At 43.9% G+C, this 144,179-nt stretch overlaps 1 protein-coding gene across 9 annotated transcripts; it reads left to right on the top strand.

The window, feature by feature from the left end:
* Positions 1-1,931: 1,931 nt before the first annotated feature.
* On the top strand, positions 1,932-121,224 carry PRDM2 (PR/SET domain 2). Of its 9 annotated transcripts, XM_059913689.1 has the most exons (10): positions 1,932-1,997; positions 15,834-15,907; positions 32,421-32,535; positions 34,194-34,297; positions 46,234-46,386; positions 52,428-52,554; positions 76,590-76,700; positions 81,254-85,646; positions 113,675-113,818; positions 119,305-121,224. In XM_059913689.1, exons 2-9 carry the CDS (start codon positions 15,899-15,901, stop codon positions 113,793-113,795), a joined length of 5,133 nt encoding a protein of 1,710 aa, XP_059769672.1. In that variant the 5' UTR covers positions 1,932-1,997; positions 15,834-15,898; the 3' UTR covers positions 113,796-113,818; positions 119,305-121,224. The 9 variants fall into 9 exon arrangements, with proteins under 9 accessions (XP_059769672.1, XP_059769681.1, XP_059769698.1 ...); XM_059913698.1 differs by lacking the exons at positions 113,675-113,818; positions 119,305-121,224 and adding an exon at positions 86,760-90,548; XM_059913715.1 differs by lacking the exons at positions 113,675-113,818; positions 119,305-121,224 and adding an exon at positions 88,348-90,548.
* The last annotated feature ends 22,955 nt before the right edge of the window (positions 121,225-144,179 follow it).

The raw sequence follows: 144,179 nt of genomic DNA on the forward strand, positions 1-144,179 counted from the left end.
GGTCCTGCTGATGCCTTGATTTTTGGCCCAGTGACACTGATTTCGGACTTTTGGCCTCTAGAACTGTGAGAAAATATATTGAGTTGGCCAAAAAGTTCATTCGGGTTTTTCCGTAAGATGCTATGGAAAAACCCGAACGATCCTTTCGGCCGACCCAATATTTCTGGTGTTTTAAGCCACCCAGTTTGCGGTAATTTGCTGCAAGAGCTACGGAAAACTAAAACACCCAGTCATTTTAGATTAATGACAGGGAGGACAACCACTGACTACTCTGTCAACCATCTCTTGGCATGATGCTATGTAGTACATGTTCTGGTTCACTGTGTCACTTCTAGCTTAATGTTCCTTTATTTTCCTTTGCATTCTATTGAATGCCACGTGGCATACAGCTTTTTAAAAAAGGTTTTTGATTTGTACATCGGTGTTTTGATTGTGGATGGAACGGTCGAGTCTCCCTCACTTTCTTTTCTTTTTTTTTCAGATACTCCAAGTAATTTCGATGCATGGATCACGCTGGGAGGCACTGATTCAGGTAAGGGATGGAAAAGTCTGATGTCTGCTCTGATCACAGCAGAGTACACACTTAGTGACATGCATGCAAGTATCTCTGAAATCTAGGGTCTCTTTCCCTTGAATATCAGTGGAAGGAATAAGTAAACGCTTGAGGTCTGATTTTATTTTTTTCTAAGGCTCTGCGCTGACCCTGTCACTTTTTAAGACCTTGATAAAAATTTATCTGATGAGATTATCTTCATTTGTTCACTATACCTGACTAGGTCGTTAGCACCATCCCTTCACAGTAAGATGATAATACGTGTTGACTCATCATGTTTTCTTAAAATTAAACCCTAGTCACATAAACGGATTTGTGTGCTCCTTCAAAAGTTTCCAAAGAGTAACTGCGCTTTAGTATGTCTCCTCCTTAGAGTGGGGCCTTTCCACGGAGTCTAATGTCACCCATTTCATTTAGATTCTTCCTGCTTTCATTCTCAAGGCTTTATCTTGAAGCGGTCATGGCTTTAAATACCATCCATACGAGACAGACCCCCAACTTTCTATCTCATCTCCAGCCTGCACCTCTCTCCCCCACTTTAGACTCCTTGCCGACTGCCTGCTAGATGTCTGATACACATTGCTCCTTGGATGTCGAGACAGACATCTCCAACTCAACCCCGTTCATCTCCATGAGAGCAGTCATTCGTTGTCACCCAGGCTGTCTATTGGCTTCCTCGTTTGTAAATCATAAGTTCCGCAAGGACAAGGCCAATGTCATGTTTTGTGCTGTAGCCCCAGCACGTAGCACAGTGCTAGACACATGGCGGGCAGGCAAGAAACACTTGTTTGTAATGAATGAGCAAATAAACCCAGCTGCATCCACCCTCTTGGAGCTGGATCTTTTTAGGGGGAGGCTAGACTGGTCCTTTAGGGAAGAGCGAAAAATGGGGTCTGTGTTTACTCATTTGACAGGGATATCGTGATGAACCCATTTTCCTTTGCCCTCCGCCTTTTATTAAAGGCTGTGGGTTCTTGCAGTAACTTTCGATCGCGCAGAATCCCAAGCCTTTGGCGCGGACAGACTGGTGGTGGCGAGCCCCGGCGCTGACCGCTGGGGTCCGCGGGGTCCCCGTGAGGATGGCGCGCGTCGCGGCGCGTGCGGCCCAGGTCGTCGAGCCCGCGAGAACAGAGGTCGGGGCCCCGGGGCGAACACGCCTCTGAACCACGGCGGCCCGGGTACGGGCCCTCGGGGTGTGTGCGGCCCGGGTCTGGGCCCTCCGGCAGCGGCGCGTCGGGGTCTGCTCAGCCGGGGGTCGCGGCCCTAGACTACCGCGCGGGTAGAGCGGGTCCCCGAGGCCGTGCGGCCGGCGCCAACCGACGTCACTTCCGACCGGAGCCAAGATGGCGGCGGCACGGCCGCGGGCTCCTGGGCCGGCGGAGGGGCGGCGGCGGCTCGGGCGGCGGCTCTCGGCGCTGTGAGGCGCGGGGCGCGGCGGGCGCAGGTAAGAGGCGGCCGGGGCGGGTGGCTTCCGGGACGGCGGCGGGCTCGGCGCCGGGACTCCCGTTCCTGCCCGCGAGGAGCGAGGCGGCAGGGGCAACACGCCGGGGACCCGGGCGCGCAGGGCCGGGCGGGCCGGCGGGCGCGCCCCTTCCGAGGTTCCGAGGTTCCGGTGTCCCGCGCCCGCGGGGGCCCCGGAACGAGGCGCGTCCCGCCGGCAGCCCGGTGGCGGTCCGGGGTCAGTCCGTCCCGCGACGAGCACCCCGGCCCGGCCTTGGGGCCCGGCGCCGGGAAGTAGTGGGGTCCGCTTTGTCGCTGTTGGTTTGCCGCGCGCCCCGCGGGGAGGACGCGTGTGGGCTGCGGGGCGGCGGCGCCGGGCGGGCGGCTGCGACTCCAGCGGGACCCCGGGCGCCCGCGGGTCCCAGGGCCGTTCCAATTTCAAGTCGTCTTGCTTCTCTTTTTTGTGTTGCAGCCGAACGTGTCTCTCACACTTGCGTTCTGAATTTGTTTTGTGTCTCGCGTCTTTGTGTTTCCTCAATCCACAAAGTGTGGTTTAAGCCTGGGAGTGTTCTCCCTCGGTAATCCCATCGTAGACCCACCGGTGTTTTTATTTTTAACAGACGTGCAGTTCTCTCTTACTCATTTTGTTACCAAAGATACCCACGAACCTGTTTTTTGATGGTTTCAAGTGAGACACGAAGTAGACCAAACAGGTCAGCGTCTTTCGCACACCTCCGTGGTTGCTCCCGACCCACACGTGAACCGCTGAACCGGGAATAACCCCACATCGACCCGGGAAGCCCACGTTCCCTCAACTACGCAGCTGTAATTTCCCCAGAGAGGACACGCATGCTGGCCCCTCATCTTCCGTTCAGCGTTGCGTTGGGGTTTTGGTTTTATTTCGGAGGTGGAACGCCCTTTGGTGAATCCCAGTTAAGTCTTTAAATCCCTCTAATCAAGACACTAAAATGGTCCTACCCAGAAGGCGATTAAAATGTTTCTTAAAGTTTTTGTTTACTACAGAAAAGCAACCACCGTGTTTAACAAACGGAACCTTTCAGTGATTCTCTTAAGATGCCAGACTTCGTCTCCGTTTGATCAGTTGTGTGCAAGTATTGGGGAAATGTAGGCCTTTAAACGTTGGTTGTTTTTTGTTTTTTGTTTTTAACATGTTATGAAATGTGCTGTACAAATATCGAGGAGGGGGAACTGAGAGACATATCGTATGTTCCTTTTTAGTAGGGTCTTGCTTTTGAGATGGCATGCAGCTGCCCCTTCATTCTCCAGAAACTAACTTACACTCATTTGCCCACATTCTTTTACATGTAGAATCTCAGTGTAGCCTTGAGAGGACCTTTAAAGATCGTCCGACTCCCTCATTTCAAGCGATGGAAACTGAGATTGAAATTCATAGTGGGACTAACATTTGTTCACAGCTTCTGGTATTCCAGGGCTCTTTTTACACATCTTTTTTGGTTTGGTTTAAATAAGTTAATACATTTGAAGTGGTTAGAAAAGTGCCAGGCACGTAATCATAACGCTCAATAGAGGTTCGCTTTTGTTGATTCTGAAGGTGGTTTCTTTCATTGAAAAGTTGGCACATTCACATTGGTTTTTTCTCATTTTGTGGCCAGTTCCTGAAACAATTCGGTATAAATTTGTAATAATGTATTGATATTCGTTTTGTAAGTACAAAATGTAACAAAAGATTCTCACTGTAAGACAATTTGAGAATGGAGAAAAACACAAAGAAGGAATAGAAATCAGCCATTCCCTTCCCACTCCTCAGATAACCACTGTGAACATTTTGGCAGACGTCCTCCCCCTTCCTGTCTCTCTTGGTGTGCATGAGTGTATTTCTTTCCTTGTATATATTTATTCACTTCTATATATTTACGTTTTCTACAGTATTGATATCATATACACTCTTTGTCTTCCCTTATGATATTGTGAGCATATATCCAAGCCACTGAATCTTCTTCAATATGATTTTTAATGGCCATGTCATATATGCACTGGCCATAATTTATTTATCAATTCTGTATTGATCAGTAAGGTTTCTATAGCCTGAGATTTTCTTTTCGTTAAGATTTGTTTAAAAGGTTTTCTATTGTGAATTTTAAAGTTCTGTCATCTTTTAAGATACGTGAGAATGTAAGTTCTGTTTTTTAGCCTCTAAACACGCATTTTTCCTGCCAATGCAGTTTTAAGAAATAGCACTCCATTTCAGCTCCCTTTTATTCTCCTCCCTCAGCCGGGTGTGTGCAGTTACATACATATATCTGCACGAATATTCTTTTGATGATTATTTTACGTTAGATGTTTATTTATTCATGGGACTGTTTCTTTAAGCTGCCCATCTCTTTTCAAGTTCCAGATCTGATTTACAAACCTTTTGAGTCCTGTTAAATCATAGACTTTCCGGGATGGAAAGCACCTTGGGTTATTTACTATTTTCATGTCTTCTGACTTGCTTTTCATGCTATTTTTAATCCCCATGCAGAAGAAAAAAAGCCTGTGGGCTGCACTAGAAAACTCCACAGTGGGGACTGAAAAGGGAGTAGGTGGACAGCTGGGGAAAATTGTCAAGCTTGCGTGGCAGTGTGTAGATCCAGGGAGTTTCCAAATGATGGGGATGTTGCCCGACAAAGACTGCTGCTGACGCTGCTGACGTGTGTCCGGGGCTGTGCCCTTTGCCTGGAGCGCCTCAGTTACGCTGTGCTCCTCCCAGCACTTGGTGAGAGGTCTGGGGTCCTGTTCAGGCTCTTTACTTTTGAAGTTAGTTGTTTATAGTTAGAGCCGATGAAATCATCTGAAGGCAGTACTTAGGTTCCACTAAAGCGGGGTTTCTTGGCCTCAACATGGTTGGCTTTGGGGTTGGGTAATTTGTGTGGGCTGACCTGTACCTTGTAGGATGTTTGGCAGCACCCCTAACCTCTACCCCCCCAGATGCCAGTGGCACCTCCGCCAGGTGTGACAGTCGACAGAGTCTCCAGGCATTACCAGATGTCCGTCCCTTGGGGGGGCAAAATCGCCCCAGTTCGCAGCCACTGCATTAAAGGAAGGTCCATCAGACTGGGTGGTTAAATCATTGAAGCGGTTTATGGGATCTCTGTAGTCACAGAACTGGAAGAATATACTATTCAATGCATGGTTAACCTCAAGTCCCCACTGAAGCCAGGGAATGAACCTACTGTGGAAGTTCTTTCCTGAGTTTGGTTTTATGACCTTGTTGAATGGTCACTTTCAGAAATTTTGCTTTGGCGTCCCTTTCGTGGCAAGAGGTAAAGCAACGCGAGGTAACCTGGAAACTACGGAGGAGTTTTCATGACATAGGATCAGTGTTCCCAGTATGTAGGTTAAATTATTAGGAATTTTAAATAAATTTGCATAGAGTTGATACCTGGTGAATAATTTAAGCTTATGGTCTGTTATACTGAATAACACGGAAAGAATGGTCTTTTCTCCTAGAAAATGAGACTTAGTGAAGCAACCCCTTAAAAACTGATGATAGATGTCTAGTTTTTCTAGAATCTTTTTTTTTTTAAACCACCAGTTCAAGGTTATGCACTGAAAGTGATAAATTTGTCCTGAAGAAATAAAGTTTACTTTTGAAGTGCTTACTAACTTTATTACTTTATAATTTAGAGATAGGTTATTGATCTTTATGGCAAACATGCAACTTCCCCTGGGGAAAAAAAGTATAAGTTGTCAAATCTTTATTTGAATTATTTAAAAGAACAGATAGTATAGACTGAAATTTTATCATGGCATAAGTAATCTTTAATCAGTAGTAATAGTAATAATAATAATAATGAGTAATTTAGAACTTAACAGATAATAAAGCAGAAAGAAAGAGATGTACTCTTGGACCACATTTGGTAATGGGGTGGTTTTCTGAATTACAGAATATCTGAATGTACAGAATCACATTCATGCACTGGGATGAATGCATGTGTCATTTAAATATTCTTTCTTAAAGAGAATGCCTTTCATTCCCCACCCTGGCTTCCCTGAAGCATGTATTAGAGTTATTGTATGTAATAAATCTGGTTCATTTGGAGTGAATTATACTTATAATATTTTTCTCAGTACTATATAATATTTATTCTTAGGGTCTTGGTTCACGTCATCTACTCTGTTTTCATTTATTAGTCCTTTGGAACATGCAATAAAGGAGGTTTCACTGAATACTTATATATTTGCCAGCCATTTTGGTGAAAAACGTATTTTGTAGCTCTTGCAATAAATCATATGATAGGCTTTGCTTTGGAAGAGCTAAATTACTTCTTGGCACAGTTTGCCTGAAATGTGGAAAGCTAAGTGCAACTGTTAGTTTGATTACGGTGGACAGCCTGTCTGGAAATTGGCGAAACTTACAGATTTTACATGTGCGTATGAGTAGTTCCACTAAGACTTCATTAAACTCTGGTGGGAAAATTCTGTGGCATTTTCAAATAATTTAAATGATGCCATCAATGTTTGAAAAGAATTATGAGAATCACCAAACCCTTATATACCAGTATGAATTCTGCACATTTCATAAGACCTTATTAAGGCAGTGTAAATTAGGCATAAATTGGAGTATCAGTATAAAAACGAGATTCTAAATGTTTCCCATTCCGTGAGTCTTATTTTAGGGACTTTGCCGTAACTCTGAAAGGCCTAATTTTGAAGTACATCTAAAAGTAGGAATTTTAAAAAGAAGGACTCTTGGGATGAATTTAGATTCTTCATTGTGAAGCTCTGTTACCTCTGTTAGAGGTTATTGAGCAGGTCAGGTCACTTGTTTTGGGAGATAAATATTGTATCAGTGCAATTCCCTGGTAATTTATTTGAGCGCTACCTCGATATACAGGGTAAACCATCTCACAGATCAAGCGCAGGGACTTCGTTGTTTCTGGCAGTGGTAGGGGTAGGACAGTCATCCTCTCTCTCTTCTTCCTGTTTGAAAAGTGTGGACAGTGATTACTTCTGTCCTTTCCTGGGATGTTTTAAGAAGAATAGGTGAATATGTGAGCAATTTGAGATACTTTAGGTTCTTCAGAAACATTAATAGCGTTTTTCTTAGATACCTGTTTAATGTAATAGGTATTGAGGGATAACATGGCACAGTTATTTTCAAGAGAAACATTTCCAAGTTACCTCTGAGTCCTAAAGGTTTTTGGCCTATCCCACCCTCCCCCTGCTGAACGTGGTGGAGGGGCGACTCTTTTTCCTAGTTTTTCCCACGCCTTGCACCAAGCCCATTCCTTCATCTTCTCTTCTCTCTGGATATTTTTTCTCTTGGCGATTTCCTCTGTCCCTAGGCACCCCCTTGTGGCTGAAGACTTCTCAATCTCTGTCCCCCACCTTGAAGGCAGTCTGTGGTGGGACTTTTTTTCCCTGTTTGATGGACGCAGCTTCCCCTGAATGTCTGGCCTCTCCTCAGAGTCTCTAAAATGGAGCTCACCACCTTCCACTTAAATACCATCCCTACTGCTGGCTGCCCTGTCTTTAAAATATACACATTCTTCTTGTCAGTCACATTCCAGATTTTGAACTCATCTTCACCATCTCTTTTTACCTCCTGTTCAGTTAGAAAACACATTCTGTTCATTCTTCCTCTGCAGGGCTAGTCATATTTTTTGTTTCTTTTCAGCTATCATCTGTGTTTCAAACCTTTATCGCTCATCATCCAGATTCTTAACCGGCTTGCCTGGCCCCAGTCTTTCTGGCTGCCCTTTCGTCTCCTGCCTCCTCACTCTTTCCTATCAATTTAACCTTCCTAAACTGTTAGGCATTGCTTTGTTTGTGACCCTTCTCAGTCAGAAACTCCTCTGGGGCACGTTGCCCACCCCAGGTGGCCGAAGCTGCCTTGCTGATGGGCAGTTCTGAAAGCAGGCTCTTTCCCTGGCCGCCTGCCTGCGTACGTTCACCGGCTCTGCTTTTAAGTAATCCCTCTTCCGTCTTTCTCTGAAGACCCTCAGGGCCTGTGGAGTGGGTCAGGAGGGAGGCTGGTGGATAATAACTCCTCCCTCACTACCTGGGGAACGTTACCCACAGGCCAAGTTTACTTTTAACCTGGCACTTAAACGCCCCTGGAACTATCCCATGTAGCCTATCACTGCTCTGCACACGCCCTTACTTGAGTGGCACTGGCTGGCTTACTATAGCGGATGGCACCGAGGGCTTGTCTCTCATCCTCTGTATCGTACGTGGGGGGCGGGCATTCCTCTTTACCTTGCAAAGAGAACCACGAATAATTTATTCTGAGGAAGCATCCTTCCCTTTAAACAATAAAAATTCATGTGTGTGCAGAGCTTCTTAAACTATAGAGCAGTACACAGACATTGCTCTGCAAACAGTAGGTGTTGCTGTTATTTTAAAATGCTCTTGAGAACAGGAATAGTTACATATTTAGAGGATAGACTCCAAACCTCAGTTTTATTTAAAGGAGAAGAGTCACTCCCTACCAAAATAATAATAAACTCTTGGGAGAAGACCCCTAGAATCTTGTGGTGATTGTGAGCCCGGCATCTTAGTGAAATATAGTTTAAGTTGTCACTTTATCTGGTGTAACTTGTGATTTTGCTCTATGTTATTCACTTACGAATTTCGGAAGCCTCCTTGTCATTTATGTGTAGTTTGTGTAGGGTGAGTTTTCCTATGTATTTTATCGTGTAGGAAAAACCAAAAGAGCTCCGAGCAGCCACTTGTAAGGTGACTGTATTAATGCTCAGAAAGTGAGAAAGTGCATACTTGAGAGCCGGGACAAGAGCCTCACGTTACTGAAGGCTTCCCTTTTAAAGGAGATTCAGAAGTATTTTGGGGGTTCTTGAAAATCTATCAATTTTAAATGTTTAATCACATAAGTAACATCTGCTTTGGCAACTCCAGTAGAAGAAAAATAACTCAAAGGGGTGACCGTTGAGAACTCAATTTATTTTGGGAATTGTGAAGTGAACTATCATGGGGCATCTTGCTTTTAGAAAATTTGTGTTTGATTTGGAAGCTTGGCATTTGAGTGTTAGGAAAGAATCGACTTAATTTTCCTTTTATAATAATTTAAAGTTTTTACACATCTAACATAGGGAAAATGTTAGAAAAGTATCATTTCATAGGAACTTCTTTGAGTTTAATGCTGTTTTGTAGATTATACAGTCAACAGTTGGTTCAGCTGTCCTTTTCTGGGGAGAGATGGGAGTTGTGATAATGATCTTGAATCTGTGCAGTTCTCATCAGACAGCAGGGACTGGCTGGAAAGATGGAAAAATGGAAAGCATTTGTAGAATTATTGTAGAAACCCTAAACAAAACCTGAAATTTTTGATGTAATAAATTAAACGTTCAGTGTAATATAATGACATAGATGTATATATTTAGTCAAAAGAATAGGGAGAGCGTGTAATAGTAGCCATCCATAAGATCACCAGGTAAATGATAAATAATCAGCAATTGCTATACATTTATTGCTAAGCTAGCTCTTTATTAGTGGATGCTTGGAGCAGTGTTTTTTGAAAAATGTTCTTTTAATTTTTTTTTTTTTTCAAGTGAAGGAGAGATATTCTAGGGGAAGAAAAAAACCCTAAAGTGCCATAATCTAAATTTGGATTTACAGTACTCTCCTAGTTTATCTGCTGGTCTCTTATTTAACATTCTACTGTGGTGTTGTTTAACTTAGATGTTTCAAACAAAAATTCTAATCAACCTTGTCTCACTGGAGCTCTGTGGCTCTGAAGCCATTCAAAACAGCGGACCTTCTGGTTTTCCACTCAGTTCTGTGGAAACTGTGTTGTCAATATCGAATTCTCTCACCTGGAGTAAATTCTCTAAACTCTGCTTCCTTATTTAGGTTGGTGTCAGGACACTGCTCTATGAATTTGGGGAATCAGGCTCTGGGATATTTGTCTGTGGTATTCTGGGCCTCATTGAGGAAACCAGTTTATTGAAATGGGAGAAATCACTGGTTTATTTGTGAGCATCCTGTTGTCTTTGTATCTCTTAATATACACTTTAGGTGGGGAAATTCCTCTGTGTGATATGCTTTGTTATACCATTGCCTTTTGCCTTGGGTGGAAATCATTCTAGAGGGTAAGAAACACGAGCCGTTTAAAGCAGTAAGAGTTCATAATTCTCTGATTTACCAAAGAATGACCAAATCTTTGCCGTATTCTCAGTCTCTTTACACACACACACACACACACACACACACACAGACTCCTTATGCTGAAAATGATAAACATACCAGTTTTGATTTTTTCCACTTTAGCTTATTTAATTTGGTGATATAGTCTGCTTTTTAAAAGGAAAGTTGGGGGTATATTTTTCAGTGTGAAACTGGATGTTCTGGATGATTATTCTTGTGAAATTTATATATTATTTCAGAAAAGGAAAATGAATGATTTTTTCACTTAGCAAATTCCTAGGCAGATTCAGTATTTATGAATTATGTGCTTTTGCTTAATCCAACGAATAGATGCTAAAAGTTTTCATATTGATAGCTAGAGTTTATAGATTGTAACTTGGTGATTCCATTCTTCTGGTAGGAATTATGAATGGTAGTTTTTTATAGTGAGTACATCAGCTGTGTTTGTTAATAAAAACTGCGTTTGAGAAGTTGGCGTGATTTAGATATTTTGATTATTTTTCTAGAAGTTTCTGGATTGCAAGAATCTTTTGGTTGAGAAAGCTGAGATCAGCATTAAACACTGTAAATCTACCAGTGTTAAGCACTGTAAATCTACTCCGCAAAAAGCTTAATCATCTCTGTGTTTACTACAATGATATTCATTTACCATGAGAGATCTACTTTATGTAGTGATTAGTTTTAGAATAATTTTTCTTCTGTAGGTCATAAACTTTCCAAGACTCCTTTTACAAAGTGATATTTTTAAAACTTTTTTTTTGGCATCTAGTTCATTTTTCAGTGTATTTATGATTTAAAAAATTTTGATACAGTCATGCTAGTTCTCTTATTTCTGTTTTACTCTTTGTCCGTAAGCTATGTGTTGCTTCCTGAATCTTAAAAGTTAGTTTCTTCTGAGTCTTGATGTTACAATGTGGGATTTTTTTGTAATCTAAGAGAATAATTATAATATTAGTGACCTCTAAGTGAATGTTGCAAATTTGATTATCTTCCAAATAGCCCAAAAGGTCTAAACTGATTCAAAAAAATAATTGTAAAGTAATTATCAGTAACTTATAGGTGAATATGCGAATCAAATAATTATTTTCCTAATTCTTTCCCTTTCCTCCCAGACTTAAACTAATCTTAAAGAATCTGCTATTGCTTTTTCTTTAAAGGCTTTTCATATAGTTTTGTAGGCTTCACAAGTCTGCAAAGGACAGATACGACAGGTTGACGTGTTAGACGTATTGCATTAATGTTAGTTTGTGTCTATCTTTTTTTTAATCTGCCTTATCTCAGAGGATGGGTGATAGAGGTATGGCTGGGGCTGCAGAGCCAGTCTGACCCTGGGACTGCATATTTCTATGGGGTTTCCTGCATATTTCTAGATTTTTCTGGTCTCTGGCCTCCATGTCAGATGACAGCAGCTTAACAGTTACTGAGGTTGTCTTGACTTTCTAAGGGACTGGCATTTAATAAAGACCCTAATTATTTTATTGTTGCTGTATTCATACTGATCATGTATAATCAAATCATCTTTACGATATTATTAAGCTAAATATTTGTAATGAAGATTTGCCCTAGAAATTGAAAGCAGTATCTTGAAAAGTTAAGTACGTGTATATTATTAAAACCTTGGATCTGTAAAATCAAGATCAAGCTCTTAGTTTTGTAAGAGTGTATGCTGTTAGTAAAGTATAGTTGGTGATAGAAATTCACATGCTCTAAATTTGTATATCTGTCTAATATACTTTATCTGAAAAACGTCAACAGGTAGAATAGAAGGGAAATGTAGACATACTAAAGAAGATTTGGTCAGGCATAGAAATCCAAAAAAGAAACTAAGACAGAATCCAGGGTCAGAGAAGTCCTAGGGATTTTAAGATTTTCGTTATTTACCATTGGAAAACTGAAGGCACTTAATTATTAAGCATTTTTTAAAGTTTGATAGAATTATTAAGTTTCGGTGATAGGTGTGGAAAGATTTCTCTCTGCTTCTACACTGATAGAATTGATACTTCAAGTTCTCACTTTTGATAAAACTTAGACCTTGAGATATCTGAGTTAGATAAGGGGGTACATAAATCAATGCTATTGAAGTCAACACTGAATATGAAAGGTACGTAGAACTGCCACGCACTTCCACAGGGGTTTTGCAATCCTGGAGGAATCTTAAGGAAGTTATTCCAATGACAATGTTTAGAATCTATAGTTGCTCTAAAATATATTATCATATTGTAGCTAGCTAGTACATGATTACTACAGTTCAGAGGTTCTCCACTGGGAGGGTATCTGGGGATGTGTGTAGGTATTTTTGGTTGTCAGAATGCTCGGAGGGACTGCTGGCATTGATTACGCAGGGCAGTGCTGAGTGGCCTTAATGGAAGGGACGGTCCTGCACAAGAGCTCTCCAGCTCAAAATGCAGTGGTCCTCTGTTGAGAGAGACTGCTAAAATCTCAGTTCTTTTCTTGTAACATCCCTTGTTTTTAGTATAGTTTAATAAATTTAATTTAAAATATCATTTGAGAAGTCAGTGTCAGATTTGCATTGTTTTTGATTATTGTAAAATATTTTAGATATATAATTTGACAGTGTTGTGAGTCAAGAGGGAGAAAGAAAACAAAATGAGGGTCTGGTTTTTAGCAATTAGGATTAGAAGTGATGGAGAGGAGGCTCTAAGCATACAGGCTCATTGTGAACCCTTAAAGAAAGAGGTGTTAAGATCCTCTAGTCTGGAAAGAAATGATGGGTGCATTCCTATTTGGACAGAGAGGGAACAGACAGTGTAGAAAGTCAGAGAGAAGATTATTAATATCTGAATTATATTGTAACTTTTTTATTAAGAAAAAGATTCATTGAGATAAATGAAAGACTAAGATGTTTCCAGTACTTTAATATTTTAGTTATTCATTTTTAGATGTCACGGTATCTAAGTGGTTTGGTTTGTGCCTGTGAGCCAGCAACTACAAAACGGGAGGAAAAGGAAGGGAAGATGTTTTAAATAAAGAGGGAAAAACAGATGAAAAGCAGATGGAAAGAAGGAGGCAGCATCTCAGAAAATGGCAGCTCCATTCTTCCATGTCCTTAGGATAAAAACCCTGGTGTCATCCTTCACTTCCTTTCTTTTTTTCATACATAATATCGAATCTGGCAGCAAATCCTGGGGACTCTATTTTAGAAATAGATCCAGGATCCAATGACTTCTCATATCTCCTCTGCTACCTGGGCCAAGGCACTATCATCTCTTGCCTATATTGGGGCATTAGCCTCCTAAGAGGTCTGCTTGCTTCCACCCTACCCCCTTACAGTCTCTTTTTAAATCTAAGTTACACTAGGTCACTTCTGCCACCTTAAGCCTCCCAGTGGCTTTCCATCTCTGGTTGGAAAAGCTATAGCCATTCTGGTGAACAGCGCTTACCTTGCAAAGCCTGTGCTTAAATCTGCCTCCCCTGTTCCCCTCTCCGCCCTGTACCATCACCTCCTGCACTAGGCCTCTCGTCTACTGTGTACAGTCTTACTCCCTTATGATGCTCCTCCCGCATCCCTTCCTGACTCTCAGCTCTTCTCCTTCCAGCTTTTAGCAGGTGTCCCTTCTCAGTGAGGCCTTCTCTGACCATACTGATGGATTCACAGGCAATGAGATAGAGACAGTTTATAACCCCTGTCTCCCTGTCCTTCCTCTCCACGTGCCTCTCCGTTTTTCTCTAAAGCACTTTCATTATCTGACTTACTGCACATTTTACTTGCTTATTTGTTTCCTGTGGTCTCCTTCCTGAGAGGGCAGGGATCCGTGTGCTCACTGTTCAAAAGCAGAGCCTGGCACATAGTAGGTACAAGGTGAGGCAAGAGTAAGAAGCTGGTGAAATATGGTTAAGAAGCCATAGCAGACACCAAAATTATGATACTGTGGCGGAGTTACCTTAACTTCCTTGAGTCTGTGTCGTTAGAGACTAACCTTGTGAAAATTGACAGAGCTGATTTATTTGATGGTAGCACAGTGCCTGCCAGTCTTAGAAGAAGCTTCAGAAATGATACCGATGATTCTTGTGAGAAGGAAAAGACAAACCAAAGGAAATGATAAAGCATCTTTCCAAAGATCTTTTTCATTAAAACATTTGCTTTTTACTGCAGGTTTTTTCTCAAAGCGAACTCTTCGTGGCCAACGTTAGTAAATCCACCTCTGAAAGTTTAGTGAGAGGGCAGATGAAACCCCTGCCATTTCATTCACTTCTGGGGCCCTAAGGTGTCACACAGGGTCCTCCTGGTGGAATTGTACGGCTGTCAGTAGGCATTTGGTAGAGGGGGTCGGGCGTGCACGCCTCAGGGGCCACTAATCTCATCGCTGTTTGACAAATACACATTTTAAACTTTATAATGATTTCAAGTCTCATAGAAAAGGATGGATTATATTCAATAAAGGATGTATATACTAAGGAAAGACATGTTAAAAATATGTCAGAAAGATGCTTAATGTTAAAATTTAAAGGAATGGACTTCATGGGTTAACCACCAGTTTTCTGAAATTGTATTCACTGAGTATTTACTTCATAAAAGTTTATATTTGTATAGCGCTGAGCTCTCTAACAAATTCCAAGTTATCAAATACATTCCCTGTGCCAGTTATGAATAAAAACCAGTTCAGGTGACCAGGCCCTAGCTTAAGTCTAGTGCCTTTGTTAAAGGTGATCCAGGTGAGTGTGGTTAAAGAGCTCAAGGAAAAAAACCCAAAATGATCCATATTAATGAAATGGGGTGAAACGTCAAAGCACTATTCTTTAGGATCGTGGGCAGGCTGTCTGCCCAGTGGCAGGTATATTCTCGGGCGAATAATGTCCCTGAATTATACTTTCTTTGGTTTATTAACAGTTAGAACATGAAGTTACAATGTGAGCAGAGTCTTGTGGGTCTAGGAAGGAAACATAAATATAGGTAAATTCGTGAAGAAATAGAATTATGCTTAATGATGTGTATGTATACATGCTGAAAACAAGAATATTACAGTGGAAGTGCTACTCTCATGATTTTCATATATTATGAATGACATCAAATGACTCCTAAGAGAGAACGTTGCAGAAAGGACCATCTTCATAAGTTGTTATCTAGAGACAGGTACGTCATTTGCATTTCCAAGAAATGATTTTGTCTTCTTGTTACTATACTATGAATAAATTGAAGAAAAATTTTAAAGGAATAAGTGTAGGTCTTTACAAACAGCTTTTATTAAAACATTTGCATTTTACTTCAAAGTTTTCATTCTTTTCCTGAAAGAGAACTCTCCATGGAAATGTTAGTAAATCCACCTTTCTACTTCAGGAACTTGAAAATAGGGGTCTAATTGTGTTTGTATTCAACACAGTATTGATATAAGTAAAAGAAGAACATTTACATTGCATAATAAGTTACTCAGCACTGCTTTGTGTTTCTGTTAACAAAGCTAATTTATTTCTTCTTAGGGATGATTCAGTTCCAAAGCAAAAATTTGATGTCATTCTAATGAGTCTGCTCTCAATTGTAGAGTACAATGAAGCCTCAGTAAAGAATAGTAAGACATCTATTTTATTGTAGATAATAAATCTGCAAAGTAAGTTCTCAGCATATATTGAAGTTGATCTGGCATGGAGCTGCTTTATGAATAGCCCTTTGAGCAAACTCTACAGTTCTGTATGTAGTTTTAAATCACTGTAAATTTGTAGGCAGGTACATATCACAATTGTCTGTTTTTCTTTTTAGGGCTCATGTAATCAAAGAAGTTTCTTTGTTGTGTGTATCTTTTCAGAACACAACAGGAATTGAAAATGAATCAGGTGAGTTTAAAAATAAGAATTTATACAAATACATTACCTAGATGTTAGACCAGTTCTTGATTTTTAAAAGATAGTAACACACACCTTCATTCCTCCCAGATTTTCCTTTCTGTTTCTTAATACCATTCATTAGTTCATCATTTTCATAGTGTGTGTTTGTTCGTGGAGTGTGCATTGTTTTGGCGTGATTTGGCGTTTCTGTGGAACCCTGAGTAGAGGACTCATTCTTAGGGACCTTAGTTCAGACTTTCTTTTTTTACCTTCCCTGCCACACTCTAGTGTTATTTTTTTGTTTTTGTTTTGAAGCTTATTAAGCTTTCATTTTTAGTACTTTTTATTTTGTAATAACGCATTGGTTGCACAGGGAAAATTGGAAGTTATTTTTAGAGACCAAAACTGAATGGAAAACTTTAAGCATTCTGTCCTTGAAAAACCCGTTTAGAATAAAAACAAGAGAGCAGATATTGAAATGTAAGATGTATTTCTCCTTACAGGAGGGTGTGGGATTACCTGGAGATTAAACAATTCTGCTATGGGTATTTCTGTAGCCTCAAGGGTGTTCTGATGAGTAGAACCAGTTATGTAGATTTTATATGTTCTAAAGTAGGATTCTTATTTTCTGGTCTTAACATCATTTCACTTGCAGTTATAGAAATGTATGGATATCAGAAACATTCTCTTTTGAAATCTTTATAAAACTTTTTTTTTTAAATATGAAGGACAGAACTTAAAAGTGTGAAGTCTGTAATTTTTGGTGTTTAGCTTAAAACTATCAGGCTTGAAAACATTTTGTACTCTCAATCAACTGAAACTTCAGACATCTTTTTTACCATTTACAGGTGCGTCTAACTGGAGCTCACAACTCCAATTTCATTAAGTGACCAGGTTTAATAATTCAGTCCTGTGTTGGGGTTGAGAGGCGTGAAGTTTTTGGAATGGATTCTTTTGATTTCTTTTCATTACTTTCTTTATCAAAAATTCGTTGATTTTAATGCGGAGGACTATACGTCATAAAAAATGAATCTGGCAAACACATGGGGCACATGGTTGCTATTAGTTTAAAGCTTGCAGATTTACTGACATGCTTTTGAAGGCAAATTATTTTTGAAATGGTGAGATGGGGGAGGGAAAAGAGAACAGAATGGATTGTTCATAGCCATTGTCCATCAAAGTTATGTGCGGATATATGTCGTAGAGTTCATTTATTTTCCTTTTTTAAGATTGAGTCTTAATGCTGACCTGGTCTCCCCATGGACCTTGCTTTCCTACTGCCCCGGAGCTGTTGTTAGAGGAGTCTCGATTCTGGATTGGAACGATGGTGAATGCTTCCAAAGTGGAATCCAAATACTGACATCACTTAGGTTGCATCACTCTTCAACAGCCATTTATTTCAGGTGGCTAACGGTGCTAAGCTAATAGTATTTCATTTCGAATGTGTTTAGACCTGTTTGACACCTCACACTTTCGCTTTAATATTCCATTTATATCAAAAGGACTTGTGTTTGAAGAAAGTCCACATGCCATTCAAAAGAGTCATAGTAATAACCATTTCTTGTTTTGGATCTTTTACAATTTGGTTTTGCTCCTGACAAGTTTTTTTTTTTTTTTTTTTTTTTTTTTTTTTAAAGATTTATTTATTTATTTTGATTGATTGCTATGTTGGGTCTTCGTTTCTGTGCGAGGGCTTTCTCTAGTTGCGGCAAGCGGGGGCCACTCTTCATTGCGGTGCGCGGGCCTCTCACTATCGTGGCCTCTCTTGTTGCGGAGCACAGGCTCCAGACGCGCAGGCTCAGTAGTTGTGGCTCACGGGCCTAGTTGCTCTGCGGCATGTGGGATCTTCCCAGACCAGGGCTCGAACCCATGTCCCCTGCATTAGCAGGCAGATTCTCAACCACTGCGCCACCAGGGAAGCCCCCTGACAAGTTTTAATATCAGATCTACAGAGGACTGCCTTTGATGCCAAATGCCAAGTATCAGTGGAAAAGTGTCCTCTTATGTTTCTAGTGGCTAGCACATTTCTGATTTGGGTGTCATTTAAATGGTCTGGTAGTAGTGAAACTTTTATTTGGATTATAAAAATTGTCCGCTTTTTGTGAGTAAAATTTTCAGCATCATTAGTTATATTTTTATTATTTGAGGAGTATTGGTCCCATGATATTGAGGCCTGATTACTATAGCATGACATACAATCTATGAGTGTTTTTCAACAATTGTCCCAGTGATGTTTAAAAATTAAGAATTGTTTCAGGACACTTCATGTTTTTCCCTCTTGTATTTATTCTTATTTTCAGCCAGTGAAATTGAGCAGTAAGTGCTTGAAAAGCTTCAAAACAACTACACAAAAATTCAGGTATTAAAAAAGTTTTAACTTGAACCAGATTGATTTTTAATTAAAATCTTGATGGTGAGGTTAGGGTTAGATTTTTCTCTCTAGGGACTGATCAGCATTGCTTTGGTGAATTTTAGCTGTCAGATCTGTCGCTTATGATTGGTGTAGTTTCTAAGACAATAGTACAGAATCTTTCATTCATACATGCCTGACAGCTGAGTTTTAGGAACCAAAGGATCCCAGGAGTGAGCATACCATATTGTTTACAAGTGAGTCCTTTAGAAGAAACGGCAGAGTCCAAAGCCTCCTGACATTTTAAACACTGACTGTTGAAGCAGCAGTTTGAACTGCTGTCTTATCAATATGTTCCAAGTCGTGCCTGGTGTGGCTAGCCGGGCTCTCCCTCCACCCTCAGCCCTGGGCTCCACAGAGCTCCAGACCCACATGCTTTTTGTCCTTCTTTCTCTTTCTGTCTGTTCTCAGCACTTACCCCTTTCTTACTATCTCTTATCTTTCTAATTTAGAATCCAGCCTTTGCAGCCACTGTATCGCCTCCCCTCACTCTTCATTTTCTTTTCTTTCCACTTTCAAATTACAGATATCCTTTACTTGCTTCACTGTCATTCCACACCCATCCCTTTTAACTTTGAGTTGTTCCACTATTCTTCTTATCTTTTCCTAGATTTATCTAGGAGAATCCAGAACTTTATAAATGGCTGTCTCATGGACAAAGAGTTTAGAATGCTTTACTTTATAGAACATCCAAGGTGAGCAAAGTTCCATAATGCAAATATGCTCTTAGTCGCTTAAAGTAGATGTTCTAGGGTTTAATGCCGCTTGCTACGTAGTGAGTGCTTAACCAACATGCCAGGCACTGCAATGCGTATTACATATATATTCTTTCAATTCATTCTTTTGCAACCACTCTATGAAGAGTAGGTATTATAACTATTTTATGGATGAAGACATTAAGGCCAGAGGCCCGTGATCACTCAAACAGTAAGTGATAGAGCTCTGATTCACTCAGATTCAGTCTGAATCTGATTCTGATTCAGGCCAGTCAGATTCCAAAGCCCAGGGGTTCTTGGTCACCATGCTATACTGCTGTACCAGTCAGGATAAGCTGTGTTATGCTGCACTTACAGACAGGCAGCTCCAAAATCTCAGGGTCTTACACAGCAACCATTTATTTCTTGTTCTTGCTGCACATCCAGTGTGGATCTGCTATTTTTTTGTTTTTTAAAGAATGCTTTATTTTTTTCTTAATTAATTAATTAATTAATTTTGGCTGCTTGGGACCTCGTTGCTGCTCACGGGCTCTCTCTACTTGCAGTTAGCGGGGGCTACTCTTCGTTGTGGTGCGCGGGCCTCTCATTGCAGTGGCTTCTCTTGTTGCAGAGCACAGGCTCTAGGCTCACAGGCTTCAGAAGTTATGGCACATAGGCTCAGTAGTTGTGGCTTGCAGGCTCTAGAGCGCAGGCTCAGCAGTTGCGGCGCACGGACCCAGTTGCTCCACAGCATGTGGGATCCTCCCGGACCAGGGCTCAAACCCATGGTCCCTGCATTGGCAGGCGGATTCTTAACCACTGCGCCACCAGGGAAGCCCGGATCTGCTATTTTAGTTGCTTAAGAACCAAGGATGATGGAGGCTTTGTCTCAGTATATGTTTCTTCTACTTCTGCTTAATTGGCTAGAGTTACTCCAATGGTTGCATTGAACTTAAAACTCAAGTGGGGAAAGCAGTGCAGACCCATCAGGTGCTTGGCAGGAGAAGAGAACTGTAATATTTAGGTACAGCCCCAGTGATTTTTTTTTTCCTGCTTTATTGAGATATAATTGACATATAACATTGTGTAAGTTTAAGCCCTAATGGTTTAATGCTGCTGTCTTGATTACTAACTTATTGCATCACACTTAGATTTTTTTTAAAGAATCTTTATATAACTCAAATTGTTACTAATATATGAAACTTTCTATCAGTATAGTAGTTTTATGATTGCAGCATCTCTGTATACTGATCAGTCATCTATGGCAGGGGTCCCCAGCCCCTGGGCGGCAGACCGGAATTGGGCCGCACAGCAGGAGGTGAGCGGTGGGCGAGTGAGCGAAGCTTCATCTGCTGCTTCCCATCGCTCACGTTCCCGCCTGGACCACTCCCCCCACCGCCCCCGTGGAAAAAATTGTCTTCCACGAAACTGGTCCCTGGTGCCAAAAAGGTTGGGGACCACTGGTCTATGGTATCGCCAGTAATCAGTAGCAAAGCAATTGAGCGTTCCAAACCTGTTTTAAAGTTTTACTTACTAAAATAACAGAAGAAGCTTTTAATCGCTGATGCTGCAGACCCAACCCTGAGAATTGTGATAAGCCATCAGAATAATGGAAAGATCCATATTCCATTACTTCAGCTGTTCTGAATGTTCTCTCATCCCCTCATTCATCCTGCATAGACTGCATCCCAGTGTGTTGTGGATTCTGCCTGCAGGGAACTAGGTAGGCAAGGGCTCAGCTTTGTAACACATACTTTTAGAGGGAGACAGTTAAAAAGCAGGATGACAAACAAGATAATTTCAGATAGTGAAAAGTGCTGTGAAGACAGTGAAATAAGGTAATGTGATAAAGAATGATGGGTGGAGAGGTTCTCTGGATTACATGGTCAGGGAAGGCTGTTCTGAAGAAGTGATTAATAATAGAACAGAGACTCAAGTCATAACCAGGAGCCAGATATATGAAGATCTGGGGAAAGAAATTCTAGGCAGAGTGAACAAACAGTGAATGCAAAGGCTCTGAGGTGAGACTGAGTCTGCTGGTTCAAGGAACAGAGAGCAGGCCAGGGGCTGGAGCTTGACAATCAGGGACTCTGGACAGGATGAAGTTGGTGTGAGGGATGAGGGCCAGATTTATAGGGCCTTCAGGGCTGTGAGGAGAAGTTTATCTTCTATTCTTCTAAATGCAGTGGGAAGCCACTGGACGGAGACATCATCTGGTTTCCACTTTTTAGAATATCGTTCTTCCTGTGCTGCAGAGACTGGATTGTTAGAGGCATGAATGTAGTAATATGTTTGTTCACTATTAACACCATATTCGAGGACAGTTTCTTTAGTTGGAAGCTTAATGGACCTGCCAGCTTTTTGAAAGAGGGTACTTTTGAAAGTGTTTTCAGAACTATTTGACTGCTGTTCTTTTGCAGAGATGGTGTATAAGATTTTCTTGTTCTGTGTCCCCATCTGCTTGTTGTTAATTGCAGTCGTACTCATTCCTTAACCAAATACAATTTAATGCTATTTTAGGAAACTGAAGCTTGTTTGATTTTTTTCCTCCATTGTTTGCCCCCAGAATAGTAACTAAGAGTATTGTTTGCGAGTCTAAACAAAGAAGAATTGTTCATGGAATTTGGGTGTTTTAATACTCTCTGATTCTTGGATGTCTTTTGCCGGTGACAACAATTGCTGTGGTGGTTAGTATTAGTCTGTTGTGGCAGGAATATGTATCTTAGTGTGAATATACAATGTTGCGTTCTTAATATTAAGGGATGTGGAATCTGATCTCTCCTGTCACCCACTGCTGTTGCTCCCCAGTGATGTAAGAAACGAGATGCTTTAATTAAATAGGTTAAAACTGATGTAGTCATTTATGATCCGTCTTTGGATGAAGTGTATAAAAGGAGTTACTGATATAAATTTAAATGAAATACCAGTAAAGCTTGCTTATTCTTATATTTTTAAAAATAAAGACATTAGGGACTTCCCTGGTGGTGCAGTGGTTAAGAATCCGCCTGCCAATGCAGGGGACACGGGTTCAAGCCCTGGTCCAGGAAGATCCCACATGCCGCGGAGCAACTAAGCCCGTGTGCTGCAACTACTGAGCCTGCGCTCTAGAGCCCGCGAGCCACAACTACTGAGCCCACGTGCCACAACTACTGAAGCCCGCGCGCCTAGAGCCCGTGCTCCCCAACACAGAGGAGCCACCACAATGAGAAGCCTGAGCATCACAATGAAGAGTAGCCCCCGCTCGCCACAACTAGAAGAAGCCCGCGCGCAGCAACAAAGACCCAATGCAGCCAAAAATAAATGAAATAAAATAATTTAAAAAAAAGGGACTCTATTTAGCATCTTTAAAAAAAAAAAATAAAGACATTAGTATGTGTTGCCTGTGTAAGATAGTACATGCAGCCTTATGTAATAGCAGTCAGTGCCAGTGTTCTGATACATATTAAACACAGTGACTGTTTATTTGAGAGTGTGAAGAGAGAGGTGTAGGGAGGAAGTGGAGCAGGCTGGTTCTAGAGCACACGTGCCTGGAGCAGAGCGGATGGGGTCAGAGGGGTGTTGGGTCAGACCTGTGGTCATTGTGAGGACCAGAGTGGACTTTGCTCAGGGAGATGGGACACCTTTGGAGGTTTTTGAGCAAAGGAATGCTTGACTTGGGTTAAAGAAAAATCTTGAAAAAAATTTTTTTCTATGGCATTGGTATTTTTGTTCTTTATTTTCTCAGAGCATTAAAGTCTCATTTTAGCACGATTCAAAGAGGAGAGTATAGGATTCATTTACTTATTTTACTTTAAAAATCAACTTTGAGGTATAATTTATGTGTAATGAAATATACTCATTCGAAGTGTTGAGTTTTGACAAATGTCTACACTCATGTAACCACCATCACTGTCAAGATATAGGACATTTCCATCACCCTCAAAAGTTCCTTCTTGCTGTTCTGGAGTTAGTCCTCCCCCGAGCCCCTACCCCAGACAACCACTGATCTGCTCTCTGTCCCTATGGTTTGGTTTTTCCCATTCTAGAATTTCAGGTCAATGGAATCATATAGTATGTGCTTCTTTGTGTTTATCTCCTTTTGGTCAGCGTATGTTTTTGAGAGTCATCCATTTGTTGTGCATATTAGTGGTTTATTCCTTTTACAGGAAATATTTTATGGGAGACCATCTGACCATCTAGATAAATCTGTTCATAATCATACTTCTAAAGATTTGGTGAAACTGTGGGATGGCTACTATCTTTCGTTTTAGGTATCTCCCCTGCTTTTTTTCTCATCCTAAAAATATATATGGTGTAAAAAATCAAAAGCACTTTTGCTGTTATAGCATATTATTAATATAGAATTATATTTTTTATAGGTAACTATAAATACAAATTTGACACTAAAGACATTTCTAAAAAAGCCTTCCAAGTAAGGTGATTCCAACCTGTTGTTATTACTTAAACCTCAACTAGTGAGTGTATAATTTAGGAAACTAATGCATTGAATAATGATGGCCCTTAAATCTCATTTTGAATCATGTATTTTACTAGGTAAATTAGCAATTTTTATAAAATCCAGGACATTGTCTTTCCAAATGAAAATATTAGATTATTTCTGAAATTTGAAAAAAGAAATTAGCAACTTGAATAGCATTTCCTTACGTAACTGTGGAAGGAACTGTGGCAGAAGTCTTACATTTTTTGTTGTTCTGATATTAATGCTTTGGTAGAGAAGGTTATAGGGTTGTTTAGCTCTGCCTCACCTTTGGTGTCCTGTGACTCACATTCCCCTCCAGCTGTGTAAACTTGGGCAAGTCACTTGCCTTCTTGGTATTTGTTTCTCACCTGTTAAATAGGGATAATAGCGGTGCCCATTCCATGCGATCGTGGGCAAGAGTAAATGAGTAATAAATGTAAAGCGCTAAGGCTAGTGCCCGGCATATAGGGAACACTGTAAGTATTGTTATTACCATCTTCAGCCAGTAACCAAGTCTCGATTCTGCCCTGTAAAATACCTTCTAATCAATGTTACTGCTTGAGTACAGACCGAGACTGACACAAGGGTTTGTTTGGTTTTTTTAAGGTTTTTAACGTCTTCCTTGTTTACTAAACCTCCTAATTGATCGTCTCACCAACAGTCTGTCTCTCCTCATGGAATCGTTTTCCACGTGCCTTGAAGTACTATATGTATAGAGCATAAAGCTGACCATACAGGAAGCCAGAAAAGTGGACAATCCTGCATTATTTGGAATGTCTTCATGGAGGAACTGGGATGTGAACTTGACCCGGAAGGATATGGAGGATATTGACTGGTCAGAGGAATTGAGGGTCAGAAGGACCAGTGGTCTGGGTCATTGTAGGCTGTGAGAGCCCCAGAGGAGAAAGAGGACCTAGGCTGGTGAGGGCAGGAAGAGCCAGAGGGTTGTGCCTGTAGGGGCCAGGAAGGAACTTTTTTTCCTTTTAAATTTTTTATTTATTTATTTTTATTTATGGCTGTGCTGGATCCTCCTTTCTGTGCGAGGGCTTTCTCTAGTTGCGGCAAGCGGGGGTCACTCTTCATCGCGGTGCGTGGGCCTCTCACTGTCGCGGCCTCTCTTGTTGCGGAGCACAAGCTCCAGACGCGCAGGCTCAGTAGTTGTGGCTCACGGGCCCAGTTGCTCCGCGGCATGTGGGATCTTCCCAGACCAGGGCTTGAACCCATGTCCCCTGCATTGGCAGGCAGATTTTCAACCACTGCGCCACCAGGGAAGCCTCAGGAAGGAACTTTTAAGAGTAAAATGGGGAGTTTTCTTCCAATAGAATTTTTTTTTTTTAAAATCTGTGGGTATACCAAACTATCTCACTTGAAAAGCTGTAGGTCCACAGTTTGCTGCTTTGGATGAAGGTAGTTTGAGAAGTTGCAACTCAGTCTTGCCAGTAACAGACTCACTGGGAGGCAACAGAAAGCTCCTTTTCCTGCTCAGCCCCCACTCCATTCCCACCCTGCATCAGAACCTTCTGGACAAGGGGCACGGGTATGTCAGGGTGAGAAAGCTCTCAGGTACCTCATTTTCTTTGCTTCCCTTGAACTGTGAAAGTTTCTAAAAACCAGTAGAGGAACTACAAGATTTTATTTAGAATGTTTTAAAAAGAGTTTTGAACCAGATACTTTATAGGTTGATTAATAGAGAAGGCAGAGGGTTTGGAGAAGTTGATATGGAATAGACTAGAAGCCAGAAGACTTCGTCACATCTTGTCACTCCCCTGCCCCAAACCCTGCAGTGCCCCACTGCTCTGCAAAGGCCATCTGGTCTCTGCACCTTGGTCGTGAAGGTTCTGCAGGGTCTGGTGGCAGCTGCCTCTGCTTTCTCCCTGGCTCACTCTGACCTGGCCACAGTGGCCTCTTTTTGTTCCTGAACTTGCCAAGCCCTTTGTCTCCTCAGGATGTTTCTTTGGAATGCTCAGTCCTTCACACATGGCTCCTTCTCATCTTTCAAGTCCAAGTCTCTGTGTCATTCTCTGAGATGCACTTGCTCCACCCCCAGCTACCCTAACTAAAGCAGAGTTCCCTCCTTATCTCTGTTTATCACACCCTTTCTTTCAGTGGTCCCAGTGGGAACACCCCGCCGGTCTCCCACGTTAGGCTGTGGGCCGCAGGTGGGCAGGACCCCATGTCCTCCTTGTTGCTTTCCTAGGTTCCTAGGGTAGCGCTGTGGTGGCACGTGGGACAGAGACTGGACATTTGTTGGATGGGTGGGGATTGCTGTGCTATTTCAGCTTTAAAGGATGGCGGCGGCGGGCGCTGAAGGAAGGGATCAGATGCAGCAGATTTTGAAGCCTCACCAGCAGCGTGTGACTGTTGACCTCTCTCCCTTCCTTGAACCTTTTCCCGGCCTTTCTGATACCTCACTGCCTCTGGGCTGTCTTCTTCTAGGCCTCCTCTGCTGCTTTTACTCTGAGACAGTGGCGTCCGGAGGGCTCGTCCTCACTCTTCTCTTGCTCTCGGCTCTCCAATCTCATCCACTCCCCTGGACTCCGTGACCAGTCGAGCCGTATCCACTTACAGCCGTCTCTGCGCCTGGACCTCTTGGCATTGGCTGCCAGACACTTGTTTATTTGACTGTTCACTGCAACCACTGCTCTGAGCTACGCATCCTGTGCCGGGCTCCGGGGGCAGGGCGAGTGAAACAGACCTGCCCTGTGTGTCTGGGACCTCGGCTTTGCCTCTGGCGGAGAGGCCATCAAACAGGCCAGCCCGTCAGTGCGTCAGAGTGCAGCGTGCAGCGAGAGGCGAGAGCGTGGGAAGCAGGCCTGATGGGGACCCTTGCCCGGTAGGACAGTGGAGACAGGCTTCCTCTGGGTAGGGCAGGGGCCTGGAGCACCGACACACACTGGCTCCCTTAGGAGTCCTCAGGCCTTGATGGGGTCCCAGTCCCACCATCTGGGGCTTAAAGCAAAGGGTAGGAACTCTGTTCTCCTTGTCCATCCTTGCAGGAGCCCTAACAGGGGCATTGATGATAAGTTGTTGCCTTTAGTATTTTGAAGCCACTTAACTCAGTTTGTTCTAGTCTGTTTTACTTGTTCTCCTTTGGTGAGTGGCAATGAAACCTTAAAAAAACCAAACAAACCCTTGTGCCTGTAGGGGAGCACGCCCTCCAGTTGTACTCAGGAAGCTTGGCACGGGGGGAGGCGGGGTGGCACAAATATGTGGATCCAGCCTCTTCCCTCGCGCCTCGCATCACCACACTGTCCTGTCCTCTGCCTCTCAGTCCTGAGATGGGAGGTACCGGAAGGTCAGGGGTGGTCTTCCTTAGTCCAGCCATTCTCAAGCTTTTTGTTTATGTGGATTGTGTATTTGGATATTTACCATGAAATTGAAACAAATTTTAAAACTTTGGGGGGGAAATAATTCTAGATTCACAGGAAATTGCAAAAGTAGTAGGGTCCTGTATGGTCCTCTGCACTCAGCTTCCCCGATGGTAACGTCTTAACTCTAGTACAGTATCAATACCACGGAATCAACTTGGTACAGTGATGTTAGTCAGACTACAGGCCTTATTCATGACTCAGAAAATTTAAAACACAAGATTAAATAATCACACATTCCATTAGCCAGTGGAATGATGACATCATCACATGTCAGAGCCTCCAGAAAACTCCCCTGTACACATCTGAGAGTGAAAAAGGCAGATAACATCTTAGTATTATTATAAAAATGGCTCTGACCTTGTGGACCCTCGAAAGGGCTTCCCAGGCACCACCGGATTATAGTGCGAGACCCCACTGGTTTAGTAGTTAAAATGTGGACTCCTGTCTGGAATTTACCTTGGCTCCACTACTTTATGTAACTTGGGAAAGTTACTTGACAGGGCTACTCTAAGGCATGGTATTTGGGATTCCTGCTCCTGAAGCGTGACTGTCTGGGTTTGAATCCTACCTCTGCCACTTATTGGCTGTGAGTATAGGCAGGTTTCAGTTTCATCTGTAAAATGGGGTTATAAAAGAACCCACAGCCAGCATGATAGTGTAAAGATTAAATGAGGTGCTGTAGAAAGAGCTTGGAATAGTGTCTGATTAGTATCCTGAATACTCCGTCAGCGTTAGCTCTGACTATGGAGAGGATTCGGCGAGGAGATGTGCAGAAAGTGCTTGTTAGCACAGAGCTTGGCCCAGAGGAAGGAGTGAGAGTCGTGTTCCCTGAGCTCCCCATTATCCAGCATGCGAAGGTCATCCTCGGCCAGAGGAGGAGTAATGCAGGAAAGCGTAGAAGGACCTTTAAGAGGCTCCGCAGCAAGGTCAAAGCTGGAGATTCCAAATAGCTGTAAGGTTTCTTGTGTTAGGAAGCAGAATAAGAGTTCCTCTGCCGGTGAACCTCTTGAGAAGGGGGCCTGGGTCAGCTGTATTAACCGTAGTATCTTCACCGCCAGCACATGCCAGCCCGGAGCAGGCACGCGGGAAGTGTTTGTTAGTGATTGAATGGTGGACAACTTGTGGCCGTTAGTTGGGGGAGAGAGGGGATATTGACTTTCTTTAACTTTGAGGTAGGAAGTTGGAGACATGGAATTAAGGAGGTCAATTAACAGTTAATAACTAACTTACTAACTTAAACTTACTACGTTAAATTTAATACATATCAATCCAGATCAGTTCACTGATACTTGTTTCATTAAGTAGGGAATTAAAGAGTTCTTAGGTTTTCTATTACATGACAGGAAAGTAGAGACGTCCTCGTAGCTTCCCCCGTGCTTATCACAGTGGTCAGTGTCAGGAACTCTTGAAATGGGAATGTGCCTTTATTCTGGGACGGCAGGGATGGGGTGCTGGGAGGCCGTTGGCCCCTCTGGAAAGAGGAGAGCCAGGATTCCCCCCTGGAGTGTGCAGCCTGGCCTCCGGCTGCTTACCTTCTACCCCTCTCATTCTGTGTGGTTCAGGGTTCTCCAATGGCATCACCCCCCACCCCCCACCCCGCCCCCCGCCGACACACACAGCACTGGCCGCTCTTCGGTTCCCCGCTCTACTGTGGACACATTGGTCTCTTTGCCAGTCTGTTCTCTGAACACACCACGCTTATTCCTAACTCAGCAAGGTCCTTTCCTGGCCTGTTTTTCCTGCATATTGTCACACGATTCCCTTCCTACTGCTAGAGAGGTCTTCCTTCAGCCCTCTGTCTAAAATAGCACCCTGGCCCTTCTCCCATCACTGTGTCCCCTTCTTGTGCTTGATTTCTCTTCAGAGCATCGACACGTACCAAGCATTGTATACCTTTGATTTTGTCTGTCTGCTTCACTAGAGTAATAACATTGTTAAGGCATATGTGATGCTTAAAACGTTGCCTGGCCCACAGAAGGGACTCAGAAATCTTTTAATAAATTAACTAGACGTTACAGTTTCTTTTAGACAAAATCAACCTAAGAAGTATTCCCAGGATTGTGATTCTTTAGTGTAAGCACCAAGATGACCCTGTTTAGAGTATGGTATTACATCTAATACTATCTATCTATCTATCTATCTGTCTGTCTATCTATCTAATACTATATATATATATAGTATTAGATGTGTATATATATATATATATATATATATATATATATATATATATATATATATAATAAAAGAGATGTGTGTGTGTGTATATGAAAGAGATCCCAGTTTATGAGTGTGTTGGGAAGAGAAATTTTCTTTTAAATGTTCTTTTGTTCCAAAGGTTTACTTGTAAACTGCTTGCTTGGAATTGAGAGCATATCACATTTTCTGAAAACAGGATCCTTACATTGACCCAGAAATACCTACCTCAAATTCAAGAAATTCAGGCACTCGTAGAGAAAATGCTTTCAGATAGGTGACTCTGCTATTTAATTTTTTCCTAGCCTTCTTTTTTCTAAAAAAGGTTTAAGTTAACTTGCAAGAGTCATTTATTCATTCAAGTACTTAAGTGACAACAAACATTTTAACTCTGTTGCTGAGCACTGGGAAAGCAACATCGAGTGAGATGGACACAGTCTGTCTTCCCTGCAGTCTGACGGGGGAGATGCATTAAACACATAATTATACAAGTAATTATTTAAAATTGTGGTAAGAGCTATGAAGGAAAAATAAGGAAGGGGGAGAGGGTGGTCCTGTTCAGGCAAGCCGTCCTACCTGCTTCTCCTTCTGATTTCCTAAAGATGTTCCATGCAGTCTGCAGCCACAGCCACTGCAGTGGAGATTCCAGCAGCCGGAGCGGTGAGAGGAAGGCCCTGGAGCTGGCCAGTGTCTGGACTGAGGTCCTCCGGTTTTAGCTGAGTCCCTCTGTAGTGTGAAGGATACGGAAATAAACAGGAAAAAAGGCTTTCCTCTACTAACTAAAGGAACCCAAATTAAAAATAATGGTTTTGCTGAAAGCAAGTGAATACGTGTATGGGAACTTAGCTTATTTCTTTTTCCTGTGGCACTTCTGCTGAGGTCCTTTATATTCACAGGTGTCTCAGAAATTTTAATATCCATGATCTTCAACTTATCCTCAAGTTACAAATTTCCTGTGGGAATGACCAATCCTGCCTTAGGCGCCATCTCCCGTTGACATTTCTGGGGAAGTTTGGAGGTTTTAGGGCAGAGGTTCTCAGATTATATTCCAGCAGAATCTTTTCTTTTCTGAAATCTTTGCTTTATTGAGGTATAATTGACAAATAAAATTGTAAGATGTCTAAAGTGTGTGTACATCGTGGTGGTTTGATATACCTATACATTGTGAAAGAATTCCTACCATCTAGTTAATTCACATACCCATCACCTTGCATATTTATCTTTTTCTTTTCTTTTTTTTGGTGAGAACATTTAAGTTCAACTGTCTTAGCAAGTTTCAGTTCTATAATACATGCTGTCAACCATAGTCACCATGTTTTACATTAGGGCCTCATACCTGACCCAGCAGAATTTTAACTGCGAATACCACAGTAGTTATGGGCTCGGGCTCTGGGGATAGACAGACGGAGTCTCAAATCCTGTCCTTGAGCAGCTTGGACCACTTCCCTAAGCCTCGGTTTCCTCATCTGTGTGTGTGGTGAGGGAGAAGGGAGCTGGGAGGGGGCATTGACAGTGCCTGCCTCTTGGGCTTTTTGGAGTAAGCTTGCACACAAGACGGTTAACACAGTGCCTTGCACTGAGGCTCGAGGAAGTTCCCGGTACACATATTAAGTCATTAATATTATTGTAATACTGCCTGGAAGTATCAGTTTGAGTTGGCTAACGCACTGTCTTTTCAAAGCTTCTGGGGAGTTTAAGTGGTGTCAGATCCTTTAAAATCTTCGCCTGGGTCCCGTCTGAGAAAGGGGAAGAAAATTCCCACTGACTGTGCTAACTGGCCATGTGCTAATAGGACTCATCACTGCGGCAAGTACTTGTTAATATTGTGTAATTTATCCAAGTTAAAAATAATTATTATGTAGCCTAGGGTAGCAACTACCAATTTAATACCTTTTCCCTCTTTGGAAAAATTTATTCACGTTTCTAGAATTCCAGTTTATACATTAGAATTTTAAAAATGAGGGCACTGTATTTAGAAGTGAGAAATTTGTGTGCTAAATCTGTTCACTCTTTAGCTAATGAAAAATACCATAAGACCATTTTCTGGGGCAGTTTTGATATTCCCATGTCTGGGAAGGCATTGAACTTGTGCTTGGTGATACTGTCAGGACCAAGGCATAAATCAAGCAGGATGGAAGTGTTCGTGCTTCTGGAGTGTATGTACCGTCACCCTTGCCCTGTCCAGGGAATGAACCCTAGTCCCTCGATGCCCACTTCTGCACATTTCAACTCAAAATAGCACAGTAGACCTTCATAATGACATGCTTGTTGCCGCTGGATTTATTTCTCTCGAAGCAGCCTATTGATATGTATTTTTAAAAATTGAAATGCTAGGAGTACAAAAATTTGGATGATATTCTTTTCTTGGGACAAAACATTCTTAAAAACTACAAGATCTTCGTTGTTCTGGGAAAATTAATCTTTTTAGCTTGGGGTTTGCTTTTTGCCTCTGTTGGTTCTTTGAAAGTCCTTGAGAAATGTTTCCCTTTGCACTGAAATAAAAAACATTCAGACTACAAACCCCATCATTCTTGGCGGGGTCATGATCTGCACATCAGTTCTTCAGGGTATATGTGGTGCCAGTTAATAGCCACTTGATTTTCCTTTGATTTGAAAGTTATTTTTAGACTAACAGTCATGTTCTGTGAGTTGGCTCAAATCTCCCCTTTCCGTTACCTTACATACATATATCTAATAGTAATCTTATTTCTTAAGCATTTTGGCATATACTTAGTAATTTCTAAATTCTCTATTTCTTAGAGACTTTATGATATTGTGGGGACTTTGCTATTTAGTTACTTGGTATACAGTCGTATAGGACTGTTTCCTGGAAAGGTCTCACTTCCATGCAGGGCCCAGAATAAATTGTAGTGTTCTTGCTGGGAATCCTCAAGCCTGTCAAGGGGTTGTTGCTGGAGGGATGAAAGCATGGATGGGATGGGGGGGGTCCGATTGGCTGGCATGACCTTTACAGCATGTGCCAACAGTGTTCATTTAAGTAGGGAGTGCTGGTTTTTATTTTTTTAATGTCCTTAAATGCTGAGGGTAGCCTATGACTTAAAAGTAAGCTTGAGCTGTATTTTGGTGCAAGATTCTGTGGGAGCTTAAAACAATATGGTGCCAGAGGTTTACATGTTTTTAAAATGGCCACAGGTGGCATGGAACAAAATAGATTAACACAGACATGCTTGAAGGTTACAGTGGTTTCCTTTGGAGACTCACAGACAAGCATCAAAGCAACTCCTGAAACGCTTGACATCATCATCTTAGTCTGGCTCGCCAGCTTCGGGTTTCAGTTACATTTTTGCTTATTTGCTTATTGGGCCAGAAAAAAATCAAAACGGAACTGGGTGTTCTTCCTTTTGCTATTATCCTTCTGCTTCTTAACTTGCAGAACGCTGAGCCTGTGGCAGCCGCCGAGACCCTGGCCGAGGTACCCGAACATGTACTTCGAGGCCTTCCAGAGGAAGTGAGGCTTTTCCCATCTGCTGTTGACAAGACTCGGGTTGGTGAGCACTGGGGTCAGAGAAGGAGAGGGAAGGGAGGGCGGGCTGTGGCGAGGCTTCCTCTGGGGCTTCTCAGGTAGGGAGCTCACTCTAAAAGCAACATGTCTATACTCTGACTCAGAAGATTATGTTTTCCAGTTAAGAATCCAGGGTGGACATAGATTATAAAATTAAACCAGAAACACACATTCACCCATCCACCATCCTTCGTGATTCAGCCTGAGCAGCCCCCTTCCTCCGTGTCTCCCCGGGGCTCTTCTTCCCATAGAATGTATTGCTCCCTCCTCTGATTTCACTGTGATTTGAGTGTGATTATGCTATTATATTTATTTCATTATTTTGTATTTGTTTTCACATCTGTCCCTTTCACTGATTGTGAGTGCCTTCATTTCTTATCTAGCTTATGTCTCCAGTACCTGACGCTCAGTAGATATTTTAGTGAATGGTGACAGGAGTGTATTCCAGTGCTTCTGGCTGGAATTTTTTGTTGAATACAGCCAAGCTTTTTTGTATTTAGTCTTATTTTTGTGTCCTAATCTTTAGACAGAAGGCTAAGGAAATAAGTTATAAAAATTAGTCAAAGTACAGTCTTGGAATATATCATGTTTTTGTCCTATTTCCTGTTTTTAAAAATGTACTTCTGATATTCCAGTTTATGTGTATATGTGTGTGAATAAATTTTTAATAAATGCTTTTCCTAATTCTCATTGAAAATTATTCAGTGAGTAATTTGAGCATTTATATTGTATTATTCATGAAAGTAGTTGATTTTATATCTCCACTAATTAATTATTAGCTGGGATAACAAATGGGATTCATAGCAGACTTATAGGCAGTGGAATTGGTTCATTGTAGCTGGGCAGGACTGGCTGAGACCACAGCCTCCGTCTGTAGGTGAGGTACCTGAGGCCAGAAGGTGACGGAACCTGTTCACAGGAAGAGTCACCCTGGCGCTGGTTCCCTTGGTTCCAGGGCATCTCCTGCCATTTTACCCACTGCTTCTGCATCTCGTTTGTTTGCCTTATGGTCAGTTGGAGAAAATAGAAGTACCCCTGAGAATACCACAAAGCAGCATAAATCTTAGTTGCTTGAAACTCTGAAAAGTGAGTTGTTCAAGTTTTCAGGAAACAGAGAGAGGAGAGTATTTTCCACTTTAAGCAAACAAACTTGAAAAATATTCGAAACTATGTTTCTATCCCTTTATAAAAGCAACTTATGTTCATTGGGGACAACTTGAAATCTGTAGAAAAGTAGAAAGAAGAACTTAAAATTTATTTGCAGTTTTACTACATTCCAATATTTTTTTCTCTTTTAATTGTTGTGGTTTTGCTATTCTCCAAGTGTTTGTGATTGTGCTGTCTAGGTAATTTTACATGTAAAAATTAAAAACAAGCAAATATAAAATAATCTCTCCTACTTATAAAACAGTATAGGTTCTTTGCAGGCTATTAGGAAAATGCAGGAGAATATAAAGAAGAAAAATAAATATCCCCATTGAATACTTGATTTAATTTGATTTTGCGTGATCTTGATCAATTTAACATACTCTTGCTTTTAGGCTGTCAAGTCTTTTAAGTATTTTGTGAAACTGAATTGCTTTTAATGCTTTAGTCTTTAAAATAACCACAATATATTATGAAAATATTGGTTTTATTTTCTAGGTGTCTGGGCCACTAAGCCAATTTTAAAAGGCAAAAAGTTTGGGCCATTTGTTGGTGATAAGAAAAAAAGATCTCAGGTTAAGAATAATGTATACATGTGGGAGGTAAGAAATAATTCTGGTCCTTTTTTTATCAGAGTTCTGTACATTTTTTAAGATATCATTCTATTAGGATTTGACGTTCTGAAATTAAAATAATCATCTTAATATGTTCTTTAAAATCAAGAATATTTTTGTTAGAAAATGTGTTTCCTTAGATACAGACTGATTTTACATTTGTATTTTGAAAGTGCTTGGCTGTCCTCAACAATAAATGTCAAATCGACTCTTTATTTGCCTTGTTCAGGACTTTGCAGCCAGGACTTTGGTCTGCCACTTTACAGGCTTGCAGACAGATACCATAAAAGACACTCCAAGGTGGCCGCAAATAAAGCGTTGTTAGGGTCTTCTCCGTATTTTAGAAACTAATCTCTGTGTTGCTGGAACATTCAGAGTTGGACATATTTAGCACACGGTATATTTATATAGTGCTTTGGACTTTTAGGAAGGCTTTCATTCTGTTCATTTCACGTTCTCACAACAGTCCTAGAAGAGAGGGAGCGTTTGCACACTCCGTACTCAGGGAAGCCATCCAGAGCAGAGAGGGCAACTGCTCCTTGTGGGGCCCACGTGTTGAGAGTGTTGTCAGTGCAGAACCAGAACCCACGTCTCCTGCCTGGCAGGGAGGCAGTTAAAAATGTTTCATTGCCTTGCCTGGGTTCACATCCCGCCTTTATAACTTTGGGCAGGGCACTTAACCTCTGGGCCCTAAAACCCTCAATTTAAAAAGTGGGGAGAATAAAAAATAATCTCATTAAGAAAGCTGTAAAGATAAAATATCTTGTTATTGTTTCCTGGAGAGTTGCATGTGAATTCAGCATTTCTGTTGAATTTAATTCAGATCAGGTGCCCTCGGGAAGCTCCCCATGTTCTTGTAGAACTCAATGGTGTGACTCCTTTTTAAAGCAAGTGAAATTTTTTGATGGTAAGGAAAAGCATTTCTTTCAGATTGTCTTAGATTGAATCACATCTGTTTCATATGTAAACATATGAAAGTCTAAAAATAAAATACGCCTAGGAAATGTCTGGACACTTTCCATCAAGACGTTCTGTGGCATTTGTCCGTTGGAGGTATGTTGCTATTTTTCTCAGTGCTATGAACAATGTTTCTTGCCTTGAAAATTCTGACAGTTTCTCTAAGTAATTTTGAGAGTTTCTTTGAATCCCTTATAATAAATCTAGTGACAGTTAACCCAAGGGGACTTAGGAAATGACCATTTACCAAGGGAGTGATTACTTTGTGTTATTTCACAACTTTTGAGTGAAAAGAGTGCTGTATTTGTAGAAAAACTGCCCAGCCAAAAAAAAATTACTCAAGATAATGCCTGAACACTTAAAATTGTCTTGACCACAAAATTATGTTCCAAAATAAATGGCATTTTTAACTTTAGAAGTTTCCCAAGTGAAACCAACAAATATGCTCTACCAGGTTAGCATTAATCCTAGTTAGGATAATTTCAGGGAACCAGGAAATGCTTACTCTAGTTCTGTGTGTATCTAAGGTTGAACAAATGTCATTAATAGTAAACCTAAGTTTATGGTACCTGTTTTACTCGACATAACAATTTGATATTGTTGGGCATATTGTATAAATTATTAACAGTGCCTTTTGTAAATTAAGCTTCATTTGTATTGAAATTCATACAGAGTATGAATTCTTAGTAGCTTGGTGAAAATTATAATTTGGAGCCATGACGTATTAGAGATTCGATTTTTCCTATAAACTTGTTAACATCCCACTGTTAATTTAAGATGCTTCTACTTATGTACTGCCACAGTTTGGGAATCCTTATGACATTGCCAATTAGTGTTAGTCAGGTTTAAACATTTAGTTCTTGTCAAGGCTGGCTTTTTCTCCCTGCAATTAAAAAAAAAAATCTGGCTGTCATTCAGATAGTTTCAACTCTGAGGTATATATTCCATACAGAAACCTTTAAGCCTTTTGCTATGTTAAAATAAAAGTAGATATATATGACATACACATGTGGAGGTATGTATTTGGCAAAGTATAGGAAGCGTAAATTATAATGTACATATTTCTTATAAAGAAGAAAATAAAAATCCAGGTAAAATTTAGTGTTTCCCCATTAACTTATTCCAACCTTGGTCTTATCTTCAGAGTTGCAACAGAATGCCCCCAATTAATGTAACAGAAACTGCTTATCATTAAAATCTCATCTTGGCATTTGTTCTTCCCATTAAAGCCCCTTAAGGCCAGTTTATCTTTTAGCAGCCTCTTTTGCCTCAGCTAGAACTCCATTTTAAAGCTAATCTGAGAGAAAGTGTTAAATTGCTTTTCTTGAGCCCTTTATTATCTAACGCAGTCTTAAGTCCTCTAAGTTTTCACTGAAAGCGTTCTATTAAATCAGAAATAACAGGAGAGAAACAGTAGAGTATCCTCAGGGTGAATGCACAAAACAGTCAGGTTCTGGAAAGAGGAGAGCACTCTTCGGTCAGTTCCTGGTGGGGAATTGCTGGCAGGCTAAAGGCTGGACTTCATGTAATACTTCTCTCAACTACCCCCCCCCCCCCAAAACAAAAACAAAAACAAAAACGGGCACACACACACTGAGCAATGTGCAGTATTCTAAAGTCACTTCTGGTAAAAGCCTTTCACATTCACTTCCGTGGGGCTAAAATTGCTTCTGATGAACAGAACTTTTGAATTGTTTGCATGTTTTTAATAAGTCTTTTTTTTTTTAAATTAGTCTGTATTTTTTAGAGAGTTTAAGGTTCATAGGAAAATTGAGCAGAAAGTACAAAGAGTTTTGAAATTTCCCCCACGAGCCCTACACACACAACTTCCTCACTATCCACATTTCTACCAGAGTGGGACATTTGTTACAATTGACACACCATTATCACCCAGAGTCCATGGTTTATATTACGGTCCACTCTTGGTGTTGTACCTTCTAATAAGTCCTTTTTAAATTATAAAGGTAATACATGCTCAACTGCAAAATAATATAAACAATACAGAAAACTATAAACAAGAAAGTAAAAATCACCAGTGAACATTATGGTGTGCATTCTTTTAGTTCTGCTTCTCTGTCCTCTCTGTTTTTTTTTCTCTCACACACACTGGTACCTATACAAACACCATATATAGACATTTCATACAGTTGAGATCAAACAGTATATGTATGCAATTTTGTAACGTGCTTTTTTCTCTTAATATGTTACGGATGTGTCCATGTCAAATGCTTATCTACATCATTATTTCTTATATGGTACCTAGAATTCCATTGTATCCTTCCACTGTTTAACCAGTGGACATTTAAGTAGTTTTAATCTTTTCATGATATTAACAATTCTTCGGGAGGGAAGGATTGGGAGTTTGGGATTAGCAGATGCTAGTATAGGATGGATAAACAACAAGGTCCTACTGTAAAGCACAGGGAACTATATTCAATATACTGTGATAAACCATAAGAGAAAAGAATATGAAAAAGAATACATAGATATGTATAACTGAATCACTTTGCTGTACAGCAGAAATTAACACAGCATTGTAAATCAACTATACTTCAATAAAATTTTTAAAAAACCCCAATTCTTCGAAGTATGAAACTCACTGTATATACATTTTTTTGTTCACTTGTCTGGTTATCTTCTTAAGATAAATTCCTAGAAGTATAATTGTTAAGTCAAAAGTTATGTACATTTTAATTTTTGGTAAATTTTCGTAACAGACCTCCAAAAGGATTGTGCTAATTTACATAGCTACCAAGAGTAAATATTCCTTCCTAGTTATTTTTTGTTTTTTGGCCGTGCCAGGCGGCATGTGGGATTTTAGTTCTCCAACCGGGGATTGAACCTGTGCCCCCTGCAGTGGAAGCGTGGAGTCCTAACCACTGGACTACCGGGGAAGTCCCTTCCTAGCTCTTTAAAACCAGTACTGTTAATGTTTTTAATAGTTTCTTCCCCCCATTCTTATAGATGAAAACTGATAGTTCACTGCTTCCATTTGCATGTTATTCATTTAGGCAACAAATTTTGAGTCAGGTGGATGGAGGGAAGAAGTAGAATTGCATTTCAACTAAAATTGATAGAGAAATTATTTCTCTATAATGAGAAGACTTTAATGTAATTTTTTTCAGAAGTGAAAACAAACTTTTTATCATTCAGCGCTGTTACAATCAGATATTAACAAGTACATTTCATAAGCTTTGCTATCTCAATTCTTCTAATTTCAGATTATTTCTAATTTAAAAATGGAGGCAAGAAGATATGAGACTAGAGAAGTCAACCAGCTGATTCTACAGAACCTTTTTTCAGAAAGTACCACTCAGCTCTTACTGCTTCTTTCCAACCTCTAAACCATGCACAGTATCCTAGCAAAAGACCTAGATCACTAGGGAAATCCAACCTGCCACCTGTTTTTTTACAGTCCGAGAGCTAAGAATGGATTTTACGTTTTTAAGTAGTTTTAAACAGAGATCAAATGTTTTGTGACATATGAAAATTATATGAAATTTAAACTTCAGTTCATTAATAAAGTTTTATTGGAACACAGAACATTCATTTGTTTACATATTACCTGTGGCTGCTTTTGCCCTACAGTGGCCAAGTTGAGCAGTTGTGACAGAGACCGTATGGCTTATAAAACTGAAAATATTTTCTGGCCCTTTACAGAAAGTTTGCTAAGCCCTGGTCTCTGTGTGTGAGAAAGAGAAGCAGTGGGAGTGAGTGTGGTGATGTCTGGGGTCTTAGGTTTACTGTGAAGCTGTGTGGTTAATAGGAGTGCAAAGATTTGGAACTTGGTACTTAAAAGTGGGCTAGCCATAGATTTCATTGTCATAGAAACTGCTATACCAATCATATTCTCTCAGGAACTTCAGGAGGGTGAGGACGTTGAAGTGCAGAGAATTAAGCAATCTTTTTGAATAAGTTAACTTGTACTTAGATTGGCAGCTTGGTATGGTGCAAGAAAAAAATTCTCTTTGAGAGTTTATTTATTTACTTATTTAACCCCTCTTTGTTAATAAGCTCTTACCATGTGCTGGGCACTGTCCTCAATTCTGGAGCACTGAGCTTGCCATATAACATTTGTGGTATTGTGTAGACTACTGACAATACCCCATGGGGATTTTTGTTTGTGGAATAAAAGAATACTAGAAACACCCTAAATCTTTCCACAGATGAGAAATCTGAGATGAGTGCAGGTGGCCTGCTGGATGTCTGAAACTGTCGGTTTTGGAGTTAGGTCTAGAGCCCAGGTTGCTCGGTTGCCTATTCGGTGCTCTTCCCACCAACAGAGCCTAGAGATTCTTACTCTTTTTTGTGTTGCGGACCCTTTTGAAAATCTCCCCAGAAAATATACAAATGCACATATATACACAAAATTTTTTATGTGATTTCTAGGGTTATATGGAATTTTTAAACATCCATGATCCAGAGTTAGAATTTCTAATTTAAGAATGAGTTATATTTCATTCATCCTGTGGAGGTTGATTGGGGGCCTACTTTGAACCTGGCAACATTTATTGAGCATCTGTTGTTGTGCGGGTTTCCAGAAATATTTGTGTGGTCGTAGGTATGAAACTTACAGTAGTTTCAAATGAGGGTCAGGGGTCAGGCAGTGTGGGGTTTTGGTAATGATGGCTCTGGGACTGGGCTTTGCAGGCTTGAGAGGCCCAGCTGTTTAGTTTTTAAATTTGTATTTTAGAATCACCTATAGGTTGGCTTATTGTAGTAAAATGTGCTACCACCTATTAGATTTTTTATTTCCCTTATTCTAGAATCTTCAGAATATTTCAGATACAGTGATGCCTTTGAATAGCTCTTAAAAGAAGCCCTGGTTTTCTAAAGCAATCTGAAGAGTGAAGTGGTTGATACCAAAGATCCATTTTTGTCTATAGCTCTTGGAAAGTTACTTCTGTAGGGTGGTGTCTTATGGTCCTTAACAAGCCCTCTGGGTGTCTAATTCTGGAACTCAACAACAAATGGCATGTGAACAGACCAAGAAGGTGTAGTGTTTTCTAGGTAGCAGTGTTAATACAATTCTTTATAACTTATAAAGACATAATTTTTATTAAATGTTTTCCTTGAAATGCTCTTATTCCAAAAGCAGGTTATCCTTTTATTTTTCCTTTATCCTTACTTTTAAATGAGGATAACAAGCTCTTCATAGATTTGTTTGGCTACAAATGAGATCATACATATGAAAATACTTGCTATGGATGACTCTGGCTAAGTAAATATTAGTTGAACCTGAACATCAAAGAGAAACTCTTGAATGATCATGTAGAGGATAAAGACACTTTTTTTAAAAATGGTTGCATATTTAAAGATTACTGATCTTTATTTTTTGCTTAGAATTTCATTCTCTTCTAATGTTAGAGTATGGGCTGTAATTTGAACCAAGAAGTTAGAGTGCTATGTGGGGGGAAGTCCTGGAATTCACTTCTGAATGCACACTGAGTTATTATTTACTTATGGAAGTGCACTGGAGGTAAATGCCATGCAAGTTGGGCTAGTGGAGATGTGAACCTCCTGTCTCCCCTTTACTCCTTTTGTCAGTCTAAACACATGGAAATATAATTAGATGTCGTCTGTCTTCCAGGGACAGACAGGGAAAGTGGAAAATGATCGTAATGTTGGAAATTCAACAAGCTAGATCCCCAGAGAAAAGAGATGAAAAGGGACCTCAGACAATATGACAAACCAGAGCCACTGGAATGGAGCTCGGACCTCCAGGAGAGGTTCTGTGTCCATCAACAGTGTGTTAGAGCTCTAGGCTACATACAGGTGGAGGGGCAAGTCCAGAGAACAGCCAACGGAAGGCTTTATTTCTGTAGACTCGAACTGTGGCGGGACTGGTTTGGATGAGTAAACGACTTACCTCAGTGTGAGGAGGTGTCTTCACTGCTCTCCCTTAATTCCTGGGAGTGATTTCTGTCGAAGAAGGTTGGTTACTGCAGGTTGAGCGTGGGTAAGGACCTCAGGCAAACAGTTGAGGGTTGGAATGATGATACATTCATGTTAATTGAATGAGGATTTTTTTTAAATTTGCAAATTTGAATTAATACATGTGTATTATAACAAGTAAATGATAAGGTAGGCTCTCAGTTAAAACCCTTACCCCCACCCCATGAGGTAATAATAACTATGTTTAACAGTTTGGTTCTTTACAGACCTTTCTCTATCTGTCATGAGGATATAATTTTGAATGTGCTTTTAAATTGGAGTGTGTGCTAAAATGTGAATTTAGATTATTTTTAGGGCTTTTGAAATGATTGGATTAAATTGAATTGAAATTGGGTGGTGTGAAAGTTACATTCTGTTTGACAATGAGTTAATACCTAGTCTTTGTTTAGTGGTAGGGGCAGAAAGGAGGTTAGGCCTGGATGACCTAGGGGAGGTTAAGGATGGGAGGAGGGGGTTGGAAAGAGAAAAAAGTAGAAATGGAGCAGTAAATGAGGGAACCAGGTTTGAATCCGGGCTCTGACTCTCAGTGACTTCAGAGTTCTAGTAAAGTTATCATCCTTCCCTAGTGTCCTCATGTATAAAAGGGACTTAATAATATTTCATAGGGTTCTTGTAAAGGTTAAATAAAATAACACGTAGAGCATCTAGCCCAGTGCTTGGCATACAGGTGCTTCCCTTCCTTCAATTCTTTCTCTCCAAATAGGGAATTTCCATTTCAAAGTTAACTTGTAAAAATTATTTTATAATAGTACATAATCAGGTACCCTTGCTTTGTTAAAAGGGACTGTTTACAGAGGAAAAATTATTGATTATATGGAAGTATTTCTCCTTGGGATCAAGTCAGCTGAGTATTTCTTAGTCATTATCAAGATTTGGAAATAGACTTGTTATGTATCATTGTTGAGTTTGAGCTGGGCTGGGAGTTTTACCTGCCTTTGCATGGTCTTTGCCCGAAAGGAAGGGATTCTAATTCTCCCTGTCTTTCCACTGCCTGAGCCTCATGGTGGTATGGTACATGTGCAGTCTAGTAATTTGTACTTACATTAAGCAAAATTCTGTCACATTTTAAAAGATAGGTTCTGTGTGTCAGTCACTGAAGTTAATTCTGATTGGAAACCAAAGTTTGACCAACTTCAGTTGGTAGGAATTGTATGAAAACACATTTTCATCCCAGTTCCTAATTACAAGGTTTGACTCTCAATAAAAGTGAGAAAGCTACATATTTTTAAAAAACTGTGTATGTGTGATGATGGGAAGAGGATGGGGGGTGTGAGCCTAGCACTCAGCAGATCTTGGCTGCCTTCCTTCACACTTGGGTTTTCATTCATTCTCCCCACCCACTTCCCCTTTTTTACTTAGAGATTATACTAAATCAGTGGAGGAAAGGTAGAAAGTTCAGATAAGCAGAAGAAAATAAAAATTATGAATAATCCCACTTCTCCGAGAAAACTGTTATTAACATAGTCACGTATTTAAGTTTCAGATTATTTTTCTCTTCATATATTAATGTCTAAAACAAAAATGGTATCATCTAAGCCATACTTTATATAAATGGCTTTATTCAATCATCAGTATATTATGACTTTTATACTGATAAGTATATTTCCACAACTTCTGGTTATCTTTGTTTTCTCCTAATTATAGAGATAATGTGTATTTACTGAAAAAATTCTTGAGGAATACAAAGATAACAGAAAATACAGGTTTCCACGTGAGTCAGTCATTCATACAACAGTATTTTTTAAGGTCTGCTTAGTATTCCACTATATGCCTGGATTGTCATACTGAGCTAATCTGTGGTGGTCTCCATTTAGCAATGAATTAGAAACAGTCTGTAGTAAACCACGGTGCTGTGGACATCTTCGTACATACATCATGGTATGATTGCCCAGTTATCTCATGAGAATAAATTCCTACAAGTGTATATACTGGTTAAAGTGTGTGTACATTTTAAAGTTCTTTGGTCAATATTGCTTAATTCCATCCAGAAAAAATTAAACCAGTTTATTCTCTGATTAGCGTTTTGGGGGAATGTCTGCTTTCTAATCCTGTTTTGGTTTTTTTTTTCCCTTTAAAAAACAATTTTTACCAGTTTGACAGGTAAAAAAATTACTTAATTTGGAGTTATTTTTGATTATTAGGTAAATTTAATTTTTTTTCTGCGAGGTTTTGGCCATGTGTATTCCTTTGTGAATTACTTGTTTGCATATTGTAAAGAAATGGAATTGTTCATCTTTTTATATAAAACTAAGTATTTTAGTTTAAGCATGACTTAGTAGATGCCTTAGTCTCTTTTGTAACAAAACGAGCTGTACATAAATACTTCACTCAAGTGGAACACCTTGCTCTTTGCAAAGGTCTTCATTGACCTGGGAGCCAGGAAGTTTCGGCACAGCCTTATTATTATTCTCCAGTTGGCCTATAGACTCTCGATGCCTCTCTCCAGCTGCCTTTAACTGTGTGGGATTTTCCAGCACCATCTCTGCATTTGTCTGTAGCTGTGTCAGTATATGCGTGGGGAGTGAGTGGGACTCTGCTGTCTATGGTGATAAATCCAAACAAGACTTTTTATTCCTAAGTTAATAAATAGTAACTAATATGGACTGACACTGTTCAAAGACCAACTGACTACTCCATTTTCCTTATTTTATCATGCTGGCAAACGGCAAAAATATCTCTTAAACATTTTACTATTTTATTTATTTTATTTATGGCTGTGTTGGGTCTTCGTTTCTGTGCGAGGGCTTTCTCTAGTTGTGGCAAGCGGGGGCCACTCTTCATCGCGGTGCGCGGGCCTCTCATTATCGCGGCCTCTCTTGTTGTGGAGCACAGGCTCCAGACGCGCAGTCTCAGTAATTGTGGCTCACGGGCCTAGTTGCTCCGCGGCATGTGGGATCTTCCCAGACCAGGGCTCGAACCCGTGTCCCCTGCATTGGCAGGCAGATTCTCAACCACTGCGCCACCAGGGAAGCCCTCTTAAACATTTTAATGTAAAGTAGCTTAAGTTATTTTGGTGTGTAAAGTTTAAATTTTGTGTTGTGATTCTGTCTCTTCCTAACATATCATGTGGGGCTGCACTTTCTCTTTGTTTTGAAGGGAGAGGAGCGTGTCTGCGCATGCTCGCATGTGCACAAGCGGAGGGTGAGTGTGACTGAGTTTGAAAAGGAGTCAAGTGTGACATGGAGAAGCTCTTTTCAGAATGGTGCAGATGGGTGTTTTAGCAAACAACCAGTTTTTGAATAAACTCACTGTGGGTACTTACGGGATAGTGAAAATATTGACACTTCGTGGTGACTAAATAGAGTAACCGCAAAGCACTTTCTAGCATGGCACCTGTCACATAGTAGGTGCTCATTAAATGACAGTTATACATTCGTATATCATTTCATTTATTTCATAGTTATTTATTGAGAGCCTACTCTCTGCCAGGCACTGGTCAGGGTCTTGGAGGTACTGCAGTGAATGAAAAGACTGAAACGTCTTCTCATGGAGCTAATACTGTGGTGTGGGGAGACAGTCACTAAATAAGTAAGTAAGTAGATGATCCCACACTTTAAAAGAGCACAAGTACCATGAAGAAAAATAAGTCGGGGAAATGACTGGAGGCACTGATGGGAAGCGAAGGATTCGCAGCTTTAGCTAGGGTGGTCAAGGAAGGCACTGATAAGTAGAGGTCAAGCCGAGCTGGGATTAAGCCCATCTTTACTACTGATTAAGTGAGTGACTTTGGGAAAGGTATTTAATCTTTGATCCTTAATTTCCACGTGACAAAAAGGGATAATAATGAACCTGATGCATAAGGTTAAATGAGATCATACGGAAAGCATGTAGCGTTATGTCAGATATCTAACTCACAACAGGAAGAAAGTGTTGTTCGTGGCTAGGAAGGTGGGCACTGCCCTGGCAGTCACAGGCTGGGAGACACAGGCATGCCCAGAGGAGCCGAGAGTGGGGGCTTTGTTCCTGCAGGAAAGCTGCAGCAAACAACAGTGTTTAATGTGGATGGGAGAGAAAAGAAGAAATCAGTGGTGGGAGTCTTGGCTGTGTCTGTGTAGGGAAGAAACAGAAGCATCAAGATTCTCTCCTTTCTTCCACAAGTGAAAGTAAAAGACTCATTCCTTTTGCTTTGTTTTTGACAGGACTGTCACCAATTGATTCTGCAGTTCTATTTCAGTGTCTAATCAAGTGTTTTGCAGTCTAATTTTGGGGAAGTAAAACCTAGATAAATGTATGTATGTATATACAAAGAAAGTTAAAAATAGCTGCTCAGTAGATTGTCTTTAAGATGAAGGAATGAATGCTGGAAGCATCTGGGAAGAGGAATTGACTGAGAGAGGATGATCAGGGGAAGCTTCTTGCAAGAGTAGAGTTGATCTGACTCCTCAAAGAGGGGTCGGGTTTTTGGTCTTGTTTCGGAAGGACACCGATATTTCCTGCTCTGCATAGAGAAGGTTGTAAGGTCAGCGGAGTCTGCAAACGCATCGTACCCTGTCGCCCACATGGAGGTTCACACTGCATGTTCACTTGCTGAAGTTTCTGTCAGCCCTGCAGTAAAGGCACCTGCTGAGCTGTGAACCCCAGCAGGACTGGACTGGGCCTCCACACTCGACTTGCGGAACAGCCCAGAAAGCTCGGGGCGTCCGGGTGCTGTGAAGCCCTGCTGCAGGCTCACTCTTCCTCTGTTACCCTGTAGCGAGTAGAGCTGTCACTTGTCTTGGTGTACGTGTTTGCGAAGCATTTGGAGATCATCAAGCACGGTTACTTATAGCACTTGAAGTTTAGGAGAAAAAGATGGCACCCAAATAGAAAAATAACTAATGAGGCTTATACAATTTTGGATCTCAGTTTTCATCTTTATCTTCCTTTTTTCTGTGGCTTATTTATTTTGTTTCCGTGAAATGCTTTATAGAGTATTTGCATATAATGAACAAGAACTGTCTCAGAAGTTGAAAATGGAAACCTTTAAACGATATTTTATTTTAACAAAATGTGTTCCCCCCCCCCCCCCCAAGGTCTACTACCCAAATTTGGGATGGATGTGCGTCGATGCCACCGACCCAGAGAAGGGGAACTGGCTGCGCTATGTGAATTGGGCTTGCTCAGGAGAAGAGCAAAATTTATTTCCACTGGAAATCAACAGGGCCATTTACTATAAAACGTTAAAGGTAAGAGTGTTAGAACTCTGCATGCACTTCTGCAAACGCTGTCCTCAGTCGTGACTGTCAGGAGTGACTTTGCAGACCTTGAAAGGGTTCTGTTTGAAAGTGGTTCATCAACACATTGAAAGGTTTTAAATATACAGTTGTTTTAAATATACAGTTTTATATATACAGTCTGTGTTTTAAATATACAGTTGCCACTGCTTCGTGTGAGGAAGGGCACTAAAGCAGGAAGATCGTGTTAAGTAATTACATACGGCATCTTTATAGATACTGATGAGTTAAGCATGTGGCAGCTACTTCCCTCCTCTTAAGACACAGATGCATTGGGAACTGTCTGGCCAGTTTATCTAACTATAAGAAACTCTCAATAGCTCTGGCGGTTCTGTATTAACTGAAAACACATTCTTAGTCTTCAGTATAGTGTAGCTTTGGATTAGCTTTTCTTTTCCCTAAATTTTATTCAGAATGGAAATTACACAGAACATGTTTCTTACTTCTGCCAAATTTTTATTTGGAGACATTAATTGTTGAGGAAAATCAACAATTAATGTAAAGAAGAGGAAAGTCATTTTTCAGAGTTTGTGGTGAGGTCAGAGGTCACTTAGTACATTCAGGGAAGTTAGAATTAGGAAGCGTTGTTATATCTGCAACAAGCAAGCCCACATCTATCTCCCTCGTTTTCATGTTCTCCTGGAAGGTAAATCTGCACTCATCCCGCAGGGAAATGTTCTCTAAGGCAGAGTCTTGAGGCTTTACAGATAGGTGATTGTTGCTTTTTGCTTTTTGGAATAGGTATGTTTGCTAAAGTTGCTGTAAGGCAGATTTTTCCTTATTCACTTACTTCCATTAAAAATGTCATAGACTGGGGGACAGTCCATGAAAAAAATTATCTCCATGCAGGTGAAAACTCTTGATGAACAAACATTTAAGATGATGGTCAGCTTTGTAGCATGCTGAGTTTTCCTGTGTGTAGCACTAGGACTTTTGGAAGTTAACTTAACTTATAGCTTTTTAACTTTCCTTTGCTTTCCTTTGTATTTTTCCCTGTCATCTTTAGGCAGTTGGATTGCCCTTTACCTCGTATAAACCCACGTCCTTGCTTTCAATTCCCGTAGGAAATATTTTTTTTTTGTGGTACTTCCTCATTTAAAACTTCTGTAACCTTCTTTCTGCTGGATTGTAATAGCATGGTTTTCTAGTAGGCATTACTGTACAATTTTGTTACACTGGAGTTTGGATTCAAAATTTGATTCAAGAATTCATTCTGTTCTCAAATTAATTTAAAGTGAGAGTTACATCTGGTTGAATCAGTGAGGCAGAATTCTGGTGGAGATGAAGTACCAGCAAGGGGATGCATATGAGACAATTGAGGGAGTAGGAATGAGGTTCCAGGGCAGAGGAAGCCCAGGGAGATACTGTGGGGCACTTGGCAGTTCTTTCATCAGACCTCAAGTTAAGATGTGTTCATCTCTGATAGCAAAGCCGAGAACCGTTGAGCAGCAAGAGAGAACGGTGTTTGGGAGTGAACTCTGGAGCCAGACTCCTGGATTAAATCCTGGCTTGCTGTGTGACCCAGGGCAAGTCATTGTGATTTTACTAGCTGTGTAACCTTAGGCAAGTCACTTTCCTGTGCCTCAGTTTCCTTATTTGTAAGATACAGATAATTACAGTGTCGACCTCATATGGTTATCATGGGTGATTGTGGGTAGATTTCTAGCACCTAATAAGTGCTACATAAATGATAGCTGTTATTTTTGGCAAGGCAGTGTAGTGTCATGGTTAGGACTGGGGACTCTGGAGCAGACTGCCTTGTGAGCAAATTTTGGCTTCGAGACGTGTGACCGTGAGAAGTTACTTACACCCTCTGTCTTAGTTTTCTCATCTGTAAAAATGGAGGTAATAGTAAAAATTAATAATACAGTTGTGAAAATTAAACAAACCAATATGTGTAAGATTCTGTGAAGAGTTCCTAGTTTAACCTAAGTACTCAAAGTGTTAACTAGCTATACTAGTACTATTATTTTTTACCTTTCTTTGTTGGAAGTAACATAGCTCTGATCTTTGCAGACCTCCCCCAATCCTGACCTTTGATGTTTGCTCAAGTATGCATAAGGCCTTTCAGATTCCTTACTTGTGATTATATTCTTCTAGATTAAGCTTTCTGTGGGTTAGGTTTTGTAAATAAATTACATATGATGTTCTGTATCACCTTCTCACCTATAATCTAGGTAATCACCTGGTTTTGTTTGTAATATGATTAAGAACTGTTTTAAATTCCTGAAGGTTAATTGTTAGCTTGCTCTCCATTCATTCATCTGTTTATGAGTTCAGCAAATACTGAGTGTCTACTATGTACCAGGTATTCGCCTATAGTAGTGAACAGAACAGACAAGGTCTCTGGTCTCATGGAGCTTCCAGTTTATGGGGGAGGTGGCAGATAATAAACAAGTGAACAAGTAAACAAAATAATTTCAGATAGTGATAAGTGCACTGAAGACAATAAAATGTGATAGACTGACTAGGTAGGGGGAGGGCTGCTTTAGCTCTGGTAGGTCAGGGAAGACGAGACATGGGGACACCTCCTCCCTTCCCCCACTGGCATGGGAAGGAGCCAGCCACTCGAAGATCTCTGCTGGAAGAGCAGTTCAGGAAGAGGGGCCCTGGTAGAAGCAAAGGTATTGAAGTGGGAATAAGCTAGATTTTTGGGTCTTTTTGTTTGTTTTTTTCTTTTTTTTAAAGGAATAGAACAAAGGCTGGTTTGGCTAGAGCAAGGAGAGGTGGTGAATGAGGCTGGTGAGGGGGGCAGGGGCCAGATCTGGGGGCCTACTGGCCTGTAGGGAAACGTATGAGTTTTAATCTTCAGTTCATCCATTTGAGAATTGAAGCTGTCTGACCCGTGACTTTTAAAAGATCATGCTGGGGGATAGATGGTAGGTGGGTAAGCGTGGAATGCTTTGTGTGTTCTCGTAATTCTGGAGTATTTCTCTTAATTTGACCTAGTGTCAGAAATATTTCTGGCAACCCTTGCCTGTACCTAATTGGTCTGGTAAAATTTCAAGTGTATATTTACTGATATTTAGAGAAGAGAGAGTGCTTCATTCTGTAAGCCTGTCAGAACCCAAAGGAAGAGTTTAAAGTCTTCCTGTTGTTGTTTTTTTGTTAAATTTCAAAATATATTTTAAAAAAGGTTGTTTGGACTTTTGGCTTTATTTTTTTAGATGTGGGTTTATATTTCCTGTGTTTAAGGACATAAGTTTTCTTTTCTTCTGAAATTTGACTTACAAAATCTTAAATGCGCTAAGCAGTGCAGAAGAAAAAACTACAGTACAGAAGCAAGCAATTGTTGATTTTAAAAGATGTATTATTTTCCTCTTCATAATGCCCTGTTATTTGTGTAGCTGTTATAATAGAAAGTTGGGAAGTACATAGCTCAATAATGTAATGATCATCTCAGTTGCTAACAATTTTGAAGGTTGTTCAGTAGCTAACAAATCAGGTTGCTCTTAATCTAGCTATTCAGTTCATTAACAACCATTTAGAAATTGTATATTAGATTTGAGGTAAAAACAGATACTGGGGTGTTTTGTGGTTTTTGCAACAACAAAATTGTACCCTCCTAAGTAGAGAGTTTGTGCTGATATTTAACTTCACCCAGTTGCTAGTACAGTTAGTCCTCTGCACAAGGTTGGAGTGGAATGAACGTAGACGCTGAGGCTGAGTTGGGGAGGAATCTCGACGATGTCCAGTAGGTTCTTCTAGCCAGTGTTCTGGTTATGCTGTTTGGTTTAGGAAGAAATGGGGAATATATTTTCCCTCAGTCCTTTCCATGTTCTTTTTTACTTTTGTTCTTTTTTACTTTTATTTAAGACTTTACATATCTCTGCAAACCCTAATCGTTTCAAGTATTATATGATACCACCATTTCATAAATATGTGACTTGTAAGAAAAACAGAGAGAAGAAGCATACTATACATTTGGAACTAGAAATAGTTTACTTAAATAAAGAAGCTCATTCCTTCAACAAAAACAGGTTAGCTCATTAGAGTGCCAAAAGGCATCTGTAATGGCTATTTTAACTCATTAAGATTTTATACATTAGATTAAGTTTTTTTGGTTTAGGTGTAACTGATTCAAGAAGGGAAATAATACATTGGTTTAAAGATAAAAAAAATGGCAGGTTTTAGCCATCCTTGGAGGAACAAAGGAAACAGTGGCTTGTTCTTTTATCTTAAAGAATTTAGAATATTTTAAAATTTGGACTATATAAACATTGAGTTCTGCAGAGAATGAAACAAAATAATATTTACTTTCAAAGACTTTATCTAGACTAGAAGGTATGTTGAAGTGAAGAACTATGTTGTTTCTAAACGGACATCTTAGATGGAATTCCTCCTGCCCCTAAAACAAGGGTATCCTCTTCCATAACTATAGTGCAGTGATCAAAATCAAGAAGCTCACACTGGCACAGTGTTTTATTAGCTAATCTATACACTTTATTCAAATTTTGTCAGTTCCAATCATGTCCTTTTAGGCAAAGAAAACTCCGTTGCATTCAGTTGTGATGTCTCATCAGTCTCCTTAGTTTGTATAGCACCTCAGTCTTTGTCTTTTATAACATTTCAGGTTTGAGAGAACTGATCAGTAATTTTTGTAGAATGTCCCCCAGTTTGGCCTTCTCTTAAGTTTCATCATGATTGAATTACAGTTACGCATTTTCAGCAGAAGTGACGCTTCACTTCATCTCCAGAAGTGATGCCGTGTTCTTTTCTGTGCATCATATCAGGAGGCATATGATGTTGACTTGTCTTATTATAAAGGTACTGTTTTTCTCCTTGTCATTAATAAATGTTTTATGGGGAGATATTTTGAGACCATGCAAATATTTTGTTATTTCTCAAACTTTAATCTATTAGTTTTAGCATCCATTGGTGATTCTTGCCTGAATCAATTATTAATCTGTGATGATTGTCCAGTTGTGATTTTCTAATTCCATTATTTCTTTTTCATTGATTAGTTGGGATCTACTATAGGAAGAGCTCTCCTTCTTATTTATTTACTTGTCCGTTCATTCATTCATTTCTTCATTCATTCATATCAGTATGGACTCATGGATTTTTATTTTATTCACTGGGTTTTAGGGTGGAATTTTACTTGTGTTCATACTCTTGGAACTTTTTGAACAGATGAGTCATTGTGAGAGAAACCAATAAGCCATTTCCTTCACTGTTACTTAGGAGTGTAATCTTTCCACTCAGTATATTTTTTCTTCACGATCTTGTTCGCTAGGTATAATCAGCATGGTGGTGGGGTACATGACTGTTAAGAATTCATGTTTTAGGAGCATGACACGTGAGGTATTTTTAGGCATTTCTTTCTAAATTTAAAAGTTGTCTTGTAGACTCGAGGTGTGGTACAGAGGGCAAGGCAGGGAATTCTCCAAGGACCGGAGCAGGTTGGCAGCAGCGCAGAGACAATACACTGCCAGGACGCTCTGGTCCTCAGCATCGCCTCTTCTTTTAGCATTTCCGTGATATAATTAGCGGTGCATTATAAATGTGCACTGGCATGTAGGTCTTATCATGCTTAACTTGCTCTTGGACTCTGAAACCTGCGCTGATAATTAGCTTTCATCACGTCTTCCAAACTGCCAGGATGTTTTAAATTATGCTTTTATTTTCTCATCAGCTTAGGTTTAGTGGACATTGTGGTTCCGTGGCTTATTTTTCCTTCTGCGTGTATAGTTGTGAGGCTTCCAACAGTAAGATTCCGGAACATATGGCAGTTTTAAGTTTAAAGCGATCCTATCAGATCCCGACATCCACCGGACGGACTCCGGGGAGGAAGCGGCCGGGAAGTGAGGTCCTCCCTCCAGCAGAGGGTCCCTTCCCGCGTCGCCCGGCCCGCGGCCGCCGAGGCGGAGGAGCTCTTCCTGCCGGGCTGGCCTGCGGCGGCCCGGCTGGGAGCACCGCCCGCCTGCCCCGCCCCGCCCCGCCAACAACCGTCGCTCTGATTGGCCCGGCGCCTGTCTCTTCTCTCCCCGCAGCCAATCGCGCCGGGCGAGGAGCTCCTGGTCTGGTACAATGGGGAAGACAACCCCGAGATAGCAGCTGCGATTGAGGAAGAGCGAGCCAGCGCCCGGAGCAAGCGGAGCTCTCCGAAAAGCAGGAAAGGTAGGAGCCCGCCGCCGCCCCTGCTCCCCGCGGCTGCCCGGCTCGGGCCGAATCCGGGCTCGGGCGGCACCCGCAGCTCTCAGTGACCTTTTCCGGACCAGGTGCCAACCCTTCCCCCCCCCACACCCGTGCAGTTCCCCCCCTCCCCCCCCCCCCCGGCGATGCTGAATCACGGCGCCGGACGCCGCGCTCGAGCTCTTTTCTAACTTGGGGTGGAGGACCGGGCGCGGAAAAGTGAGCGGACGCGCACCGCGAGGGGCCCAAGGCCAGTTGTCACTTCTCTTGCGCACAGCGCAGGTCTCTGGACTTGCGGGTGGGAGCGGCGGTCGGTCTCTCCAGAGCCGTACACTGCACGCCCGGTATATTCTTAGCTTTTTGTGCTGTTCGCCAGCAACGCGTCATAAAATGTGTTCCGAGAGTGACATTTCCAGGTCCGCAGATTCGGCGGCCTCGTGTCCATCCGCCCGGACTGTGCGGGAGGGCCGGACGCGGTGCGGCCGATGCACTGGCCTCCCGGGGCAGGGAGAGCCGGCCGGGCCGTACACTGCCGCTCCGCCCGGGCCGGGCCCTGCCATCCGGCCGCCCCACTCCGCCCCGGGCCGGGCCCTGGGCCACTCCACGCCACGCAAGACTGCGCTGCACACGATTGCAACACTCGCGGCTGGCGAAGGTTTTAGCGCAGATCTTTTTGAAATTCGGCCGTTAACAAAATGGAAGTTGAACGGTGTGCTGTTACTTTTGACTCAACTGCAACAGTTTGATTTTGTTTTATAATGTTTTGAAACAAAAGGTAAAGTGTAGTCACACTTATAGAAGGCAGGGGATAATTTCTGGGAGGAAAATAGTTTGGTTGGATATATCATATTTCCAGCTGGCATTCTCCACGTTGTTTGTTTTGCTTTTTTTCTTTTAATGAAGAATTTTAATATTAATTAGTGAATCTTTCGTAGAGCCCTGTTTGAATATATGCCAAGACGGGGGTATGGTAGTTTCTTACTAATATAAATCTCCTGGTTTTTTTTTTTTTTTTTTTGGCCCGCCCTAAGTCTTAAATAAATTTTTGTAGCCATCTGAACTTGAGTCCGGCCTTTACTTAGAACACTGCAGAGTGAATTGTGGAAGTCATACTGTAAATAAAATCATAATGTAAACTTGATTTTGGAAAAATGTAAAAGTAACATTTAAAAATGTAGGCAAGAAGTTAAAGAAGTCTATTCTGATTTTTCCATTACATATTCTTTGTATTTTACGGTATAATCAATAACCCATCCAGGGGAGTTTGTTAGGCCTTTTACTGACTACATGTTCTCTGTTTATCTAACTCGATTTCATCAGTTTCAGGTCATTAAATGCTTTGATCATGAATCAGATGATCAGGGTCTAGAAAATTGCCAGGTGTTTTTTGTTTTTGTTGTTGTTTACTGTTTTGAGGTTTGAGATTTTTGTTGCTGTTAGGCTTAGCGCATAATTGTTTGCAAACTCTTCACATAATTCAAATTGTTTATTTAGTGTTCACTTTGTATGTAACTAATGTCACCAGCCTTTCTAGGTAAGCTGTGATTTGCAGGGGCTGGAGTTTGGAGGGCAGCAGATCTTTACTCTGTTACTAAGCATAACTAACTCATGTATTTAAATATAGTCATAGGTTAATAGCAACTTCATCCTAATGCTTTTCTCTGTTCAGCGTACTTCGGTGTGCATGTTTAGAACATTTCATAGATTTTTATTTATTCCTTAATTTTTTTTTTATTTGAATGTGGAGGAAAAAACTGAAAATAAGTTTTATTAGTGTACATGAACTTACACATCTTCATTTTTATACCTGCCCATATTGCTGGGTTTTTGCATTGAGTTAAGTAGTTCATATTTCTTATTATCCTGTTATTTATAACCACTCCGAGCTGTGTATAACCGACTGAATCTTAAGTTTTAGTTAAAATAAATACTTACGTGAGACTCCCTCTTGGAACTTAACAATCTGTTTTGAATAGCTTACTGGTAAGGAGCTGTGTTTGCTGTTTATGACCCAAAGTTTAAATAGTCAAACCTTTTTTGTTTTTAAATTAAATACGCTGTGAAAGCTAATTTATAGCTTACAGAGACCTGAAATGGAGAACTTTTTGTGTTAACTAGGTTCTATTTGGGTCTTATGTGTGACCTCAGACACTTCAATATCTTTTCAGGCAGTGATGTCAGAGAATAAATCAACATAAATTTTATTCAGTAGCAATATTAACTTAGTATTTCTGAAAGCCAGATGTTGAAGACATGCAGCTGACAGGTAGATTGACAGTGGACCTAACTTCATTTTGGTTAGGAGGCAGGCAGAGAGAAACAGAGGGCTGAATTCTTCATGGTTCTGGGCCTCTGATCCTTTGCATGACGGCTGCTGTGCCCACAGGTGTGCATTGCGTGTGGTGCCTTTCAGAATTCATCAGATCGCTGGTGGATCATGCGCGTGTTCTGGGCAGTGGAAAGCCCTGATTCCTTTGCATACAAAGTGGCCCCTCCTCTTCTCTCTCCCTCTCTGTCTCTGTCTCTATCTCTCTGCCTCTGTCTGTCTCTCAGTCATTCATTGAACTAATGTTTGTTAAGCCCCTGCCATGTGCCAGGCGCTCTGCTAGGGCGTGCAGGACAATGGTGAGCAGGAAAGCAGCAGGAACTTCTCTCCTGGCGCCTGTAGTCTAGTGGGGGCGACAAACATCAAATCGGTAAGTTACTGATCAAGGGCCTAGATGGTTGGCATGGAACAGGCCCTCAATAAATAATTTGTTGATTGGCAAACAAAGACTCATGCAAACCTGCAATGAAGGAAGAGAACGCAGTGCTGTGAGAACACAGTTCATATTGTCTCTGACCAGGGAGCATGCAGTTTTGCCAGTGGCCAAAGGCGTTCATGTGTTAGGCATTTTGAACTAGAATTCTGGATTCTCACCTTTGTAATTCAGCCTAACTTCTTACATGTCTGAGCAGCCCCTGTAATGAGATTGAGCATGAGAAGTTCCTTGGATGGGACAGATTAAACTTTTCAGGTAGAGAGGAGGGGAGGGTTTTCAGTGTTGGGTTTTCAATATTTCACTGAAATATTCGTATTTAATCCACGGGAAGATTGTGATCTGCACGTAGAAAGGCCAAATTTAGAAGTATTTATCGTCTTGATTTCTGTTCCTTGTCTGCTACTGAGAAATGAGGGATTAAATTTGCTTGTTAGCAGTGAATGACTGTTGGCAAATGTTCTTTTAAAATATAGACTGTAATAGAATGTCATTGCCCTGCTCTCTCTTGGCTACATAAGAACCTTACCCAGAGTTCTTTTTACTCTAAAGAAACAGCAGTGTCTTGATGCACATGGACTTAGTGGAAGGAATGAAAAACATGGGACTCTTGGGCTTTTACCAGGTGTATGGCTGGGCAAATCATGTCACTTTTTCTGGGGGTGCAGTTTCCATAGCTTTGAAAGTACGTGTCATAACGTGGAATGGTCCTTGTGCCACCCAGCCTCACTGGGTTGCTGTCAGGAGGAGAGATAATAAAAAGGACCATCTCTGTGCAGCGTGTGGGTCCGTGGTACCTGTAAGTGCCACTGACAGGACGTGGGTGACGGTTAGTCACTTACGTGATTCTTGCAGAGGAACTACTGAGCTTGTGAGTCATTTAATCAGTCAGTATTTATGGAGCAGCTGTATAAGCTCTAAGGAAGCAGTGGGTTCCCCCTCTCCCTTCCCATGGCAGGGCCTCACCGTAGGCTGCTTCACTCTGACTTTAGGCCTACTTCTAACCTGTTGACTTTCCTGTTCATAGCACATTAGAAGGAGGAAATTAGAAGAGTTATTTGTAGCAGCAAGTAGTTTTATAGCTAATAGCCAGACAGTTAAGAAGACAAAGTTTGTAACAAAAACAGTGATGAACTATAAAGAGCACAGTGCTGTGAGATCGCTTAACAGGTTCACATAATCTTTTCTAAAAGCTGTAAATAGTCCCTGAGATCAACTAGTTTTTAGTTTTTATCTAAGTGACTTTTAGTCACCACAGAACAGTTAAATTATAACCAGCTTAAAAAGGAAATATTTCATCTGTTTCCGTAATTAAAATTGTTCACATAAAAAACCTGGAGATAACCACCCCCCCATCCCCCCGCCTTGTTATTTAACAAGTATGTTCTGTGTCAGACGCTATGCTAGGTGCTGAAGCTACAGCAGAGAACTAACACAACCCAGGTTCCTGCTTTCATGGAACTTACATTCTGGAGAATGAGGGGACAACCAACCAACAGATGAACAAGACAAGTCTTACCATGTTAATAAAGTGTGTGTGTGTTGCGGGTGGTTGCGTATGGTGTGACTGTGGACGGGTAGCCAGGGATAGCCTTTCAGAGGCTGTGACTTGACTGACACAGGGGTGGGCCCTGTCAAGTTCTCGGGGCTGAGAGCTCCAGGAAGAAGGACCGGACTGGGTGTTCTTTTAGCAGTGTTGGTTATTTATTGCTGGGGTGGTGTATAGGGAGAGCCACCGAGAAACCCACATGAGTCTTTTTGTATGAAACTCCGTTGTGCAAATGGACATACTGGCCCCTTTCCCACCAGCACTGCACTTAGTGGCAGGATCGGTAGGGGAGATTAGAGAGATGAGTAAAACATCCAGGGAGGAGTTTATCGTCTGTTTTATTGCAGCTCAGTGTGGGTCAGGTTTACTAGGTGTTCTAGTTGATGTGTGTACAGGCTCTAGAATAGGGAAGGGGTTGGCAGGAGCCCTTTGGGAGAGGAGGTGATGCTACTCTGTGGTCGGAAAGCAGAGCACAGTGGGGAGGACTCCTGTGAAGAACATTGAGGAGGGGAAGAAAGAAAGATTCGGGGAAAGAAACTCACAGGGACATGAGAGGTCACAGGACACTGCTGGGCAACAAGTAGAACCAGAGATGCAGCAGGAGGCTCTGATGGAGACGTGGAGCCTCATGGGCTGTGCGGTGCTGCGGCCACACGGAGCAGGGAGCCCTGAGGAGTGCGGAGCGGTACTGAGCGCTCTCGTGGGTATTCCCGTTTAGCCTCTACTTCTGCGTGGTTTGTACCAGCTCCAGATGAGGAAATGGACACGTAGCAAGGGCGGATAACTTGTCCAAGCTCCGTCTGCCAGTGAGTGTCGGGAGTCAGAACTTGAGCCCAGGGTTTCCATGCCTTTTCCTCTGCATAATACTCTGCTTTCTGTCTACTTCTGCCCGTGGTGGACAACAGCAGAAGTGATAGCACTGGTTCCATTTAAGGTTAAAATTAGAGAGTACATTTAATAAAAGCGAACAGGTGGGCTTCAGTGGAGTTTGATGTCTTGACCTTCCCCAGCAGCCGACAGCTCTTTTCGAGGTTCCTTGGCCAAAGCTGAAGAGTGGAGGCCTGGCTGAATGACAGCGGCCTAGCCATGGTGCCTGAGGATGATTGCAGACGGGCCCTGAGCTTTCTGGGTGCCTGGTGGGCAGGTCCTGTGCCCACTTACAGGGCGCTCATCCCTAGTTCTTGCTGGCAAGTGTTGGAGCAGGGCGTGGGGCAGTTGCAAGTGGCTGCGATCCTGTGGAGATGGGGCCCCAGCATTAGATGTTACATGGCTTGTGAGCTTGTCGCCTTGGGCCCAAGTGAGCAGCGTCCTAGTCGGTCCCCAGTGGAGCTCTCGCTGCCTCTAGCTGAGGGATGCCTTTGCTGAACATGGGGTGACCTGTCTCTGACGGTTGCCTGCCCAGTTGATCCTGCTGTTTTTGTGGTCTATTTTTAAAAGCTTAGTACAGCTTTAATGTTTTTTCAACAGTAAGAATCAAGGAATTTTTTTGATTTCTAATTCTACTTCTGCTGCTACTGAATTGCTCTAAATTTAGGTAAATAAGTTGGTTGATGTTTTTGTGCCTTTGATTCTTGCTATGTATAACGTTGTTCATAGGGAAATTTATGGATTAACTAAAATTTTTCAAAGCATTTTGCAGAGTTTCAACTGTATTTTAGTGGATGAATTTGCAAAACTCTTAATTTATACCATAATTGAGTGTGTTAGGAAATATGCTGTGCTCTAAGGTTGTTACCCTGGTTCTTCTGTCCATATGGAAACTGGAAGGTGAGACTTGCCTCATACAGAAAAAAAGGATTAATTATGATTAAGTTTTCTAAAAGGTAAAAGGACCCTGAATGTAGGGAGTTCAAAATTGTTGAGTTTTAAAAATCCAATTGTAATTTGAAAGTAAAAAAAAAAAAAATTTGCTGTGCTTTGCCTAGATAAGAATACTGGGTTCTTTTTCTACATTATGAATTCATTATTGTTTTTAAAACTTATCGAGTATTTCCTTTTCTTAGGCAGTTTTACATTTCTCTTTACAGAGCTGTTACAGTATTGGGTTGGCCAAAAAGTTCGTTGGGTTTTTGCCGTAAGATGGCTCTAGTAAGCGCTTAGTTGTCTTTAACATCATTTGAAACAGTTTTGTTAGATTGCGTTGTGACAGCTGTCATATCAGCGTGCATTTAAAACGAATCTTATCAAAATTGGTGAATTTTTGTGTAGCCATTTTAATAGTGAAGATGGAAGAAAAACGGCAACATTTTCGGCCTATTATGCTTTATTATTTCAAGAAAGGTTAAAAAGCAGCCTAAATGCAAAAAAAAAAAGATTTGTGCAGTGTATGGAGAAGGTGCTGTGACTGATCAAATGTGTCAAAAGTGGTTTGCAAAGTTTTGTGCTGGAGATTTCTCGCTGGACGATGCTCCACGGTCACTAGACCAGTTGAAGTTGATAGCGATCAAATCGAGACATTAATTGAGAAGAATCAACGTATAGCAGACATACTCAAAATATCCAAATCAAGCGCCGAAAGTCATTGTCACCAGCTGGGTTATGTTAATCACTTTGATGTTTGGGTTCCATATAAGATAAGCGAAAAAACCTTCTATTTTTTTTTTTTTTCACACACACACACTGTATTTTATTTTTACAAGAGATAAATGGACTGACACCAAGCATTGTACATGGATGACCACAGCAAAAGCAACAATGATTGCAATTACCAAACATGAAACACACTCATACTATGTCATAATATTGACATTCAGTCCAGTAATCCTCCACTGTAACAGCTCCTTTACTTTGCAGTGAAAATTGATTTTTGTATATTCTTTGCCTCTGAGTCCTTGTGCGATTTTGAAAAAACCTTCTTGATTGTATTTCTGCATGTGATTCCCTACTAAAACATAACGAAAACGTTGCATTTTTAAAACAAATTGTGACAGGCGGTGAAAAGTGGATACTGTACAATAATGTGGAACGGAAGAGATTGTGGGGCAAGTGAAATGCACCACCACCAACCGCACCAAAGGCCGGTCTTCATCCAAAGAAGGTTGTGTATATGGTGGGATTGGAAGGGAGTCCTCTATTATGAGCTCCTTCCGGAAAACCAAACGGTTAATTCCGCCAAGTACTGCTCCCAGTTAGACCAGCTGAAAGCAGCACTTGACAAAAAGCATCCGGAATTAGTCAACAGAAAATGCATAATCTCCCATCAGGATAATGCAAGACTGCATGTTTCATTGATGCCCAGACAAAAAAGCTTGGCTGGGAAGTTCTGATTTCTCTGTCATATTCACCAGACATTGCACCTTTGGATTTCCATTCATTTTCGTCTTTACGAAATTCTCTTAATGGAAAAAATGTTCAATTCCCTAGAAGACTGTAAAAGGCACCTGGAACAGTTCTTTGCTCAAAAAGATAAGAAGTTTTGGGAAGATGGAATTATGAAGTTGCCTGAAAAATGGCAGAGGGTAGTGGAACAGAACAGTGAATACGTTGCTCAAATAAAGTTCTTGGTGAAAATGAAAAATGTGTCGTTTTTTATTTTTACTCAAAAACCGAAGGAACTTTTTGGCCAACCCAATACATGAACTTCCATGTTCACAGTAGAATTACAGAGAGGAGAGTGTATATACTTGTACATTTGAAGTTGCCTCTGAAGAAGTGAGGAATTGGATAAATACCCCCAGGATATCCTCAAGCTGGTTAAAAATTAATAGACGTTTCTTAACAGTTAAAGGTTGTGTGGGGAACTGGGAGTTGCAGCTTCAGACAGGCTCACATGGTGCTCCTGTCGGCATTCACGTTACCTGCTCGTATTCTGCATGCTGCCAAGGACAGTTGCTTTTATTAATGTTAATAACTTGGTCGACATAGTTTAGGAAGTTGAATGACTTGGAGAAGCAGGAGTTATTTGAAAACATTACTATTGTTTCTCAAAGTGAAGAAGATAAATGTTGAAAGCAACCGTTTTTCTTTATTACTGCTCAGATAGAACCAGTGTCAGACATTACAAGAGTTCTTGGCTGAATTCATTCATTACAGTGTATTTTGATAGGGACACATCTCATGATTTGACACTTAGATGCACATCATGTCATCAAGTGATGAACTGCGTTCTGTCGATGGTGACAGTGACGGCAGCTGCTCGTTTCTTTAGCACGTCTGTCTGGTGCCTAGCACTGCGCTTGGTGCTCTATGTACGTCATGGCGAATCCTCCCAGTAGCCCTGCAAAGAAGGGACTCCTTCTCCTCCTTTGTGGATGAGGACGCTGATGCTTGAGGGCTGCCGTGATTTGCCCAGGTTTGCCCAGCTACTACATTATTTTGCTCCACCTTGCCTAAATCTAGTTTTTGTTTGTAATGTTTATAAGCAGGACTCTTATACTGAATAAGTAGCAGTGTTTTATACGGCTTTGCTAATTAGCCAAGATGAATTTTCACTACTCACTTTAGAATTGCCCACTTTAATCCTAAATAATAAGGCAGTGTGATTAAGTGAAATCTTTGGTATTGGAAAGCTAACTTATGGTGAAAACTAATGCCTTGAGTTATTTTTGCTTTGGGGTTTATGGATTAAACAGATTTATTGTATTCCTTTGAGCACCTCAAACAGTTTTTTAAAAAAATAACAGATTAGATTTTTATCCCTTTCCAGCTCTTGTCTATTAAGTGTTTTGGTTTTTTTTAATGACATGTTTGTTGGTTTGAGCTTCTTATAAATACTTCATTTCTCTTAAGTTGTGTATTATTTTTGAAATCCGTTTGGAAACCACAGGAACCGAGTAAGACATTGCCTTGGCCTAACTCCCTCGGCAGTGTGGATGGCAGAGGGATTGTGTCTGGGATTGTGGAGTTCTTCCATTTTGTGTTATTGACGATTTCAAGAAGCCGCTGATGTTGTGTCCTCCTCTGCACCAGGGTTCTTTTGTTGAGAATGACTGACTCTTCCACTGAATAAAATATAACTTAAAAAGTTTTCTTAAGCTGCATGTTGATATAGATCGTGAACATGTTTTAATTAACATACACTCTAAAAATTAAATCTAGAAACTGATTTTAAGTGTAAGTCTGATTTGTTTGTGGTATAATTGAGTTAAATCATGCTTATTAGTTTCCTTCACTCTCATGATGTGACACCAACAAAAGATAGGGATTTTGTGTTGTCAAAATGTTTATGGGGGCGTGGCTTTTTATTTTTTTACCTTTTCCTTTAAGAATTCATGAACTGTTTGAAGCAGTAGCTTCTTAAGAGGTTTTGTTTGCTGAGAAAGCTGTTCCTATTCTACCAACTTGACTCATTCTGGAGGAAAAGCAAGAAAGGAAACAAGAATGAGAAAGGAGTTGCCCTAACCTGTTTGTGTGCACTCCTGAATTCTCCTCATGTGGGGCAGGGGTGATTCTTAATTGTGTTTATCCCACAATAGAGTCTTTAGAATATGTGTGCATGTATAAAACTTAAAACTTCTTGGATTTGTAACAAAATGTAATACAGCTTTTTCCACCTGAAACTTTTACTGAGAGTTCTTTATTCAGTTGTTCCTTAAAGGTTTAGTTAAGTCCTTAACACCCTTACCCACACTGTAGGCTGGACGGAACTGCTGCTTAGTAATCTGTGCTTTCATTTTTCAGATTTCTTAAGTATTTTTCTTTCTGTTCTGTTTAAATTTTCTCTGAAAATTAACGGGAAGTAACTTTGTTTAAAAGGTTGAAACTTGGCACATATATTAAGAAAAAGTCCTGAGGGATTATGGGTAAGAGACTAGAAAATCCTCAGTATTCTGAAGCACTTATTGTAGCTATTTATTTCCTCTTCTCATTTTTGTGGTCATGACTCTGAAATTTAAAAATATTTTTTGATAGAAGTTTTCATTATATGATGGTGTAGTTATTTTAATTGTTATATATTAAATTTAATATACTTTAATATTACAAAGACTATTTGAATAGTTTCAGAGGTAAGAGATTTATTTTAATGATAAAATAATGATATTGTATGTGTGTGTATATAAAAATACCAGTTTCTAAGATAAGATTATGACATCTGAAATCCTTGCTATTTTGATACTTTCAGAACTTTAAATTTTATATGCTCTTATTAGTTTAATCAGTATCTGAATGACCAAAACCTAATCTCACCCTTAATGAAAGAGCTGTATGTTACCCGTTATGTAGAGCTGCAGCGGATTACCTTTGCTTTGGTTAAAAAGAAAAGCAGTAAATAATACTTAGGCTAAAATTCCTCTTCCCCCTTATTTCTATTAAAGCTACAGTGATAAACAGTCTTTTCCTCTTGTACTTATAATCCTACCTCTTGGTGCAGTCTTTTGTAGGTTTCCTGAGCCACCATATGCCACAAAAATGAGGGCAAACTGGTTTGTTCACCCGTGTTTAGAACCCACAAACAGAATTATGTGTGGTGTTTGAAGTTGCGGGACAGTTTAGAATGGGCAACACTGAAATTTCTGTGCCTTCTGTTATATTTCTACCATTTGGTTTCTTAGGTTCAGTTTTCCTTCTCTTGCCAGTTTGAGGTATAGAATATGCCTTTCTAGTTCTGTTGGCTGTATTTTTGTTTTTAACCTATGAGGTTTTCAGAACCTGTTTTTCTGTGAAGTAAAGCAGAAAGTCTCAGGTCCCTGTGAGGAATGGGAGGTCACTGCACTCCACCTCCTGCCTTGGTCCCTTCGCCGTGAAGATGTTAGTGCTGGCATCAGTAGAAACCCGTGTTCATTTCGACCAGATTTATGCTGCCGGCAGCACAGTGCTCGTTAGTTGCAGTTTTGATCTTTGTTTGTTTACACATATGGATTGTAATTTTTGTAGGATTAACTCTGGAGTTGAAATTACAGTTTTCCCTCTCACTGTCATCCAAACAGATAAAAAGGAATAATTACCAGTAGTCTCAATCTTGGTTGGATTTTTGAACGAGGGGTTTAAGATTACAGATTTGCTTGCTTTTAGGAGTTTTGTTAGTTGCTAAATATATTATTCATCAAGTATCTTTTCCTTGCTAGGTGTGATCATAGGAGTGTTCGATAACAAGATCAGATTTGAGTGTTAAGCTTAATAACATCTATTTGTGGTTTTGATTCCATCAAAATTATAAATTCAGGAATTGGCTGGAAAATAAATTACTGTCTGTATGCTAAAGCAAATTAAATTCATGGTTGAATCAGAGCGTGGAAAGTATTGACTCAAGAAAAAGTGACCCTTAACTAACACTATTTCTGACCCCTTTCAGTTTTAGAGAGGTGGAGTCTTCTAAATCGCATGGGCAATTGTCAAAAAGTACCTGGAATTGGTAAACTTTGTTTTCATAGTAAATGACTGTTAGGTTCCCCTCCAACTTCTTCCTGTGTTAAAGCACATTAAGTATGTTGCTCAGGCTTCACTGTTGCTTCTGTATTAAATACAACTGGATCAGTACCTCGCAAATGATACCTTGTTTAAACGAGCCTGATGTGTGTATGTTGAGGGGAGGAGAGAAGGGAAACATTGCTGACCCAGCTAAACCTTTGAGTGCTGGGAGATGTGGATTTAATTGTGGCATGCTAGAACATAGCCTTGGAGTTACAAGGCCAGATCCAAATCCTAGCTCCACCACTTAACGGCATGTGACTTTGGATGGATTACTCTGCACGTTTTGATCTTCAGTTTACCTGTCTGTAAAATGAGGGTAACACCTACAGTGTAGGGTTGCCGTGAGCATTAGGCGAGAGCCTCACAGGAGCATGTGTGGCACACCGACCTTGGTCCACTTCGTTGTAATTGGTGGCCGCCGGCAAAATCAGCTCTGTGGTAACTCTGCCTATTCTTTGGCCTATCGTGGCACTTCTGGATTTAAAAAAAAAACAAAGAAATGAACAGTTTCAATATCTTCTTTAAAAAATCCATATATTTTGCTTTGGCAACATGGAATGAATTAAGTATAGATTACAAATTAGGTAAGAGTAAAGAGCCTCTTTGGATCTGTAACTAGATACACATCGGGACACTAGAGAATTCCTCAGTTGCTGGAGATCTGCTTCTATCTTAAAAGCTGTCTTGCTTCACTAGTTACCCCAACTAGGACACCTGTGATCACACAGGTTGGTGGATTAGAGAACTCTTGGAATTTGATTTATTGCATAGGCGGAAGTAAACGTTTCGCTATTTGCTTGCTGCCCAAATGAAGGGCTTACTATCTTCCGGTTTCTCTGTGTTACCTTTATGTGATCCAAATCACTCGTGACTCTACTGTTACAACGAAATTTTATGCAGGTGAGATTTTGGATGAATTTTGGATACATTTTCTTAGATAGTAAATTATCAGACTTCCTTGAAGGTAACTGTGTGGGAGCTATTTCAGTGCTGTTTATGACAGATCAGGAAATCTTGTCATCTTACATCTTTCTGGATATGAATTCAGGGAAAAACTAAAGTGGGAAAGAGCCATTCTCTTAGGAGAAGTTACTATTTAAGTTGACAATGTCAGATTTATTTATTATGTATTATACTTACTAAATGTCCTGATTATCTGTGTAGTATTTTTATTGAGCAGTCTGAGGAGTCGGGGTTCTTTTTCAGGGTCACACAGGAGTACTCCTGTCAAGATGCATATTTACATGAACTCACAACTTGACTTCATAGTAACACAGGTATCCTTGAGCCCCAGATGATGTGTTTACGGCTCTTCGTGACTGTGTGGGGAGAGGAGCCTTAGGTGCTATCTGATTTTCAAAGAGGTCTAAGATTCCTTCCCGAAAAGATTAGGAACCAGTAAGGTGAACTAGTATGCTTAATTTAAAAAATTAAGCACAGAGTGTTCTTTAGAAGCAATAAAATCAGTGCGTTACAGACTTTAAAAATTGACGTATACTCGCAACTTCTGCTGTTAGAGCATTTATATATATTAATAGAGATGTTAGTGAGTGTTTGACATAATTCTCTCTTATCTCAATTAAACGTCTGTCCTCATTGGACTTGTACATTTCTGTAATGATATCTGGGTGGGATCCTGTGAATCGATGTAGAACAAAGGAGTAAAACAAATGGATGAATTCGGATTTGTTAGGGAAGCAGAATGTCATTGTCTTCATAAGAAGGAACATATGCTGACAATTTAGACTTGTAGGCGTGGGATTTCTGTAATTTGTTTAGTAGAATCTACTGTGCATAATCCGTACAGTTGATTCCATTTATTGCGTCTGTGTCAGCCACTGTGCAAAGTTAGTTCTTTGTGCACATTATCTCAGATTCCCTTCCCTAGGACAGTATCAGGTAGTTATCACCAGTATCATAGTTAGTTCCCCTCTGCTCTGAACCAGGATTACTTCTCCTTAATCATGTCTCGGCCCATGGCTGCGCAATATAATTTCAGTTCTGTGAATTTCCGTTTTGTGGGCTGTTGTCCTTTGGGGACCTATTTTATTCAGAATGCCACCCCAACACCAGGGAGGGAGATGGGGGAGAGCCCAGTCCGAGTCTCACTTTAGTTGGGGTCAGCTCTTTGCAGGGAAGATGTGTGACGTTGGTGACACAGGAACCTTGGGGGCAGGTGAAATGAGTGACTGGATTGAGAGTGAGACCCCTTTTCCCAGCGTGGACACTGGCCTAGGAGGCAGCTGTGTTTCAAATCCTCATCCTTTTGTGAGCTCTTCCTCCCGGACTTTTTTGTTGCCTGAGGGCATTATTTTACCTCTACGCTGGCAAAAGAGAGAAGCAGCATCCACTCGGGACCCTGTGGGATAATCCTAGGAGAGCGGCACTGAGTAACATGTAGTGTTTCTAAAAGGCTGTGATCTCAGTGCTGGAGCCTGTTAGCAGAGCTGGAGCCCCGTGGCTGTGTTCCTACCAAGGGAGGGCTGTAGCTTGTAGTTTGGTTCTTAGCAATTCCCTGAGCCTCCTCACTGTACCTGGCTGGATGGTTATTTACATCACCCCGCCCCCAATCTCTCTCTCTCTGTCTCTCTCCCCCTCTCCCGCTGTCCCCCTCTTCGCACCGCCCCCCCCCCCCCCCCGCCATCCCCATCCTTCCTGCCAGCTTCCTCCCTCCTTCATTCCCTTCTTTCTATTTTTAATGAAATACACATTTTCTGGAACATTTTTTTCCACTCAAGATTTGCTTCTTGTTGACGTTAGTAGGGCCTTTTTTGCAAAGGGGATTGCTTTTCACAAAGTTAGACGTATAACTTCCATTTTAAATATCTTTGGGGCAGACATCTTTGAGTAATATATATGTGTTCCCTTATAGCTCTTAACAAAGTACCTTGTAGGTAATAAGCACCCAAGAAAATGATCAAAAATACTTCTACTTCACTGTTATTTCAGAAACTTCACAAAGTATGTAGCAGAAAAATTTTTTTTTCTAGCAAGAATAATGAGCTTGGGGTAAAGTTTAATAGTAGTCTGACATAGGCTAATACATGTGAGGGTGAGACGAGTTGTTAAGTAGGCTAGTAGGGTTTTGCTTTCAGGTGGTGGAGGTCTGTAAGAGAGAAAATCTGGAATTGAATTTATATGTAACTTGTGATTTTAAAAAGTAATTGCTTTGTGAAGAGAATACATTTTAGTTCCTTCTCTGCTTCTTGAATCTGAAAGACAACCTCGGCAGTTTTGAGTTTTGTCAGAGGGGTGAACTTGTGCTACCCCGGGTACATGCCTAAGCCCTGGAGAGTTCCAACCTCTTTTCCGATGGGAGCAGAGATGTGTCATTTCGTATGCTCTGATAGAGGCACATCTGCAGGCATGAAAGGGGCTGGAGGACAGTTGAGGTCTTGAACGGAAGGGAATGAGCTCATTTAAGCAATAGTGATGAAGAGTCTTAAAAATTATATTGGAATAAAAGCGTCTCATTTCATGGTAGATCCCAGTGATTTGGTAGTGTAGTAGCTATAAATTCTTCTGTGTTTATAAATGAATTGCTTAAACCTCTACCAAAATGTGTCATATTCAAATGCCATTGCCAAATTTTTACATTTTAGGAGAAGCAAAATAAAAGCTAGTGAACAAGACTCTCATGATTATCATAGTTGACTGCCAAGACATTGACCCTCAGCTTATACCTGGGAGGTACTCAGGGTGATTGTTTAAATTAGATTTTTGACTTAAATAATTATGGGTATGATAACCAAATACATTGAAACAAGAAAAAGAATAGGGGGTGTGTGGCTTTTCAAAAGGAGGAGACAAATCAATTTTTTGTTTGAAGTAATGTGGTGCATGGCAAAGAGAATTGAAGGATATATAGCAAAAGGCTCACAGTGGTAATGTGAATGCTTAAGCAGTTAGGGCTATTTAGTAATGTCTGTCATGAATACAGTTGACCCTGAACAACACGGGTTTGAACTACAGGGTTCCACTTATATGCGGATTTTTTTCAATAATGAATAGTACAGTACTCAATGATCTGAGGTTGGTTGAATCCGAGGATGCAGAAACCCAGCTAGGGAGGAACCGCGTATATGGGGGGCTGACTACAAGTTATACGCAAATTTTCGACTTCGTAGAGGGTCAGTGTCCTGAACCCCTGCGCTGTTCAAGGGTCAAATGTATTTTAAATCCCAAATGTCACTGTATCTCTGTTGGTGGATTTGGTGTTTCTGGGGAGAGTGCATTCTGGACACTATGCTGTGGTGTACAGGTAGGAGATGGAAAAGAGAAACACTTCAGTACTTTTTGCTGTGGAAAGTTGAGGCCTTTTCCAAATTGTACTGATGTAAAATTGCATACGTTAATCTCAACCAAAAGAAACGTTTTCTCTTGTCTCATTAATTTTGATTTCGTAGGTATTTCTTTTAAAAAAATCGTTTATTTTTTGCAGCATGTAACCAAATGTTCATCTAGAAAAATTAGAAAATACAAACAGATGGAGAAACAGGTATCATACCCTCATCAATAATCTTGTCACCAGGAGCCACCTGCCATCTTAATGCAGGTCCTTTTGGTTTACATCTGTGGATAAATTTTAGCCTGATTTTATTAATTGGTGACATGGCTTGACCATTGTTCCTGTGGGCATTTCTGTATACAAATGTAAAGGATGAATTTTACATGTTGCAATTGTGTTAACTCAGATTTATATCTAGATTTTACTTCCTGAAAGTATTTTTAAACTAAGTTTTGTAATTAATTCATCAGGATATAGCATTGTAAAACTTATCACGGGCTTTGGGAGGAGAAAATAGACTTTCCTTTTGCTGAGACTGACCAATTCTCGAGGGTGTGGCTCTCCCCTCTGTTTCAGGGTTGCAGGCACTTGTAACACACCACCTCCTTGCACAGCTCCCAGGCCTGATTTGTTTGGCCACAGGGGACTGACACCTGAACTTTGAATTAAGTTCTTTACTTTGCAGTTGCCAATTCACTTTTTATATGTAAGGTTTTCAGACTTTAGATACATTTTTTTTCCCTGTAAAATAAAGGCTACTGAAAATCCATGAGAAGAACTTGAGAAATTAAAATGATTGTAAAACAGAACAGGCTAGCAGCTTGTTTAAGTTTCAGAGGTATTTAATTAGTCTCTAACATTTTGTTTATGCCACAAGACTTTTTGAGGTTCCCAAGAGTGTAAGGAAATTTAAAGCTTTCTTAATTTGAATTTACTGAAGTTTATTTGGGGAACCATTTCTAGTGTTTGGAATTATTCAGTCAAAGCCACTAAAAGCCTATTTTTAAAAAAGAAATTAAAAGCTCCCTTCAGATGTGATCTTCGCTGTTCTTCCATCAGCCTGACATTTGGAAGAGGCGGGGAGCCAGAGCCTCCACAGCAGCAAAGACTGTGCCCCGCTCCGCCCCCCCCCCCCCAATCCCTCACTCGGGCTGCAGGCATTCCAGGAATTTATACTGTGATCTGCAGCGCTGAAAAATCCAGAACTTTGTTCCATTGTTTCTGTTGAAGCAAAGCCTAGAGTCCTGTTTTAATACCATGAGCAACTTAAAACCAGAGAGGTTTTATTTTTATAATTTGCCTCCAGGATTGCAGACAGCTCTTGGTGAGGAGTTTAACTGCAGAAAAAGATTTGAAATTTTGCCCAAGCAGTGTAACAGAATTTTTTACTACCAGGTCCATTTCAAGGTTATTTTCTGTGTGAAAGAAATCTGTAGAAAATGTATAGCATATCACTTTCGTAAAAACCAACTGTTTGCAGCATCTTACTGCTTTAAATTTCTCTCTTTGAAACACAGTGGACTGATGGGGCTAAGGCCACAAGTGGTTTGTTTACCCACTGGTCTCACCTTGGCCAGTTGTAACGGCCACTTCTGATCATCTGATAAACACGTTCTTGCGTGTGTGGTGACATTGTCAACCTTTACACAGGGAAGCCTTTCTGGTTGCAGTTTCTCACGTCGGGCCTGCTGCCACAGGTTCTCTTCTGATGACTTCCAGGGTAGTAAACTCAGTATCTTTTTTTTTTTCTTTAAAGAATACGTGAAAGGACTCCCCTGGTGGTCCAGTGGTTGAGACTCCGCGCTTCCACTGCAGGGGGCACGGGTTCGATCCCTGGTCTGGGAACTGAGATCCCACGTGCCGTGCGGCACAGCCTAAAAAAAAAAAATGAAGATTATTGAAATGACCTGTAATTCTTTGTGGAAAACCTAGTTTTGTATATCCGTTTCCAGCTTCTCTTCTCTCTACTCATCACACCCAGTGCAGAATGTTAAACCACTGCCAGATGTGAAACAGTGCTGAGGTCTAACTCTGACCACCCTCAAGGAGCTCACACAGCATCATTTTGGCCATTCTTTCAGCTAACAGTTTTGCTGTTGTCCATTGGTTCCCCTTCTTTACTACCTGATCTGCTAGAGATCTTGTTTGTTTGTGGGTTTTTTTCTTAATCCTATTAAGAAGTCATTTAACATGAACTTTATGCTTTTTCCCCAGTTAAGCTTTTCATCTTGTTTTGGGCCTGCTGTCATGAAAACCACTCCCTTGCCTTTCAGAAATTGAAAAAGATGCATAATGACTTTGTATGTTCATGATGAATTTCTCAAACTTGCCTGAAATGCAAATGGCACTGTTAATTCTTTTCAAGGGTGAAATTGGAACCCACAAAGTGTCACTAACAAGGCTGTTAGAACACGGTGGATAGAATGGTGAGTTGGATGGGAATAAAAGTCCCAGTTTTACTACAAGCTTGCTGTGAGATTTTAGGCAGTTCTTGTAATGAGAGAAAGCTCAGAGAAGTGTGTTTGTGAAGTTTGGTTAAACCATCTTCAAGGCTCTTTCTACTCCAAATCTTAGGGTTCTTTTCTCTCTTAACCTTTTAATACAGCCCATTAATTCCATTATTCTATGTCTGTTCTCATCTCTAAGATCTGTATCCTCTGCTTAGCTGAATACTTTGTTGAAGCCTTTCTTCAACCTTGTGTGAAAGCATCCTTCCAGTCTTCAGATTTCCTATGTGGGGGCCTCTCATTTCAAGATAGAAAGAAGAGAAAGATTTTTGCCACAGAATGGTCACAGAAGGAGGACAGTCTAGATGGTAATGTCATAAGGCTCAGGAGAGGGATTTTAAGATGTGAAGCCCATCAAACTGATCAGACTGTCAAATGCCAAAGAGAGACTTGGGGGCAGATAAAGAAATTTGGGGTTTTGTGATTACAAGATCGGAGGTAACTGTCCGAGTGGAGTTCCGGTAGGGTAAAGAGGATGAAAGTTCCGTTGCAGGGGTGAAGGGCTGAGTGAGTGAGGAACTGGAGGCAGCAGGCACACCCACCCTCTGTGGGGGGGGGGGTCAGCGTTGGTCCCTGTTCAGGTCAGCCCATTTCCTTGATGACCTTTCATGGTGTGATTGTGGGTCTTGCCTGGTTTGGAATCATCTGTGCGTCTGAGTAAGATGGTAAGCTCCCCAGACAAAGATGGGCTGGACCTGCTTCGGTGCACTGATACTGAATTCTGATTTTAAGCTTCAGAGTTGGGCAGCTCCCCAGTGAGGAGGCAGGCAGTGCACGTAGAGTTACATATGGTTCTAAATTTAATTCATTTCAATCACCAAATGCATGAGCCTTCACTGTTGTGATGAATTTTTAATGTAACTTGAGCAGGCCTTCTAGAATTTTGCATTCTCTCTGATGCCTGAACATTTTTAACTGAAACATTATTCTTTAGAATTTCCTAGTGTCTGTCTAGCTCATCAGAAGAGTAGAAGATAGTCCAGAACTTAAATTATTCATGTGATGCTTTAGGCAGTTTTGGTTTTGCACCTTGCATTGCAGGCACCAGCAGCATAATGCCACATGTTGTCTTTAAAATGTAGTCATTGTGGCTGTCGGATTTCTCTATATGGTAGCTATTTCTCTAGAAAATCCAATTTTATTGATATTATTTAACATATTTGCTCAGATTGGGGCTCCTTGCTGTTGACTGATAACTTGCTTCTGCCATAAGATAAAATTGAACTGGAAAAAAATCTCCATTGCAATTTGATCATTCCTTTTCTGTAAAGGTAGTGTAAGTCTTTATATCACTTTTCTTTCATTTGCCGTTGAAAACAAGTGAAATAATGGATATAAAGTGCTTTGTAAAGAATGTTTATATTATGCATTATTGTTCTTAAGAACTGAATGTAGTAGAGCACTTTTGGTATCGTAGTCGTTGGATTTTAATTCTGACTCCTCTAGAGATAATTTAGTTGTGTGACCTCCGGCAGATGACTTCATGTCTGTGGTCCTTGGGCGTGTATGTAAAATGAGAGGCATGGATTGGGACTTTCGGGCTGTCTAGCGGAACGGTACCTAAAGGCATCAGTAAGGGCTTGATAAGGACATCAGTTTTACAACATGGGCATGGGATAGGCCTGAGAGTAAGTATACCACATCCGATCCCCAACTAAGAACCAAAGATTATTATTTGGGGTAGGGTGGTGGGGGGAGAACCTTGATGCAGTGGATAACTGCTGTTTTCCTTCTGTTTCATTCAGTTTTCTTCATCTTTATGTGTGTATTTCTTTTCCTTATATACATGAAGTTTTGTCCTGTCCTGCATTATGTTCTTTGTCATTGTCTGCATTCCACTTTCCTTGTGTTTCATTCCTGTATCTTTCTTGTTTAGACCAACTGGAGCACGCAGCTGGCAGAGCCTCTATGTAGGACCCTTCAGGAACCTGAGGGTAAGTGCACACGTGTACTTACCAGGCTCCCAGCGGCTCTGCCGGACCAGTTCTCCAGGCACCTCCTGCCTCACAGATAGGAACTAACACATCTCCCTCCCTTTGTAAAAGTCCTTACAGGTTGTTTTTGGTTATAAGTTGTTTTTGTTTTTGTTTTCTTTTAATTTGATTGCACATAGAACAAAAACCAAGTATCGGGGGGAAAACGTATTGATTTAAGGAAATATAGCAGGTGCCACCAGGTGTTATTACAATATTTGGCTTTGTGAGTGACACTAGGTATACCTAAGTGTGAGTCAGGATACCCGGGTTCAGACTTCTGTCATAGATTGATTAGTCCCCTTGGGACCCTGGTCTTCAGTTTCTCTCAGAAAAAATAGCAGGTAGGACAGGTGATTTCAGTAGCCCCTTCATCTCTAGTCTACGGTCCTAATGGGAAGTAACTCAGGTATTAGATGATTATGATAAAGATTGAGAAAATCACTTTATGTATCAGATAATCTCAATTCCATGAATGAGTGATGATTAGATTCATGATAGACTCATTTTCATCGTAAACTAAGTCTATCACTGTTCACCAAAGGCACTCAGGAGGTAAATTTAATTGTTCCATTTCTTAGTTTTTAGAATTGGTTTATTAATGTTACTCGAATACTTTAAAAATTTTTATAAATACGTAGACTGTGGAGCCCCATGCTGGTTTTAGCCCAGTGGTTCTTAATGTAGAGAGACAACCCCTCCCTCCTTTCGGGTGAGACTTGGGCCATGTCTGGAGACTTTTTTGCTTTTCACAGATAGAAGGAGAGGCATGCTATTGGTGTCTAGGGGGTGGGGGTCAGTGATGCTTCTGAACGTCCTCTGTTGCTTCAGACAGCCCCACAGCAGAGAGTGATCTCCCCAAATGTCAGTCGTGCTGTGGTCGAGACGCTTGTAGCAGCCTGTGGTGGGTACTCGTTTGTCCTCTGAGTAGAATGCACATGTCCCTACCTCAAGTGGCATCTCTTCCCAGGGCAGATCAGGCTTTCCTGGTCCTGGTTTTTAAAGAGGATACCAGGGGTGGCAAGGGGGTGGGGGGATCTGAGGATGGTGCAGCTTCTCACTGATGAGGTTTGGAGAGTCCAAAAATAAGACATTTGACATTCAGTATCAGCTAGGTGTTCTAATATTCTTTTATGTAGGGAATAAAACTAAAAATAGCACTTTTACCTTTTAGTTATATGATTTCATTCTTAGTACATATTAATGAATGGTACTGTTAAAGTTGTGCTTTGCTTTATGTAAATCTAGAAATTTTACTTATTTAATAGTCTATTTATACATATAGGCCAGTTTACTTTTTTTGTACAACCTGCTACTAGCTTCATATAGCACTTGATAGGTTTCAGGAAATGTTTTGAATTGCTTTTGCAAGGGATTGTATTACAACAAATTGACATCGGTTTTTCTATTATATTTTACAGTGTGACTTAAAAAAAAAAGTATGTAAGGTTTATGCGTAAGAGGTAGGGTTTACACCTCCAGTTTTACTTATTTCGAAAGTTAATACCTGTACAAAGTAGACAGTAAGAGGTTAGTTAAAAAAAAGAAAAGGGTCACAGTCTTTTGCCCTGTTTGGGGTACATGAGGTGGTACTGATATAAAAATTAGGGGTTTTTGATCCAGGGAAAAAACTGTCTGAATATAACTTTTGAATCAGGTGTCTGTGGCACTAGGAGCCCTTCATGTGACCCTCATCAGACATGAACTGCACTTACTAGAGCAATTATGTTAATAGCCAGGTCATCATTTATATCTGCATTGTTTGCTACCAGTAGTCTGATATGGGCCGGGCATCACAGACAAGGAAGGGCATATATCATAATGAGGATAAGAAAACTGGTTCAATCCAAATTCCCTTAAAACACAGCTGTATTTTTCAAGAGCCTGTGCCATCATCAGATTTAGGCTAAGTGCTATGAAGTTGACAAAGGGAGAAAGACTTGAAAGAGGAGGTTACTTCTTAAAATATGAAAAGGTGTATTCGTGTCCTTGCCCCTTGCAGAGGGGATTGGTTTATAACCCTTCCACCTGGAGACTTGAATGGGCCATCTCCAGGCAGACTCTCAGCTTCTGTTTCCACCAGAGTGTGGTTCCAGTGAAGTATATGCTTGTGTCCTGGGTTCCACTTCAGCTGCCTTTAGAAGTGAACGGATTGGTGTGTTGTTATCAGGAATTTGAGTGAAGGTTTTATATAATTGCAAAAAACAAGCTTTTTTTTTTTTTTTTTTTTTTTAACAGGCTGAAGAATTGGATTTAAAATGGTATTTTAGAATTTGTTTTTTAAGACTAACAAATTAAATGGCTGATTATTAAGTATTTTATACTTCTTTTTTCTTGTTTGCATCTCAAATATTTATCAAAATCTGGGGATTTTTTTAGGGTTAATATTTGCTTTGTATGGTAATTGATGTTTCTGTTTTTAATCCTGATCTTTGCAGTGGTGGTATTTTGTGTCTCTGACCTCATTTTCATCTGTTGTCTGTATTTTAGTTAATTATTCTCCTCTCTAGTGATTATCTGTTAAGGAGAATACCGTTTTCCAGAAGCTCTGAGTGGTTTCTAGTTTGTCGTTTTACTAGACCAGAGATAAAGGTGTCAGGAGGCTTGTTCTGAAAGGGAAAGGACAGCTCCGGGAGCTATTTGGGGCCTGGCTGGGGAGAGCGTTGCAGAAAGAGAAGGAAGGTTTGGGGAGATGGAAAGGGACTTATTCTGAATCTGAAACTGAAAACCAAAAGCCACCAGGAGTAAGAAACGTAGAATGGAAAAAATGGAACAGGGTCACACAGGTTCTGACTAAATCCCAAAGAGACTGAGCTTCCAGACCTTCTGTATTAGCACTTCCACAGAGAAGAATTGTCCTTCCATGTTGAGTATCTCGGTGACTTTAGTTCATTGTTCCAGCTCGTCAGATACGTGTTGCATTTCAGTCTTATCTTCTGAACTGTGTTGTCACTTGGAATGCAGTTAGTGTTTCCTGACTTCCATTCTGCGAGTTGTTAATGAAATGCTGAATTGTGCTGGACCTGGGACCCTCAGAGTGCCATGCGGGCTGACAGTGAATTATCCAGAATTACTCTGCATTTGATATTTGAGCTGTGGTGCATGGGAGTATCCCTTGCCATTCAGCAACATCTCTGCTTCTGTTGCTTTACTTTGACAAGTCTGGATAATGTCTTAACTAAAAGGGCCCCAAGTTATAACATGTTATTTTTCTCTAATGTGCTTCTTACAAATATCTAGACTTCTGCCAGTTCCTATTATTTGTGTGGCATTGAAATTAGTGCTCTTATCTAATTTTCCTTTTACATCAGTGTTGTTAACTTTTTTAGAGTATATTACATATTAATTTGATAGCTGTTATAGCTAGGAGGGGAACTGTTACTCGAGATTCTCAAAAATATAGGATTTATGGGTTTCTTTTCTTTGACATGACTTAAAAGTATTCATATTCATATTCTTTCTTCAGGAATCTGAGGTGATAATTGCCTAGAAATATACAGTTTGCTGTGTTTGAATTAGTAATTGTCTCCAAGAATTCAGGATAATAATGAGTGACTGAACGAACAAAACAAATAAATAAATATTGTGTTTCAGGGAAGAAAAAATCCCAAGAAAATAAAAACAAAGCAAACAAAACTGAAGACATACAGCTGAAGACAAGTGAGCCAGATTCCACCTCTGCAAATATGAGAGATTCTGTGGAAGGTAAGCTTGGGTATTGGACCTGTATGATTCGGGTATACATTGCCACCAGTTACTTTGACTTTGTATCTCCTTGGAATGCCCTTCTGAGAATCATCCAAGAACCATAAACGGTTAAACAGCAAAAAGGTCGCCTGAATTTAATGTGGGAAGTTGAGCCTTACACGTCTAACCTCCCCTTCAAAAAAATCATTGAAAACCTTCCTTGTGAAGAATGAAGTTATTCCCTGGTTAAAATAAAGTGAAACATCCTGTGTGATTGTATTTACTGGCAGGGACAGGAGGGGGGCTTCTGGGGTGCCAGAACTAGTCCGTCGCTGGGTTGGGATGAGCACACCAGTGTATTTACTGTGTAGACGCCTCACCTTGCTATACTTCTCTTTCTGTTTTTTTACTTCAATTAAAAACTCACTAAAACATATCAAGCACCTTTGATTTTATATATCAGAATGAAAAGTTTCTGTCTTTGTTCTTAGAATTTAAATTCCTACTTTATCTCTTCATGTTTCTCCCCACAAAACTTTCTTCTTTAGAGCCCCTTCTGAGAATTAATATTCTAGGCCCTCCACAATGTAAGAATTTCCGGAGACGGGGATTGAATGTTACTTGGGAAGGCAGATTGCCCTGTGCCGGGTGCTGTTGAGACACCATGTCGAGACTCTTGCCAGTAGAAGTGAAGGGGGCGGTGTGTGTCTTAATTTGTTATGTGGCAAATTCATGCAACAGACCGGGCTTGCTCAAGAGTTCATAGTGACCCAAACAGGCAGATTTCAAAATACAGGCTGTGACTCTTTCAAAAAACATTTGCAGAAAAAAAAAACCCAACAAAATATTGTGGATGCCTTTTATAATCATTTTATTAGCACTGTTTGTGGGGATGACATTCGTAAAGGATTGTAATTTTCTGTGGCATCTTACGAAGCAAGAATAGACAAATTTATTTCCCAGAGCCCTACCTATAAAAAAAAAAGTTCTGCCTGCTGATAGCAGGTTTGCTAAGACATTTGTTTGGACAATAGCAAAAATACTAAAGAACCTTACTACCTATTAGTGGCAGAATTAAAAAACAATCCAACAGTCCTGTCTCCCATTCAATAATTCAGAACAGTTATTTTTTCCTGATATAACATCAGGTCCTGTGAAGAAAAGATACTTAATGTTTTGCTTGCTTGTGGTACAGCTGGTCAGTATTTGATTGGTTCTCTACGTTGTGGCTGTCAGCCTCTCCTGCGTGTTCTGTTTGGTCCTCAGAAAGTAGTCTCTATACTGAGCAGGCAGTTCAGACTCTTCCTTGTGTTTCCCAAACCATCCTTTATGTTTAAAACTCACCAGACCTCGAGCGTGGACACACTTTGGTTCATAGAGCCGTGCACATTTTGGTTCATATTACTTTGGGCAGTTTGAAATCTGGGATTGTTTACCAATCATAGAAAAAATATTTCCATTAAAAGAAGCCATGGATTTTGGCTAAAAATGAACTGTATAAAGAAATTTTTGAGCCCTAGAGATGTTATTTTCATTTCTTTTGTCTCATTTTGATTTTTTTTAGCGATGTGCTGGGTCTTTGTTGAAAATGTATTTGGAAAGGGAGTTAGCTCCTAATTTGAAATACATTACTACCATCAAATGACTGGTTTCCCAGTTTGTGGAAAACTCATGCAATTTAAGAAATATGTCTGGAGGAAAGAAGGCTGGTGTCCATTTAGAGGCAGAAACCTTATTGCTAGTGGATGTAGAGGTAGATGGGGAAAAAGGAAGACTGATATTCCTAGGAAACAGCAGGAGGACTAGGACGGAATCATTGAGCTTATTTTAATACCTTGCATGTGCAGAGTTTGAAAAGGTGGGCTTTTAAAACCCTTCCTTGTCCCCTGTATCCAGGCAGTCACCAAGTTTACAGGACTCCGGTAGCGTATCTCCGTGATCTGACCGCTTTTTTTTCTGCCTCTTCTGCTTCTTTCCGTTTCCCTCTCTCAGTGTAGGTAGCCAACCTCTCCCTTCTAATGCCACTGCATCAGTATTGGTTTTCTGCCTCTTCCCAACCCCTTAATACACACTGCAGCCAAATCTCCCAAATGGCACTCTCCTGCTTTAAAATATCTTAATGGCTCCCCGTTGCCTCCAGCTAAGTCCACACTAATTTACAGTGAGCTGCATGTTTTGATTGCTCCTGCTTGATTTTCCTCTTCTTGTCCTTCAGGTTCTGCCTGCTTAGTACTTTCTCTAAGAAGCCTCCCCTGATCAATTAACCAAGCCACTGGATGTTCCTCCCGTGGGCTTCTGTCCTGTGCCTTGTTAACCGTGTACTTCCATAAGCTTGACCATTAATTCATTGTAGTAGTGTTGCCTGCTTGCCTCGCTCCTTTTAAAGTGGAGCTCTATAAGGATAAGGATCTTGGTGGCCTTATTCACCTAGTACTGATGTACAGTAAATACTTGTCCAGTGAATAGGGGGAGAGCCAGTTAATAGAACCAGGAGAAGTCAGAGTAGCTCTGCTTCCTCTACAGACCCATTCTTAACTCTTCAGGTATCTGCAGTAAAAGGGGTGTAATTCAACAGAGAGTTAGGTGGTCCTGTAGAGAAAGCAGTATCGTGGGCCATCCCCATCAGCATTAAACGCTCTATAACAGCTCCTGTCTCAGAGGCCCTTGCTGTCCCTGTGTTTCCTTCTAGCTGCTACCCCCATTTTTCTGCTTTCCTTTACAGCTGAACTTGAGAGAGTTGCTTATAGTCTCCCTGTCTCTCCTTCCTTCTGTTCTCTTCTGAACTCCTTTAGGCCTTTGCCCCCACTGCTCCACCAAAACTGTTGTTGTCACCATCACCACACCTCCACCATAGCAAATGGAATGTTCAATTCTCATTCCCATCTTACCCAGCCCATTAGCAGTTCTGGACACAGCTGATCACTCCCTCCTTAGTTTAAGGACTGCCACTCTCTTGGCTCTCCAGATACCTCCCTGGCCATTCCTCTGAACCCTGGGTACTGGAGTCATCTGGGGGATACAGCCATCCCCCGTCTTCTGTCTGCATTCGTTCTCCAAGTGACCTCGTCCAGACCCATGCTCCAAGTGCCATTTCTAGTCTGAGGACTTAGCCATTTCTAGGCTTAGACTCTTTTCGACCGTGAGTCATATATAACTACTTAATATCTTTACTTGGATATTTATGAGGTACTTCAAACTTCAGCACATCCAGAGTAAACTCTAGTTTCCCCCCAACACACACAAACACACACAGACCAGACTTGCTTTTCTCTCCGTCTAATACAGTTTAGTGAGCAGGGTGACGGCAGTTGCTGTGGAATCCTCCTTGACCCTTCCTCCTCCACCACCACCCACCGTAGTCAGTCAACAAGCACATCTTGTCAGCTTCATCTCCAAAAGAATCCAGAGTCTGACCACTTCCTACGACCTCCCCAAGCCACTCTCGTCTCTTCTCCTGGAAGATATAGTGGGGTTGCCTCCACCCTTGTCCACCTATAGTTTTCTGTCTTCCTTGTAGCACCTGGAGTGATTCTCTTGTATTTCAGTCGATCATATATTTCTCTGTTAGAACTTTCCGGTAGCTCCCTGTTTTACTCAAAGTAAAGGCCAACAGCCTACAAGTCTCTGCATGAGCTGATCTCATCTCCTGCTCTCCTTTCTCCCCCCGTATGGGCCGACCCTCCTCGCCCTACGGCCTCTACGACTTCCTGGCCGTTCCTTGACCACATCTAACATGCTCTTGACTCAGAGCTTATGCATGTACTGTTTCCTCTGTCCAGAGGGCTTCCGTCCCCCAGATGTTTGCATGACTCATTTTCTTTAGTTCTCTGCTCTCCTGTCACCTTGCTGGCGAGTCCACCTGTGCACCAGTCACCTCACGTTGGGCTGGGCTGGATTCCTCCTGGGCGTAGAGACTCAGAAGTGACTTCAGATTTCTTTTTCCTTCTCTGAGGTACTCCTGAGTCCCCCATAATTTAATCAGCCTTGGAATAAGTGAGCTCCGAAGTCCTTTTACATGAAAAATTATGATCGCATGATTTTGGAAAATGTTCTAGCTCTCAGTATATAGTTTTAGTCAGGAAGGAGGGAGAGAATCATTGCATTCAAGACAGACCAGTAAGAATCTAACCTGGTAATATGTTTAGCAATTTTCTTGTTTCCGTTTGGAATCATGAAAAATTGGAATTCATGACCATCGTATCTTGAATTTCAGTATCAACTACTCCAACACAGTTTTAAGCACTACAGTTTCTGTAAACAAAAATGTGTTTATATGTACGCGACGAAACACAAAAGAACCTAAGCTCCTTTAGGCATTTATTGTTCGCATTGTATCCTCACTGCCCACTGAGCTGCCTGGTACAGAGCAGGTGCTCTGTAAACATTTGTTGAATGAGTGAAATGGAATTTTATGCAGTACAACTTTATAACCGAGAAAGTAGAGCTGTGTTTTGTTACGACCTCCCTTACACATTTAGGGGGTAAGAGAAATAACGTGAATAATGGAAACTGATCACAAGTGGCTGGTGTGTGCCCTCACTTCCGTGCTTCTGCCTCCCTGTGCTTTCCAGGCCCCAGAGACGCAGACGAGAAGCCTTCCGCTTCCGCCGCCGAGCAGACGGCCGCCCTTCAGGAGGTGGTGAGTCAGGATGTGCCTCCGGAGCTCGCCCTCCCGCCCCCTGCCCAGGACCCCCAGGCGGGACCAGCCGCGGAGCTGGAAGCAGCACGTAGTGAGGCGAACGACATGGAGGAGGAAGAGGAGGAGGAGGAGGAGGAGGGGGAGGAGGAGGAGGAGGAGGAGGAGGAGTTGGACGAAGAGGAGGAGGAAGCAGCTGATGTGCCAGATGAAAGCTCCACGAAAGAGCCGGAGATACGATGTGACGAGAAGCCAGAGGATTTATTAGAAGAACCAAAAACTGTTCCGAAGGACACTCTTGAAGACTCTCCAGAGGTAGCACCTGCTATCAGAATTCCCAAAGCTAAAGAAGAGGCCAATGGTGACGTGTTTGAAACGTTTCTGTTTCCGTGTCAGCATTGCGAGAGGAAGTTCACGACCAAACAGGGGCTGGAACGGCACATGCACATCCACATATCCACGGTAAACCACGCCTTCAAGTGCAAGTACTGCGGGAAGGCGTTCGGCACGCAGATCAACAGGCGGCGGCACGAGCGGCGCCACGAGGCGGGGCTGAAGCGGAAGCCCAGCCTGACACTCCGGCCGCCGGAGGCCCCAGCCGATGGCCAGGCGCCCGGGGAGGCCGCTCCTCCGAAGGATGACGCGCAGCCCCCCGGTCTTGGGCAAGACTCCCTGACCTTGAATTCAGAGAAGGCTTCCCAAGACACGGTGAATTCTTCTGTTGCAGAAGAGAACGGAGAAGTGAAAGAGCTTCATCCGTGCCAATACTGTAAAAAGGTTTTTGGAACTCACACTAACATGAGGCGGCATCAGCGCAGGGTTCACGAGCGTCACCTGATTCCCAAAGGTGTGCGGCGGAAAGGGGGTCTCCTCGAAGAGCAGCAGCCCCCAGCAGAGCAGGCCGCGCCTGCCCAGAGTGTCTACGTACCCAGCACAGAGCCAGAGGAGGAGGGGGAGGCAGACGACGTGTACATCATGGATATTTCTAGCAATATCTCTGAAAATTTAAATTACTATATTGATGGGAAAATTCAGACCAGCTGCAGCACCAGTAACTGTGACGTTATTGAGATGGAATCCAGTTCGGCAGACTTGTATGGTATCAACTGTCTGCTCGCTCCGGTTACAGTGGAAATAACTCAAAATATAAAGACCACACAGGTCCCTGTAACAGATGATCTTCCTAAAGAGCCTTCCAGCAGCACACACAGCGAGCCCAAGAAACGGAGGACTGCCAGTCCTCCTGTGTTGCCCAGAATTAAAGCTGAGACCGAGTCTGAGCCCGTAGCACCTTCGTGTTCCTTGAGTCTGCCTCTCAGCATATCAACCACGGAGGCCGTATCGTTCCACAAAGAGAAAAATGTGTATTTGTCATCAAAGCTCAAACAACTTCTTCAAACCCAGGATAAACTGACTCCTCCTGCAGGGATTTCAGCCACTGAAATACCTAAATTAGGTCCCGTCTGTGTGTCCACTCCTGCGTCGATGCTGCCTGTGACCTCGAGCAGGTTTAAGAGGCGGACCAGCTCTCCCCCCAGCTCTCCACAACACAGTCCTGCCCTTCGAGACTTCGGAAAGCCCGGCGATGGGAAAGCCATGTGGACTGAGGCAGTTCTAAGTTCCAAAAAGCCCAAATTAGAAAGTCATAGCAACTCACCAGCATGGAGTTTGTCTGGGAGAGATGAGAGAGAAACTGGGAGCCCTCCAGGCTTTGATGAATATAAAGTATCTAAAGAGTGGGCAGCTAGTTCTACTTTTAGCAATGTATGCAACCAACAGCCACTGGATTTATCCAGTGGGGTAAAACAGAAGGCTGAGGGTACGGGCAAGGCTCCAGTCCAGTGGGAATCTGTGTTAGATCTCAGTGTGCATAAAAAGCCTAGTAGTGACTCTGAAGGCAAGGAATTCAAAGAAAATCATTTGGTGCAGCCAGCCTGCAGTGCTGTAAAGAAAAAGAAACCAACCACCTGCATGCTACAGAAGGTCCTTCTCAATGAATACAATGGCGTCGACTTACCTGTAGAAAAGGCTCCAGATGTGACCAGGAGCCCCAGTCCTTGTAAACCCCTAGGTCCTCAGCCGGACCCTGACCTTGGTCCCGACTCTAGCTTACCTGCCCCTCCTGGCGAGTCTTCTCCTTCGTCACCTGCCCTGCAGACATCTTCCCTTTCTTCCGGGCAGCTGCCGCCTCTCTTGACCCCAACCAATCCCTCTTCCCCCCAACCCTGTCCTCCTGTGTTAACTGTTGCCACCCCACCCCCTCCACTGCTTCCTACTGTACCTCTTCCAGCCCCCGCTTCCGGGGCATCCCCTCATCCGTGTCCCTCTCCACTCTCGAATGCCACCGCACAGTCCCCACTTCCAATTCTTTCCCCAACGGTGTCTCCCTCGCCATCTCCCATTCCTTCCGTGGAGCCCCTTATGTCTGCTGCTTCACCGGGGCCTCCGACACTCTCTTCATCTTCCTCCTCATCTTCTTCGCCTTCATTCTCTTCTTCATCCTCCTCCTCTTCTCCTTCGCCGCCTCCTCTCTCAGCAGTATCGTCTGTGGTTTCCTCTGGGGATAATCTGGAAGCCTGTCTCCCCATGATATCTTTTAAACAGGAGGAATTAGAGAATGAAGGTCTGAAAGCGAGGGAAGAATCCCAGTCTGCCACTGCGCGGGATATCGTTCAGGAGACATTCAACAAAAATTTTGTCTGCAACGTCTGTGAATCACCTTTTCTTTCCATTAAAGATCTAACCAAACATTTATCCATTCATGCCGAGGAATGGCCCTTCAAATGTGAATTTTGTGTGCAGCTCTTTAAGGCTAAAACTGATTTGTCAGAACATCGCTTTTTGCTTCATGGAGTTGGGAATATCTTTGTGTGTTCGGTTTGTAAAAAAGAATTTGCGTTTTTGTGCAATCTGCAGCAGCACCAGCGAGATCTCCACCCCGATAAAGTGTGCACACACCATGAGTTTGAAAGTGGCACCCTGAGACCCCAGAACTTTACGGATCCCAGCAAGGCCCACGTAGAGCATATGCAGAGTTTGCCAGAAGATCCTTTAGAAACGTCTAAAGAAGAAGAGGAGCTGAACGATTCCTCAGAAGAGCTTTACACGACCATAAAAATAATGGCTTCTGGAATAAAGACGAAAGATCCAGATGTTCGATTGGGTCTCAATCAACATTACCCAAGCTTTAAACCTCCTCCATTTCAGTACCATCACCGCAACCCCCTGGGCATTGGTGTGACGGCCACAAATTTCACTACACACAATATCCCACAGACGTTTACTACCGCCATTCGCTGCACCAAGTGTGGGAAAGGTGTGGACAACATGCCTGAGCTGCACAGACACATCCTGGCATGTGCTTCCGCTAGTGACAAGAAGAGGTATACCCCGAAGAAAAATCCAGTCCCACTGAAACAGACTGTGCAGCCCAGAAACGGTGTGGTGGTTTTGGACAACTCCGGGAAGAATGCCTTCAGACGCATGGGACAGCCCAAAAGACTGAACTTCAGCGTTGAGCTCAGCAAAATGTCCTCCAATAAGCTCAAGTTAAATGCGTTGAAGAAAAAAAACCAGCTTGTCCAGAAAGCCATCCTTCAAAAAAACAAATCTGCAAAGCAGAAAGCCGACCTAAAGAACGCTCCTGAGTCGTCCTCGCACATCTGCCCGTACTGCAACAGGGAGTTCACGTACATCGGGAGCCTGAACAAGCACGCCGCTTTCAGCTGCCCCAAGAAACCTCTTTCTCCTTCCAAAAAAAAAGTTTCCCATTCATCCAAGAAAGGAGGACACCCGTCACCTGCAGGTAGTGACAAAAGCAACAGCAGCAGCCACCGCAGACGGACAGCGGATGCAGAGATCAAAATGCAGAGCATGCAGGCGCCTTTGGGCAAGACCAGAGCTCGCAGCTCGGGCCCTGCACAGGTCCCACCGCCCTCCTCGTCCTTCAGGTCCAAGCAGAATGTTAAATTTGCAGCTTCGGTTAAGTCCAAAAAACCAAGCTCCTCCTTAAGGAACTCAAGCCCGATACGAATGGCCAAAATGACTCACAACGAGAGCAAGAAGCCCAAAGCTGCAGCCAAGAATCATGCAGCTCAGCTCTCGGGCAAGACGTGTCGGAGCCTGCACGTGAGGGCACAGAAAAGCAGAGCCGTCCTACAGAGCAAATCGGCCTCGGCCAGTAGGAAACGGACGGACAGGTTCAATGTAAAATCTAGAGAACGAAGTGGGGGGCCAATCACCCGAAGCCTGCAGCTGGCAGCTGCTGCCGACCCGAGTGAGAACAGGAGGGAGGACGGCAGTGGCAAGCAGGAGCTGAAGGACTTCAGGTAAGCGAGGCTCCAGGGCCGGAGGAATTCAGAGCTCAAGAGCGAGGGGGGAAAGACGGTTGGAAGAAAACACTGTCTTTGCCCAATGGCTTCTTTTCCTTTTTCCTGCACGATTTTGACATAAGCATTTAAAGGAAATAGCTGTTGCTTAAGGTGTAGGCCGGCGTGAAGGAGGGTCAGTGCTTTGGCTCTTGTAGAGATGGATACATAACAGCTTTTATTTCAGGCGTAGGACTCACAAAGTGGTACAGTTTCTTTAATAGGGCCAGTTATGAATTGGATTTGAAGCCATGAAAAGCTCCCCAAAGCACCCTACTATGAAAAGGTGAAATTCTCTCAAACTTCCTTTATATCTTGGGTGGTATCCCAGTGTCACTTGTATTATTTCCTGATCATAGCTTACTTCTTACGTTAAGATGGATCACGGAGTTCATTAAAACCACGTTACAACCTGGTTTAATATTTCTGTGACTTAAGTGCAGTTCTAGCAACTGAGACTGCTTTTTACTATTCATGCTTTTATTGTGTTTTAATTTTAACAACTTGCCTCTTGGTTAAAATAAATCAAAACACAGCACCCTATTCCTTTTAAAATGCCGTATGTCCTCCCACTCGCTCCTTTTCTCAGGCATAGGGTGATAAACAGCCAGATTCCCACGGGCGGGAGGAGGAGAGAGTGCCTGCTGAGGCCAGGCCATGGTTCTTTCCGGTGCGGGTGGGGACGGAGGGCAGGTCACCCCACTTGTCAGTGCCTTTGTTTCCCCGGTGTGATGCCAGAGCCCATCTTAGGTCTGAGGTGATTTCACTGTTCATCCTGTGTTCTTCCTATATTAAGAACTGTTCTTAGCGACAGGTAAAAACATAGGGCAGGAGTTAAGTTTGTTCCATTGACTTCTCAGACTGTCTAAGTTAGTTCAAACATGAGTGGAGTGCACTCTTGGTATTCCTGTGGTTTCCTGAATAATGCCTACAGGTTCATCTCAGGTGAAGTTATTCATCATCAGCTAGAATTTCTGCAAAGTATTGTAAAATCCGGTCCTTTCAGAGCGAGCTGCAGGACTCTAGGCTCTTGGCTGTAACTTCCAGTGTCTGAAAATTCTTTGGTGTTTTAAGCAAACAGAATCAGAGTTAACTGGGAGGTGACTGCCGTTTGGAAAGGTCACAAGGGCTCAGAGATGCTGGTATCACTGCACATTCGACGAGGCAGAGTTCTTGGTGCTGGTGCGCCATAAGTCATGGCTGAAGATGGAGAGAAGAATCATTAGCCAAGGGTTGATTGGAATGATTGACTGTAGGAATAAAGGATCAGATTTTTTTTAAAGCTACTTCATAAAAATACTAAATAACCAGTTATGGTAGATCTTACTGACATAACGTGTATGCAGCGTCTTGGAGCTTAGTTAGTCCTGGTGAAAGTAAACACCTGTTTATCAGCTGTCCAGACTTCCTGCCTGTAGCAGCTTCACTGTGTACCTCCTTGTACTCAGTCTGTGTTCGGGAAGTTCCACAACAACAGGACATTCTTGAACTGTCCTTTTCAAGGTTAAAGAACCCAGAACATGCCGTCATTTTCACAGACTGTACTAAAAAACATTTCCCAGGTGGTTGATGCTTTAGAATGTATATGTGTATTCTCCTTTATTTCCAATAATATCTGAAAGAATCACTTATTTTGTACTGGATCCCATTTATACAGTTCAAGGGTAAAGTTGATAAGAAAAAAGTAATGTACTATAAAGGGAAACTCTCTGAGTGAAGTTCATCCAGTGCTTTTGAAGAACCCTTAAGACTGCAAAGGACTGAAGTGCCTAATAAAATTGTGTCTCTATTCTTTGCCCCAGTTAGTTTTAATTGTTTTGCTTTGTTTGAAAGTTAACATTGCTGGAATGAAATTTGGCCTAAAAGGAAACAAGGAACAATCAGTTAAGAAGACACGGGTATTATTCTGACTGTAGATGGTAGCAGCAGGCTTCCATGACCATAAACTTGGGAAGTACTTTTGGGAATTACAAAATGAGCGTTCAGGGGGCATCATATTTTGATCATCTGGGCAGAAGAGTGGGCGATTCTTCAGAGAGTTGTGGTCGTCTTAATACCTTGTAGTGAATTTGGTATAAAGCCGGGATCCTAGGCGCAGGCCTGGGGATGTGATGGTCCGTCGGTGTCAGCCCAGGGCTCTTAGTGGAGGCTTCGTCCTTTTCCATGTTTGTTGTACTACACTGGCAAGGAGTTGTTTTAACTAGTCTTCTTCCCTTTTCAGTATATTTCTATTTGTAAATTTTATTCAGGGGTGATTTCATAGCACAGGTTGGGAAATATCCACTTTCACTCTGGTTTTCAGTGATTTCGCTGTCCTTGCTCCACTGCATGTTCGAGGACTTACCCCGGACCTGGCAGCACACCCTTTTCCTGTGTGTTTCATCATAACTGTGATTAAGGGCTAGTCCTCAGCACTCAGACGCTTTACATTCAAATGCCAGTTTAGGATTCCACAGATTTTCAAGTATACACTTGCAGTCAGCCGTGAGAACGACGTCAGTTTTCCATTCTACGCTGAGAGCTCAGCAGAATTTGCCATTTGGTCATTTCCTGTAGCACAAGCCATTGTGCCAATCCGGGTGTGAAAAAGGCATGTGCTCCAAATCCTTTTCTTAGGACAAAGCCACAGAGACATAACACCGACTAGATTCTCCTGTTACAGCTCTTAATCCAGCGAACGCTGTGTCGGGCTCACCTTCCGCGGGTCGGGTTGGAGCCCACCTGTGGCTTGTCGGTGGGACTGCATTTAGAGCTGGTGCTGAGGGCTCATTTCCACGGACTGTAAGACAGAAAGATAAGGAAAGAGGTACATTTTCTACTCCCTTCTTACCCATCTTTGATCTTTGTAAATCCCAAGGCATTTTTACATTCTTCAGTGCTGCTTTTAGAGCAGCTTTTGTTGTTGTTGTTGTTTAATACTGTGTTCCCATTGCAGCCAGTTAAGGACACGTAAATAAGTGATGGAGAAGCAAAACGAAATTCCAGACCAAGCTTTTCCATTTACCGTGAAATGGGTTAAAAAAACAAAATGGTGCTGATTTCTCACATACCATCTGGGCCACATCACTCCAAGGAGACTGTCTGTGTCCCTCCCAGCATGTCTCTTGCGCGTGGGACACCCACGTTCCCCCACACCTTCCGAGCCATCCTGTTGCTGTCTTAACATTTGTCCCATGGTCTTCCCACCTTTTCTTTAACATGGTCAGTTCATAATAAGGTTGTGTTATGTTGTCATTTATCTTCAGTTTTCTTATTTTCTAGGAACTTCCTGTAGGAAAGCCCCCCAAACAAAACAAACCTTAATTGACTAAATAAAGATAATGCATGCTCAACTTAGGATAAGCACTACGGCAAAGGATATGAAATCTACCAAGCTTGCAAGACCAGTTGAAGCTGACTCAGAAACCCTAACACACAGCTGATTGCCAGCGGGCTTCTTGTTGCCCTGGTTAGAGTCAGGCGTCCGCTTCTTCGCTGACGCCCAACACACGTGCTGGGCTCACAGGTGATTGAGATGCACAGAGGAGGGCGCTATAGGACGGGCTAGCTGACCCGGCTCCTCTTCACGGGACTGGTAACTCAGACCTGAGCGTGGCCCTGGCTTTTGGCACAGAGCAGAGAAAGGCATGAGTTGAACCTAATCTTGCAAAGCAAGTTCTCTGTTTTATCAGTAGTTTGTTGTAGATTTCAGGGATGACGGATTCTGATGCACTCGTTTTATAATGTTTTGGTCACACCAGCTCTTGATGCCTTTCCTTTAAATGAATTGTAGACAGAGGCATTTAGCTTCTTTCTTAGCCTGTTTTTTTGTTGTTGTTGTTTGTTTGTTTGTTGTTTTTTTATCACAAGCCGATTGCCAGCATAATGGAGAGGAAACCAGATTGGATATGGACTCTTTTTTATGCCTCTTCCAGTGTCATGTTTATATATCCAAATGGACATTATCCTCTCAGATTATTATCTGGCTCTAATTTATAACTGTTGTATTATCGGAGATGGTAGCAATATATCAGTGCCCAGGATACATCACAGGCCTGTATAGATGTATGTCTACACCTAAGTGTAAGTGAATTTACTTATCAGGTTTCACACATCAGTCTCTAATAGAGATTTAAAAAACCCAAGGAATTGGCCTATTTCTGAGTATACAAGTATCATTTCTCCATGCATTATTATATGCCTTCCCTCTAATTAATGACAGAGTTGGTGGAAAATGGCTAAGTTTTATTCGTGTTGTTTTTTTTTGTTGTTGTTGTTCTCAACTTTAAAAGTAATCTACCTCTTAAAATTTGTAGTTTAATACTTGTTTGGTGAATTTGTGCCACTTTAACCCTTTCACTATCATTCCCATTTTGTTACATTTCTGTTATGGGGACTTTATGTTGAAATATTGTATAAAGCGTTTGTAGCAGTTTAAAAATAAAATATTTAAAATTATTTAAATTGTTTTGGACGCTTCAATTGTATTATATGTGATTTACATTTTACATTTTGTTTGAGTTGTTAATCTGGAGAGTGTTCTTGTATTGAAGTTTGCTGTTAGTAATTTTATTGTTTCTTGTTGGAGAGTGATATAAAAGACTATTCTAATGAAAACATTAAAATTTACAAATTGACATACAAAAGGGGTTGTCCGTTGATTTTAACCAACGTAGCCTTGAGAGAGAGAGAGAGGTTAATTATAGACAGACAAGTTAAGAGTGGTGTTTGCTATTTTTCCCCTTCCAGCATGAAATAAATCATTTGAGCTTGTCGGATGTACAGAAAGTTTTCTTATGCTGTTGCTAGCAAGCACTTACTGACGGGGGAATTCAAATGATGCATTTTATATCATCATTGTAACCAATAAAAAACTTTCTAAAAGCTGTGAAAGGACTGTATTTTGTACATCATTGGGAGCAGTTAAGGGGGAAGATGAAGGTGCATGTGGGAGGGGTGCTCACAGGCTGCATCTCTAAAGTGCAGTTGTCGAGCCCCACGGCCGACCTCTTCCCACTTGTTTCTGTTTGGCATTGATTGAATATTTGTGAATTCACATCGTTTCCATACCACCTAGAGAGTAGATGTGCAGTTGGACGGTGGTGCTGAGAAGTGCGTGGAGAACTTACTTTGGTAAGAGTGAAATAATTTCCTGCGTGGGGTGTCAGTGTCCTCTGTGCTTGGCGAACAGTTCACTCTAGTCTGGAGATTTTTATATTTATGGATCCCCGGAAGAATGAAACAAAGAAGTTGTAACATTTGTATTAGGTTGATACGGAATTGCTGTTTGTTTGTTTGTTTGTTTGTTTTTTAAAGATTAAAAATGGCTGAGACAAGCAGTTTCATAAAGTCCTACATGGGAGCACTTGTCCTCATTTTTTTTTCTCCGCCCGTGTCCTTCCTGCCCAGGGAACGGTGTTGAAGCTGAAGGTGCGGTCGGCCTCCCTCAGCGAGATGTTCACACTTGTGGCTTACGGAGTCCTACCTTAGGAAACCCCAGAAGGGCTGGGGGCAGGTGTATGGGAGGAAGAGGCAGAGAGAGGTACGGAGCGGCTTTCAGCGTTAGCGGTGTAAATGTTCTGGAAACTGGGCGGTGAGCACGCACAGCACCCGGGGAGGAGCTGGACGCTGTGAGCTGGAAAGAGCGCTGCTCTGGGAACAGGGAGTGGGTGTCCACCTCGCCCACCTGTTCCTTCAGGGCTCTGACAAGCTCCTTCTCCGTCCCTGCCTCGGTCGCTTAGCCTTGGGCACGTATTTTGCCTCAAGGTTGGTAGTTCCTGGTCTGCCCGAAGTGGGGGATGGACGAGGTGGTCCCGAGTTTTCCTTCTAGCCAGAAGCCTTCTTCCCAGGCTGTGGACGCTGACATTTCCTCGGGTCTGAAAGAGCAGCGTGAGGTCTGTTGTGTCACCCGTTCTTACAGCAGCGCCTGGACGTGGCAGCACCCACATACTCAGCTGAGGAGTCCCCAAGCAGGTGGTCAGCTCCCTCTCGACAAGAATGAGCTGCCCCAGTTTGGTTGCTTTACTCTTCATGGAGTTCAACACTTCGAAAAATTTAAAAAGCTGATAACTAAAGCCTTGTGTCCCTGCAGCTAGTATTTTGAAAGATCTGTCCGTGTCTCTAGGCTGGCTATTTTCGTTTGGATGTTACAGGTGCTTTCTAGCAAAATGTTTTACAAAATCACATTAATTTATCGAGCACCTACTGAGGTAATTAGGTTACATCAGTGGACCAAAGTCCCAGCCTTTGTGAAGCTTATATTTGCGTGGCGTATTTCTTTTTTTTTTTTTTTTTAAACACTTCATATCCAAAACCTCCCTCACTGTGTCACAGTTCTCCCAAGGCTGGGTGGTCAAGAAGATGCTTCTACCTTAATATTTGAGGGCAGATACCTAGATAACTGCTGACTTTTAATACTTACATTAATGCGACTCTTCTAAAATTATATCTCAATGCATTCGATATTTTATTTCTGTCAATTTTGATTTGATATCAGGCCTCACTTTGAATCGATTGACTTATATCCTTTAAGTACAGGTGGGTGAGGAAAAGGTTAACTCGGATATAAAGGCCACATTTAAAGTAGTCCAAAAACCAGGCCGATGGTTAAGGAAAGCAGTTTGCCATTTCTGTCATTTTTTTGGATACCTAAAGTATCCCCACGCCCACCCCAGGTAATTCCATTGCACACTGAAGAACTTCAGAATTTATGTGGGATAAATCATAACGCATGTGTGTAGCTCTTAATTGCTAAAGTACTTGAGTGTTCTCATTTGAGCCTCAAGTGCCTCGACATTTACAGTCACCCTGCTGTAGGATTAAAAAAAAAAAAAAATCCAGGTTGGTGAGAAGGATGACGTCCATATTACCATTGAAATTCTTTATAGACTAAAATATCAACAACAAAAAAAGTTGAGAGGAACAGAACTTGAGGTTCGAGTGGGTGTGATGTAGGGAAAATGTGAAGCTGCCCATTGGCCGATCCCTTCAGGCAAATGCCTGGAGTCCTGTTTGGTACCGCCCAAGGGCCCACCTGTACCCCTGCGCCACCCCGCCCAGGCCACACCGGGCCCTTCGGTTCTCCCACCGCCCTCCCTCGTGCTGCTGCTTCTCCCAAGAGGTGTTGGAAACGATCTGTTAAGCTCTGGGGTGAATCTGACATAGCTTTCAGGTGCTTTCTGTGTGCGAGGTACTGTGCAAAGCGTTTTTCAAACTTGACGATAACCCCGAGGCCGGTATCGTTTACAGATGGGGAAACAGACCCAGGGGGAAACGATTTTTGTGCAGAGGTCACATGGTTCTCAAGTGGAAGGCTGGGATTTGAACTGCCTCCAAGCTGTACCATCCTATTGATCATTTTTGTAGTTTCTTTTTTGAAAGCTTCATTTTCTCTAGATGTAGGATACAGACCTTGATATCTTCTCTAGTGAGGGCTTTCCCGGCATTGGTGAACAAGTAGAATCATCCCTTCTCGGTAAGGCTTCTTCCTGGTGCAGCAGGACTGTTGATTAGTATGGAGCTGCCTGGGAACATTCACATCTAGTTCACTGTTTTAACTGTGGGACATGCTTCTACCTCCATCATAGACCTTTCAGGTTCAACTGGCTTTGTAGATCAGTCTGATTAGTCAACAAAACTCTGTTTAATAGAAATCAAGCACATGATAATAATATGCTTTGATTCTGGAAGTGTTGGTCACCAGGAGGATCCTCAGATGTGACTTAAGAACCTTGACCTGTTGGGCCAAAACCAAAGTCTGTCGGCGTTTGCCCTGCCACCTCAGCACATAGTCTGTTGCGTGCAGAATGAAAGGTTAAGTTTCTGCCAAAAGTAAGTTACTTTTAAAGTATAGGATTAGAGCCTGGAGGGTGCGTGTAGGTTTTATTTACTTTCTGGATGAAGAATAATAATTGGAAAAAGCATCGTGATGCTGCGTTAAATTATTAGCCGTTGCAAAAGTTGCATTCAGTCATGAGCCATTAAAAGGGGCTTGGATACACTTAAACTAGAGTAAACTTGCCGAACCATTGGGGTGATAGGATTTGTATGAGCTTCTGTTTTCTGCCTCACTTGGACCAGCTGGATTCCTTTTCCACTGTCTCTTACAGAAAACGAGCAATTCAGGTGGGTGGTTCAGAGAACATAAGCCTTTAATGGGAGAAGTTTGTGCCTAAGTGTGCCTTCCCGTGTCCAGCTTATAATCCACAGCAGGAAGCCAGACAACGGACGGTTTTGAAAATTCCTTGATAGGCGCTCCCCGAGTTACTCAGTGGGGTGTTATTTCAGTCATGACAGAAAGCTACAGGTAGATTTTAAAGTATCGGTTTATGTCCTGAATCAGAACGTACTTAAGCTGAGAACATTTCCACATCAGTGTTTAGATAGGAGCCTACTGCATAATACAGAGCTCTGCTTGGATAACTGCTGAGTCTTAGCATGAAATCTAGATATAAATTTTAAGTAGAAAACATTTTTTAAAAGAACTACAATTTGTTTCACAGGTAAGTTAATAATAGAAGGGGATTTAGGCCTTAGGATACAATTGTGGCAGTTTTAATTTTTTAAGTTAAAGTAGAATTTCAATTTAAAATTGCATTTGTTTTAGTATTTAATACTTGCCAAAAATACAACATTTTAATACTCTCTGTTGGAATGAAGTTATTTAAAACTCATATGGATTTAATTTTCCTTGCAGTAACATTCTCTTCTCACTTGCTTTTTATAATCACATCCAATCCTTGCCAACCCAGCTCGAGTTTAGGCACATTTTCAGATGGCTTCTATTTCCAAGCTATTATTGGACCTGTGAATTCAGGCGCATTCTCCTGTAGTGATTCAGTCGGTCAGCCATTCAGAAAACATCTTTAATGATCAGTCTGGGTCATGAAGGTGTTGGTCTGTAGATCTGATGGACTCTGTCCTGTGTACGAGGGTTTTCAGAGGACCCTGGGGTGCAGCTGGCCACTGCGGAGGAGCCGAGGCTGCCCTTGGCTGTCCCTGCCCGCTGGGCACTAACTCCTCGGAGGCCCTCCCACCGCTTGAGGGAGAGCAGTTGTCCCCACATACAGACAAATTGACCGAGTCTGAAAGAGGCCACGGCACCTGCATTATGTCCCACAGCTGTAAATGGGGACCCCAAACACGGCCATCTGACTCCAGAGCCGTGCTCTTTGCTGCCACGTGAAACAACCTAATTCACCGTGCCCTTGGGTCTGACGTAGTGACCGTGTCCCCCAGGTGATCAGTGCTGATGTCATCACCCACTACAGGGTTCTGCTGTAGAGAGGTTGGGTAGCATACTGGGAATAAACACTGGCCTTGAACTCCCAGCCGCCTCAGTTTTAATTCCCTGGGTTCCGTTTGTCACTGAGGTGGGGCGCGCTGCTGGCTGAGCCCCAGGCTCCTGGTTATGGGAGCGGTCGGGCTAGAGGAGGGGACGTGTGTTCCCGGTGAGGACTCAGGAGCTGATGACTCTGGTGGCGGTGGTGGGGACGATCAGTGACCACTGTCTAGTGACCGGGGCTCGAGTTTCACAGCAATAGCGCCGGGGAGGCCCCGCTGAGGAAACCGACAGGGTGTAGTAACCGTCCTCGGTGGAAAGAGCCAGAACGTGGACGGTGATGATTGCTGAGGAACTTCAGGAAGAGGCTGCAGAAGAAACTGCTCATGCGTTCAGAGGCCCAGAAGGAAAAAAAAAGATTCCTTCATGGAAAATGACAAACCTCAGTTTATGTTAGTTTCAGAGAGTGGTGGTTACCGTCTTTGGGGAGGATAGAACTTTTTTCAGAATCTTAGAAACACTCCCAAAGGCTTCCAGGATGGTCTTAGCCCTCTGTCTGGGCCCAGGCAAAGTGAACGAGCCTGGGGCACCTCAGGGTGCCTGGCCTCCTGGGAGCCCCTCGGGGTTTTGCTGTGACTTCATTTCAGGCACTGGGATGTAGGTAAGGGCACTGATTGGCCCTACACCCGGAGCAGCTGATCACCCATCTGTCCCGACCATCCGATCTGAAGGACTGCCCTTGTTCGTCAGTCTGCATCTCCTCACTCTGCTCTCCTGTTCTTGGAGGGACTTCACTCATCCGTACGTTCTGTTCTCGACTTGTCAGGGAGGTTTATTAAATGTCCCCCCTCCTAGAATGAAAGTTCTCCCTGGGCAGGAACTTCGTTTTGTTCACTGCTGCATTTCCAACGTCTCCCACAGTGCCTGCCGCGTAGTAGCCGCTCAGTAAATAACTTGCTGAATAAAATATTTGAATCCTGGCTTTACCACTTATTAGCTTTGTAACATGGGGCAAGTTACTTAACCTTTCTGAGCCCCGGCTTTCCTTTCTGTAAATGACAATAACGAGCTATCTGACCAGGAAGGACGGTGGTGAAGACTGCAGATGTGCCTGCCCTAGTATGTGCTGCTGTGACTGGAGAGGCGTCCTCTTGAGTCTCAGTGTGAGTCTGATTCACAGTTACGTCGGCCGCTCAGAGCTGACTTTTGCCACGTATGAGATTTTGTGGTCGCACAGATCACGGTGGCCGGAACCTTCCTTCATCGTCTCTTGCCTCCGCCCAGAGAGGAGGAGCTCGAGCGTCCCCAAGCCCTGGTTCTGCTGCCAGTGACCCACAGGGCCCTTTGCTGTGTTTCAGCCAGGCCTGTGCTGTTCATATGCTGACCATAGCGCTCCCTTTTTCCCATCAGATAAGGAGAATGAGCCATAAAACAGGAAATCAGTTTTCAGATCACAACAAGAAAAAGAGATGATTAATTCTTATTCTGTCGTCTTTCCATATAACTTTATTTCTCTTGGTTTTGAATTTCAAAGTCAAAATATAAATTTTTTAAGCTAGGTTCAGAAGAAGACACTTCCTTAGCTCTGTGAAACCATGACCACTTAAACAACGGACCCCGGTTCATTGAAATAATAATATAAGAATGGTCACTGATGTTTTAAAGCTCTTACTAGCCACTGTTTTCAGGGCTTTACACATACTGCCCCATTTAATCATTGCAACAGCGCTATGAAATACAATACTTTTATGTTCTCCCATTTTACAGATGGGGAAAGTGCAGCACAGAGGTTAAGGAATTTGCTTGAGGTCATAGCTAGTAAAAGGGGAGCCCGGAAACAAGTCCAGCAGCCTGGCTCAGTTTCTGAATTGGGAGTCTCTTCTGCCCCTAACCCACCGATCGGGGAGTGAGTTCGTGCCTGGTTCACCACCTTTAAGAAGCGGGGAGACGTGGCCTGTTAGTATGTAGTTGCCCGGGGAAGCCCAGCTGATCCGAAGGAATTAAAACGTATGCTGGAGGTGAACACAGGTCTTGGTCCTTCCTGGTCGAGTCCAATTTGTGTGTTCTTGGGAGACCACACTGAATGGTTTCAGCCAGGCCAGTGTGACGAGCCATCTCACCTACCAGCTTCGTTAGGAAGGGAGCAGATCCAGATACTGACTCATCCAGAGCATTAAACCTTGTTCCCTGGTGTGAACTTTTTTGTTCTTTTTTCTTCTTTTTTTTTCTGTTTTCATAGTCTTTCCAAGCCATGGTTGGTTGGCAAGTCGGTTTCCATTTGTGCAAGGGGAGCAGCTGCCTGGGGCTGCTGTGAGCTGGATTCCCAGGCGGGGTCCCCTTCGGGGATACAGGCCGGGCCGAGTGCCCGGTGTCCGCCTTGGACGCAGGAAGGGCAATGGCTGTGTTGCACAGGCGTTTGCTGTCTGAGGTCTAACGTATCTGCTACTTCCCTTGCTTTTAAAAGGTACACGGGACATAATTTCACCTTTCCTGGAAGGCTCAAGGTGACCGTCAATTTCATACTTTGTTGTGGCGAAGTGACACCCTCGGAGTTCAGGCATACAGGATCCAGAAGCTTGAGATGTGGCTTAAGTATTTTTGGAGAAGGATGTACTTCTCACCATCTCCTTTTTCATCTATTATTTATGGATACTGTCTGTACTCCCTGGCAGCCTTCTGATAGGCTTCTGATAATCGTCTGTGAGCTAGGAAGCCAGGGAGGGGTCCTATTGATACAATACATAAGTAAAGAAGCGCTAGGGCCTGAGCATACCCAGGGACCTCCCTTGTAAGCAAAGTGCACTGCAGAGAGGGGCGAGTTCAGTGTAACACACATGTATAGACTGCTCGCTTGCTTTTAAGCTCCCAAAGCGCATGTTCTACATGTGGAGAGAATAAAAGGAAAGTTTGGGTGATGACGCACACGGTTACTTCCTCAGCAAAGGTTTGTCGCCCGGGGAGGCACCTTAATTCTGAAACAGAATAGTCTGCTTCGCTTTCCCCGATACCTCTGCCCTGTAATCTGTATTTGGGATAAATATTTCATTCGGTGCCAAGTGCTCGAAAGTGGTTGAATCTGTAAGGAAATGCCTGGAGGTTGGTTCCATCCCAGTACTTGCCTCCCAGGCTGCTGGACTTGCTCGTGGATTGGATTTTCCTCTTTCATTCACAGTATTCCTCCAGAAGTTTTTTAGAATTTCTCTTAGAGCCAATGCATAGGCTTATAGGTGTTTTATCCTCCTATCTTCTTCATTCATGTTTAGGCTCCTTGAATGAATTTTACGAGTGAGTCTGGTGAGAAGTCTATGTTAACTTTGCCTTCACGCAGGAACCAACTCTTTTGATGCACCTAAATAAATTGGTGTCAGATACTATAATTGACGTGTAGACTCCAATACGTTTTTATGTCCTTAAAACTAAAAAATTACAGATACAGCCCATTGGTGCCAGCCAGCAGCAGGTGTTGTATTAAGGTGATGTCCTGAATCATGTTAGGCAGGTGCTTAGAGGGGAGACTGGTTTGCTGGTCTAGTAGGTATTGTTAATTTCAGCCTGAGGAAGTGCATTTCCTGTCTGTGTTCCCAGGTGTGTGAAGGGACCCTAGTTTGGATTATCTCACCAGGATGTTAGTGGACCACCTGCATCAAAAAACCACCTGGGAGGCTTCTTGAGAATTTCAGACCTACTAAACCATCAGCTCTGGGAGTGGGTCTTTGAAATCTTCATTTTTATCAGCTTCTCCAATGAGTCTTACCCAGGCTTCAGAGTTCCCTTATGGTTCTTATAAAGGGGCGGGGGGTGGAAATGACATGGTGTGTCACCACATACCATCATTTTTATTTGCTTCCGATCTTCATTTTAAATTATTTTCCTTTGCTTATTAACAATCTCTTTCATATATTCATAACATTTTTCAATTCTCAGAACACTTCGCTTGTATATAACCATGCTGTGACAGATGACCCAGGGTCGCTCAAGAGTTAGGGTCACTTCTGAGTGTCACAGCCAAGGTGGACTTGAGGATTCCCTGCCTTGTCCATTGTTGCTCTTTGTGCATCTTTTTGAGGGGACTATATGACCTTAGGTCATTCACGAGGACAAGCCTGGTATCGCACAGTGCCCTGTTGTTGTGCGTTCACTCTACCCCAGCACCTACTGCAGCACCCAGCACACAGTAGGTACTTAGTATCTGTGGAATAAAAAGAAAGGAAGAAACCTCCGGGAATAATGGAGCCAAAGCTACCACTCCACTTCAGTGACCTCTGATCTGACCCCACCTTATGACTTTAGGGCTTAAAATGTGTATTTGGGGGGGCAATTAATTGTTAGCAGCTGAATAGAGAGCATCATTTGGATAAGTAAATGATCAATTAAAATCAGGTTGAAAGAAAAGACTCGGTTATTTGGTGGATAGTTAATTACAATTGGTCTTAAAGGGTTGCTGCCTGGGGGCATGGTCCTCAAGGTAAAGAATGTGTAGTGAAAGCCCGTCAGTAAACCAATAGAGACCAGAAGGGAATTGCGCGCTACAGCTCGTTAACCAAAGGTATTGGTGAAATTATATCTCCACACCTCCCGCCCCCTGCCCCAGTCTACACCCGTGCACACACAGCCTGTCTGCGATTATAACCCAGCATCCTGAACTTCGTAAGGTAGGACAATCCAAATACTCCTTCACATTTTTAAATCCTTTCCCCCAGTTTTTGGCTCTGAAAATAGGGCCATCCTCCCTCTGTCTCCAGCTTTACTTCCTGACATCTACCAAGGAGTCCTCTGTCGTAGAGCCTCCCATATACATGGCTGTGGATGGCTTCCCTTCCGTGTTTTCTTATTTTTGCTCAAAATGAGGAACGCCTCCCTCTTAGAGCCTAAACGCTGATTGATTTCACGATGCCACACGCACTTGACTGGGCTGTGCCGAACACGGCTGTTGCCCAAACCGGACTCATGGCGCATCTCACTCACCTGGGCGGTTTCTCCATCGCGCCCGTGAGTCAGAGCTGCTGTGTAATGGGATCCAGCCAACGACGGAGTCAAAGGGCCGCACACAAGCATCTGACGAAGGAAACACAGAGGTCTCCCATTTACACATTCACCCAACCATCAAGTCCGCGTGTTCACCATGGCCTAAGGAATAATTGGCGTGAGAGCATTTTGTAGAGGACAGGGCCTGGGAGGGTGGGGTGGTACCAGAAATCTTCCTGAACTGTTGTTAGAATACCCACTATGGATAAAATGAAATACAGTCGAGGCTCAGTTGATTTTCGTTTAACCAACCTGCCATGTTCATGGATGGCCCTCACCCCCCCAGTGACACACGGAATACCCATGCCCTTGGTGCCCTGCAGTCAAGTTAAATGCAGCCAACAGTCAGTTGTATTTGTTCCCAAACCTGTTTATGACACTATTTTGATAACATTTAATAATAATATTAACGTAACTATGTTTATAATAAACATAACAAATATGCCAGTATTATTGTACTTATATGAGTTAATTGAATATCCAAACTGATGAAATATGAACAGAGTTGTTTATGAAAAACAAGTTGAATGCGTAGAAAGGCTCATAGTATTTTGCTTAAAAACTGCTGTCCAGTTAGGTGTGGGTGAGAAACAAAGAAAAATTCACATAAAGACATAGAAACATGTTGCACTTAAATTGCTCTTAAAAATTTCTTAAGTTCGTGCCCCACTTGAAACAATAAGTGGAAAACAATAACTAGATGATGCGTTCTGGGTGTGATTTAGTCAAGAAAGACTGTAGATCTTGACCCTTCCTTCCTTCATTTATTCATTCATACACTCAACTTGGGACCAGCGCCTGCTGTCACGTGCCAGGCACTGTTCGGGAGGGTGTAACAGTGAGCAAAACCGACACAATTCCCCACCCTCATGGAACTCACATCCTAGTGGGGGGAGACTGACAATGAACAAGCAGGTAACTATATAGAATGTCAGATGGTGAATGCTGTGGAGAGAAGTAAAACAGGGAAGGGGGAGTAGAGACTACGAACTTGAAAATGGGGGCTACCATGTAAATGTAGCCTGACTGTAAAGGGACTATATATATAGAGAGAGAGAGAGAGAAATGAGGGTGGTGGGGAAGGGAGAGGGGAAGCAACCCTGTGGACACAGGGGATGAAAACACTTAGAGGGAACGGCAAGTGCAAAGGTCCTGAGGTGGAAGCATCCCTGGTGTGCTCAGGGGAGCCAGGCCGGGGCGAGGACTAGGAGATGAGGTCAGGGAGGTAACGAGGGGCCAATTTATATTGGCTCTTGCAGCCCTTGGGAAGACTTTGCTTTTATCCTGAGTGAGTGCGATTCATTGCAGGGTTTTGAGGGGAGGACTAATATGGTATGACTTGCCTTTTAAAAGAATCAGTCTGGCTGCTGTGTTAAGAATAGGCTGAACGGGCCCAAGAATAGAAATACAGACTAGGAGGTGAACACAGTAACCCAGGTGAGACATGATGGTAGTTGGACTGGAGTGTAGCAGTGGGGTTGGCGAGTAGCAGTGGAATTCTGGATGTCTTTTGAGGGTAGAGCCACAAGATTTGCTGAGGATTGGATGAAAGAGAGGAATCAAGGATGATGACATGTTTCTGCCTCCTCCTCACCCAGATGGATGGAGTTGCCATTCAGTGATGAGGTGATGGAGCCAGTTTGTGGGGTACGTGTGTGCTGGAAATTCAGTTTGGGGTGTGTTAAGTTGGAGCTGCCATTAGACACTCATGGGGAGGGTAGCTGAATACACAGGTTTGAGTTTCAGAGGAAGGGACCCAGGTGGAAATGTAAATTTGGGAGTCATCAGAGTGCACATGATACTGAACACCATGAGGTTGGCCTCCCCAAGGGAGTGAGTACAGCTAAAGAGAAGCAGCCCAAGAATTGAGGCTGGGGGAGCTCTAGTGTGAGAGGCTGGAGAGATTTGGAAGAGCCTTGGCAGTGTCCTGGGCTGAGGTGTGAATGGGACAGCTGTGACATCGGATGGAGGGGACCTTCGTGGGCTGAAGGCTCCTCCCCTGGACTTGAGTAGGCACTCTGTGCTTTGCACTTCTAAGTAGATTTCCTCTTCACCATCATAGAATGTTTTGGGGCCTGCAGCGCTGCTGGAAATGGCCCCCTTGACTTACCCAGGTAGACACACCACAATCATCCCCGACTTTGCTGCCAATCCTTCAGGTGGTGGGCTGTTTCCACCTGAAAAACCATCTGCAGCAAGCCAAGGAGACCCCGTGAAAATGCAAGGCTGGTCCTCAAATGCTCACAAACTCTCCGACCAGCTTCCTGTAACAAGTACGAGACCCCGTGTAACCAGATCTGTTGTTCACGGTTCAGAAAAAGGCCTGAGGAAGAGAATCGATGAACTCTTACCCCAGTCCTGTTCCCATTTGCAAACTCCCCAAATCCCCTTGTGTATAACTTGCCTTGAGACTCAGGCACAACAAAGAGGGCGGGAGAGATTTGGGGGTGAGGATAGGTGGTTAACAATGCCCTCTCCATCCCCGAGGAGTGGCCTTCAGAGACAGAAATGACCCCTTCTAGAAATCCTGTCTCTTTTCTTTCTGGGGGTAAAGTAAGTTACACGTTCTGTGCTTTCTTTTCCTTCCCGTCCCTCCCACCCCCAAATGAAGTAAAGCAAAGGACAACATGGTAAAGTGAAGCCAAAACCAAAATGTGTTCCATACGTTCCACAGAACACGAAGACACACACACACACACACACACACACACACACACACACACACTGTTTACACAGTGTTTCTGCGGTCAAGTCCCTTGTTCTGAGCTCTGGTAGCCTGTTTTTCTTCCTTCCTGCTAATCACACTTTGTAATTTTGTATTACGTATTATGCAAGTAACTACCTTCCCCTTCTAGAATACACGCCCCAGTGTTCTAGAGACCAGATCTGTTTGCTTTACTGCTATATCCCCAGTGCCTAGCACGGGGTCAGGTGTATAACAGGTGCTTGATGATCAGTACTGATAATCACGGGAATGCCCGGTCTTGTTTAGCATGTGGGCAAGAAGGCTGACCCACCTTAACAGGCCGGAGGACACCTCTCCCTGTCGGCACATGACGCCACGTGTACGTGTGCAGAGTTGGAAATCTGGCTCCCAAAGAGAATGCTAAATCAGATTCAGGACGCATTGCTTCATATGGCTGATCTTAGAAATTTTCTGTCCAAAAAGACTAAATTAAAAAAAAATTTTTTTTTGAGTGCTTAAAGGGTACCCCCTGAAGCTCAGCGTAGCCCACGCCATCCCCTTGCAGAACTGTCATTGTGCTTTCAGAGATCACGTCTGCTCGGCACGCCACTGTGCCCCACGGTACCTGGCACAGAGCAGTCGGTCAATACATAGTTATCAGATAAATGGGGTAAATGACAGCCTGTGTCCTCTTGGGAATTTACACTGCCTGTGGGCACATGAAACTCTCAGAAATCCTGCAGAGACATGTCTCACTGCATGAGCCCGTGCTCTGGAGTAAATAAATGGCTCTGGCTTCCACCCTCCCTCTGCTTCTTGCCAGCTGTGTGTTGTTGCGCAAGCTGCCGAACCTCTGTGCCTTTGTTCCTCGTGCGTCCCCTGCAGCGGTACCCATCTCACAGAGGTCTTGTGGAGACGCCGTTGGTTATTCCACGTCAGGCGGTGGGCACCGTGCTCCACGTGTGGTCAGCACGGAAACACTAGCTGCTGTGACGCGCATGGTAATGAGGACGGCCCATGCAACATCTGGGCAAACCTTCCACCAAACCCGGTTTGGGAAATGCTGGTAACGAGGAAGGAAAATTAGGAGGGGTTTCATTCCACGCCTGCCACCGCCTGGCTGTGAGTCAGTGGGTTCCCCAGGAGTGTCTGGCTGGGCGCTGTCTGTCCCCTGCAGGGAGGGAGCCTGTTTGAGAGGCCTCTGCAAGTGAACGGTTTCCAAACCAAAAGGACTGCAAGATCCTGGTGAGGCCCTGAGCAGCCCAGGGTGGAATCAGGCGACCCGGGGCCAAGTCATTTAGCATCTACAGGCCGCCTCTGTCTCCCGCTCTGTTAAAAAAAGGGTGAACTGTCCCAGCCATGGCCACCTGACAACCTGTTTGAGCTCAGCTGGGATTCAGGGTGAGGGCTTTGGGGATCTCGGGGCAGGGATGGGGAGAAGGTACAGGGGCAGCCTCTGTATCCGATCCCCTGCACCCTCGAGGAAGAGGCCTCCAGGCCCACAGCCCACGGCGCCCCTGCCCTTTGGTCAGCCTTGTCACCCGCTGACTCACACCCGGTTCAGGCGCTTAGCAAGTGTGTCTTTCGTGTAGCTGTGCCAGCCCTGCGTCTGTGATGCCCTACCAGCCAGGCACGCCCAGGCCTCCCAGGACAGACTGGTCTAGACGCCTTGGGTAGCAAAGAGCCCCCTGAGCTCCCACAAGGCTTTCCATCAAGGCAGCCACCTCTTCTCGCTGGCATCCTTGGAGGGGCACCAGACATCAAGTTCTAGAAATCCTGTCATCAGGGCAGATGCCCCATAGGGCTTCTGAGACTCTCAGGCCCAGCAACTCCCTGGAGCTTAACTTCTTTGGCCTAAGACAACTTTAAAAGATGGAGTGTTTGTAATAATTAAATCTTAGTGTCCTTATAGAATTTTGTCATTTAAAAGAGCTTTCGCATCTGGACTTCGTGGGAGGCCCATCAGTTCCTTTCTGTCTCAAGTTGGGAATCTGTTTTCTGTGTATCCATCGGTCTTGTCACGCTTGTATTTGTTTCTGTTTTCTTTTTGGCTTCCCCCCTGTTCTTAGAAGTTTCCTTTTGAAGAAAGCAGACCGTTTCGGCTCAGTTGGAGGGAAAGAGAAGGGCCAGCATCTGGGCTAGAACCAAGTGGGTCCTAGGGAGAAGGGCAGTGAGGGGCAGAGACACAGCCAAGGGCAGAGCTGGGTCTGCCCGAGGGGGTCACTCCTCCCTCCAGCCAGGGCTCCTCACCCCCAGTTTGTACCTCACAGGCTGTGACTTCTCCTGCAGGTGTGACGTCCTCCAGACGTGACCCACTGTACCAAGTGGAGCGGGGAGGGTCTGTTGGGGACCCTGGTTTGAGTGGGGCCTTGGTGGTGAGAGTAACCTTCCGGGAAGCTGCTGCCTTGGATGATTTGGTCTTGGAGAGACACAGCCGGGCACAGTTGGGCTTGGGCTGCATTGGGAGCCCGGCTCCTGGTTTGCCACTTATTGTTCAGGGAACCTTCTCTGAGCATCTCCTGGTGCCAGGCCTGGTGGCAGGTGGGCAGGTGGGTGAGAAGTGAATAGAGTCACCCTGTGCTCTCCAGGGTCGAGTCCCCAGTGAGAGACAGGCAGGTGGAGGCAGGGGCAGAGCTGGAAGTGCCCTCGCCTGGGCCATGCAGAGAAGGGCACCTGCCTCCCAGGATTGCTTTTGCCCAAGTCCATGGGGGCCCCAGACTGCCCTTCCTCTCCATCATCAGTGTCCCCCAAAAAGCAGTGCGACCAGGCATGTCCCCCCCACTCCTTCCCAAGAACAACTTGCTGTGTGACCTTGAGCCAGGTGACCACCTCGCTCTGGTTCGTTGTCCTCGTCTGAGAGTGAAGGGTTGCTTGCTTGGCCTCTGGGGTCCTCTGCCCCTCGCTTGTCCTGGCAGGGCTGGAAGCAGCCCCGGCTGGGATCTTCCTGCTGGGAAACTTCCTTTGGCCAAGGTCATCGTGAGCCAGGCCAGCCTTCCTGTTGACCGGCTTGTGTCACGAGCTGTCACATGCTTGGTGTTTGGAGTTCAAGCCAAACAGGTTTGGGGAACTCATGAAGACCTGAGAACCTGGCGTAAAAGCCCCAGGAGGAAGGGATGTGACTGGTCTTCTGGATGCACAGAGGCCAACCAGGAGCCTCCCCCAGGGCTGATGAGAGGGAAGGAAACTGTCTGCTGAGCGGACTTCAGCTCTGGGGTCAGATCCCTGTGAATCCTGCCTTCCTTTCTTCCTTTCCCTCTTTCCTTTCTATTCACGCCTCTCTGTGACCTAAAAGGAGTTACTTCACCTCCCTGTGCAACTGTCCCCTCAGCCATAAGAGGGCACAATAAGCCAGCTCACGTGGTTAAGGGAACATTAAATGGAAAAACCACCTAAGCTACCAGGGCCCGCGGTGCCGACCCTTCCTGCGTTAGCTGAGGAGCCACGGCGACTGCCCAGGCCAGTGGTTTCGAACTTCTGCCCCATCCCTCAAGGACCACTTTCATTTCCCTCCCCTCAGCCCGCACATTGCCAAGGCTTTCGCTATAAAACTTCACTAGGCACGGGGTCCTGCCCCAGACTGCAGAACCAGGCCCCCACCTAGCACGTTGCCTGCACCTGACTCTGCTGAAGGTTTCTCCCAGCCCCACGCTCCCCCAACGTCAGTGCACAGGTGCCTCTCCAGGGGTCTTGTTAAAATGCAGATTCTGACTCAGGAGGTCAGGTGGGGGCTGAGTAGCTGTATTGCTAACAAGCCCCAAGGGACTGCCGATGCTGGTCCGCGGACCACACTTTGAGTAGATGGATCCAGACCAGTGGCTCTCAAAGTTGGCTTTTAAAATTCCCAGTGCCTGGACTCCAAACCAGCTAAATCAGAATCTGTAGGGCTGAGGAGTGGAGCGGGCACAGGGATTGTTTTCATGTCTCCAGGGGATGCCAGTGAGCGTCAGGGTTTGAGACCCCCCCTGCCAGGGCTCCTCTGAGCTGATGTGGTCCCAGCCAGAACTGCTTCCTGGCTTCGTGGGTGGCTTGTGCGGCTGTTCTGCGGGCAGAGGTCACCCCATCAGGCTTTTTGGACTATTGAAAAGAGCTTTTTGATCCTCGTCACTACAGGGACTGTGTCTGGGACGGGGCCCAGGCTTTGGTGTCAGGTGGTCTTGGATTCCCATCTCGGCTGCACCCTGTTGGCTGATGGAGTGTGGACGTGGGCCTCCTCACCTCTCTGAGCCCCCGTCTCCTCCTCTGTGAGACGCAGGTCATCACTGTCCCACTTCCGGGAGTCAAGCACCTGCAGTAACTCCCGGTGTATAGTAGGCACCTATGTAAATGATGCTATTCCCTTCTTTTCCTTGTTTGACATCCTCATTTTGCAAGCAAGACTACCCTGGCTCAGAGAGGTGGTGGCATTTTCCGGAGGCCACACAGCACGTTATCGGTGGTTCAAGGGCTGAAGTTCGGGCTCCTGCATCCCAGGGCTGTATCACTACTCCCACCCCGGACTCCCAGCCTGGGGGTCCCATTTGAGTGCAGGGGGCCTCCCTGGAGCAGAAGGTGGAGGCTGCTTGGATGCCGACCCTTCCTGGAAGCGGCAGGTGCCGGGAAGCAGGAGGTGGCTCCCGCGAGCTCCCACCTGGGGCTTCACCCACCTCCAGGGCGCGTCAGTATCATCTCAGCTTGTCTCGCCTTGACATCGGCTCGCACGCCCTTTGCCTCTCCCTTGCCTCCTGCAAAAGTGGTGAACATCAGACACCCAACTTCAAATGATTTGCTCTCTCAGAACTTGTGGAGAGTTTTGTAAGACGCCGCGGCGGCCGTGTGGCCTAACCAGCTCTGGGGGTTGCATCCCACGAGGCCCCTCCTGACTTATGCAGGGGAAGAGGCGGAAGGCGGGGACGCAGGCAGGGTCTCTGCTCAGAACGCCGCCGGGGCAGCCTGGCAGGCAGCATGGTGGGGAGGGACCCCAGAGCCCCGGAGAGTGCGCCCTGGAGAGTGTGTCCTGGAGCTGGCAGCCCCTCCCTTTGACCTAAAAACTCCTCGGTGGGGTTCTCTGAGCCCCTGCTGCAGTTCCTCTCCTCCCCATCTCTCTTGAACTCACTTCTCTCAGGCATTTGTCTCCACCATGTCCTGGAAGCTGCTGTTACTAAGGTTACCAGCAGCCTCTAGGCAGCTAAATACCGTGGCTGGTTCTCTCTGTCTTCCTGAACGCGTTGGCAGCGTCGGACACTGTTAATTCTCCCTCTTCCTTGAAATACGTGTCACCGTGGACACCACTCTCACGTCACCCCCTGCCCCTCTGCATCCCATCCTCAGTCCCTGGACCCGCCCCCGTCTCCCCTCCCCTGGGTGAGCCTGTCCAGCCCCCCTAAATGCTGACCCATCCCAAATTCATCAGTTTCATTTAACCCGCCCTCTTGATTTCTCCCTTGGGTGTGTAATGAACATTTCAAATGTAATCTTTTCAAAACGGTTCTCCCCAGGAAGTCTTCTCCTGCCATCTTCCCCTTCTCAGTCAAACAAACTATCCCACCCTGGACTCCATCTAGACTGTCTCAGCCCTGCCCCAACCCTGACACCCAGGTCCAAAATGTGTCCTGATTCCACTTCTCACTTCTCTGCCTCCTCCACCTCCGTCATCTGCTGCTTGACTAACTGGTCTCCCCATTTCTGTTCTTTGCTATCCTGCAATCCGTGCCCAACACAGCGGCCGCATCGGGTCATGTCATCTTGCTGCCCAGAAGGATAGCCTGGTTCCCACCTCACTCAGCCCGTGAGACCCTCCCCTCTGCCCCCTCTTATGTCCCTGACATTCCAGGCAAGTGAGAAGATGTTCTCAGGAGGTGGGGGCAGGTGGGCGTGGCCTGCCCAAGTGTCGGGGAACTGGGGGCGTCCCCATCCCGCTCACATCCCCTCACCTGCGGGTAACACGCATACGGCACCTGTCCCCCGTCTGCCCTGTGACAGTGGCCTCTTGTGTTAACTGCTCTTCTTGGACAGTTGTAGGGCGGCCAGGCATCTTTGCATATTCCTCAGCTTTGGATTTCTCTGTGAATTGCCTTTTCGTGTCGTTAAATGATCTATTCAGTGATCAGCAGCCTTTGCTCGTTTTTATTAGGCACTCCTCAGTTTTTGTTGTTACTACTTCATCTCCCTGGCTCCAGCATCCCCTGTCCCCAGGACGACCCCGAGATGAGAGGCCAGGTGTGGGCCCTGATCCGTGACGTCACCTTCTCCCCAGCTGCCCAGAGCCCAGTGAGGGCGAGCTCCAGGTGAGGTGCTGACCTCCTTCCCCTGTGACTCATTAGCTCGTGCAGACACCCCTCGCAGACAGACCAACCCTGTTAGATCCTCACCAGGTCCTTGCGTCACTCTCTCTGCTCGGGACCCACGCTGGGACCTTCCCCACATCACCCTTCCCCATCTCCTCCCCGACCCCGGCCTTCCCTCCTGCTCCTTCAGTTTTGTTTGTCGTGTGTAGTTCAGTGTATCGGTTGCCTCCTTTACCAGGAACCACTGGGGGCTGAGCGAGAACGTGGCTGGCCTGGGAGCCCAGAGGTCCCAGTCTCAGCCTCGCACTGGCATCTGAAAATGAGAGTTTTTCCCTCTAGGCATCACTGAGTCACACGCAGACTGCGAAAGGTAACGACCTCTGTGAGTGTCATTCACCAAAGCTTCCTTGGCAAAGCACCTGGCAGGTAGTGGACACGCCATCCATCCAGCAAATAATGAAAGGCTCCCTACTGTGTGCCAGCCACGGGTCTAGGTGCGGGGGACGTCAGGGACAAAACACCTCCAATGGAGCCAGGAAACAAACAGCCAGATAGACACGGAGTGTGTTGGTGCAGTAAATACAAGAACGACAGAAAAATGGACTAGAGGCTGGAGTTTCAGGGCAGGGTGTTTGCAGTGTCAAATAGGGCAGGTGGGAGGGAGGCTTGCTGAGAGGAGGCCCTGGAGCAAGAACTTGGGGAGGGTGGAGCCCCGTGACTATGGTGGGGACCCTTCAGGGCAGGGTCCGCAGGAAGGGACCGGAGGAAACTAAATGACACCCTCAAGGGTCAGGAATGGAACAGCCCTGCCTTTCAGTGCCTTCAGACTCTGGAGGGTTTCTGACAGAGAAGAAGTGACTGTCCAGCCCTTTCTCGATGCCTTGGATTCAGGATCATGAGTGTAATCCATTTTACCGGGCTGTGAGGAAGGATGCTCGAGGGGGCCCACTCAGCCCGTGTTCTGGCCCCTGCACTGAATGGGCGCAGATTTCCGTGACTGAGAAGCCTGTGAAGTGGGGATGTCTGGAATCTAGGATCACTCACCTCTTCATTCATTACATTTTGGGGGTTTGCTGTCCACGCCTTCAAAATTAGGTGTTAAGGCTGCTGTGACGAGCAGACCCAGCTCGGTTCCTTGGCCTCACATGCACCGTGCAATCATGTAGATAACGTGGAACCGCCCGTGGAGGGGGCAGGGGTGTGTGCTGAGAGGTCAGTGGGGCGGCCCCGGGAGCATCTGCAGAGCACTGGTTCCCAGCCCTGGTCCCACGTTGGAACCGCTGCGGAGCTTAAAGATGCTAATGCCCGACGCCACCCCAGAGGTTCTGACGTCACAGGTCCGGCAGCAGCCCGGGCCTCCCCAGCGGACTCTAGTGAGTAGCCGGGGCTGGAGGCCACGGGGAGGAGAGCTCCACGTGCATGTGCTGAAGGAAGCCCTGCGGAGCTGGGGAGACAGGAGCTGAAGGAGCGAGAGGGCTGGGAGGTCGGCAGGGCCGGGCCGTGTGTGGAAGAGCTCGGTCCCCACCAGGAGCCTGGGGTTGAGTTTCAGCAGGGACATGTCACACCCTGCTGTACCTTAGGGAAGGGGAACAGATGGGAGGGGAGCCAGCGGGGAGATGGGGAGGGGGCCTTGCAGGAGACCAGACCAGGCGGCAGAAGAGAGGGAGGAAGGCGGACAGAGCCAGCAGGGCGCTGGTGGGTCTCCTGCGCTGGTGGCCCCTGCCCTCACACCTCCAGAAATATCCCCCTTGTGCCGAATTCTTCTCAGAAGGCAAAGGGCCCTCGTATCCTGGTCCCCCGGGGCTCTTCCTAGCCCCACTCTGCATCAGCAGGCTGCAGGGATTGTGTCCATTTTACAGATGAGGAGGCTGAGGTTTGGAGGCCGGGAGGCAGGGAGGACCTTCTGGGGGTCACACAGCCAGTGAATATGAGGATGGGAACTCGCACTCAGGTCTCCGACGGCTGTGCTGCCTCCTCGGGGGTTATGACTGCGGCCCATCCCCACAGCGGCCACAATCAAAACACCGTGCGAGTTGAAGTTGGACTTGATCGTCATAATAACCCTATGAAATAAAATTGCTCTTCCCGTTTTGTGGGTGGTGAAACTGTAGCTCAGAGAGGGTCCATGGCTTGCCAAGGTCACACAGCCAGTGAGTGGGAACCAAGAATCACAAGGTGCTCGTGGGTTAAGCGTAACTGTGCTGAGGATTGGAGAATATCTGGTTTCTTAGCACCTCACCTCTCAGCTTCAGACAGCTGCTGGGCTCTCAAAGTCCTCCGACCAGAGAAAGGTTTTCACAATCGGGAAGGAGACTGTCCTGCTTTACATCACCACCCTAGTCCCTAAAGGAAACACCCAGGTGGTGACTTGGGGTCTCCTCCAAAATTGTGGCCCATGGAGCTGAAAGACCTGGGCTCTGCTCCCCCAGGAAAGTCTCCATCTGTCTGAGCCTCAGTTTCCTCATCCGTGAAATGGGTATAAAAGCGCTTGTTCCTCCTACCTCCTGGACTGCTGGTAGACTCCGGAGATAACAGCAGACAGAGCACTTGGGAATCACAGTGGCTGTTGTGTTGTCCTCCGTGGGGCCAGGCAGTGTGTGAGGGGTGGCGAGAGGCACCTGCCTTCGGGGGCCTTGCCCCTGACCATTAGCGCTCTACCCAGGTGGACGACTAAGACTGGGGAGAAAGCCTGCTCCCGAGTAGAGATGGCTGTGCGGCCACAGGAGCCGGAGGGTGGAACGGAGCAGAGGGGAGCAGAGATGCCTGGCAGCTGGAGAGCGCTGGGAGGTCCACGGTGTTGTCTTTGTTTGACTGATTAGGTTTTTGAATGTTTAATAGATGTGTGATGATGGTGAGAGGAATGAACTGGAAATTGAGGATGCCAGCCCGTTCGTCCCCAAAGCTGCTACACCCTGCTGGAGACATTGTCCCAGAGAGGGGACAGTGTAGGGGGACCTGCCACGTGCCAGGACTGTCCCTTATTCCTCAGCCGGACAAGGTGTGCAGGTCGTCCGTGTTTCCAGGCAACCTGGCAGCTGACTGTCCCCTCCCAGCGTTGGGTGGGCTGGCCGAGGGGTCGTCGTCGTGCTCACCTTGAGGTGCCCCCTGCAGGCCACCTCATGGGTCTTCTGGTCCATCCGGGGCACAAGCTTGCCGCTGAGCTTTGGGTCTCAGTTTGCCACCTTGAATCTCGCTCCGGACTGATCCGCACAGTGTAGGGGAGGAATTCAAGCAAGGGCAGTCCTCAGCCATGACTGAGAGCCAGGACCTCAGAGGGGATCTCATCTGTGGAGAGAACAGAAATCTTCCCTCTGGCACCTTCTTTGTTGTTCTGTTTATACATTCGTCTACTCTCGTAGGTATGTGTGAGAGCTACCTTGTCAGCTGTGGCACTGTTAACATCTGGGCGGATCAGTCGTCATGGGGGCGTCCTGTGCATTTTAAGATGCTTAGTAGCATCCCTGGCCCTGCCCACCAGGTGCCGGGTAGCGGCATCCCTCCCCTCAGATGTGACAACCCCAGATGTCTCCAGATATTGCCAAATCCATGCCCTGGTTGAGAACCACTAATTGAAACCCTGATGTTTCAGCTTTGAGACGGACCCCGTTCCCAGCTCTTGCTCCCTCCCTGGAGCAGGCGAGGTTCCCGCCCACCTCACTTCCATTCTTCTACCTAGAGAGGCAGACTTGGGACCCAGGACAAGTTACTTGACCACTCTGTGTCTCTGTTTCCCCGTCTGTAAATTAGGGCTAACAGAGAACCCATCGTGTAGGAAGAGTAAGAAAGTTGATATACGTAAAATATTTAGCACAGTTCTGGGCACCACATGTGTTGTTCTTATTCAACAAATATTTATTTTTGTGATGCTAAGCCGGGGATGCAGCAGCGAACAAGACAAGGGCCCTGACCTTGAGATCTCACAGCTCCTGAGGGAGGCAGATGCACGATTCTGTTGATTGTGATTCAATATAACAAGGGCTGTGATGGGCAAGCATGGGGGGCCGTGGGAGCCCACAAGAGGGACACCTCATCCAGGAGTTAGAGAAGGAAGTCTTCCTGGAGGAGGTGATATTCCAGCTAGGATCTGGAAGGTGAGTACAACTTAGCTGGATGCAGGAAGGGTAGGAATAATGGTCTGGGTTGTCTATCTTTAAAAAAAATTTAATGCTTTCCTGAAAAAGAAATACAGTTTAATGGGCTGTAGTAGCAAATAGGACCAAACCAGGTCAAGGGATCCAGATTTATACCCCCTCTGAGATCCCTGACACAAAAGTTCTCCGCACAGTGAGGCCGGAACAGGTGCCAGGTGCAGAGTTCCGGCCTGGAGGGGACCCGGACCTACTTCCTCTTCCTTCTGTAGGCGATGGTTGTAACTTGGTACCAGAACCTCCCCAGATGTTTTGCGGGGAGCATAGTGCCCGGGGAGGCAGGCGGGGAAACGGTGAAGCTGCCGTCCACACAGCAGTGTCCATTCCTGGCTCCCCTGCCCATCCAGTGGGGGTCCTCAGGGTGGGCCTGCCCGGTGCAGTGTCTCAGAACCATGCTTGTGGACGCTTCTGCCAGCCCATCACCTCCGAGTGGAGGGAAGGGGGTGGGCGGAGCATGGCGGCGCTCACTCCGGTTGTTAAAGCTCGAGTCCCATTGTCTTCAAGGTGCCTGGAGAGGCGGTGCCAGCACGAGACCTCCCAGGTGCTGTCTGGGCACCCACCGGGCTGGGCTCCTGGTGATGCTGTGTGTTATTCCTCTCCCCGCACAGCTACAGTCTCCGCCTGGCATCTCGATGTCCTCCGCCAGCTGCCCCGTACATCACCAGGCAGTGTAGGAATGTCAAGGCCACAGCTGCAGCCCAGATCCAGGGATCCCTCTTCAAAGAGTAGATGCTTCGCCTGCTCCTTGACAGGTACGCGGAGGGTGGAGCAGCCTCCGGAGGCTCTGGGGGCCGAGGGGCAGGGCTTGGGTTTGGGGGTGGGCTGGCAGGAGAGAAGGGGGTGGGCATGATGGCTTGTGGAGCACCCCTGGTGTGCTAGGTGGGGCAGGGGGCCTTCCTGCAGGGAGGGTATATAGTGGCTGAGAGTGTGGACCCTGGACCATCTGGTTCAAATCCCAGCTCTGCCTCTTACGGGCTGGAGGACCTCAGCAAGTTACTCTGTCTCTCTGAGTCTCAGTTTTCCCATCTATAACATGGGGATGACAGTAGTATCTACTTCATAGGATTGTGAGAATTACAAGTGTCAAACGTATGAAAGCACTTAGAACAGTGCTTGGCACAGATAAGCACCAGGTAAGTCTAAGTATTAGCGATCGTTATTGTAATAATAATAATGATAATAATACTCAGCACCTAACTGAGTGAGACCTTCAGCGGCTTTAAGACCAGAAAAGGTTATGGAGTCCCTATTCCCACAGTGTATTTGAAAGTGGAAGTAATACTAATTCATAAAGTATAAAACTTAGATTTATGTTGAACTAGAAGTCTCCTTCCAGATTTTCTGATGATGAAACCTGAATTCATTCATGGATGCTGGACTTTTCCTCTTGCGGGGTCGGGCTTTGCCAGTGACCTTGAGCAGGCTTGGGTTTCCCTGCTGGTGACATGGCATGTCTTTTTTCATTGTGTCCCTGAGACCAGCATCTCAAGCATGATTGGGGCACCGGTTAAAAATACAGACCCCAGGATCCCACTCCAATTCACTAAACGAGCATGCTGGTGAGCAGGGCCTGAGAATCTGCATTAGCAGGTGGCCCCGTGGCTCTGGGACACACTCAAATTCGGGGATGGATGCCTGCTTAACACGGCCAAGGTCACTTGGAATAAGAACACAGCTGTTTAAGGCAAGATGGGCTGAATTCCGAAGCTCTGGGGCCTTTTGTGCTGTGCCTTCCTCCCTCCCACCTCTCCTCTCCCTGATGGCTCGCTCACTCCTCTCTCCCCGCAGCAGGCGGAGTTTCTGGGATTGGCCTTATTTCTCTGGGGGTTCGTTCAGGAGGGGAGTGGAAATAAAACCCACTTTCCCCAGAGAGTTTGTGCTGTGCAGCTGGCACTGAGCCCACCTCTTGGGCACCAGGTCCTGAGGGGGGAGGTAAGCCCAAGTCCCGGGTGCAGTGGAGCAACGTTGCCATGGATGCTGCAGTACTCAGGACTGGACGGCCCAGGAGACCATCCCCCCTCCCACTTTACAGCTGGAAGAATTGGGCCCCGGAGAGGAGGCTTGGCTAGAGTCTTCTGGAGAGTGGCAGGCAGAGCCAGGATGTGCAGTTCCCCACTCTGGGTCCCGTGCGTGTCCTGGGATCATCCCTTTGGCAGATGCGTGGACTTTCATGCTGATGGGCTGGCGGGGTGTGGCTTCCAGCTCAGAGCAGGTGTTCTTTGCAGCCTGTGGGAGAGGCGGGTGCAGCTGGACTGATTCCTGCCCAGACCGGGGTGTTTCTGTCGGCCACTGCAGTCTCAGCCGTAAGCATGCCTTGCATATTCAGGCCCTCCCCTGGGGCCCGTGCTCGACCCTAGATGAATTCTTTTCCCTTAGTTTCAAATGTGCGCAGCTTCCCAAGTTGGGTGCTCAGATGAATGGAGGCCCAATTTCATGTGTATCTGCAGCTCACAGCTTCTGTTCACTCACCAACAGTGAATGTTCAGAACTCAACAGTTTACTTTCAAAGTGACTGAAAATTGCTCCTTAAAATTTTATTTAACTTTTTCCCTAATTTTAAAATTTGTATGTATAATAAGTATGTGCTACTTATTATTGTAAAAAATGACTTTTTTTCTTTTTTTTTTTTAAACGTCTTATACTATTTGTCTTAGTCTGCTTGGGCTGCCGTAGTAACATACCACAGACTGGGGGGTTTAAACAACAGACATTTACTTCTTATGGTTCTGGAGGCTGGAAGGTCAAGATCGGCGTGCCAGCATTGTGGGGTTCTGGTGAGAGCTCTCTTCCTGGCTTGCGGATGCTGCCTTCTAGCTGTGTCCTCACATGGCAAAGGGAGGAGGCTCTGGTGTCTTTTCTTATAAGGGCACTAATCCCATCATGAGGGCCTCACCCGCATGACTCATTTAAGCCCAATCACTTCCCAAAGGCCCTATCTCCAAACACTATCATTTTGGGGGTTAGAGTACAATTGTGGTGGGGAACACAATTCAGTCCACAGCACTGTTTAACACAGTTCCAAAATGATGTTTTGAGATGCCATGGCAAAGGATTTTAGCACGGGAAGGGATGTGTAGGTGGATACCCTCACTTTACAGAGAAAGAAACTGAAACACAGAGGGGCAAGTGACAGCCCTGGGATCAGCTTTTTGACGCCCAGATGGATGATGGATTTTAAGTGGTCTGTGCCCACTGTACATGCTCTGGGGTTTGTTCTGAGGAAAAGATGACATCCTCAAAACACCCAGGACTGCTGTTCATCCTGCTGCCCTTGCCGGGGTAGAGGCTCTGTGGCCACCTTACTGGACAGTATGACCCAAGGGAGGGACCAACACAGAGGAGCTTGGCTTTTCTCCAGCACCTGCCTTCCACTGCCTCCCTTTTCTGTGCTCTCATGACGTCTCAGGCAAAGCCCAGAGCTCTCTGTTCACTTTTAGGTACAACAAAGTGCCACGTTGCCTAGTCCAGCCTGAGACTCCCATTGCACATCCTATTTTGCCTCTGTCTCTTTCCCATCCTAAGAGGCCAGCTGGACTTTTGCCCTAGGGTCTAGGAGGGGAGGTCCAGGGCAGGGACTGGCACCTCTCAGTTGTCTGGCCGCTGCCATGATCCTCCTCTTGGCTGTCACTGCTCCTTTGGCTAAGACTGGCCGGCCTTGGGGCAGGCTTCCCGGTGCTGGCCCTCCCACAGGGTCCCAGGAGTGGGGTGGGTGGAGGGTCTCCGAGATAGGAGAGCTCCCCTCTGGCTCAGCCTCTGCCAACCTCCCCTCAGCTCCGGTCCCAGTGGTCCAGCCACAGCGCCTGCTGCTGGGGTCTCCTTCTTGGAGGGCTGCCTCTCGGGTGGGGGGCTGGCAAGATGGCTTCTTTTTTGGATCTCACCCAGTGACCCATAGGAAACTCACATATATTGGCCACACCAAACCAGGGGAATGCAGCACGCTCCACGCTGGGCCCTGTCTCTATGTCCTTCTCCTCCAGCTGCTCCTGCTCAGGTGGGCGGGGCACATGCAGGCCTCCCTCTCTCAAAGGCACCCTGCTCCGCGGCAAGCAGCTCTTTCCAGCCCCATCAAGAGGTCTTGGGGGGGTTGGAACTGACATAGTGTAGTGGTTAAGAGCACACTTTCTAGAGTTGAATCCCGGCTCCAGTAATCCTGGCGGGTACTTCACTTCTCTGTGTTTCAATTCGTCCATCTGTAAAGTGGGTAAATAATAATAATAATACCGTACTATACCACTTTATATAAAGGACTTGAGCATCTGTGGATTTTGGTATCCACGGGGGTCCTGAAACCAGTCCCCCTGTGGATAGTGAGGGATGACTGTACGTCTCTCACGGGAATATGGTCAAGATTGCGTAGGTTAGTACATACAGGAAGTCCCCTACATGGGAACCTTCACGTTGCGAACTTTCAAAGATGGGAACGTGCGTTCGCATGTCCAGTCACGTAAGTTAGTTCACGTGTCTGGCATACATTGTCACGTGCGTGCATCCTCTACAAGTGGCCGTGCTTTTGTGTACTTTACTGTACAGTACCTTATAGAGTACAGTAGTACTTCTATTGCTGACGATCTTTCAGCTCTACCATCTCCCACCTCCTCTCCCTCCTCCAATCAGTAACTCTTGCCTGTTCACTTGATGCCAGCCCCTGTAATGCCAGCTGTTGTACTGTACTATTGTACTTTCCAAGGTCCTGTACTGTGAGATTAAAAATGTTTTATTTTTTGTGTGTGTTTGCTTTTTATGTATTATTTGTGTGAAAAGTATTATCAACCTATTACAGTACAGTACTATATAGCCGATTGTGTTAATTGGGTACCGAGGCTAACTTTGTTGGACTTAGGAACAAATTGGACTTACGAACTCGCTCTTGGAACGGAACTCGTTTGTATGTAGGGGACTTACTGTACATGAGAAGCACTTAGGAAAGTGCCTGGTATGTGGTATTGAATAACTCTTCCATAGATCAGCTCTGCTATTATTATTATTCTCACTGAATTATTATATTAGTAGCAGTTGTAGTAATAATAAGAGTAGATAGTAGTAGTAGTAGTAGTAATAGTAATAGCAGATGTTAGTGGTAGTAGTAATAGTAATGATGACCAGGTCCACTGGGTGAGAGAACTGAGCCCCTGAACTTGGCCCAGCGCAATTCCAGGCTCATATTCAACCCAGTGCAGCAGATGTCATTAAACAGTCACTCATGTGCCTGGCTGTGTGCCAGCTACTGTGACAGGGGTTTCCTTGGAGGAAGCATGTGAGCTAAGCCACTCCCTCAGAACAGAGAGCACACACGGGCTCTGGAGGGGGCTTGACCTGGGTTCAAGTCCCACCTCTACTGCTGGTCATCAGCCTGACCTTGTAAAAGTTACTTCTCCTCTCTGGGCCTCTGTCTCTTCCATTTGAAATGGGGATCTGTGTCACCTGCCACAAGGGTCATTTTGAGTATTAGCATGAAACGAAGTGATAGTGTAATTACTTTGGAAAACTGTCTGGCAGTATCTACTGAAGCTGCACCTATGCATTCCCCAGGGCCCAACAGTTACGGTGCCAGGGATACACTCAGCAGAAATGCATACACGTGTGCACCACATGTTCATATGTTATATATGCATACCCTACTGCCTAGAGTTTCCACTCGGCATAAATACGTACACGTGGGCACTGTGTGCGTCTTCTAGACATACATAAGAACATTCTAGCGGCATTACTCATGATGGCCCCAAACTAGAAACTACCCAATTGTGCACGGGCAGGGGACTAGGCAGATGGAAGCTGCCTGACCATGCGCTAGAATCCTGTAACAGAGAAACAGAAAGAACTACAACTACATGCTCGAAATGGGTGCATCTCACAAACACATTATGCAGAAGAAGCCAGACACAAAAGGATATGTATTGATTGATTCCATTTATGTAAGTCAAAAAATGGGTAAAATCAATCTATGGTGATAGAGGTTGGCAGAGTGGTTATCCTGGCAGGCGGGCGCGGTGAGGGTTGGTGGGTATCCTAGAAGGGGGCCTGGGTGGCGCTGACAATTGGTCGAATTGTTTCTCCATCTGGGTGTTGGTTACACAGTGTTCACTAACAGTTCATCAAGCTGTACTCTTCCGTACGTGTGGTATACTTCCAAAAATAGTTTAACTAGAAAAATTAAGTAGAGGGATCATGGTTGAAGAGCCCAGGGTAGGCCCCGAATATGTAGCCTTCATTATTATTTTTCTTTTCTTTTTCTCCTCAGCACCTGAAGTGACCTGGAATCAGTGAAGCCAAAGGGACTGGCCTTGTGGCCTCCAGGGAGTACCGACCTATTCCAGATCCATGAGCCTGCAAGAGAGAGAGAGTGCGTGTGTGTGTGTGTGTGTGTGTGCGTGCGCGCACGTGTGCGTGCGCCTGTGGTCTTCAGATGAGGGTCCCGAACCCCAGGGAGGCAGGAAGGCAGCTGATTGCACGCCGTGGATGACACCTGGGTGTGGCCCCCGGCCTGCGTTCTGCAGCTCAGCTTTCCTGTTGGGTTGGGGCCCCTCCTACTATGCAATTTTCCGAGAGCTCCTTGATCCTGCTTTTTGCTTCTCCAGTTGTCTTTTGCCACGGCGGGGACTTGGGTCTGGCCCAGGGGTCAGCTCCAGCCCCGTCCAGGGAAGGCCTTCAGGAAGAGGCCAAGTTCCCCTTCCAGCCAGCCCCGCCCCTGCCTTCCCTTGCCCCCAATGTCTCTGGGAATCCGTAGTGCGTAGACACTTCGGAGCCTTGCTGATCATCCCCCTTGGCCCTCGCACTTGGAAGACTTCCTTCTTTGCCTGAGCAATCTGAGCCGCTGGCTCTCGCGTTGTTTCCAGATTTGTCATTCTCATCAGTCAGGCCCTGTGCGTCCAGGAGAAGGTCCTCGTCTCCGTTTATAGATCGGCTCCTCCCGTGGGAGAGGCAGGGGACAGGATGCTGTAAGGGCGGTGCCGGGAGCTCTCCCGTGCGCTTCTCTGCCTCCCTTGGTGGGACCATCAACACCTTTAGGGTCTGAGCTTCTCAAATTGGCTGAAAAGGGAAACAAAGAAACAGAAATTGGGAAATGAAAAATAAGCTGGAGGATTAAAAAGCCTAGGGGGGAAGAAAAGAGATTTCCGGAGGTCATCCATCGCCTGCCAGGGAACGATGGAGCTGGCCCCATCTCTGATGGAACAGTCCATGTCTTGGAGAAACGGGTGAGCTGGGCTAGGAGTTTGGACCCAGTTCAGTGAGGGTCTTGGGTTTTGTGCCTTTGGGGCAGACTCCCAGACAGGATGTCTGAGACCACTTTGACGCTGTCTTCTCAGCCCCATGTTGGATGGTGATAATACATCAAACCCAAAGCGGAAGGAGGGAACTCTTCAGAGTACTCACGAGTGGTCATGCAAAAAAAAAAGGGACTTTTTTTCAGGGCTACTATGGTTGATCTTGCAACTCTGTAAATATGTACGTAGACACTTTTAAAAAGCATGTATTTATGTCCCTGACTGTAAATGCCCCATTTTTAAAGTTTTATAACTTGTGTTATTTAATGAATCGGTCAACTGGCTGCAGTGTGGGATCTGATAACGGTCCAGGAGGAAGGTCTCACGAGAGCCTCACATGGGCAGAAAAATGCTGATCGTTGCCCTACGTCACAGTTTTCCTATTTCCCACCCAGCTACAAACCGTGGTTTGTTTTAAATTCTCACAAACTGGAATCCTTTGGCCCGCTCCTAAAATTAACCCTCACAAGCATGAAAATCTGTGGCTGTTCCTTATCCTAACACGACGATTTTTGTCCCCTCAATGTTGACGCTCGTGAACTGTACCCCAACCTCTCAGTTCTGGAGGGTGTTTTTCCTTTCAGCAGCGAGGGAGGTCCACGAAGCCCAAGCTTGGAAAGTCACCTTCAGCCAGTGGCGAGTTCTGGAAAACGTTGTGAGGCCTGGGGAACGCTCATGTTTTGCACGTGTGAATGTGCTGGTCAGCCTCCAGCACTCAGGCTGTCAGGAAAACTGTCACGAATGTTCCAATCATGAAAACGGGGGGGGGGTGGGTGGTTTTTTTTAAAGAAGCTGTGTTTCCTGGTCAGTGATGGTCTCCGAGCGTGGGTTTGGGCTGCAGAAGAGGACACGTGAAGAAAATTAACAATAAAAGTGTGAAGCGCGATTGCGAGGAACAGGCGTGGGAGTGATCATTTTGGTTCCTGTGTTTCGTGTCTTGGGTTTTGGTGACTTCTGTGTCTGCGGGCTGGGGGTCCTTGAAGGCTCCATTCCAACGATGAGGGAAACCTAAGGTTCCCAGGAAGCCCCCTGTGGAAATACCCCACCTGGTGAGCAAGCTTACCCTGCCTTCACATCCCCTCCCTCACCCGCCAGCCCGTGAGTTAAGCCATTTGGCTGAGACTAGAAAGGCCTCCCATGATTGCAAACATATTCTTTGCTTTAAACAGCTTCACTGAGATGGAATTCACATACCAGACAATTTACCCATTTAGGTGTACAAATCATTGGTTTTTAGAATATTCACAGAGTTGTGCAACCATCACCGCAGCAGTCAATTTTAGAACATTTGCAATCACCCCCAAAAGAAACCCCAAACCCGTTAGCAGTCACTTCTTATTTCTGCCCAAGCCCTTAGCCCTCGGCAACCACAAATCTGCTTTCTCTCCCTGCAGATTGACCTATTCTGGATATTTCATATAAATAGAATCATACAAAATGTGGTCTTTTGTGACTAGCTTCTTTCACTTTGCATAATGTTTTCAAGGTTCATCCAGGTTGTGGCATGTCTCGGGACTTCATTCCTGTTTACGGCCAAATATCCCATTGTATTGGATATGCCACATTTTATTCATTCTTCAGTTGATGGATTTTTGGGTTTTTTCCACTTTTTGGATATTAAGAAGAATGCTGCCATGAACATTCCTGTAAAAGTTTTTGTGTGGATATACTTTTTTTTTTTTAGTATATTGCTGGGAGGGAATTGGTGGGTCACATGGTAAATCTATATTTAACATTCTGAGGAACTGCCAGAATTTTCCAAAGTGGCTGCACTATTTTACATTCCCACCAGCAGTATCCGAGGTTTCCAATTTCTCCACATTCTCCCCAGCACTCGTCATTGTCTATTTAATTTTTGCCATCTTCGTGGGTGTGAGTACAGATGAATTCTTTTGAAGAGCTAACCCTCCTTCTGGTCACACATCCTAGCAGAGTTAGATAAAGGCCCTTGAGAGGATGAGGGCCCTTGAGGATGGGATGAGGACAGGTGAATTATGATGGAAGGTGAGATATAAGCATTTTCTTGGGTTTGGGGTGGGTAGACGGTAGGAGGTCCCCAAGTGGTCTTTGCCCATTTCCAAATATTTCAGAGGGGTAGGAGGAAGAGCACAAAGTTTTGCCTTTTCACTTAAACACTTTCTCTAAAAACGTGATAAGATGTCATATTAGAATTCTCTAGAGAAACAGAATGGGAGATATATAGATATAGATATATTAATTAATTATAGGAATTGGCTCACAAGATTAGGGAGGCTGAGAAGTCCCGTGATCTGCCATCTACAAGCAGGAGACCCAGGAAAGTTGGTGGTGTAATTTATTCTGAGTCCAAAAGCCTGAGAACCAGGGGAAGCTGACGGTGTGAATCCCAATCCAAGGGCAGGGGATGAGATACCCCAGTTCAAGCAGCGTCAGGACAGAAGGGTGAATTTCTCTTTCCTCTGCTGCGTTTTGTCCTATTCAGGAGGCCCTCGATGGATTGCGTAAACCCACTTACACGGCGGAGGGTGACCTACTTAATGCTAATCTCACCCGGAAACACCCTCACAGACACACCCAGAAACAGTGTTTAATCTGGGCTTGCCATGGTGTGCTCAAGTTGACACAAAGTAACCCTCACACAGGACTTTTCCCCTCTCTGGAGGAAATTTACCTAGAAAGCAAACATTGTGGAACCTCCCAGTGAGGTGAAATCCAAACATCAGGCTCTTCCACCTTGGCTGACCTCTGGTCTGGGCCTGCAGAGATGAATTTCCCACAGGCCTGGCTATGGAGGGAGTGGTAGTGGGGGAGGGGCGGGAAAGTAGAGAAGGAAGGAGGCCGTTCCGGGAAATGAAAGGGGCTGGTACAGAGCTCAGCCTTGGGTGATTTGATGGCATAGAGGTGGGACCCCTCACCAACCTGGGGCATTAGGGAGGGCTTCCTGGAGGAGGAGGCCTGTTGCAGACCCTGACAGTTCTCCTCACCTGATCTCCACATTGGGCTTTAGAAAGATTCATGAAGGTTTCTTAGTTATTGCAAGTAGCCTAGAATTAAAATAACAGTGTCCATTAATGGACTACTTTTCAGCTCCATCAGATACCCTCACACACATAATTCCATCTCATTCTTCTAATAAGCCTTGAGGTGGACTGGGCAGGTCTACTGTCTCTTCTACCAGGTGGCGCTCTGAGAGCAGGCAACTCACCCAGGTCACACCTGTTCAGTGTCAGCTGGGACCTGAGCCAGCCTCCGAATCCAGGCACAGGGCTGTCACCCACAGGCACCGTTTACTGAGCACTGCCACGTGCCACACATGCCCTGCACTATCCCTCTCCTGTCACAGCAGCCCAACCACATGGTACCTCGATAGCCAGTTCACAGATGAAGAAACGGAGGCTCAGACACGTTAAGCTATTTGTCCAGGGTCACACAGCTGGCAGATGTGGGTCAGGAACTGGACGCAGGCCTTTCAGGCTCAAGGTTCACTATTTCCCAGTCTCCCACCCCAGTCCCTCAGTGCTCCTTCCACTGCTGTCCTATTGTTCTCCCAGCACTTCGAGCCACCTGCAGGTGGAAAGTCACTAGGGAGGTCAGTCCCCAGCCCCGAGAACACAGCAATGAGCTGTTGGACTTTCGCTCCACCCCCAATGCGTGGCCATAGGAAGTATGGGTTTAGAAGCACAGGCTCAGAGGTCCCCAGGCCTGGGTTAAATCTCAGCTCTGTTCTGTACCGGCCATGTGGCCTTGGGCTGGTCACTGAACTCAGCTTGGTTCCTCGTTTGTTGTACGAGGGTACGATCACTGTACCCGCCTTCCTGTGTTCTAATGGGTATAAATCAGCTACCACTGTGTCTCCTTAAGGTAAATTAACATACCTCCGGGATCACCTGGCTGATGGTTAAACAAGAGACTCTCTGCCTCCACCCACACATCCGCTGAATCAGAATCCCCAGAGGAGGGGGGGTGGTGGTCTGGACCTCCTGCATTAGCAACAAGTTCTGCATGTCCCACCAAGATGAATGCCGCAGATGCTGAGAACGATGGTCACGGCAGGGACTGAAAATAAGCATCCCCAGCCTCAGCCAGACCCCCGAGTCAGGGGGGCGGCCCTGGGGTCTCGAGTTCGCATTAAGCAGCATCTCTGGTGATTTCTTTGAGCATCAGCCTGCGCCTGGCCCTTGGTCACTGCTGGGAGAGGGGAGGCCCGCTCCGGAAATGGACTCCTCCCAGGAGCTTCGCAGATCCTGTTGGAACTGGCAGGCCACCTGTGCCCGGTGAGAGACAAGAGCAGAGCGGTGCTGGGGACGGGGGTCAGGAAACGGAATCCCGCGGCCGCCTGTGGCAGCCGCACGAGGAATGAGAACTGTCTGGAATTCCCAGGGAGGGTTAGACCGAGCGCTGCGGGGAAGGCGGGCGGTGGAGACTCTGGCGGGGGCTGGAGTCAGCACGCCGCGGAGCGAGCAGGCCTGGAAGCGGGTCGGCCCAAGGAACCAGGCTGCGGTGTCACTGCCCACCAAACCCAAAATCTGCGCGCGCCGCCGGAGAGGTGGGAGCCGGCGAGGGGGGATCCCGAGCGCCCCCGAGGCTGCGATGCTGACAGCCGCCAGCAGAGGGGGCCCTCCTCGCGCCGCGGCTCCACGGCCCCGGGGCGGGGCGGGGGAGCCAGGTGTTCCTCTTTACCGCTGATGAAGGTCAAAAGGAGCCCCGAGGCCACAGAGCTGCTCGGTCGAGGGTGTGGAAGGCAGGTTCTTGGGCTCCCTGCTCCAACAGGGAAGCTTGGCACCCTCCTCGGTGTGAGGCGAAAGCAGAGAAGCAGTGGTCTGGGTGGGACGTCCAGCTCCCTCTCACCCACTGGGTCCTGGGGGGCGGAGGTCCATGAGGCCGGGGGTCTAGGAGCTTCAGAATGCCCCAGCAGCTTTGCCTCCCCACGGCGCAGCTGAGACGCTGACCCCCAGCTCCCGGTGACCGGTGCCCCAGCTGGCGCCCTGGCCCCTGTCTGCCCCGACTTACCCCCCAACCCCCGCTGGTGGTGGTGGTGGGGGCAGGACGCGCCCAGCCAGGTGGGAAATGGACCCTGCAGCCTGTCCCAGATGGATGGAGCGCAAAGTAAGTTTGTCTCTTCTCTTCCTGATCTGCCCCCTACTCCAGCTGCTGGTCAGATAATGGGCAGGTTTGCTGTAGGGTGAAGCAGGGGATGGTCACTCCTGGTCATGTGCCTCCTGGAGTCCCTGCAGGGTCTGGGGGAAGGGTGCTGGTGGGCACTGAGAGTCAGCACTTGCACAAATCTAAGAATGAGGGTCTCCTTAAATTTTGCACCCTAAACGCCTTACCTGTCTCCTCCTAGCCCTGTCCTGGCAGCCTGTGATCCTGTGTGTACATCTCTGAATCCCATCACGTCACTCTAAAAACCCTCCAAGGATTTTTTTTGTGCACCAACTCCCTTTTCTGGTTCAGAAACCCGTCTGGCCCCAGGCTCCCCCTGCACACCACTCTCTCCCTCCCTGCCCTCTCTATTCCAGCCATAGCAATTGTCTTTCTGCTCTCTTCTGCCACAGGGCCTTTGCATGTACAAATCCTTCTGCCTGCAATGATTTTCCCTCCAATAGCCACATGGCTCTCAGCCTAAATGTTGTCCCCTTAGCTTCCTTTCCCGACTACTCAGTCACCTGGTTTTGTTGACTGTTTTCCACTACCTGAGATGCTCTAGTTTCTCAGCTTCCCTAGAATGTCAGCCCCACGGGAGCAGAGGAACCTTATCTGTCTATCTTCTTGTTGGCCACCACGTCCAACACCCAGAAGGGCCTTTAGGGTTCACTGTGGGATCCGTTGAGAGGTATCCCTGGGGTAAGGTGTTCTCATCAAGAGGAGCCCTTGATGAGCTGGGAATCTAATGCAGGTGTGTGAAAATGCTGGTTTGCAGCCTCCAAGCTGGGTGGAACATTCTGCCCGATTCTCAACCATGGCCTGCTTCTGTGGCCAGAGGGGGAAATGAGGTGGGGTTTTCTTTTAAATGTCACTGCTTCAGAGGTAGGGTTGCCAGAGAAGATCCAGCATGCCCGGTTAAGTTTGAATTTCAGATAAATAAAGAGTGACTTTTTAAAGTATAACCGTGTCCCAAATATAGTAGGGGGCATACTTATACTAAAAAAATTTTTGTTGTTGATTTGAAATGAAAATGTAGAACTGAGCGTCCTCTATTTACACTTGCTAAAACTGTTAAGCCTATTCATCGGGCTAAGGCCCTCCGCGATGCCCTTCTCTTCTGGGGCATTCTGCCAGGGGTTCCAGCTGGTCCCTGCACACTCATCAGCCAGCCGTGGCCCTGAGCCCAGCCCCCGCTCTTAATTACAGCTCGAGCCTTGGATGCGAAGGTCACCAAATGTCAAGTGGGGCCCTGAGGACTGTAGAGTGTTTAAGTGGCTCTTGACGCCTGCCTACATCGTGGGGCTGTGGCTCTGACCTTTGCTTGATGTGTAAGGTTTTTTTTTTTTTTAAAGCCACCTTACCTTTCTTGCCATCTGATGCGAAAGATTCCTTGACAGAGGGGCAAGCGAGTGGAGCAGTTTGGCCATCGGCTGGCAGGATGTTGCCAAATGCCATCATTCTTGGGCAAGGAAGGAAGGAAGGGCTCCTACAGCCCCCCTGCCCCTCCACAGACAAGGCTGGGTGAGCCCTTCCAAACCAGCTGTTGCGTGGTCCCCACCTGCTCCATCTTACCTAAGTGCTGCTGTCAGGTGCTGCTGGCAGGGTTAAGGTGCAGAGAGAGGGAAGGCAGGGGCGTGGAGCTCACAAATGCTCACGCTGGGGCCCAGGAAAGGACAGCCTGTACTGTGGGCCATCCATCCCTCCGGGACTTCTTAGGCCTGGGTTGTGCCCAGCTGCTAGTGAATTCTTAATCTGCGTGTGCTACCTCAGCACTGAGGCATGGCGTCAATGCTTGTGTGTTTCCTTAAACAGCGAATTTTTATTTTTATTTTATTTTTTTGGCCGCACCAAGCAGCACGCAGGATCTTAGTTCCCCAACCAGGGATCAAACCCATGCCCCCTGCAGTGGAGGTGCAGAGTCTTAACCACTGGACTGCCAGGGAAGTCCTGAATGTTTAATTTTTTAACTAGAAAATGTACATTATAATAACTTGAGAAAAATAGAGAAAATCCCAAGAAATCCCCAGTCACCAATGGACTTTTTTAGTACCTAATCCTTCAGGTTTTTATGTAAACAAATGTTAGCTAACCGGCTGTGCCACCAACCTGCTGTGTGACCTTGAAAACTTATTGAACTTCTCTGTGTCTCAGTTTCCTCTGTACAGTAGACGTGATTGTAGTCCACGGAAGAGACAGTTGAGTATAGAGTAGGTGTGGGCCTCAGGGCATATGCAGGACATTGATCTGAGGCTTTGCTTTATTAACCTCATCAAACAGCCCCTCCCAGCTCTCCCCAAGGGTGCATCGCTTGTTCCTTGCCAGGTTTACTGTAACCCATTTCTAAGTCCTGGAGTCCAGACAACTTTTACTTGTGCACTCTCCCACAGTGGATGCATCAGTCAGGGCTGTTTATGCTGTGGTAACAAGCAAACCCTTAGTGGCTGATAAGTGCTTATTTCTTGTTCCCATTGCATGTCGATTGTGGATTGGCTAGCGACTGCTTCCAAGTTTGCTAACTCCTGGATCAGTAACGAGGCAGACAGAGCAGCTGTTATCTTTTATTATTTTTTAAAACTTACTGTAAAACAAAACACAGATGCAAAAAAAACAAAATCACACAAAACAAATGTATAGTTTGGTGAATTATATAAATTCCCTCCAAACTACCATCCAGGATAGGAATGGAACTTTGCCAGTCACCCAGTCCCAATCCCAGCTGCCCTCTTTCCCTCCAAAAGTAACTGCTGACTTTCATAATGATGACTTCCTTGTATTTTGGAGTTAAACTTTTAGTTAAACTTTTAGTTAAACTTTTAACTTTTAGTTAAACTTTTTTATTTTGAGGTTAATTGTAGATTCATGTGTAGTTGTAGGAAAATAATACAAAGGTCCCGGGTATCCCTTGTCCAATTTCCCCCAATGGTAGTTAGGGTATAATAGTTACACAGCCTGGAGATTGACGCTGATACCGTCAAGATACAGAGCATTTCCATCACTACAGAGAGCCCTCTCGTGGCCCTTTTATGTCCACTGCAACCTCCCTCCCTCCCCATGCCTCCTCTTTAACTCCTGACAACCACTAATCTGTTCTCCATCTCTATCTTTGTCATTTCAAGAATGTTCTATAAATGGAGTCATACAGGGATTGGCTTTTTTCACTCAGCCTAATCCTCTGGAGATTCATCCAGGTTATTGGGTGTTTCAATACTTTGCTCCTTTTCATTGCTGAGTAGGGTTCCATGGTATGGATATATCACTGTTTGTTGAACCATTCATACACTGAAAGGCATCTGGGTTGGTTCTAGTTTTGGACTGTGATGAATAATGCTGTTAGAAACTCTTGTGTACAGATATTTATGTGAATGTGGTTTTCATTTCTCTGTGATAAATTCTTGGGAGTGCGACTGTAGAGTTGTAGGCTTACTTTTGTTTTGAAGAAATTGCCAAACTGTTTTCCAAAGTGGCTGGACTATCTTACATTTTCCAGTGCATGAGTGATCCACTTTCCCTGCATACTTGACAGTATTTGGTGTTGTCACTATTTATTGTAGCCATTGTGATTTTAATTTGTATTTCCCTGATGACTTTTGATGCAGATCTTTTCATGTGCTTATTTACCATCTGTATATCCTCTTTGGTGAAATGTCTGCTCGTGTCTTTTGCCCAGGTTCTAATTGGATTGTTTGGTTTTTGCTATTGAGTTTTGAGGGTTCTTTATATACTCTAGGCTGTAGTCCTAGAATTTGAATTCAATTCTAGAATTTGAATTTGTATTTGCAAATATTTTCTTCTAGTCTGAAGCTTGTCTTTTTGTCCCTTTATTTATTTATTTAATTTATTTATTTTTGGCTGCATTGGATCTTCGTTGCTACGCACAGGCTTTTCTCTACTTGCGGCGAGCCGGGGCTACTCTTGGTTGCAGTGTGCAGGCTTCTCATTGAGGTGACTTCTCTTGTTGCAGAGCACGGGTTCTAGGCGCGCAGACTTCAGTAGTTGTGGCTCATGGGCTCTAGGGCACAGCCTCAGTAGTTGTGGCGCACGGGCTTAGTTGCTCCGCGACATGTGGGATCCTTCTGGACCAGGGCTCGAACCCGTGTCCCCTGCATTGGCAGGTGGATTCTTAACCACTGCACCACCAGGGAAGCCCGTTTTTGTCCCTTTAACAGGGGTGTTTTCGCAAAGCAAAAGTTTCTAATTTTGATGAAGTCCAATTTACCAATTTATCCTTTTATGAATCATGCCTTTGGTGTCAAATCTAACAACTCTTTGCCCTAGCTCCCCAAGAATTTCTCCTATGTTTTCTTTTTCTTAATTTTTATTTTTTCTTCCAGTTTTATTGAGATAAATTAAAATACAACACTGTGTAAGTTTAAGGTGTACAGCATAATGATTTGACTTACATACATTATGAAAGGATCATCACAGTAAGTTTAGCAAACATCTGTCATCTCATATAGATGCAAAATTAAAGAGAGAGGAAAAAGTTTTTCTTGTGATGAGAACTCTTTGGATCTACTGTCTTAACAACTTTCATACATAACATACAGCCGTGTTCATTATATTAATCACGTTGTACATGACATCCCTACTACTTATTTATCTTATAACTGAAACTCTGTACCTTTGGGCCGCCTTCACCCAATTCCTCCTCTCCTCACCCCCTGCCGCTGGTAACCACAAATCTGATCTCTTTTTCTATGAGTTTGTCTGTTTGTTTTTGAAGTATAGTTGACCTACACCTCTATGTTATTTTCTGGCACACAACATAGTGATTCAATATTTCTGTACGTTACAAAGTGATCATCACAATAAGCCTAGTTACCGTCTGTCACCATCCAAGATGTTACATTATTATTGACTATATTAAAACATTATTATATTTTCTTTACTAAAAGTTTCATAGTTTCATGTTTTACACTTAAGCTGGTTATCCATTTTGAATTAATTTTTATATAATGTGTGAGACTTAGGTCAAGGGTCTTCCCCTCCCCCTCCTTGGAATATCCACTTACCTCAGCACCTTTGTTAAAGAGGCTATGATTTCCTCCACTGAATGACTTTTGCATCTTACCAAAAATCAGTTGGGCATATTTGTGAGAGTGAGCCTATTTCTGGATTCTCCATCCTGTTCCATCGATCTATGTGTTATCTTTTTCCTGCCTTCCTATGGCAATTGACTTTGTGTCAATATCACACAGTTTTGATTAACTGTAACTATACAATAAGTCCTGAAATCAGGTAGACTAATTCCTCCAGCTTTATTTTTTTCCCCCCAAATTGTTTATCTGTTATAGTTTCTTTGCCTTTTCATATAATTTTTGAATTTGAGAATAATCTTGTCTATATCTACCAAAAAATCTTGCTGGAACTTTAATAGGAATTGTGTTAAACCTGTATATCAATCTGGGGAGGACTGACATTTTTACTATGTTGAATCTTCCAATCATGAACGTATGTCTCTCCATTTATTTAGATATTCTTTGAATGCTTGCATCTGTGTTGTGTAGTTTTCAGCATAAAAGCGGTGTACATGCATTGTTAGATTTTACCTAAATATTTGTTTGGAATGATTGTATATGGTACTGTATATTTTAACTTTAATGTTCATGTGTTCCTTGCAAGTATAAGAAATATAATTGATTTGTGTGCAGATCTTGTATCTTGTGATTGATAAACTCACTGTTAGTTCTAAGAGTTTTTGGTAGAGTCCTTGGGATTTTCTATATAGACAATCATGTCATCTGCAGATAGAGACCATTTTATTTCTTCTTTTCTTATCTGTATACTTTTTACTCCTTGTGTAATGTTGGTATTCATTCTTCTTTAAATACTTGGTATAATTCTCAAGTGAAACCATCTGGACCTGGAGATTTCTTTTTTCAGGAGTTTTTTTTTTTTTTTTTATTAATTAATTAATTCTATTTTTGGCTGAGTTGGATCTTCGTTGCTGCACGTGGGCTTTCTCTAGTTGCAGGGAGTGGGGGCTACTCTTCGTTGCGATGTATGGGCTTCTCATTGCGGTGGCTTCTCTTGTTGTGGACCATGGGCGGGCTCTAGGTATGCGGGCTTCAGTAGTTGTAGCACACGGGCTTTAGTAGTTGTGGCTCGCTGGCTCTAGAGTGCAGGCTCACTAGTTGTAGCGCACGGGCCTAGTTGCTCCGTGGCATGTGGAATCTTCCCGGACCAGGGCTCGAACCCGTGTGCCCTGCATTGGCAGGCGGACTCTTAACCGCTGCGCCACCAGGGAAGCCCCCTTTTTCAGGAGTTTTTGCATTATGAATTCAATTTCCTTAATAGTTGCAGGGTTATTCAAATTATCTCTTTCATATTGGGTGATTTGTTGTAATTTGTGTTTTTAGATGAAATGAATCAATTTCTTAAAGTTGTCAAGTTTATGGTGTACAGTTGTTCCTGGTCCCTTATTATCGTTTTGATCCCCCATCTCATTCCTGATATTGTTTCTATTTTTTCTTTGTCTGTCTTGCTGGAAGTTTATCAATCTTTTCAAAGAACCAGCTCTTCATTGCATCGGTTTTCTGTATCGTTTTTCTCTTTTCAGTTTCATGGATTTCTGGTCTGTGGTATCTCCTTCCCTCTGCTTTTGCTCTTGGCTTATTTTGCTTTTCTTTTTCTAGGTTCTTGAGCTGGGAACTTAGATTACTGATTTGAGACTTTTTCTCTTTTCTAATGTATGCATTTAGTGCTATAAATTTCCCTCTCAGTGATAGCTGTGCCCCAGAAATTTTGCTATGCTGTATTTTCATTTTCATTCAGTTCATTGTATTTTTGATTTCTCTTGAGACTTCCTCCTTGACCCATGAGTTATTTAGAAATATGTTGCTTAGTTTCCAAGTCCTTGGAATTCTCCTGTTATCTCCTGTTACTGATTTCTAGTTTGAATCCATTTGGTCAGAGAATACACTCCATATGATTTCAGTTCTTTTACATGTGTTGAGGTTTATTTTTTTCCAGTTTTACTGGCATACAACATTGTATTAGTTTTAGGTGTACAACATGATTATATGTGTGTTATATTTATTTATTTATTTATTTCTGGCTGTGCTGCACAGCTTGCAGGATCTTAGTTCCTCGATCAGGGATTGAACCCAGGCCCCAGCAGTGAAAGCGCTGAGTCCTAACCACTGGACCACCAGGGAATTCCCTATGTATATGATTTTTTATATATATATACACACACACATATATGTATGTGTGTGTGTATATATATATCTGGCAAATATATATATTGCAAAATGATTACCACAGCTTGGTTAACATTATCACCTCATATAATGATAAAAAATTTTTTCTTGTGATGAGACCTTTTAAGATTTACTTTCTCAGCAGCTTTCAAATATGATACAATATTATCAGCTGTAGTCACCGTGCTGTACATTATATCCTCAGAACTTATTTATCTTATAACTGGAGGTTTGTACCTTTTGACCGTCTTCACCCATTTTGCTCACCCATCACCCCCCACCTCTGGCACCATCAGTCTGTTCTCTGTATCTATGAGTTTGGCTTTTTCAGATTCTACATACAAGTGAGATCATACGGTATTTGTCTGGCTTTGTCTGACTTGTTTCACTTAGCATAATGTCTTCAGGGTCCATCCATGTGGTCACAAATGACAGAGTTTCCTTCTTTTTTATGGCTAAATATATTGCATTGTGTATCTAATACATTTAATTGTGTATGTATACCACATTTTCTTTATTCATCCTCCAGTGGATGCCTAGGTTGTTTCCATGTTTTGGCTAATGTGAATAATGCTGCAATGAACTTGGGGGTGCAGATATCTTTTCAAGATAGTAACTTTATTTCCTTTGGATATATGCCCAGAAGTGGAATTGCTGGATCATATGGTAGTTCTGGTTTTAATTTTTAGAGGAACCTCCATACTATTTTCCATAGCATCTGCACCAATTTATATTCCCAATAATGCACAAGGGTTCCCCTTTCTCCACATCTTTGCCAGCATTTGTTGTCTCTTGTCTTTTTGGTAATAGTCATTCTAACAGACATGAGGTGATATCTCCTTGTGGTTTTGATTTTCATTTTCCTGATGATTAGTGATTTGAGCACCTTTTCATGTACCTGATGCTTGATCATGTGTCATGTTGCTTGATGCTATTCTGATTTTTATATCTGTTTTTTGTTTTCAGAAGTTTATCAGATCTTTATCCCTAATATTCAGAAACTTCACAGTGCTACTAAGCCTGGCTCCCTTTTTTCTCTGTTATACTTGGTGGGTACTCTGTTGGGAGCTTGAAACTTTCCTATTATTTTTTAAATTATAAAAATAAATATTTATTGGGTTTGGTTCAAGATGGCGGAGTAGACGGACATGCTCTCACTCCCTCTTGCGAGAACACCAGAATCACAACTACCTACTGAACAATCATCGACAGGAAGACACTGGAACTCACCAAAAAAGATACCCCACATCCAAGGACAAAGGAGAAGCCACAGTGAGATGGTAGGAGGGGCACAATCACAATAAAATCAAATCCCATAACTGCTGGGTGGGTGACTCACAGACTGGAGAACACTTATACCACAGAAGTCCACCCACTGGAGCGAAGGTTCTGAGCCCCACGTCAGGCTTCCCAACCTGGGGGTCCGGCAACAGGAGGAGGAATTCCTAGAGAATCAGACTTTGAAGCTTAGCGGGATTTGATTGCAGGTCTTCGACAGGACTGGGGGAAACAGAGACTCCACTCTTGGAGGGAACACACAAAGTAGTGTGCGCATCGGGACCCAGGGGAAGAAACAGTGACCCCAGGGGAGACTGAACCAGACGTACCTGCTAGTGTTGGAGGGTCTCCTGCAGAGGTGGGGGGCGGCTGTGGCTCACCATGAGGACAAGGACACTGGCAGCAGAAGTTCTGGGAAGTACTCCTTGGCGTGAGCCCTCCCAGGATCCACCATTAGCCCCACCAAAGAGCCCGGGTAGGCTCCAGGGTTGGGTCGCCTCAGGCCAAACAACCAACAGGGAGGGAACCCAGCCCCACCCATCAGCAAACAAGCAGATTAAAGATTTCCTGAGCTCTGCCCACCAGAGCAACACGCAGCTCTACCCACCACCAATCCCTCCCATCAGGAAACTTGCACAAACTTCTTACATAGCCTCATCCACCAGAGGGCAGACAGCAGAAGCAAGAACTACAATCCTACAGCCTGTGGAACAAAAACCACCTTCACAGAAAGATAGACAAGATGAAAAGTCAGAGGGCTTTGTACCAGATGAAGGAACAAGATAAAACCCCAGAAAAACAACTAAATGAAGTGGAGATAGGCAACCTTCCAGAAAAAGAATTCAGAATAATGCTAGTGAAGATGATCCAGGACCTCGGAAAAAGAATGGAGGCAAAGATCGAGAAGATGCAAGAAATGTTTAACAAAGACCTAGAAGAATTAAAGAACGAACAAACAGAGAAGAACAATACAAAAACTGAAATGAAAACTACACTAGAAGGAATCAATAGCAGAATAACTGAGGCAGAAGAACGGATAAGTGACCTGGAAGACAGAATGGTAGAATTCGCTGCCGCAGAACAGACTAAAGAAAAAAGAATGAAAAGAAATGAAGACAGCCTAAGAGACCTCTGGGACAACATTAAACACAACAACATTTGCATGATAGGGGTCCCAGAAGGAGAAGAGAGAGAGAAAGGACCCGAGAAAATATTTGAAAAGATTATAGTTAAAAACTTCCCTAACATGGGAAAGGAAATAGCCACCCAAGTCCAGGAAGCACAGACAGTCCCATACAGGATAAACCCAAGGAGAAACACACTGAGACACATAGTAATCAAATTGGCAAAAATTAAAGACAAAGAAAAATTTTTGAAAGCAGCAAGGGAAAAACGACAAATAACATACAAGGGAACTCCCATAAGGTTAACAGCTGATTTCTCAGCAGAAACTCTACAAGCCAGAAGGGAGTGGCATGATATACTTAAAGTGATGAAAGGGAAGAACCTACAACCAAGATTACTCTGCCCAGCAAGGATCTCATTTAGATTTGATGGAGAAATCAAAAGCTTTACAGACAAGCAAAAGCTGAGAGAATTCAGCACCACCAAACCAGCTCTACAACAAATGCTAAAGGAACTTCTCTCAGTGGGAAACACAAGAGAAAAAAAGGACCTACAAAAACAAACCCAAAACAATTAAGAAAATGGTCATAGGAACATACATAACGATAATTACCTTAAACGTGAATGGATTAAATGCTCCAACCAAAAGACACAGGCTTACTGAATGGATACAAAAACAAGACCCATATATATGCTGTCTACAAGAGACCCACTTTAGACCTAGGGACACATACAGACTGAAAGTGAGGGGATGGAAAAAGATATTCCATGCAAATGGAAATCAAAAGAAAGCTGGAGTAGCTATACTCATATCAGATAAAATAGACTTTAAAATAAAGAATGTTACAAGAGACAAGGAAGGACCCTACATAATGATCAAGGGATCGATCCAAGAAGAAGATATAACAATTATAAATATATATGCACCCAACATAGGAGCACCTCAATACATAAGGCAACTGCTAACAGCTATAAAAGAGGAAATTGACAGTAACACAATAATAGTGGGGGAAATTAACACCTCACTTACACCAATGGACAGATCATCCAAACAGAAAATAAATAAGGAAACACAAGCTTTAAATGACACAATAGACCAGATAGATTTAATTGATGTTTATAGGACATTCCATCCAAAATCAGCAGATTACACTTTCTTCTCAAGTGTGCACAGAACATTCTCCAGGATAGATCACATCTTGGGTCACAAATCAAGCCTCAGTAAATTTAAGAAAATTGAAATCATATCAAGGATCTTTTCTGACCACAATGCTATGAGATTAGAAATCAATTACAGGGAAAAAAACGTAAAAAACACAAACACATGTAAGCTAAACAATACGTTACTAAATAACCAAGAAATCACTGAAGAAATTAAAGAGGAAATCAAAAAATACCTAGAGACAAATGACAATGAAAACACGACAATCCAAAACCTATGGGATGCAGCAAAAAGCAGTTCTAAGAGGGAAGTTTATAGCTATACAAGCCTACCTCAAGAAACAAGAAAAATCTCAAATAAACAATCTAACGTTACACTTAAAGGAACTAGAGAAAGAACAAACAAAACCCAAAGTTAGCAGAAGGAAAGAAATCATAAAGATCAGAGCAGAAATAAATGAAATAGAAACAAAGAAAACAATAGCAAAGATCAATAAAACTAAAAGGTGGTTCTTTGAGAAGATAAACAAAATTGATAAACCATTAGCCAGACTCATCAAGAAAAAGAGGGAGAGGACTCAAATCAATAAAATCAGAAATGAAAAAGGAGAAGTTACAACAGACACTGCAGAAATACAAAGCATCCTAAGAGACTACTACAAGCAACTCTATGCCATTAAAATGGACAATCTGGAAGAAATGGACAAATTCTTAGAGAGGTATAATCTTCCAAGCCTGAACCAGGAAGAAATAGATAATATGAACGGACCAATCACAAGTAATGAAATTGAAACTGTGATTAAAAATCTTCCAACAAACAAAAGTCCAAGACCAGATGGCTTCACAGGTGAATTCTATCAAACATTTAGAGAAGAGCTAACACCCATCCTTCTCAAACTCTTCCAAAAAATTGCAGAGGAAGGAACACACTCAAACTCCTTCTGTGAGACCACCATCACCCTGATACCAAAACCAGACAAAGATACTACAAAAAAAGAAAATTACAGACCAATATCACTGATGAATATAGATGCAAAAATCCTCAACAAAATACTAGCAAACAGAATCCAACAACACATTAAAAGGATCATACACCATGATCAAGTGGGATTTATCCCAGGGATGCAAGGATTCATCCCAGGGATGCAAGGATTCTTCAATATATGCAAATCAATCAATGTGATACACCATATTAACAAATTGAAGAATAAAAACCATATGATCATCTCAATAGATGCAGAAAAACTTTTGACAAAATTCAACACCCATTTATGATAAAAACTCTCCAGAAAGTGGGCATAGAGGGAACCTACCTCAACATATTAAAGGCCATATATGACAAACCCACAACAAACATCATTCTCAGTGGTGAAAAACTGAAAGCATTTCCTCGAAGATCAGGAACAAGACAAGGATGTCCGCTCTCACTACTGTTATTCAACATAGTTTTGGAAGTCCTAGCCTCGGCAATCAGAGAAGAAAAAGAAATAAAAGGAATACAAATTGGAAAAGAAGAAGTAAAACTGTCACTGTTTGCAGATGACAAGATACTATACATAGGGAATCCTAAAGATGCCACCAGAAAACTACTAGATCTAATCAATGAATTCGGTAAAGTTGCAGGATACAAAATTAATGCACAGAAATCTCTTACATTCCTATACACTAATGATGAAAAATCTGAAAGAGAAATTAAGAAAACACTCCCATTTACCACTGCAACAAAGAGAATAAAATACCTAGGAATAAACCTACCTAGGGAGACAAAAGACCTGTATGCAGAAAACTATAAGACATTGATGAAAGAAATTAAAGCTGATACCAACAGATGGAGAGATATACCATGTTCTTGGATTGGAAGAATCAATATTGTGAAAATGACTATAGTACCCAAAGCAATCTACAGATTCAGTGCAATCCCTATCAAATTACCAATGGCATTTTTTACAGAACTAGAACAAAAAATCTTAAAATTTGTATGGAGACAAAAAAGACCCCGAATAGCCAAAGCAGTCTTGAGGCAAAAAAAACGGAGCTGGAGGAATCAGACTCCCTGACTTCAGACTATACTACAAAGCGGCAGTAATGAAGACAATACGGTACTGGCACAAAAACAGAAATATAGATCAATGGAACAAGATAGAAAGCCCAGATGTAAACCCACGCACCTATGGTCAACTAATCTATGACAAAGGAGGCAAGGATATACAATGGAGAAAAGACAGTCTCTTCAATAAGTGGTGCTGGGAAAACTGGACAGCTACATGTACAAGAATGAAATTAGAATACTCCCTAACACCATACACAAAAATAAACTCAAAATGGATTAGAGACCTAAATGTAAGACCGGACACTTTAAAACTCTTAGAGGAAAACATAGGAAGAACACTCTTTGACAAATCACAGCAAGATCTTTCTTGATCCACCTCCTAGGGTAATGGAAATAAAAACAAAAATAAACAAATGGGACCTAATGAAACTTCAAAGCTTTTGCACAGCCAAGGAAACCATAAACAAGATGAAAAGACAACCCTCAGAATGGGAGAAAATATTTGCAAAGGAATCAATGGACAAAGGATTAATCTCCAAAATATATGAACAGCTCATGCAGCTCAATATTAAAAAAACAAACACCCCAATCCAAAAATGGGCAGAAGACCTAAATAGACACTTCTCCAAGGAAGACATACAGATGGCCAAGAAGCACAAGAAAAGCTGCTCAACATCACTAATTATTAGAGAAATGCAAATCAAAACTACAATGAGGTATCACCTCACACCAGTTAGAATCGGCTTCATCAGAAAATCTACAAATAACAAATGCTGGAGAGGATGTGGAGAAAAGGGAACCCTCTTGCACTGTTGGTGGGAATGTAAATTGATACAGCCACTATGGAGATGAGTATGCAGGTTCCTTAAAAAACTAAAAATAGAATTACCATATGACCCAGCAATCCCACTACTGGGCATATACTCACAGAAAACCATAATTCAAAAAGACACATGCACCCCAATGTTCATTGCAGCACTATTTACAATAGACAGGACATGGAAGCAACCTGAATGCCCATCGACAGATAAATGGATAAAGAAGATGTGGCACATATATACAGTGGAATATTACTCAGCCCTTAAAAGGAACGAAATTGGGTCATTTGTAGAGATGTGGATGGATCTAGAGAGTGTCATACAGAGTGAAGTAAGTCAGAAAGAGAAAAACAAATATTGTATATTAATGCACATATGTGGAACCTAGAAAAATGGTACAGATGAACCGGTTTGCAGGGCAGAAATAGAGACACAGATGTAGAGGACAAACGTATGGACACCAAGGGGGGAAAGTGGGGTGAGGGTGGTGGTGTGATGAATTGGGAGATTGGGATTGACATATATTCACTAATATGTATAAAATAGATAACTAATAAGAACTTGCTGTATAAAAAAGTAAATTAATTAATTAAAAAAAATATTTCTTTTCTCTTTCAAGAACTTCTGTTGTTTTGATGTTTAGCACCTGCATTGAACGTCTAGTTTTCTTTTTATAAAAATTTTGATCTTGATTCTTTTGTTTTACATTTTGTGAGACTTTATTAGTACTGCTGCTCTTCTATTTTTTTTTTTTTTTGGGCTGTGTTGGGTCTTAGTTGTGGCACACAGGATCTTTCGATGTGGCGTGTGGGCTTCTCTCTAGTTGTGGTGTGAGGGTTTTCTCTTCTCTAGTTGTGGCTCTCAGGCTCCAGGGCGCATGGGCTCTGTAGTTTGCAGCACTTGGGCTCTCTCCATCGAAGCGTACGAGCTCAGTAGTTGTGGCACGGGGGCTTGGTTGCCCCGTAGAACGTGGGATCTTAGTTTCCCGACCAGGGATCGAACCTGCATCCCCTGCATTGGAAGGCGGATTCTTTACCACTGAACCACCAGGGAAGTCCCTTCTATTTTTTTTTTTTTCTTTAGTCATTTTAAATTCTTAAGAGCTCTACACTTTTTCTATTCCTAAGTACCCCATCATTTCATGGGTACAAAATTATTTCTAATTCACATTTTTTTTGCAGTCATGCATAATGCACTGTTTCTGCAGAACTACTGTCTGGAGTTTATTTAGACATTATGTAGTTCTTTCATATTACGCATTGTTCTAAATAGTTGTACAAGTGTTTTCTTACTTAATCCTTCACCCTTCACCTTGAAGGTAGCTATTGTGAAGTGACCTAAAGTCATTTGTCTAAGTCTCACAGCTGGCAAGGGGCAGGGCTGGGATTAGAACCCAGGCCTTTCACTCCATAGCCCACTATGGTTGGGGACTAGATGCTTCCCTCAGGGATCAGCTGCTTCTGAGCTGTCTTGGGTGATGCTTTACAGCTGGCTGGAAGCTCTGCGTGCCTGGGGGACACCTGTCTACTTGTTGGGCTTTCACATGGTTTTTGGAAGGGGTTCAGCCAGGACTCTTCAGTGTTTTCGTCTATAGGTTTTTCCTTTGTGATGATTAGTTTCCTAAGGAGAATCCCAGGAAGAGGATGTGTCAGGGTGATCAAAGACTGGCTCCAGCATTGAGAGCTGAATAGAGAAATGTCATGTTCAGATTTTCTCTTTTTTTTTTAAACATACAGAATTGATTTTATTTATTTATTTTATTTTTGGCTGTGTTGGGTCTTCGTTTCTGTGCGAGGGCTTTCTCTAGTTGTGGCAAGCGGGGGCCACTCTTCATCGCGGTGCGCGGGCCTCTCATTATCGCGGCCTCTCTTGTTGCGGAGCACAGGCTCCAGACGCGCAGGCTCAGTAGCTGTGGCTCACGGGCCCAGTTGCTCCGCGGCATGTGGGATCTTCCCAGACCAGGGCTCGAAGCCGTGTCCCCTGCATTGGCAGGCAGATTCTCAACCACTGCGCCACCAGGGAAGCCCCCAGATTTTCTCTTAATCTCCCTGTTTTCATTACAGCCCTTGTTCTTGCCTTTAGCTGTGATTGGCACTCAGGGATCCAGGGGCTTTCTGGTTCAGCTGCTCCTTGGAATGTACTTGCCACTTTCTGCCACGTAACAGGAAGGAACTGGGGGCGAGCTAAGTCTACAGACTTTCCACCCACCTTCCTGTCTTCCAGCCCTGCCTTCAGAGACGCCGTGTACCTCCAGTACCTGAGGCTTCCTGCATCTCCGTGGCATGGACCGCAGCCTCCCACTCCTGCCTGCTGCCTGTGCTGCAGGCACTGCATTTTCAGCTTGCCCTGCCTTAGGACAGTTAGTTATCATGGGACGTCACTCTTCCTGCTTCTAAAGTGTCTTGACATTTTCATCTTCTATCATGTCCCTCCTCTGCCCCTGTGGGTTTCTACATTAAAAATAAATTACTTTATAATTCTATTAGAGTTTTGGGAAGGAGCTGATATAAGTGCATGTTTAATCTGTCATGTTTAAACTACTACTTTAAAAAGAAGGAAACAGGGCTTCCCTGGTGGCGCAGTGGTTGAGAATCTGCCTGCCAGTGCAGGGGACATGGGTTCGAGCCCTGGTCTGGGAAGATCCCACATGCCGTGGAGCAACTACGCCCATGAGCCACAACTACTGAGCCTGCACGTCTGGAGCCTGTGCTCCGCAACAAGAGAGGCCGCGATAGTGAGAGGCCCGTGCACCGCGATGAAGAGTGGCCCCCGCTTGCCACAACTAGAGAAAGCCCTCGCACAGAAACGAAGACCCAACACAGCCATAAATAAATAAATAAATAAATAAATAAAAAAAAAAAAAAAAGGAAACGCCTCCTCCTTGTAATTCCAAGCTAAGCGTGTAAGTGAAGATGTCTTGAAAAAGAAGGCACAGAAATGACAGGCATTTAGGAAGAGCTGCTTTGCACAGTGCCGGGTGTGTGGTAGCAAGTCATATGTCATCTCTATGTAGAAGGCATCACTCCATGTTAGAGAATAGTAAAAGGAGGATAAAGATTGATTCTGATCTGGGAGAAGAAAAAGATGAGGCAGGTGTGGCTTAAGGAATTCCACCTCTTCCAGGTTTTGCATTTTCTAACCAAGCCCCTGGGAACCTGTTTCTAGCATGGGATGTAATGGATGTCTGGAGTTCTGTTTGCACGTGAGATCAGTTTTTACATGCTGTAGTTATTTAAACATATGTTTAATCCAGAGGCACCTGGAGGAAATAGCATCTCTCTGCACTTGGAGCCTATAGGGAGAAAGAGAGCTTCACAGTCTTTCAAATGGTGAATCTTCGTGGTGTGGGGTAGACCCCGGCACTTTTTGCCAACTCAGCATCCTTTTCTCCTCCAACAATGTCTTGATGCTCTGAGGGGACATCTTCTCCCCCATGTGGGTGGTTTAGCTAGGACAGGTTGAGTCAATTGTTTGCATTCTGTTTAGTCGCCGCTGGGGACCCAAACTTTGCCCATCAGATGCCCTTGTCTGAGACTTTAAATTCTGAGAGAGTGACAAAACACCAGAAAAAAAAAATGGTTGGCAGTCATGCATCTCAGCTGTTGTTCCCTGACCAGCTACTTGTGCCTTGAGAAGGCTCTCCCAGTTCTTGCTTCCAAGTCCCTGGAGATGTCTTAGATGTTCTTGTACCAGTTAGAGTTTTGGTTGCAAGCCACAGTCCTGGCTGTGGCTTCCTTAGAGCAAGGAAGCTCTTGGAAGGAAATGGGAACTCGACATTGGTGGGAGACTGGAGAACCAAACGTGGAACATGGGCATGGACCGAGGCTGTTCTGGAGGGTTAAGGAAGAGGAAGAGTGCGAATACTGTTTTGTGGAAACAATCCACCAGAACAAATTGGCAGCTGCTGAGTAAGACATGCTGCTACGTTATTAGGCTACCTACCCCCGGCCATCTCCCCCACTCCCCCCGACCCCATAGCTTCCCTGGAATTATTCCTTATTGTCTCTTTCTCTCTACCACTCTCTTCAGATTCAAAGTCTCAGTTGGGAGGGTGCGGTTTGCCAACCTCGGGTCACAGGCCTGCCTGCTGATTGCCAGGAGCTGGGGGAGAAAAGGAAAGACCCCCCTCCCTCCCCGACCTTTTTGGCTTCTATAGTTAAAGGTGAGGCTACTAATACTACACATGATGGGAACTGCCCCAGAATAAGAAAGGAAGTTTGATTCTAGATAGCCAACATGGGGCAAACCCAGCATGCTGTTGATTTCCATTCCAGGTCTCCCCACCTTTGGATGCGTTCTGCAAATTCCCAAGTTCTTCCCAATAAATTCTCTTTGTTTACTAGCCAGAATCTGTGGCAGGATCTGTGCCTTGTACAATACTTAAAGATCCCTGGATGAACTATGTCTCATTGATCCCACGTGAGCTCTGTTTTAGTGTGTCCTAGAAGTTTGAGAATCTTGAAGTCTAGACTCCCAGTTTGTTCTTGTCCCATCAGCTTGATTATAATGTTTGGGGGAGTAAATAACCTGCATGTCTTGGGCTGAGAGCCGTCTAGTGAGGGTCGGTCATGAAGAATATTTTTCATGTTCTTGGTCAAGAGCGAGCTGTTGGCACTGAAGCCAAAGCACCGGAGCTTAGATGTGCGGCTGTGGACTGAGTCCTTGTGGCCACCCATTCTAATGTGGCCCATTCAAGCTTGAGTGCTCTCCTTCAGGAGTTCATGATGGTGGGGGTAGGTGAGGCAATTTCACGTGAAAATGAACACGACACCACTTTGGCACATCTCATTTTCCTGTACTTTGCTTTACTGTGCTTCGCAGATACTGAGATTTTTACAAAGTGAAGGTTTGTGGCAACCCTGCGTCGAGCAAGTCTATGGGCACCATTTTTCTACAGCCTTTGCTCCACTTTGTGTCTCTGTGTCCCATTTTGGTGGTTCTTGCCGTATTTCAAACCCTCCACCAGCAAAAAGATTATGGCTCTCTGAAGGATCCAATGATGGTTAGCCTTTTTTGAGCAATACATTTGTAAATTAAGGTATGTACATTAGTTTTTTAGATATAACGCTGCTGCACACTTAGTGGGCGGCAGT

This window comes from Balaenoptera ricei, chromosome 1 (genome assembly GCF_028023285.1).
Source record: "Balaenoptera ricei isolate mBalRic1 chromosome 1, mBalRic1.hap2, whole genome shotgun sequence".
Lineage (NCBI taxonomy): Eukaryota > Metazoa > Chordata > Mammalia > Artiodactyla > Balaenopteridae > Balaenoptera > Balaenoptera ricei.

What these genes read in the sequence shown, in the direction of transcription:
- PRDM2 (XM_059913689.1), top strand. An exon ending in TTTACTATAAAACGTTAAAG is followed by an intron (nt 46,387 to 52,427) that starts GTAAGAGTGTTA and finishes CTCTCCCCGCAG; the next exon opens with CCAATCGCGCCGGGCGAGGA. An exon ending in CTCTCCGAAAAGCAGGAAAG is followed by an intron (nt 52,555 to 76,589) that starts GTAGGAGCCCGC and finishes ATTGTGTTTCAG; the next exon opens with GGAAGAAAAAATCCCAAGAA.